This window comes from Lolium rigidum, chromosome 1 (genome assembly GCF_022539505.1).
Source record: "Lolium rigidum isolate FL_2022 chromosome 1, APGP_CSIRO_Lrig_0.1, whole genome shotgun sequence".
Lineage (NCBI taxonomy): Eukaryota > Viridiplantae > Streptophyta > Magnoliopsida > Poales > Poaceae > Lolium > Lolium rigidum.
The window spans coordinates 251385777-251529955 of NC_061508.1; the positions used below are offsets into that span (position 1 = coordinate 251385777).

A 144179-nucleotide genomic window follows, 5' to 3' on the forward strand; every position below is an offset into this window, starting at 1 on the left:
CGTCAGGATAGGCTTATCCTTTTGCTCGAGACTCTCAAACTCTCGACGCTTCAACTCAACTATACTCTCAGGGACATTGGATTCCCTGAACTTCCTCTTGAACTCCTCCCAGGTGAAAACCTTTCCAGCTGGGTAAACAGCAACGATATTATCCCACCAAGATGCGGCGGGTCCACATAGTAAGTGTGTAGCATACCTGACCTTCTCCAGGTCATTGCATCCAACAGTATTGAGCTTTCGCTCGGTATCCATCAGCCAATCTTCTGCGTCCATAGGTTCTGGCGCATAGGCGAATGATATTGGCTTTGTATTCTAGAAGTCTAACAAAGTAACTCCCTGATTTTCTGGCCTTTCCACCCTGTTTTGCTGCAGCAACTCCTGAAAGAACTTGTTCTGTTGCTCCATGGTCAAACGTTGCCTTTCCTCCAACATTTGCATGTATTGGAGAAAATTCTGCTGCGTCATGGGTGGTGGTGGTGGTGGAAACTGATTTCTGGCGGCTTCATCCGCCTCCTCCTTTTGCTTTGCCTCGCGCTCGAGGCGCTGTGCTTCACTCTCCTCGCCCGTCACTCCAGACATTTCCCCCTAGTTCTGCAACACAAAGTGGTACTCATAATTACTCCATGCGCAAGCTTTCTGAGCTCAACCTTGTGCATAGAACTAGTCACACAATGGAAATCAAGAAGCAAATCCAAATCATACAAAACATATACCATGTATATAATACTTAAGTGGTTTATTACAATACTCAGTAGTAGTGTGAGTATGCAAACTCACTTATTGAAGTATAATTACAATTGATACAAATATTACATACTACAATACATGTGGTACAACTGTATTGTAGTCTCGCCTCCAGTGGTAGTCTCTAGTCGTGGCTCACTCCCGGTACATCCCAGGCTTCCATCCAGTCGAACGAGTAGTCCTCCTGACAGAATCTGGAATATATGGTCTCCCCGTCGGCTGGTAGTCGGAATCAGAAGATGATCCGAGGGAAAAATCTGTCATCATGAAATGATTATTTAATGAAGCATAATCATCCCACATGGGATACTCCTCCTTGACTCACCGTAGGCATCTCCTCCATCTGTATCAGACTCAATTACTATAGGATACTCCTCATAGTCTCCCCTACTATACGGAGGGTTCTGATACTGGTTACCGGCGTATTGGTTTGTCTCAGGAGTAACTCTCACTGACTCACTCTCAGTTCCCATATCTGATCCCCAACGCCATCCTGTGGAGTTCTCTATTGGAGTCTCCGAGTGTTGATGATTTCCGGATTCTTCTCCGCCCTCATAACCACCTTGTGAACTACTAGGAAAATACCTAGGTATGATAGGTGTATTTTGGGGTTCTGGGGCATCTATGTCAATATAGTCACCAGTTGAGAAAACTGGTGTAGGAACTTTACTCTCCATCAGCTCCTTTCCCTTCGCCTCCTCTTTGGGCTCAGTGAACTCATCCAGCATTGTGTCAATCGCTCCCAACAGATGTCGGTTCAGCTGAAAGAATAATGACAAGAGGTTCCTGCAGTTATCCATATACTTTGCTGCTTCCGCAGGCTTTCTCTTCGCCAACTTGAAATGGTTCAAAGTTGGGTCGTCATCCTCCTCCATATGAGGAATGTGGGCAAACTCAGAACCTATAAGGTCCTTAGTCTTGTGCTCACGGATGTCGGTAATGGCTTTCATGATGGCGATATGGTAGGCTGTTCTAATAGTTCTCGCCTCCCCTGCAAGCATCACTATGCTCATTCCTAAGGACTTTGGTAGTTGAAGTCCGACTCTGCACTTTGACAGTACTGTACCATCGTAATACATGTACTTCATCACCCGAATTTGGGGATCGCACCCAAACTCGAGTAACATGGCTCGGAGTATATCAACAAGTCCCCCGTTGTAATCATCCCACGTGGATTCTTTCACCTTCATGTTACGGCCCGAACGTGAACTTGCCATAGTTGGCTGTAGATAAGAAAGAGTATAATATTAGTAATGATGCATCATAATAGTGATAATAAAGAATTATCGCACTAAAAGATATGATTGTTTTATTATCAAGTGAATATACATCATATTTTTAGAGAATTCCTTACTAATCCTATTTGACTCCTAACGTTCGGTCCCATTTACTAGGTTCCAACCTAAGGTCAAAGCTTTTACTCTGATACCAACTGTGGTGACCCTGCATACCACTGCATGTTGTAGTATGCCAGTCGTTGATATAACATTCACGAAGTACCAATCCGCAAATATTACATCCCTCAGAGTAGTACAACAGAACATAGCTGGTCCATAACTCATTCATTTATTATTACAAACCATATATATACATCATCACGGAGTTCCTCCTGGGTCTGGAGAGGAATACTCCTGGGTTCCAGGTGAACCCGACTTAACTTACAATATAAAATTCTTAGCAGGTCATACATTTATTCTACTCGAGCAGTTAATTACTAGAGTGTTCGCACTGCTCGGTTACCACTACTACTCTATGGTTCTAGACTTGTGCTTCTTCGGAACCGTCACCGGCTCCGTAGACTATGAGGTAGTCCACTCCTTCTACACCTCCGGAGAGGTCTGGTTCTTCATAGCAGATGTCCTCTGCTCCTTCTGGGTTGTTGTTGTCCTCCTCAAGACGATTCAGACAATCTAAGCAGGGGATTTAAGAGTGGTATGAGTACGAGCGTACTCAACAAGTTCATTATAGAAAAGAGGTGTTTAATGCACTAGCTACGATATCAGACCAGAAAGTCTAATACCAATGCAGGTTTTGGTAATCATTTCTTCAAGAGGTTGCTTTTATTCAGAAGAACTATGTCCATCAGCCTTCACCGGTTTACTAGAACTTCATGGAGTTCCTTTCCGGCAGCGTTCGCAGTTCCAAAACCCGGAACAAGGAGTGACTGGTCACGATTCATTACACTCTGCAGAGGTGTGTTGCTTTACCCATAAGAGATCTTAACCTTGGTGCCAACCGGGCAGCTTTCCCGTCCACACTTCCAATGGTGTGAGGCCCGGTATAAGGTCCTAGCCAATCATATTCCTCCGCTACCTCGCGCACCCACCCTTTGTTGCATTCCCCGACCCTGGGTCCTCGCCGGTTCTCTTATACCAATTAAGGACGGCCCCCGACCACGACAACAGTCTGAGATCGAACCAAACTCCTTCGCCGGTAGATGCAACCCATCCTAGATCGCAATACCGTGGGGACTTAGGGTTCCCCAACCTCACCGCTTGCTCCTCGGGCTACAAGTGTACTACGGACAATGCCGTGGGGACTTAGGGCTCCCCAGCCTCACCGCTTGTCCCCTTGGAATGCAAGTGTACTACGGTAAAGCGCATCCGTTGATTTACAAGAGGTGGAAATACGATTGACTACTCCGTCCCACTCCAGATCTTATGGTTAGCACGAGTTTTACAGCACAAGAATCACTGGACGACATTTGTTGTTTAATCCTAAATGGATATAATCCCTTGCAATGGAACCTCCACCATGTCAACACATTCCATGGTTCCATTGCCAACCACATAGTCATATTCATAGTTATGAAAGTAGTGGTTTTGCTTTTTTATGCACAAGTGATAAATATAGTACTTTGCAAGTAATTTGATAAAAATACTCAAATGACATGAGCAAGCGATGAACTTGCCTCGCAACTGCGATGTAATGCAGTTGGATGCTTTGGATTGACCCTGATCCTCTGTTTCTGAAAGAAGCATCATTGTCCGATAAGGGCAATGGTTAAATAAGCAATTATGCATGCTTTCCATTTTTAGGGTTTGTTTCCCCCCTTTTCGATGCTTATCATTTCATGTAAGAAGTAGTTACTAAGAATGATTTAGGGATACTCTGTTTAGGGTAAAATACTACCTTGAAATGTTGTCAAGGTGTTTTTAAAGTCCAAAAGTATTTATGGACTTGTTTTTATCATTAAATATACAAGGTTTTATTTTTAATGATTAATTCCTTGCATTTGAATATGCCTTATTTAAATTGTCTCAAAAATTCCATTTCATATTTTATTATGATAGAGAATTTTATGCTGAGTGATTTTCATATTTTTATTTATTGTTTTAGAGCTATATTTATTTTATGAAAATTCAGTGAAGTTTCACTTAATTTGGTATTTTTGAAAAGTCAAAAATACCCCTCGGGCCCACCTGTCAGGCGGCCGAACTGGTTAGGTTGGACCAGCCTGTCGGGCTCGGTCCAACCGACCCAGTCGCGTCGTCGTCCTCGTCTCGTCCTAACCCTAACCCTAACACCAAAATCACCTCCGCCGTCGCCGATTAAATCCGGCCGTCGCCGGCGATGAGATGAGGCGCATCTGAACCGCCTCTCGACGATGGACACGGTGGTCCGCGTCGATCTGACGTTCCCTGCCTCGTCTGCACGCCCCCGACCCTCCTGTGCGCCTAGGGTTTCGGCGTTCGCCGCCGCCGCGCAATGGAGATGCCGTGGATCTCCCTCCTGGAGTTCCTTTGGGCGCGTGGTGCTACGCTGGGGTGTTGTGGTGGTCGCCGTGGCTTGGCTTGGCCAGGCCTGGTGCCGCCGTGTGCCCTGGTGTGCGCCGCCGTGGCCGCCATGGCCGTGTCGACCATCTCCTCCCGGTAAGTGCTCCTCCCTCTTCTCTGTTGCCTGTTCTACCTCCTCCTCCTGTCTGAGCTGCGACTGCTTCTCCTCATGGAGATGTTGTGCCGTGCTGCTATTGCTATATGCTGCTGCTGCGCTTTACTGGCCATGGCCATTGCTTCTGTGGCCATGCCAGTGCTTGTGCTGCTGCGGTGCTTGTGCTGATGCTCTTTTCTTCCTAGCTTATGCGCGTGTGCTAACCCTATGCTCATGTTCATATAATTTCTTCTCCTGTGATGCTTCTATATTTTCTCATGAGCATGCTGTGATGCTCATGGCTTGCCATGTTGCTCTAGCTGTTGCTATAAGTGCCAGGCCTCTCATGTGTGCTCATTTCCTAGCCCCTGGCTTGATTATTATGCATAATTCTTGCATTCTGCAAGTGCCAGTGCTCCTGGTGTGCTACCCCTTGTGCTATAATTTATAGAATTGCCCTGTGGAGCATGGTTGTTGCTGGATAGCTCCATCTCTGGATGGTTTGCTTCTGCATTTGCTTAATTTTATTATCTGTGATACAATGGTTGCTTAACTGTGGCTATTGGTTCCTTGATTTGTGCTAGGCTTGAGTCTAGCATGCTTCAAAGATGCTCTAGTATGCTCTGTCAAGCCCTGGTGATCATATGATCACCAGTTGCTTGGTGATTGGCTTCTGATCCAACATATCTGCCACCCTGGGCTTTCTCCTTGTGTCTGTGTGGTGCTCAATTCTGTGCTGGTGCTGGTTTGTACTTGCTCAAGCATCTGCTGATGCTTGCAGTGATCCCTTGGATCATATGCAAGGTTCTGGTGCATTGATTACTTTGTGTAATTCATTTATCTATATTGCCTTGCCTTATTTAATGGATAAATGATGTGAACTGCTTTGCAGTAGTGATCAAATAAATGGGTTAGGTAGAGCTAGATGGATGCCAACCCTGGGTTGGGTACCCTAGCCCCCCTTTGAACCCATTTGGGTGATGATAACCGTGCATGGCTTAACAATTTGGGATAAATGTGTGGTTGAGGTGGCCTCAACAGTAGTTCCTTACTGTTTAGGTAGCTCCCACCTAAGTTGGCTTGTTGTGAATGGATAATTGCTCACTGGTTGGTCATACTTGACTACCAGTAGCCTTTGATGTTGAAAATTACTGGCAGAAATCCTTACTTCTGCCAATCTGATGGTATAGCTTATCTGTTAGGTGCTAGGTGACTTTGAGTGGCTAGTTAGGATTAAATCCATGATGGATTTCTTTGATTATGTCATCGTGGTGGCACAACCAATGTTCCCTTGGTGATTTGTCCTTCTAGCTAAGTCATTTGTTTGTCTGGCACCAAATGGTTTTGCAACCAAATGATGATACAAACAGGGGTTCTACCCTTCTGTGCTCCTGTGATGCAAGGCATGCTTATTTATGAGCAAAACATGATTTTGCTCAGGATGATCTTTGTATACCTCACTCCAGCTCCTAGATTTATATGTTGCTGTAGAGGTTTTGCTTCAGGGTTGTGGTGTGAGCTTGCCCTGCTCCTCCTGGCTAGCCTGTGCTTGATTTCCTGCTTGTGCCTTGTTCTACAACAGTTCCAGTGGAGCTGTTTTGGATGGTTTGGCTGGTTGGGAAAGCTTGGTGTTCTTCCTGTTCTATCTGTTCTTGGTGTTCTTACCCTGTGGAGTCCTGTCGATGGAATGGCTAGGGTTTGCTGGGGTAAAGTCTTTATACTGGCCCTCTCCATGCCTCTCCCCTGGCTGTGTGTGTGTGGAGTGCATGCAGCAATCCTGGTGTACTGTTTAGCATGCACACATGCAGTGTGAGCTGCATGTGTGTGTGTGCTTGGTACTTGGGCTCTGGAATGGATCAGCTCGGCTGATCTTTGATCATATCCCCTCCATTCCATTATTTTTGTTAACCTGCCAAGTGGTTTTACCACTTGGCATAATCTCTGTTTCCCTTTTGGTTGTTTTTGTTATGCAGGGATAAAAGAAGATGATGGCATTGATCAAGAATTCATGAAGAAACTAACTTGTAGTTTAGTCATGAAACATCTTTGTAATTTTTCATTTATCCCTTTTCATTTCTTGTAATTTCGTAAAGTGTTGTAATATTCATAATTTATTTGGAATATTGTAATGACAATGTATTATTTGTGTGAAATCAATAAAGCTCAAAGTTTCTCTAATGAGCTTTATATATGTGTTGTAGTATTTTAAATACTTGTTTATCTATTTATTTAATGGATTATGATATATTCAATTGATGTTTGAATTTGAAATTCAAACATAACTATGTTGGAATTCAATCATGCAACTTAAATTTGAGATGCAAACTTCCCCTCTCTTCTCGAAAATCCTAATTTAGTGAAGTTAGGTCCAAGTCTATCGCACTCTCGAAACCCTAACCCTGTAAGGTGTCGAGAGAGAAACTTGTCCCCCTTCGATGTAGTTTTCTTTTAAAAGCGCGAAATTTTCCCAGATTTTACGATGCAATGCACATCCCTTTCTAAATTCTACCCCTAGATCGTCTCTAAACCCGGGACATTATAGTCCTCCACCCCCTCGCCGCCGTAGTCCAGTCGGAAACACTAGGCCTCATGGGGCCGATGGAATCAATATCCGTGACAACGTGCCGCCTCCGTGGAGCGGAAATAGGGAGCGTACGCCGGAACCTCGCCGAAGTCGGAACAACGATCGTGAACTTGAGCCCAGAAGGAGCCGGAACAATGATCGTGAACTTGAGCCCAGGAGGAGTTGGAACGAGGAACGCGAGCCGGAGCCCCGACGAAGCCGGAACGACGGAGGCGACCATCACCAAGGTGAAGGTAGCCATCGAAGCTGGAGTGAGCCGCGGGAAGAACGCCGGGAATCTGAGGGCGGAAGCAAAAAATCCTACAGTCCCCCTCGCAGGTCTCCCTCGCCACCAAGTGGAGGAGGTGGAGGCGAAGGCGGAGGCCGGAGATCTCGCTCCCGCTCAAGAACCCCTGGTGGCGGCCCACGCGATGCCCGGGAACGCCTCAACAAGTACAGAACTGACTACATCGGCCCAGAGTGCTTTGGCAGGATAATTCGAGAGGAACCAAAGCCAAGGATGAACCTCAAGCTACCCGGAAACCTGAAGCATTATGATGGCACCGAAAGGCCAGATACCTGGATTGAGGATTACTACAATGCAGTAACCTTCGCCGGAGGAACCCCTAACATCGCATGCCGCATGCTCCTGCTGTACCTTGTAGGTCCAGCCCAGATCTGGCTCAGTGACCTCGAGAAGAACTCCATCTTTTGCTGGTTTGACCTGAAGAACGCCTTCGAGAAGCACTTCAGGGGCAACTACAAGAGACCTGCCACGACAAGCGACCTACATGCATGTATCCAGAAGAAGGGTGAAACATCAAGGAGCTTCCTCACCCGATGGTTGCAAACCAGGAACGAGTGCGAGAACGTTGATAACCGCACAACTATGCACGCCTTTATAGGTGGATTGCAGAGAGGAGGACTGATGCGGCATAAGCTCACTTGCTTGGTCAATGCAAACAAACTGACTTTGGATGACATGATCACCATCGCCAGCGATCATACTGCCGCCGATGATGATGCAGGCGGAGATCTCACAGCTACAGCAATTCCCCTGCATCAGCAAAAGAAGAACCGTGATAACGGTAACAGCAGCGGCACCAAGCGGAAAAATCCCCCTGATGACCAAAGAAGTGGCGGATCCAACCTGATCGCCATGGATTTCCAGCGCGGAGGTCAAGGAGGCGGAAGAGGCCGCAGCCGCGAAGGCGGAGCTGGCAGGGGCCAGCAGCGTGGCGATGAGGTCACCACTGCCGGAACCCGCGCTCCCCAAACTTACGAAGAGTACAGAGACATGCCTTGCCTGACCCATCTGGATCCGGCTACAGGGAAGTCCACTCACACCAACCGCAACTGCAAGTGGGTCAATGATCTCAAATCTGACCCGGAAGTAGGATACAAGCGAGCCAGGAAGCACCGCCCACGTGGCAAAGGAGGCAAGGGCAAGAACAAGGACAAGGAGGAAGACAGTTCTGAGGCGATGGATGAGGATGATGCTTCACCGGATCCCAAGGGAGGATCCGCAGCTAAACCCAACCCCTTCGACAAAAAGAGCGTGGGCGCGTACCACACCTTCCTTGGAACCCCAACAGTCCGTGCAAGCAAATCAGCTCTCCGGATCCTGAACGCCACAGTTGCAGCTGTGCCGCAGTACGTCAGGTGGTCGGAAACTCCGTGTACGTTTGATAGGCAGGATCCTCCTACTGTCATTCTGAAAGAGTGTTATGCCTTGGTTGTAAGTCCCCGCATCGACGGATATGACTTGTCCAAGTGCCTCATGGATGGCGGAGCTAGCCTGAACATCATGTACCTGGAGACTCTGGAGCGGATGAACCTTACCAAGGAACAACTCAACCACAGCACCACTAAATTCCATGGTGTAGTTCCGGGTAAAAAGGCAAATTCTGTTGGCAGCATCAGACTTCCCGTGGCCTTCGGCGATATCAATAACTTTCGCGAAGAGATGATCACGTTTGAGGTCGTGCCCTTCAAGAGCTCCTACCACGTCATCTTCGGCAGGCCCACCTACCACAAGTTTCACGCGAGAGCGTGCTATATCTACAACAAGCTCAAGATTCCAGGTCCCAAGGGTATGATTACCGTATCCGGAGACTACAAGAAGGCTCACGAGTGCGAGTTAGGCGAAGCCGCCTTCGCAGAGTCTGTGATATCTGGAGAGGAGCTACAAGGCTACAGAGCCGCGGTGGATCCGCAAGAGATGCACACCACCAAGAAGCAGATCTCCGAACAGAAAAACTCGTTTAAGGCCGCGATAGAGACCAAGAAAATCGACTTCAAGGAAGGAGATTCCACTAAACAGGTCTCGGTCGGAGCCAACATGGACCCCAAATAGGAAGACGCGCTCGTCGAGTTCCTCCGCGCTAACATGGACATCTTCGCATGGCAACCTTTTGACATGTCCGGAGTACCTAGGGAACTCGCCAAGCACTACCTCAACATAAATCCGGGGGCTAAACCGGTGAAGCAAGCTATGCGACGCTTTGGAGATAAGAAGCGCCGCGCCATAGGAATGGAACTAGCTAAGTTACTAGAGACAGGTTTTGTAGTAGAAGTTATCCATACTGATTGGGCCGCAAACCCCGTCCTTGTACCCAAAAAGAATTCTGAAATACTAAGAATGTGCATCGATTACTCCGGCATGAATAAGCATTGTCTGAAGGACCCGTTCCCCTTGTCGCGCATAGACCAAGTCATTGATTCGACGACAGGGGCGGAACTTCTGTGTTTTCTTGACGCATATTCCGGGTATCATCAGATCCGAATGAAGAAGTCCGACCAAAAGGCGACCTCGTTCATCACCCCGTTCGGCACTTACTGCTATGTCACCATGCATTTTGGTTTGAAAAATGCAGGTGCCACCTACCAACGTACGATGCAGTGGTGCTTGAAGGACCAAATTGGCCGGAACGTACACGCTTACGTCGATGACATCGCGGTCATGACCCGGAAAGGATCCGACTTGATTAGCGACCTCATAGAAACCTTTGAGAATCTCCAACGGTACAAGATGATGTTGAATGCGCTGAAGTGTGTCTTTGGCGTTCCAGCTGGAAAACTCCTTGGCTTCATTGTCTCTCATAGAGGCATTGAAGTTAACCCGGAAAAAATCAAGGCAATCTTGTGTATCAAAAGGCCAACTTGTCTCAAAGATGTGCAACGACTAACTGGTTGTGTTGCAGCAATCAGTAGGTTTGTTAGCCGTCTTGGCGAGAAGGCGCTACCTTTGTACAAGCTGTTGAAGAAAACAGACAAATTTGTCTAGGACGACGCAGCAGATGCAGCACTTCAGGGGTTGAAGGAAATACTCACCTCCCCACCTATCCTAGCAGCTCCAGAAGAGTCAGAGCCTATGCTCCTTTACCTGGCAGCCTCCAACAAAGTCATCAGCCTCGTCATCGTGGTGGAGCGAAAGGAAGAAGGTCACGAGTATGGAGTCCAAAGGCCAGTCTATTACATTAGCGAGGTACTGACGGAATCCAAAAAAAGATATCCTCACTTTCAGAAGCTAGCCTATAGTGTGTTCCTAGGTAGCAGGAAGCTGAGACACTACTTCCAAGAGCACCCAGTAACAGTCGTGAGCAAGGCTCCGCTATCGACGATTCTTAACAACGTTGACGCAACAGGACGCACAACAAAATGGGGCATTGAATTATCCACCTTCGACATCAATTACAAAGCCAGGACTGTGATCAAGTCCCAGATCTTGGCAGATTTCATCGCAGATTGGACAGAAGCTCCGGATGCAAATCTCGAGCCGGAACCAGAAACATGGGTCATGCACTTCGATGGATCCAAGCAGCATCAAGGCTCAGGAGACGGAGTCACCCTGAAGTCCCCTACCGGAGAAGAACTGCAGTACGTTCTGCAGATTCACTTCGAAGCCACAAATAACATGGCGGAATACGAGGCTCTACTACACGGTCTGCGCATTGCTAAGGAAATTGGGATCAAACACATCATATGCTGTGGAGATTCTGACCTGGTGGCACAACAAGTAGCCGGAACCTGGAACGCCAGAAACTCCGTTATGGCGGCCTACAGAGACGAAGTTGACGAGATCACCAAATGCTTCCTCGGATACGAAGTCAAGTACGTCAGGAGAGACGATAAAACATCGGCAGATATGCTATCCAAGCTCGGATCCGGCAGGAAACCAATTCCGCCTGGCATTTTCCTGGAGCACCTACGGATACCCTCGGTAAAGGGCGCTAACCCGGAAAACCCGGACATGGCAGTATCTCCGGCTAGAGAAGTGATGGCTATCATTCTGGCCCTGGACACAACCGTTCCTGGACTACCTCATCGATCGAAAGTTGCCAGAGGACGAGGTCCTCGCACGACAGATCATTAGACGAGCAAGATCCTACACAATCGTTGATGGACAGCTCTACAAACGAAGTGCAAGTGGGGTATTTCTCAAATGAGTCTCAAATCAAGATGGCATTGAAATCCTCAGAGAGATCCACGCAGGGGATTGCGGGCATCATGCCGCCCCCAGGTCCCTCGTTGCAAAGGCTTTTCAGCTAGGCTTTTATTGGTTAACAGCTAAAGAAGATGCTGATAAACTGGTAAAAACTTGCCGAGGTTGTCAGTACTACGCTACTGATACGTCTCCGACGTATCGATAATTTCTTATGTTCCATGCCACATTATTGATGTTATCTACATGTTTTATGCACACTTTATGTCATATTCGTGCATTTTCTGGAACTAACCTATTAACAAGATGCCGAAGTGCCGATTCTGTCGTTTCTGCTGTTTTTGGTTTCGAAATCCTAGTAACGAAATATTCTCGAATTGGACGAAATCAACGCCCGAGTCCTATTTTGCCACGAAGCTTCCGAAGTCCGAAGAGGAGACGAAGTGGGGCCACGAGGTGGCGACACCATAGGGCGGCGCGGCCCAAGCCCTGGCCACGCCGACCTAGGGTGTGGGCCCCTCGTGCCCCTTCCTGACCTGCCCTTCCGCCTACTTAAAGCCTCCGTTGCGAAACCCCCAGTACCGAGAGCCACGATACGGAAAACCTTACTGAGACGCCGCCGCCGATCCCATCTCGGGGGATCCCGAAGATCACCTCACGCACCTGCCGGAGAGGGATTCATCTCCCGGAGGACTCTACGCCGCCATGGTCGCCTCCGGAGTGATGTGTGAGTAGTCTACCCCCGGACTATGGGTCCATAGCGGTAGCTAGATGGTTGTCTTCTCCCCATTGTGCTTCATTGTCGGATCTTGTGAGCTGCCTAACATGATCAAGATCATCTATCCGTAATTCTATATGCTGCGTTTGTTGGGATCCGATGAATAGAGAATACTTGTTATGTTGATTATCAAAGTTATGTCTATGTGTTGTTTATGATCTTGCATGCTCTCGTTACTAGTAGATGCTCTGGCCAAGTAGATGCTTGTGACTCCAAGAGGGAGTATTTATGCTCGATAGTGGGTTCATGCTCGCAATGACACCCGGGACGATGACGATGAAAGTTCTAAGGTTGTGTTGTGCTCGTTGCCACTAGGGATAAAACATTGATGCTATGTCTAAGGATGTAGTTGTTGATTACATTACGCACCATACTTAATGCAATTGTCCGTTGCTTTGCAACTTAATACTGGAGGGGTTCGGATGATAACCTCGAAGGTGGACTTTTTAGGCATAGATGCAGTTGGATGGCGGTCTATGTACTTTGTCGTAATGCCCAATTAAATCTCACTATACTCATCATAATATGTATGTGCATGGTCATGCCCTCTTTATTTGTCAATTGCCCAACTGTAATTTGTTCACCCAACATGCTCGTTTATCTTATGGGAGAGACACCTCTAGTGAACCGTGGACCCCGGTCCAATTCTCTATACTCGAAATACAATCTCATCGCAATATTGTTCTACTGTTTTCTGCAAACAATCATCTTCCACACAATACGGTTAATCCTTTGTTACAGCAAGCCGGTGAGATTGACAACCTCATCTGTTTCGTTGGGGCAAAGTACTTTGGTTGTGTTGTGCGGGTTCCACGTTGGCGCCGGAATCTCCGGTGTTGCGCCGCACTACATCCCGCCGCCATCAACCTTCAACGTGCTTCTTGACTCCTACTGGTTCGATTAAACCTTGGTTTCTTACTGAGGGAAACTTGCCGCTGTGCGCATCACACCTTCCTCTTGGGGTTCCCAACGAACGTGTGAGTTACACGCCATCAAGCTCTTTTTCTGGCGCCGTTGCCGGGGAGATCAAGACACGCTGCAAGGGGAGTCTTCACTTCCCAATCTCTTTACTTTGTTTTTGTCTTGCTTTATTTTATTTACTACTTTGTTTACTGCACTAAATCAAAATACAAAAAAATTAGTTGCTAGTTTTACTTTATTTGCTATCTTGTTTGCTATATCAAAAACGCAAAAAAATTAGTTACTTGTTTTACTTTACTTAATATCATGCATGTTTTTATTTCACTAGTTAAGCATAATGGAAAACAACAAAAATATGAGAGATCTTTATGAACTTTATCTTGAATTAGGACATGATGTGTTTGAAGAGAGAATTAAAAAACCCATGGAACTTTATATGCATGCTAATGGGAATGTTATTACTATGGATGCTTTGAACACCATTGTTGCTAATGCTATGGAAAATTCTAAGCTTGGGGAAGCTGGCTCCGATGAGCATGATCTTTTTAGTCCCCCAAGCATTGAGGAGAAAATTTTCTTTTATGATTACAATATGCCTCCTACATATGATGATAGCCACTTTGTTGAATTTGCTCCGACTACAACTAATAAAATTGATTATGCTTACGTGGAGAGTAATAATTTTATGCATGAGACTCATGATAAGAATGCTTTATGTGATAGTTACATTGTTGAGTTTGCTCATGATGCTACTGAAAGTTATTATGAGAGAGGAAAATATGGTTGTAGAAATTTTCATGTTACTAAAACACCTCTCTATGTGCTGAAATTTTTAAAGCTACACTTGTTTTATCTTCCTATGCTTGTTACTTTGCTCCTCATGAACTTGTTTATTTACAAGATTCCTTTGCATAGGAAGCATGTTAGACTTAAATGTGTTCCTAATTTGCCTCTTGATGCTCTCTTTTGCTTCAAATACTATTTCTTGCGAGTGCATCATTAAAACTGCTGAGCCCATCTTAATGGCTATAAAGAAAGAACTTCTTGGGAGACAACCCATGTTTTTACCTACAGTACTTTGTTTTTATTTTGTGTCTTGGAAGTTGTTTACTACTGTAGCAACCTCTCCTTATCTTAGTTTTGTGTTTTGTTGTGCCAAGTAAAGTCGTTGATAGAAAAGTTCATACTAGATTTGGATTACTGCACAGTTTCAGATTTCTTTGCTGTCACGAATTCCGACCTGCCTCCCTGTAGGTAGCTCAGAAAAATATGCCAATTTACGTGCGTGATCCTCAGATATGTACGCAACTTTCATTCAATTTGGGCATTTTCATTTGAGCAAGTCTGGTGCCATTTTAAAATTCGTCAATACGAACTGTTCTGTTTTGACAGATTCTGCCTTTTATTTCGCATTGCCTCTTTTGCTATGTTGGATGAATTTCTTTGATCCATTAATGTCCAGTAGCTTTATGCAATGTCCAGAAGTGTTAAGAATGATTGTGTCACCTCTGAATATGTTAATTTTTATTGTGCACTAACCCTCTAATGAGTTGTTTCGAGTTTGGTGTGGAGGAAGTTTTCAAGGATCAAGAGAGGAGTATGATGCAACATGATCAAGGAGAGTGAAAGCTCTAAGCTTGGGGATGCCCCGGTGGTTCACCCCTGCATATTCTAAGAAGACTCAAGCGTCTAAGCTTGGGGATGCCCAAGGCATCCCCTTCTTCATCGACAACATTATCAGGTTCCTCCCCTGAAACTATATTTTTATTCCATCACATCTTATGTGTTTTGCTTGGAGCGTCGGTTTTGTTTTTGTTTTGTTTGAATAAAATGGATCCTAGCATTCACTTTATGGGAGAGAGACACGCTCCGCTGTAGCATATGGACAAGTATGTCCTTAGTTTCTACTCATGGTATTCATGGCGAAGTTTCTTCTTCGTTAAATTGTTATATGGTTGGAATTGGAAAATGATACATGTAGTAATTGCTATAAATGTCTTGGATAATGTGATACTTGGCAATTGTTGTGCTCATGTTTAAGCTCTTGCATCATATGCTTTGCACCCATTAATGAAGAAATACATAGAGCATGCTAAAATTTGGTTTGCATATTTGGTCTCTCTAAGGTCTAGATAATTTCTAGTATTGAGTTTTGAACAACAAGGAAGACGGTGTAGAGTCTTATAATGTTTACAATATGTCTTTTATGTGAGTTTTGCTGCACCGGTTCATCCTTGTGTTTGTTTCAAATAAGCCTTGCTAGCCTAAACCTTGTATCGAGAGGGAATACTTCTCATGCATCCAAAATACTTGAGCCAACCACTATGCCATTTGTGTCCACCATACCTACTACTACATGGTATTTTCCGCCATTCCAAAGTAAATTGCTTGAGTGCTACCTTTAAAATTCCATCATTCACCTTTGCAATATATAGCTCATGGGACAAATAACTTAAAAACTATTGTGGTATTGAATATGTAATTATGCACTTTATCTCTTATTAAGTTGCTTGTTGTGCGATAACCATGTTTTCTGGGGACGCCATCAACTACTCTTTGTTGAATTTCATGTGAGTTGCTATGCATGTTCGTCTTGTCTGAAGTAAGAGCGATCTACCACTTTATGGTTGAGCATGCATATTGTTAGAGAAGAACATTGGGCCGCTAACTAAAGCCATGATCCATGGTGGAAGTTTCAGTTTTGGACATATATCCTCAATCTCAAATGAGAAAATTATTAATTGTTGTTACATGCTTATGCATAAAATAGGAGTCCATTATCTGTTGTCTATGTTGTCCCGGTATGGATGTCTAAGTTGAGAATAATCAATAGCGAGAAATCCAATGCGAGCTTTCTCCTTAGACCTTTGTACAGGCGGCATAGAGGTACCCCATTGTGACACTTGGTCAAAACATGTGCATTCTGATGATCCGGTAGTCCAAGCTAATTAGGACAAGGTGCGGGCACTATTAGTTTACTATGCATGAGGCTTGCAACTTGTAAGATATAATTTACATGATACATATGCTTTATTACTACCGTTGACAAAATTATTTCATGTTTTCAAAATCAAAGCTCTAGCACAAATATAGCAATCGATGCTTTTCCTCTATGGAGGACCATTCTTTTACTTTCAATGTTGAGTCGAGTTCACCTATTTCTCTCCACCTCAAGAAGCAAACACTTGTGTGAACTGTGCATTGATTCCTACATACTTGCTTATTGCACTTATTATATTACTCTATGTTGACAATATCCATGAGATATACATGTTACAAGTTGAAAGCAACCGCTGAAACTTAATCTTCTTTTGTGTTGCTTCAACACCTTTACTTTGAATTATTGCTTTATGAGTTAACTCTTATGCGAGACTTATTGATGCTTGTCTTGAAGTGCTATTCATGAAAAGTCTTTGCTATATGATTCACTTGTTTACTCATGTCATATACATTGTTTTGATCGCTGCATTCACTACATATGCTTTACAAATAGTATGATCAAGGTTATGATGGCATGTCACTCCGGAAATTATCCGTGTTATCGTTTTACTCGCTCGGGACGAGCGGAACTAAGCTTGGGGATGCTGATACGTCTCGACGTATCGATAATTTCTTATGTTCCATGCCACATTATTGATGTTATCTACATGTTTTATGCACACTTTATGTCATATTCGTGCATTTTCCGGAACTAACCTATTAACAAGATGCCGAAGTGCCGATTCTTTGTTTTCTGCTGTTTTTGGTTTCAGAAATCCTAGTAACGAAATATTCTCGGAATTGGACGAAATCAACGCCCAGGGTTCTATTTTGCCACATAGCTTCCAGAAGTCCGAAGAGGAGACGAAGTGGGGCCACGAGGTGGCGACACCATAGGGCGGCGCGGCCCAAGCCCTGGCCGCGCCGACCTAGGGTGTGGGCCCCTCGTGCCCCTTCCTGACCTGCCCTTCCGCCTACTTAAAGCCTCCGTTGCGAAACCCCCGATACCGAGAGCCACGATACGGAAAACCTTCGCGAGACGCCGCCGCCGCCGATCCCATCTCGGGGGATCCGAGGAGATCGCCTCCGGCACCCTGCCGGAGAGGGGATTCATCTCCCGGAGGACTCTACGCCGCCATGGTCGCCTCCGGAGTGATGTGTGAGTAGTCTACCTCTCGGACTATGGGTCCATAGCGGTAGCTAGATGGTTGTCTTCTCCCCATTGTGCTTCATTGTCGGATCTTGTGAGCTGCCTAACATGATCAAGATCATCTATCCGTAATTCTATATGTTGCGTTTGTTGGGATCCGATGAATAGAGAATACTTGTTATGTTGATTATCAAAGTTATGTCTATGTGTTGTTTATGATCTTGCATGCTCTCCGTTACTAGTAGATGCTCCGGCCAAGTAGATGCTTGTGACTCCAAGAGGGAGTATTTATGCTCGATAGTGGGTTCATGCCTGCATTGACACACGGGACGGTGGCGAAAAGTTCTAAGGTTGTGTTGTCTTGTTGCCACTAGGGATAAAACATTGATATTATGTCTAAGGATGTAGTTGTTGATTACATTACGCACCATACTTAATGCAATTGTCTCGTTGCTTTGCAACTTAATACCGGAGGGGTTCGGATGATAACCTCGAAGGTGGACTTTTTAGGCATAGATGCAGTTGGATGGCGGTCTATGTACTTTGTCGTAATGCCCAATTAAATCTCACTATACTCATCATAATATGTATGTGCATGGTCATGCCCTCTTTATTTGTCAATTGCCCAAGCTGTAATTTGTTCACCCAACATGCTGTTTATCTTATGGGAGAGACACCTCTAGTGAACTGTGGACCCCGGTCCAATTCTCTATACTTGAAATACAATCTCATCGCAATATTGTTCTACCGTTTTCTCGCAAACAATCATCTTCCACACAATACGGTTAATCCTTTGTTACGGCAAGCCGGTGAGATTGACAACCTCACTCGTTTCGTTGGGGCAAAGTACTTTGGTTGTGTTGTGCGGGTTCCACGTTGGCGCCGGAATCTCCGGTGTTGCGCCGCACTACATCCCGCCGCCATCAACCTTCAACGTGCTTCTTGACTCCTACTGGTTCGATTAAACCTTGGTTTCTTACCGAGGGAAACTTGCCGTTGTGCGCATCACACCTTCCTCTTGGGGTTCCCAACGAACGTGTGAGTTACACGCCATCAGCTACTCAACCAAACGCTCCAGCCCAAGAGCTGAAGACCATCCCTATCACCTGGCCATTTGCGGTCTGGGGGCTCGATATGGTTGGAAAACTAAAGAAATCATCTCCTGGCGGTTTTGAGTACCTCCTGGTCGCTATTGACAAGTTCAGTAAATGGATCGAGGCAAACCCAGTGAGAAAAGCCGACGGTGCTACGACACTAAAATTTGTTTGCAGCCTCGTAACGAGATTCAGCATCCCACATAGCATAATCATAGATAATGGCACGAACTTCGCACAAGGAGAATTGAAGGATTATTGCAATGACGTAGGGATCCGGCTTGACCTCGCATCTGTGGCTCACCCACAATCTAATGGTCAGGTCAAAAGAGCCAACGGCCTCATACTATCCGGAATTAAACCACGCCTTGAAGAACCATTGCGACGCGCAGCTGGAGCTTGGGCTGATGAGTTAGACTCTGTTCTGTGGAGTTTAAGAACTACCCCTAACAGGTCAACCGGATTTACTCCGTTCTTCCTAGTATACGAACCCGAAGCCGTGCTCCCCTCCGACATCATCCACGATTCGCCGCGAGTCTCCGCCTACGATGAAGAAACTGCTGACGAGGCTCGACAACTTTCTGTGGACCTGATCAAAGAAGCTCGAAATTTAGCTGACCAACGCTCCACCATCTACCAGCAGAAACTCCGATGCTATCATAGCCATCGAGTTCGGAATCGCTCGTTCATGGCCGGAGACTTAGTCCTCCACCTTCGTCAGGTGAAAGACCACAAGTTGCAATCTCCATGGGAAGGGCCCTTTGTCATCAGCAAAGTGCTTCACAACGGATCGTGCTACCTTGTCGATTTCCAAGAGTTAAAGGATAGACCTGCTAATTGGTACCGGAAACGCAAGCGAGAGGATCCAGATGACATATACGATGAAACATACCATCCCTGGAATATAGCATAGCTACGTCCTTTCCACACTTAGCAAAATTCGCATTACATACCTTGTAATATCTATGATACATGATCAATGAAATAAAGCATATGGTTCACTCTTAGAGTCTTTTACCTCCTTTACTTTTTCATTTTTGGATCGTGTATGTTTTCCGACTAAAACCGCAGAGCTGGATGTTTCCGCCTAGGCGTGTATGAAATTTGTGATTTTCAAAATCGTCCTTTAGGACGTGAGCTTAAGTTTTCTGGCGGATAAGTTTTTTGTTGCGAACTCATGGATTCCTGGTAGCGATTTCCTGCACCTTAACTGGGGGCTTATTTCCGCGGTTATTGACGGATTGCCATTGGGCTTCGTCGCCGCAGGCGAGCGTTTCCGGCTAAAGGTCTTCCGGCTCGTGGAAGGTCAAGCGAGCTAGCCGGAAAACTTAGAAACTAGCACTTGCTTTTCAAACGAATGAAACATGCAAATAAATATAATGGATAGCGTAATAAGTTTTTTCTGCCCACGCATACTTGTTTTGTCCCTAGCTACTTAAGAATTTAAGTTATATTACAAACCCTCGATGGGGCCAAAATGATGCACTGTTTTCTTCCCGCAGGAAATAAGTTTTCTACTCCTCCTCAGCCGGAGAAGATTTACCCATGTCATCAACCTTCGGTTCACCCTCTTCTTCGCCTTTGGCCGGAGAGGATACATCATCATCACTCTCTTTGTCATCCTCATCCGGAGACGCGGCGCCGCCCTTGGACTTGTACTTCATGGCATCCTTGGAGCTTGTCCAGGTGTATTGGCTTCCGGATTCCGCGGGTCGAGCTTCCGCCTCTCGTTCCTTCTGAAGCTCTGCTTCAAGAGGCTCGTCGGCAGGAAGAACTTCCTTGTCGTAGAATTCGTTATGCCGGATCCTTCGCGCGATGCGGGTGTCGTAGCCGCTAACTGCATCTAGTAGCGCGTTGACATCCGCCTCCGGAGGAACGCCAGACGTCACCCGTTCAAGATCCAGATCCGGGTTATGCGCTAGGCACATATCTAAGGACATGGCCGCAGCACCCCGGGCAGATGATGATTGCAGATCCACGACCAGTTCCGGAAGAAGATCCATTCTCTCGATAAGTTTGCGGACTTTGCAAGTGCGGCTCTTTTTAATTGCCAAGTTATGGAAAATCTTCCGGGACGAGGATATAAGGTCCTTGCAATCATCTCCGGCAAGCTGAAGAAGGTCATCTCGGGGATACCAATTCCGACGCGCTTCATCATATCCAAGAGGCTCTGCATGAGACAATCAGATATAAGCATACAGATTGAGTCCAACGCATAAGTTATCAAAACAAGCTCCGGATTCGTACCTAGGATGTCCTCGCTGAGCAGGTCCCAGTGCTCTTCCGCGGTCTTCATATACTTCCGGAGTCCATTGAGCTCTTTTTGCTGCTTTTGGACAGTCTCGCTGTCAACTTTTCTTTTCATTTCAAACTCACCAGTTTTCTGGATGAGTTCGGAGCTCTTCTCCGCCAGCTGTTTCTCAGCTTGCTCTCTTTTTTCCTCCGCCTTCGCGAGCTTTGCCTCCAAGTCTTTATAAGAGGAGCGCAGATTCTCAAGCTCGGAAGATGCAGTGGCAAGTGAAGATGAGGCACCTATCCAAGGATAAGTTAAAATCAATCCGGAAGATGGAAGACGAATTTATGGGCCAGTATGGCAGAAACCAACCTTGAGCGTCCGCCAGCTGCTTCTTCAGATTCGCGTTCTCCTCCTTAAAAGCTTGAAGTTTATCCGCTTGGCCAAGGGTAACGCGGCGCTGCAGGGCAATGTTTTTGTGCAGCTCGTAGTGCAGCGCCTGCTGTTCCTGTAAGTATGTACAGAGCAGGAGTAAGTTTTAAGTTATTCTACCAAGTGGATCCTTTCGAAGCATTATTGCCGGAAATGTTTCCGCCATAATGCTTGCGGGCTACTACGACATTTCTCACAAAAATCTTCTTTAGTTCGAAATTTCTTCTAAGTATTTAGGTGCTAACTATTGACTAGTTTCCGCCTATATACTTGGGGGCTACTGGGGAGTACCTTGTGCTTGTAGAGGAGCTTGTCGAAGAACTGGCCAACTTCCTTCTTGAAGTCCTGAATTTCCGATGACTCGGCATGAGGCTTTCCCCAGGCATTGCTCATCATGGTGTTGAGCAGATCTTGTTCAAGATCCCATTTCTCCGTTTCAGTGAGCTTGTTAAAAAACTTGGTCGCATAGGCCTTGGGGGTGGAGGTAAGATCAGCCGGATCTCCAAAGTTCTTCGGAAAAACGACGATGTCGCTCACCGCAACTTCAGCTTTCCCCGAAGAGTTGACTTCCGCCTCCTCTTGGCCTTGTACTTCAGCCTCGTCAGGGGTAGGACCTTTGGCTCCGGAGCTTTCTCCGCCCACTTTCTCGCTACTTACCGGAATTATCTCCGGTGGAGTTTCGGTAGCAGGAGGGGGAGATGGCTGGGGAGTGGCATGGGAAGCACTTGGCGGAGCTGGTGTTGCAGGACCAACGGCGGGAGACTTCTTCATATATTTGGTGATGGGCTCTTGGACGTTGGTCCGAGCGGTGGTGGTACGCGGATTTCTATAAACAGGCAAAGGAGATGTATAAGTAACAAGTTTATCAAAGCAAAGATGCACCATACTCGGAGACTTACGTGGCGCCAGGGATGATAGGGCGCGATCGTTTTCCTGCTGTCGTCAGCAATTTGATGCGTTCACGCTCCGCTTTCCTGGAATCCAGCGGAGGTGGCTTCACGACTTTGGCCTTCTTGGCGGAGGCCTCGCCGCTAGCTCCGGCTTTGGAGCCGGAGGCTTTGGCGCGGGGACGCTTTGTAGGACGAGGGGCAGCCTTTCGAGGCGCTTGCTCCTCTTCCTCATCGTCGTCTTCAAGATCCTCCTCCGCCGCTTCGCCGCTGACGGGAACTCGGAGAATATTGCGGAGGTTTTCCTCCGCCAAAGTATCAAGCTGAGAAAAGAATTTGTTAGTAAGATGGAACACATCAAAAATATGAGGAGTTGAAAAATGGCAAAGGTACAAGTGCTTACCGGAGGACATTGGTCGTTTGTTGTGATGTCTTTTATCAATTCTGGTACCGGTTGGCCCCGGCCAATTGATACGTCTCCGACGTATCGATAATTTCTTATGTTCCATGCCACATTATTGATGTTATCTACATGTTTTATGCACACTTTATGTCATATTCGTGCATTTTCTGGAACTAACCTATTAACAAGATGCCGAAGTGCCGATTCTTCGTTTCTCGTTGTTTTTGGTTTTAGAAATCCTAGTAACGAAATATTCTCGGAATTGGACGAAATCAACGCCCAGGGTCCTATTTTGCCACGAAGCTTTCAGAAGACCGAAGAGGAGACAAAGTGGGGCCACGAGGGAGCCAAACCCTAGGGCGGCGCGGCCCCCCCCTTGGCCGCGCCGACCTGTGGTGTGGGGCCCTCGTGCCTCTTCCTGACTTGCCCTTCCGCCTACTTAAAGCCTCCGTTGCGAAACCCCCAGTACCGAGAGCCACGATACGAAAAACCTTACTGAGACGCCGCCGCCGCCGATCCCATCTCGGGGGATCCAGGAGATCGCCTCCGGCACCCTGCCGGAGAGGGGATTCATCTCCCGGAGGACTCTACGCCACCATGGTCGCCTCCGGAGTGATGTGTGAGTAGTCTACCCCCGGACTATGGGTCCATAGCAGTAGCTAGATGGTTGTCTTCTCCCCATTGTGCTTCATTGTCGGATCTTGTGAGCTGCCTAACATGATCAAGATCATATATCTGTAATTCTATATGTTGCGTTTGTTGGGATCCGATGAATAGAGAATACTTGTTATGTTGATTATCAAAGTTATGTCTATGTGTTGTTTATGATCTTGCATGCTCTTCGTTACTAGTAGATGCTCTGGCCAAGTAGATGCTTGTAACTCCAAGAGGGAGTATTTATGCTCGATAGTGGGTTCATGCCTCGCATTGACACCTGGGACAGTGACAGAAAGTTCTAAGGTTGTGTTGTGCTGTTGCCACTAGGGATAAAACATTGATGCTATGTCTAAGGATGTAGTTGTTGATTACATTACGCACCATACTTAATGCAATTGTCCGTTGCTTTGCAACTTAATACCGGGAGGGGTTCGGATGATAACCTCGAAGGTGGACTTTTTAGGCATAGATGCAGCTTGGATGGCGGTCTATGTACTTTGTCGTAATGCCCAATTAAATCTCACTATACTCATCATAATATGTATGTGCATGGTCATGCCCTCTTTATTTGTCAATTGCCCAACCGTAATTTGTTCACCCAACATGCTCGTTTATCTTATGGGAGAGACACCTCTAGTGAACTCGTGGACCCCGGTCCAATTCTCTATACTCGAAATACAATCTATCGCAATACTTGTTCTCATTGTTTTCTGCAAACAATCATCTTCCACACAATACGGTTAATCCTTTGTTACGAAGCAAGCCGGTGAGATTGACAACCTCACTGCTTCGTTGGGGCAAAGTACTTTGGTTGTGTTGTGCAGGTTCCACGTTGGCGCCGGAATCTCCGGTGTTGCGCCGCACTACATCCCGCCGCCATCAACCTTCAACGTGCTTCTTGACTCCTATCGGTTCGATTAAACCTTGGTTTCTTACTGAGGGAAACTTGCCGCTGTGCGCATCACACCTTCCTCTTGGGGTTCCCAACGGACGTGTCAACCACACGCATCACCAATCTTCACAAGTGTCTTGATTCTCCTCTTGAGAGAATCGGCAGGGAGATCGTGACGGGTTCCTCGGAGGGGGTCGTCCGCCCCGGTGTATGCGCAAATCAAGCATGCGTTGTACCGCAGTGGCTGGATCCGCCGAGTGAACCAGCTAAGTGTAAGCTGAGTTTCGGTTAGCCCATCATGGACTAACCAAGAGATTCTTCGCGCAGCCTTCTCCAGAATCGAAGTCTGGGCGAGCGTGGGGACGAAGCTCCAGCTGTCGCGTTCTTCCGGAGGCTGGTTGATAAATTTGGGCAGCCCTTCATGGACACCCGGAACTGTGACGTTCTTCGCATAGAACCATCTGGCGTTCCAGTACCGGACGGATTCGTGGGAGTCATGAGGTGGGTACATGCGGCCAGGTCGGAGCATGAATGTCATGCTGCCGCAGTTCACCATAGCCTTGGCATTCGTCTATTTCTTCACCCGGAAGAAAAACTGCCATAATCGGACATCTGGGCGAATTCCGAGATGCCCTTCGCAAAGTGTGACAAAATTCGAGAGGAGGAGATAGGAGTTTGGGCATATATTATGGGGCTGGAGCCCATAAGTGTTGATGATGGAGAGGAAAAATTCCGAGCAGGGGAGCGACAGTCCGCGCTCGACCCAGGCTTTTGTCAGGACTGTTTCTTCCGCGCCTGGCTTGGGGACGTCGGAGTTGCGCATGATGCTCCATTGCGGAGAAATCATGCCTTCACCTTGGAGATCCCTTAGCTCCGCATCTTTGGTTTCACAGGGCCACCACTGTCCCTTCTCGCCCTCTCGGATCCGGGCCTTGGAACCCTTCTTCGCTTCCACCTCCTGTACTTTAGCGGCCATCCTAGCTTGACCTTCAAGTTCCTCTTGGATTTCTTTGAAGGTGGGGATCCGGCCTAGTGCGGTGCTGGAAGAGGCGGAGAATGGTTGAGCTAATTTTATGTCGGAAACATATGGCGGCAGGAATGCATGGGGTTCCAGGCAGCTTGGTACTAATGTGCTGGGATCCGAACTACTCGGAGAACTACCAGTGCAATTGGACGAACTAGGCAACATGCTTCCGGCTGCACCCATGCAAACTAATTTGAGTAGTCGGAATCTACACTACACTACTTTGTTCTTCTACAAGGTCGGCGCACTTACCGTTAATGGCGCGGTGGTTCTTTGGGACTCCGGCGAGGTTGAGGTGGCCGGACTTGCGGCGTTGATCCTTTGAAGACCATGAATCGGCGGCGGAGGTAAAATCCCGATCAAACACGCGAATCTTGGGTCGAGGGAGGCCTTAGAGCGGCGGCAGGTGAAGCTCTCCGAGCGTGGGCTCGCCGGAGTTCAGAGCTGGTTGGCGGCGCGGCGCGAGGAAGAAGATGAAGTGGGTGAGATGGTGAAAGAATGGAGAAGTTACCACGCGCATGGGTATTTATAGACCTCGCGCGGATATTCGTGTTTCGGATCTGACGGTGGAAACTGAACGGTCACACCGTTGGATGCGTGACACGTGTCTTAGATTAAAAACGGTGAAACGACGTGGAGGTAACTTAACTGTGCACTCCCGAAATTTCCGGCTAGAGATTCGCATCTCCGAAAATTTAGCGCGGGAAAAGAGGAAGTTGTGCGCGGGAAAAGTGGAAAATCTGCTACATTGCCGTTACTGAAGAACAAATGATTTCCGAGAAAGACGACATCGGAAACAAGTAAAGTTTAGAAGCTCTTCAAGATTCTCTTCGGGTCCGAGTTGATTGAAGCCGGAGGAATGATGAATCTCAGAGAACTTCGGGGGCTACTGTTGTGGGTATACTTTATGGGTATATCAACGGCATGGTCTAGATCCGGCAAGCCCGGGTGGCCCATAGTCGGTGATGTGGCATGTGGCCCATCGGGCGGCCCAGTTGCTGTAGATCCTAAAGGATGAAGTCCAGCCCAGGAACAGGAAGTCGGATCCCAACCGACCTACGAAGGAGGCCAGATCCGTGGAGGCCCATAAGGTATCCATATCCCGCACGACATAGATGGAAGGCGGATCCTTGACGTACACGGCAAGACATTGTACCGTAGTTAGGCAACTTGTATTCCGGCTAGGACTCTCCATGTAAACCCTAGATCCGTGCGCCTTTATAAGCCGGATCCCGGGAGCCCTAGAGGCACAGCCAAAACTCATTGTAACAACGCGAAAGCGCCCAGATAATTCCAGACAAGCAACAATAGGCCTTGCTATCGTGCAGGTGGTCCGAAGTTGGGTAAATCGTGTACCACCGTCCCGAGGACTCTCCGCCCAATGGCCCCTTCTTCTTCTCCCCTCCATGAGGATCCCTCCTCTGGAGCACCGTCGAATAGGCAACGACAGACGCGATCCCCCGGGGGAATCAGATCATTTTCCTAAAAGAAAAGCCATATAGTTCAAAGTTAAAATGCATTTCAATAAGCCATAATTAGAGTAGCAACCATCTAAAGTTTTGAAATGCATTTAGTATACTGATACGTATCAAGAAGTTGTAGTTTTGGAGACATATATACGCATAAACAAACTTAATTTTTAAGCCTTAATTAATATGAAATTTTCCTTGAATCAATGGCACTATGAAAAATAAAAGAAAATCACACACTGTATTAGAGATAGAAAAATCGCTACTGTACATCTTCCGCGACATCGCAACTCGTGGAGAACGAAACAAGTCCAAGTCCGCCGCGCCGCGGTAGGCCTCCTGCATGCGCTGCCGGCAGCCGCGCCGTCGCTCCAGGCCTCCTGTCCGGTTGTCCCTGTCCTGTACTCCTGTCTTGGGGAATTTTACTTTTTGCCTTTATTTACTCCGCACTTCTACAATTTGCCCTTGTTTACCGGAAATGCATGTTTGAACTCGGGCACAGGTGCACTCTTTATCTGCACTATCCATTCTCTGTAAGATTCGCGGCATTGGCAGGTATCCATGCTCGTATGAGTTAACAAATGCAAGACCAGTTGCTCTCTGGCCCACTTCTGAGCATGCAATAATTACTTCCGTCATCCTCTGTCTATCGGTACACAATAATCAGACGGAGTGGACCACGGCACAAAATTTCTGAGCCCTCATGTTCCGACGATAGCTTCGTGGCTGGAAACAGCCGCAACGGCAGAGCTTTTGTCACTGTCAAGGACCTTGCGCTGGTCCTGGGTGTGGAGGCCTGGACCAGTCCGCGGCAGAGAGCTGCTGCTTCTTGGCGCTGGCGGGCCGTCAGGTTGGAGAGCAGGGCGGAGAGCAGTGCGGTGGCGGGCCATCAGTGGCGGAGGGAAGGGTGCTGCCGCGTGGGTTAACCGACAGCAAATCTGCTCGGCGCTGGCTGCTTGGGGCTTGAAGGAGGCGGCGCTACGGTAGGGAAGTGAGAGTGGGCGGTTGCAACGAGTCCATGAAGGAGGCGGGTGATACGTCTCCAACGTATCGATAATTTCTTATGTTCCATGCCACATTATTGATGTTATCTACATGTTTTATGCACACTTTATGTCATATTCGTGCATTTTCTGGAACTAACCTATTAACAAGATGCCGAAGTGCCGATTCTTGTTGTTTTCTGCTGTTTTTGGTTTCGAAATCCTAGTAATGAAATATTCTCGGAATTGGACGAAATCAACGCCCGGGGTCCTATTTTGCCACGAAGCTTCCGAAGTCCGAAGAGGAGACGAAGAGGGGCCACGAGGGGGCCACACCCTAGGGCGGCGCGGCCCCCCCTGGCGCGCGGCCACGTGGTGTGGGGCCCTCGTGCCGCCTCTTGACCTGCCCTTCCGCCTACAAATAGCCTCCGTGACGAAACCCCGGTACCGAGAGCCACGATACGGAAAACCTTCCGGAGACGTCGCCAACGCCGATCCCATCTCGGGGGATCCGGGAGATCGCCTCCGGCACCCTGCCGGGAGAGGGGAATCATCTCACGGAGGACTCTACGCCGCCATGGTCGCCTCCGGTGTGATGTGTGAGTAGTCTACCCCTGGACTATGGGTCCATAGCCGTAGCTAGATGGTTGTCTTCTCCCCATTGTGCTATCATTGTCGGATCTTGTGAGCTGCCTATCATGATCAAGACCATCTATATGTAATTCTATATGTTGCGTTTGTTGGGATCCGATGAATAGAGAATACTTGTTATGTTGATTATCAAAGTTATACCTATGTGTTATTTATGATCTTGCATGCTTTCCGTTACTAGTAGATGCTACGGCCAAGTAGATGCTTGTAACTCCAAGAGGGAGTACTTATGCTCGATAGTGGGTTCATGCTGCATTGACACACGGGACGATGTGAGAAAGTTCTAAGGTTGTGTTGTGCTTGTTGCCACTAGGGATAAAACATTGATGCTATGTCTAAGGATGTAGTTGTTGATTACATTACGCACCATACTTAATGCAATTGTCTGTTGCTTTGCAACTTAATGCTTGGAGGGGTTCGGATGATAACTTTGAAGGTGGACTTTTTAGGCATAGATGCGGTTGGATGGCGGTCTATGTACTTTGTCGTAATGCCCAATTAAATCTCACAATACTCATCATGATATGTATGTGCATGGTCATGCTCTCTTTATTTGTCAATTGCCCAAGCTGTAATTTGTTCACCCAACATGCTATTTGTCTTATGGGAGAGACACCTCTAGTGAGCTGTGGACCTCGGTCCAATTCTCTTTCTTGAAATACAATCTACTGCAATACTTGTTCTCTTGTTTTTACGCAAACAATCATCTTCCACACAATACGGTTAATCCTTTGTTACGGCAAGCCGGTGAGATTGACAACCTCACTTGTTTCGTTGGGGCAAAGTACTTTGGTTGTGTTGTGCGGGTTCCACGTTGGCGCCGGAATCCCTGGTGTTGCGCCGCACTACATCCCGCCGCCATCAACCTTCAACGTGCTTCTTGGCTCCTCCTGGTTCGATAAACCTTGGTTTCTTTCTGAGGGAAAACTTGCTGCTGTGCGCATCATACCTTCCTCTTGGGGTTCCCAACGAACGTGTGAGTTACACGCCATCAGCGGGATGAAGACAACGGGGAGAACGAGGGTCGCCAAATCGCCAAATCGCCATCGAGCTTCTCTACATCAATCTCGCTTCTGTGGTGCGCCAGTTCTCTCAAGGGAAATGCTTTTTTCGAGTGGACTCAAGCATCCAAAATATTGACCGGAGGCCCACGAGGCCACTAAGCTGCACTTTTGCTGCGGGTCCATGATTTTCTCATTGTCATGGACCACAGGATCAGAAGCTATATCAGGTCAGACTCTCCAAACGTCCGTCAATGTCCTGGCCCACCGGGAAAAAGAGAGCATCTGTGCTCGATACTAGAAACGCCGCGTCCCTTGTTTACTTTGTACTTCACTTTTTGTCCTCATTTACTTTAAACTTTCATCATTTTCCCTCCAACAAACTGGATCCACTTGAAATGTCAAAAACTACCCCCTTTCTTCTTCCTTACGAGAAATTGTTCCTGAATAGACCATGGCTCGCACGGGTGGAGCTCGAAGGCGGCGATCTCACCGTCGGGGCGCACGGGCAGGATGCGACGCCGCAGGCCGGCACCTCCGCGTGCACCTACACTTGCTCTGCTCCCTGAACGTCGTCCACGAGGTTCTGATCTGCGTGCTTGGGATCTGCCTATCGCTCGTGCTGCCCGCAACTCGCTGCTACTCAGCCTGCGGCGTTGCTCCATCCGTACTGGGCAGCGCGCGCCATACCGGCCTGACCTTCGGAAGGTTCCAGCAGCCGCGTTCCTTTGCTGACAGGCTCCGTCGAATCCCCCGCGTTTGGCGCCATGGACGAGCACGAAGCAGAGGGGAATAGCTATTGGGATGGGATCCAACCTCGCATGAGTGGAATAGCTTGATGGATTTGATGGGGAGGATGCCAGAATAGAGCAGCGCTGTGGTCGACCGCTGTGGGAAGATGAGCAGTTCACGGGAGTAGATAGGGTTATTTTGGACTAGGAATTTTACCCTTATCCTCAAAACAAACTATAATAATTCAGAATAACTCAAAAGGGGCAAATAATCGAAGTCCAAAGTAAACGAGGCCAAAAAGTAAAGTACAAAATAAACGAGGGTAAATTGTAGAAGTGTCAAGTAAATGAGGGCAAAAAGAAAAGGACAACACTACGCAGCGGCGCCGCACAATGCATAGTCCGTGCGGCGGATTCTTCTAGGCCCACCATGTGAGGTTTGAGTGCGAATATTTTTTTTGGTGTGCGGTGCCGAGCTGGCAGCATCTAGCAGCAACATGAAATATGCAATGACTGTGGCTGACATGCAAAAGATTTCATCCATGCGAAAAAATCGAAGGTACCTTTTTCTTTGCCATGCCACCATTTAAGTTAAAAAATATGATAGGAGAGATAAAAGTGATCATTAAACACAAGTACTTCTTGTACTTGCCCGAAATGGTTATCACTTCATACAGTATAGCACTTAATACACTTGCTACCAGGTTTGCCAGATTCATTAACAATACATAATTGCCAGATTACTTTCACTTGGCTACCAGGTTTTAACCAAAGTAAAAAACAACATGAGAAAAACACCACCCCGGCGCTAATTACCAGATTGTCAACACATGATTACCAGATTATCAAAAATACTATTCTAGAGTGTCATCCTAAATTCCCCATACAAAATTTTAGTCACCACTCACCAGATTATTCCGCAATAGTCACGAGATTAATACTACAGCCGCCAGATTAATTGGTCACGGCTATCATGTCATCACATGAGTATAGTGCGTAAAAAAGCCAACAGTCGCAAGTATCAGATTAATTATTCATGATTATCAGGTTATTACAACAATAACTAGCAGATTAAATCACCTAATTACGAAATTTCCAAGGCGAGGAGGAGAACTGCAGCGGCGGAACCTCCCTACTGGGTGCCTTCATCGTCCTCGCACTCATCGATGGCAGGTTAGCAAAGTCCCCCGGCGACGCGCCTCCTCCATGTGCTCCAGGTGGGGCGCTCCGAGGTCGGCGCTCCGGCGAATCTCCGGTGCGGTGGTCCGACGAATTTCCGGCGCTCCGGCGACTCTCTTGTGCGGTGCTCCTCCGTGTGTGGCCTGAGAGGAAGAGATAAAGTTGTGTGGCTGAAAGAAGGTAGGGAAAAAATAAGATGCGGACGTCGATGTTCCTATAAGGGGCCGATGCCTTTTCAACAATCGTGGCGCAGCCGCCGCACACGGAAACAATCGTGCAACGCTTCTGAATAGATTTTCCCAAAAGTAAAATTCGGATAGTGCTTCGGTGACTTTGCCAGCCCCCAAAGTCACTGACTTAAGTAAAACCCACATATTAAAAGGTCCACATGTCAATCATTTCACGGCAAAATCAACCTGGCAAAGTCACCGAACCTCAATCCAAAATTCCCCTGCTGTCTCCGCGCCGGCCCCGACTGTGCTTCCGAGGAACAGGGCCATAGGCATCGCATCGCAACGCAATGCGAATCTCAAAGCCACCTCCCTTATCTTTTCCCCATCGTCAACCTCACCACTCTCCCTCCCCCACCTGTCGTCAACTGCTCCGGCCCGGCCGTCGTTGCTCGCCGCGCCGCCGGCCCGCCCGCTTCTCCGCGGGCCCCCGCGTCACCGCAAGCTGCTTTCCTGATGACACTGGCGATCTTGATCTACGTCTCTGCCGGCACGCGCCACCGGGGGCTGCGCCTGCGCGCTTCCCCTTCCGCGTGATTACAGAGGCGGACGGCCTCCGTGCTCCCCTCCTCCCGCTCCACCGATGTCCCTCGCCTCCTGCCTAGCCCCTCCCCCTCCGCGGCTCCCGGGTGGTAGGGTTGGGCCCTCACCCCCTCCCCCCTCCTCGCTCGGATTCGGGCCTAGCAGGGCTGCTCCCGCCACGGTAAGGCACAAACCGCCCTTCTTGTTCCTGTGCAGCAGTACACAGTAGAATCACACTGCTTGCTGTGTGCGTTTAGGGACGGAGGCTGGTTCACACCTCGTGCTTCAGGCAGGGGCAGGATGGGCCAGCGGCATCTGATGATGGCACCGGCTTCAGGTACATTGGGCGGGTGGAGATGTCAGGGGACAAGGAGGTGAAGGGGGGAGAGGGTGGGAGCTCCAACGAGGAGGAGCAGAATTATGGAAATAGAGATTTGTTCGTTATTTTGCTCAAGGTATGTCTGATTGATTTATTTCCAGCATACCATTTTGGTTTTTTTAGCAATAGCAATATCAGATGTACCCCCTCGGTTAGATAATTCTTGTCGTGGTGCAAAACTAAGGCAGCATCACACTATGCAGGATAGAACAGAAGTGAACTATAGCTTCGATGTTTAGTTCAGTTGCTCATTGCAACGATATCTAAGAAATCATACCTTGGTGATTACAAAATTGTTTGTTGCATATGGATTGATTTTCTTACCAATATAGTTTTACGTTTTTCTCTGTTTGTGTTGAACTGAGGGAAACTAGCTATCATTTAGTCTTGAATACGTAGTAGTGTTGGTTTATACTTTGTATCACCCTAATACCCGCATTTGTTAGTTTGCTGTTAGCCCTCTCATTGTTTAAACTTCAATTTGTCATGCGAGACAGTGAAAATTATTAATCTATGTTTCCAGATAAAGGAAAATCTACAGGAAAGAGTAACCAGATTCTGGAATGAACGCTGGATGGTACCTTGGACTGGACAAACTATTGCCCAGGTTAGCTCTCCACCTATTGTATCCACTTCTGGTGGTCCTTGGTCTACTGCAGCAACATCACTGACAGCTGGTAGAAGAGCATTTTGTACTGAAATGGCATGATGGTTGAAACCGGTCGGTCTAGGTCAGGCATTGGTCTTTCTATACCCAAACCATGCTGTCAGATACCAAATACGGATTGTTCTGGGCATGTACACTAGTTGATCAGACAAATGGAGATCTGAGTCCAAATTAGTGATGCACTCATAAGAGAGATGTGACTTCGTCAATAGAATTGTCAAGTTATAGTCAGATACATACTTACTAGCTAAATGCCCGTGCGTTGCTACGGCCTTTCAAAAGATTTTTTGATACACATTAAATATAATGCATATGAATAATGATGTGCAAAAAATATAACCATCTAATATTTAAAAGTACACTTTGTAAAAAAAATACTTACAAAAAATAAAGGTTTCAGTTCGACATGATATGCATAGAAAGAAAGTTTCAATTATATACATATAATGCACTAAAGAAGTTGATGCCCTACAGATATCAAGAGTGTCTGAAACAGCTTTGACAAAGAATAACATGGGGATCTAGTATCAGGTTGTGTAATATACTGATTATAAATATACATAAACAAATTCTCCAACGAAGGATAGTTTTTCGTTGCAATATGATTCTTGTACAGTACACATGCATAGTTCAAAGCGATAGGGGATCTCGTCAGTCCAAATAATCAGCGCATGAAGGCTTAATGCATATTCACATATTACCTTTCGTGCCAACAGCAAGGTCTCGAGGACATGCCCCTCCTCACACAGCCCTATCAACGCAACAGCATTGAAATCAGAGTCAGAGAGCACCCCATTGTCATTCACGAGTTTCAACTAATTGTAAGTATTGAACCACCTTTTCCTCCGGTAGAGCTAGCTCACCGATCGCGAGCGGGCATCGTCGCAAGGAATACGGTCGAGCAGGAGTTGAGCGTGATGCATAAGCCTAGGAAGGGGACGCCGCATTCAAGGCAGCGGCGAGCGGGGAGTATCGGAGCTCGATGGCGCGTTGATCTGGTGTAGCCGCGCCACGACCTCCAGCTACTCGACTGTGATGTCATGACCGCTTGCTCGGTAGCACGAATCTAAGACGGAGATTGGCCCCTAGATGCCTCCAGGCAATGGATCAGCGGATTGGCGAGTTCAAGCTCATCAGGCCCTAGCAATAGAAGTCATGGAACGCCGCCTTCCTGTTGCCTATGGTGCCGATCAGCACGCCCCTGGATTCCTCCAGGCAATGGATTAGCGAATCGATCGGCAAGGTCAAGTTCATCGGGCCCTAGCTAGAGCCGGAGACGTGGAACGTGTTCTCGTGGATCAATCATGCCACACCGTCCTTGTTGAAACAATGAAACACATCAGGCACACGGTGATTGCCCATCGTTGATTGCAAAGCGGATCGTGTCCACGTCCAGCGGGAGAAGGTCACGCTCCCGATCTTCAGAATACTTCCGATCTACTCCCGATCGGCACCCGCATCATCTTGGAATACTTCGGATCTCAATAATCCCGATCTTCCGACTAAGCTGCGGTCGTGGTCGCGGATCGTCACCAACCGGGGCTCCTTTGGCGGAGCAGGCCGGCTCTTCGCGCTGGCTTCAACTCTATATAGGTAGGAGGATAGAGATCGGGCCGGAATCCAACTGTAGACGAAACAATTAATACCAAACACGACGTACACCGCTAACCTTAAAAGCGCGATTGCTCGCGGGACGCAGGACGCAAGACGGTTGCCAGCGCGGGTTTTTTTTGGTTTTCCTGCTGGTTTTCTTATTCTTATACCGACAGCGGGAGAAGCTAAGGCAGGATCGGTTTTTGTATTCCATCTAACGAAGAGGGACTCCGGTTTTCTTTGACGTACCATCCGATTCTTTTACGTACGGACACCACCAATCCCCGTTTAATAGTAAAGATTTCGCAAACCCATATTAAATGATTAGCCACGGGATCGTGGAGAATATTAAATGTATTATTGCTCCGTATTGATTTTGGTTTATGTGATAACCGTTTTGCTATTTTATCTTCTGGTTATCTTTTGGAATACGGGTTGGTACCAGATGTTGCTTTTCTCATATCGTAATTTCTAAACTGCATTCCATCAAACTCATGTGGATACTTTTTTTTAGAGGAATGTGGATACTTCTTTTGGATATTTCAGATCAGACAGATAATAATATTGCACTTAATTTCCTACGTATGATTTTTGTATGTTGTAGCGATCTTATAAGTTATGTCAAGATATTTATGCACTCACATAATATTCTTTTTAATTCTTTCATTTCCATTCCATAGCATTCTTCTTGCACTTTCGCTGTTTTCTCATGTAAAAGGGCTCACTGGCATGTGTGGCATTTGGACCCAACAAGCATTATATAGTTCTTTTTTTGAGGGATAAGCATTATATAGTTAGCACCATTCACATTAGACTTCTAATCTTATGTGGAACTGAAATCACAGTCACAACTCCAAACACGCTGGATTACAATATGTCTCACTCTTAGAAAAAAGTTATTGATGTCTCTGTTAGAATGATAAGTCAAATAGAGAGGAATGAATGGCTTATGAGCTCTTTGTTCCCACCACTAAAATATTGGTTATTGATTGCCTTACTAAAATTAATAGTGAACCCAGGGATCTTGTTTGAATATAATGTTCTATTAGCAGTTCATATGGATTTGTACTAAGAGGAACTCAGTTATGCTTTCTGAATACAGGTCATGTTTTTGTGGATTGCCACATTTTGGCTCGTGGGTTCCTGGATAGTGCCATTCTTGGCTCATGCTGCTGGCTTTAGCAAGGAAACATTGACGCACAGGGGGCAAGCATTATATAGCCTTGTGACGGACATTACTGAAGGCCTTGCTGGGATTGCTATCATTCACCAGTGCCTTGGTAGATTCCGTCCCCTTCCTCAAGGTTGGTTTGAGTTCAAATTGAAGGGCAGATGGCATTGGGATGTAGCATTGGGATGTCTGCTATTCCCATTGGTTAATTTGCTTTCTCACATCAATATCAGCCTAGTTCATATGTCGTCAGGGCCAGTCGTCGGGATATCCAGTGTAGAGCAATCCATTGTTGCCCGTGACCCAGTGGCGATGGCCTTATATGCTGTGGTAGTCACTGTGTGTGCACCTATATGGGAAGAGATTGTGTTCCGTGGTTTCCTTCTCCCATCTCTAACACGATACATGCCTCTTCCATGTTCGATCCTGGTAAGTGCCGCAGCATTTGCGCTGGCGCACTTCAACATTCAAAGGGTATTGCCGTTGATATTTCTTGGTGTTGTGATGGGAGGTGTCTTTGCCAGGTCACGCAACCTATTGGCATCGATGGTGCTTCATAGCCTTTGGAACGGTTTTGTATTCTTGGATCTGATGAAGTGAGCTATGCAGATATTATTGTTGTCCAGCTTTTGATACTCCTGTGAGATTTCCTCGGACCATAGTTTTTTCATTTTGCGTGGAGAATATAGAAGCTAACCCAGGGTGTGGTCAACATGGTTTGTGTGGAAGAAATCACGCAGGCAACAGAGGAAGGAAAGTGCAAAATCCTGCATGCTTAATGGAGAATAGACAACAGAAGACAGCCATCTGAAGATTTTTCTGCAGGTGTGATACCGTGATAGGATAGCCATAGGACTTGTACACAGAAGCATATCTTTCTTACTAGTGTAAATTATATGCGTGAGAATAATTGCCTCATCGTGTATAGAATCCCCCATTCATATTGAGCTGTGCATTTTTTTTCTTGATTATGTTGTCAGAAATATAGATTTCTTGGTACATCTTATCCGATGTGTTGCCTTGTTCTCATGTGAGCACTATACCATTTTTGGCGTGAAACCAAACAACCATGAAATATTTTCTGCTTTTGACCATGAAATAATCTCTCCGCTTCACAAGGAAGTGATGTTTCGGACATAAACATGGTTCTAAAATGTAGTTTTGACTAGTAATTCCTACCACAGTATATCTACAGGCCAGGTGGACGACTGCCAGAGCCCTAATTTCATTATTTCCAGTTTTCCTCCATTGGTGACGCTGAAAGGCCAGGACATGACAGCCGGATGAAGAACCACCAATTAGGCCATGTAGTACAACCTCGAAAACCTGAACCGCATAATCCCACAAGTTTACCTTGACAGGCTTATAATCTCCTACACTATCCTCCCTCCCTGTTCAAATTGTCATGGCCTGATGGTCTGAGTTACCAAAGTTTGAGCTCTCTCCCTGATCCTGTTCGAAATTGGCCGCCAGCCCATCAGCCACGGCTTCCTGCATGCGGGGACCGCGAAGTTGAGCTCAAACATCTCCTTGCTGATGTTGCCACCCTCGCAGAAACCGACCAATCGGGCAACTGTGTCGGCGCTCTCCTCGATGTGCACTTGATCATCAGGGTCTGTCCACAGCTTGTTCACCAGCTGCAGCTTCCGATGCTTCGCCTCGAGGGGACCTGCCATTTGATGAACAGGCGCTCCCGCTCCTCTTCCGTCAGCCTGGAGCCCATCCGTCTTGCGAGAAATTCTCGCTCATTCCTCAACACCTTGATGCTGCAATGTACACATAATAAATGTCAGGTGCCTTGGAGCTATTTGGAAATAAGGAATTAGCAACATTGGGTTACGGCATGTGAAACATTTTGACTTGACCTAGTGTATTTAAATCATAGACTAGGTTGTAGATGTTGAATGATGGCTAAAGCTCAGAATAGTGGTATCACTATGACCAAAGAAAACATCATCAAAATAGGGCCTCAGGCCTGCACCCTCTCTCTTTTCTGGCAGTGTTCAACACTACCTTTTGCTGCTAGAGTTAATCAACATAATTTGTAAAACAGGAATAGGACATGCAGCATGTTGGCCTATCATCATAATTACCTTGAGGCACGAGAAACTGCAAGGTCGTCACCAGGTCCAGCAGGACTTGCATCACCGACTTCGTCCAAATGCTGCTGCAACCATAGCAATCTTCGAACTTCAACTTCGATGTATATCTGATCAGCCCTATCCCCCTGAATAGCCGATAGAACTGGGTTCTGTGTATGATCGATACATGACAGAGATCCCATAGCTGGATAATGTGCTGCATCTGCGCCTTAAATAATCCGTCCCATGGCTCAAGGCCATCTTGTAGACATCCCGAAGTTTCCTCCCGATCTTCTTCCATGTCATTTTGTTTTCCTTCATTAGATTCCAATTCCAAGACCTGTAAGAAAATTTTGAAGAAAACATATTTTAGCAGAATAATTATATTTTCAAGATGATCAAGAAAGTAAATATGTGTGGAAGATCAAATGGGGCCAGGACCTGGCAGACAAGCAGCTGCTTTTGGTACTGAAGTTTCGCCACTCTCTCCTTCAGCTCGGTCACATAATCCCTGATGTTCCTTACATTTTCTTCAGCTGCATTTTGGAACATCCTCTGCATCTTCTTCATGTTTACTGAGCTGGATCGCCTATTGCGTGGTGTTCCATCACGTGATGATACATCTCCATTCTCTTCATTTTTCATGGGAGTAGCCTTTTCTGAATCCCCCTGAGACACAATGTGGCCGTCTGGAGCTTTGTTCTCAACATCCGATTCTGAAGGTCTACTAGAAGAGTGTGGAGAGCAAGGTGCTCTTATTGCTTTGTTTATGTTGTTCATGCCCAGCGGAAGAAACACCCTCCTCTTCTTTTTTGATGCATTGGACTTTGTCGAAGATTCATTACACTGTGTTCCAACATTTGGAAGTGACATCACCAATTTATCAAGAGACTTCTGTACACTTTCTAGTTTTGCCTCAAGTTTGGCAATATCATTGTCTTGCATATGAAGTCTACTGATTTCATCTTTCAAATCAGACCCATTCCCGTCATCTGTAATCATCTCAACATCTCTGTTCTCAGGTCTAACGGATTGCATCTCCCTGATTTCTACCTGAAGTTTAGCGATAGTTTCCGCTGCATCTTGGTTGCCATGCTTGTGGCATTCAACCTCCTTGTGTAATACTTCAATAGCTCGGTTCGCTTCAACCTCAAGCTGTTGTTGTAGCTGCTCGAGTTTGCGAATTTCATGCTTTAGCGTTAAGGGAGCAGTGGATGATTGTCTAATTGAGTTCTTTATCTTGATCATTTTACTAGGCTGTAGTGACCCAGAAAATGTGAGACACTTCCGGGCATTTTGCGGTGAGTCAAAGGGATTCCAACCCTATACAAAATGATGGATTTGGAGAAGATTTAGTTTTTTGCGGGAAGAATGGAGATGATACAGTTGACAGCAAAAGAACATGTCTTCCAAGGAAAAGGCAAAATCTTACTTGCTGGCTGTCACCCATCTTCTTTCGTAGTTCTTCAAGTTGTGAACATGCATTATCTCGTTCTTTCTTGAGTTCTTCCATTTCTACTTCCATCTGCAAGGTTCACTCTATCAGATCAATTACAAAACTATATTCAGCGAATCCTCAAAACTCAATAGTTAATAGTAAGAATTTCGTCCTTGGTAAGAGACCTTACCTGTCTGATTTTCCTGTCCTTCTCTATTCTGAGGATCTCAGAAGAGGATGCACGATCAGGGGTTTGTAGTTCTGCTTCTAGCCTAGCAACTTCAGTTTGAAGGTGCTTCACGAGTTGCTTATCAGAAACAATCTGTATGGACAATGGAATGGTAAGTTTATTTCAAGAACCGGGGTATGACAAAGAACCTTGGAGTCGCAGTTCTCACCATATTAACTTTTGCGGTATTTGTGACCTCCTTGGCACATGCTGCAAAGAATAAAGTATTTCTAGATTGCTCTACGTGTGTCAGGGCTGGGCTCATGGTACAGATGATGGCCGTTCTTGCATTGCCACCCAAAGAAAGTTGCAAAATACGTGTGAGCTTCGAATCACGATATGGTATGTGTCCACTTCTTTTCTCTGAGCTGCAATGCAAATTTATAGTTAGTATGTTTGAAGTCCCAATAAGGATAAACTTTCTTTCCTTAGATTTTGCTGCCAGAAGCAAGAAAAACACAAATGCCCCATGTAACATCTTACTCTCATAATCTTAATGCTAACTGGCACTGCTAATCCAAAGAACCTTTCAGTAATTGTAAGCATTGCTGAAGTGAACAGGGGCAGTTTCTATAACTCAGGTAGCCAATTTGCAACGTACAATTATTCGCATTATTTATCTAGTTTATGCGATTTTTTGTAATATCTTTGTAGATTGACAGGTTTGTTAGAAAAATGCATGAAGAGAAAACTGAACTTAGTGCAGTAACCATATCATATGATTCATATTAGTGATTACTTAAGTATTTACCATGGTACATGCTGGTAACCTGACAGATACTCTAATTTAGAATGTATCTACGCTCTTATAAATTATTAAATTTACAATAAAAACCAAAATTTGGAGATAACAAAGATGAGTTGGATTGAATGGAAGGACCATCTGTTTTTTAGTCATCACATGCCAAATGCCACTCGTATACAGAAAACCACATCGTGAAGTTTGAACTTTCAGTCATTTAGCCAGCAGACCCAAGAAATTACTACTATGAGACATTCACAAAACATAAGTCGTTTCACATACACAAAATGACTCACCCAAAATTGTTGGAATTCGACTAACTTGAGGTACATAATCGATGTCATTCACATAATAATGTTATTTAGTAAGAATATGTTTATCTGATGTATTTCATTTGTGCTTTGGTTGTGCACTTCTATATGAAATTCATGAGGAGCTAACTATATTAGAGACAGTTTCCCAAATAATGCACAGAAAAGCTACTAGAGAGTAGAGACATATGATCCAAATTTCTTATCTAGAAGTGTCTCTTTTAAAGAACTCAAACCTTAGCTTCCGGATGACTTTAGTCAAAGTTAGCAAACTGAGATTTATATGGCAGCCTTCTTTCAATCTTGCACCAATTGCATGTGTTTGTGCAACTCTTTCGCTTCCAGCAAGGTCAACAAAATTCTGCGCAAAAGCAAAAAATCAAATCATGAAGATCATGGACAGCTAAAATCAGCATACCACATGCCAAAAGTAGGGCAGTATTCTTACTAGAGTAGCAACAAAAGATTTAACGCAGCCTGACACTTCACGGAGCCTACTCTCCACTGTCTGCATAGAGATACACAAAATAAAATATTAATTGTTTTCTCAATGCATTTTTCTTGGAAAGGTGGAACGTAAACAGGATTTTTTTCTCATGTACCAGCCTAATGATTTGGTGGGAACGAGAACTGGTGTCATTCAGTGCAGTCTCCCCAACCTGTCTTTGTTCTGCAGTTACATTAACAAATGTCAACCAATTAACCTTGCACATTTCTTCTTTCTCGAGAGGTACACTCTGCAAGTAGTAGTACCTTCACAAATGCCGATTAGATGTCTCAGATGTTCTCTGTCCTTGGCAATTTGTTCGTCCAACTTCTCCACGATGGGTCCTTTCTGTCAAACCAAAACATATTTTTACAAGATCATTACAACATGAAGGGGGGATTCTGTAAGGAGGTACTAACTGAGTTAACAAACCTCGGGATCATCTAACAACCGAAGGGGACCAGATTCAGGTTGTAGAAGATCCTTCACAACCTCATTGTAGATTTCCATAGCAGATATCTTGATAACAAATTCCCTCTCAGGGGTCTAAGCAACAAAAGCCAGAAAGGCAGAAACGGTTATGTCTTACGAACATGACGGCAGTCTACCACCTATGCAGAGTCCGTAAATATCATGAACAGAAGAAACAAAAAACTCACATTTTCCATGTGCCTGTAAATATCACTAACAGCACTGTCTGTCACGCCTCTCATGGTATATGTCTTGCCACTGCTAGTCTGACCATAGGCAAAAATGGTGGCTGCAAAACAAAGACAAGGGAAAGGTCACTTTCAGATCATCATTCCACCAGAACTAAGCTAGAAAGTGAGCACTAGTCTACCATTGATGCCTGTTAACGCAGACATAGCAACATCTTTAGCTCCGTCTTCGTAAACCAAATCTGTCTGACAACTCGGCCCAAACACCTTATCTGGAAGGATCACATAGGCGTTCATTAGTTAATTAGAAGGTCACTTCTGTCACAACATACATAATTGCTTGAGCTGATCGCTGGACAGTGTACCAAAAGTGTAAGAGGTGGGTGCAGCCCGGTCCTGTGGGGGGCCCTTGTATATAATTGTCTGACTGTCAGCACATTCCCAGGCAGCCTGGTCCTTCACAGCCAGCTCCTTCTTGCTCAGTGGTCGCACCCTAACCGTGACAAATATTTTCTCCTCCTTGGGCCTGGCGCTGCCCCCAGGGGTACGGGCTGGTGTGCCCCCAGGGGTACGGGTTGGTGTGCGCTCAATCTTGGTTATAGGGGTGCCTGGTGGTCTTGATGCAACCATATCTGTAATCCTTGTTGGTGTGCAAATCTGAACTGTCGCCCAGAAGGCTGGGAAAACCAACAAGAGTTCAGTCATAATTCTTGCAGAAAGGCAATGCTGCAATTTGTCAAGTTCAAAATCATAGTGGATATAAATGAAGTAAGAGCTAATCAGCCATAAGAACTGACAAAGTGAGAAACCATTTCAAGGACTATCTATCTATCTTACTGCAGGAAATGTTGCTACCATAGTCTGCATAACAAGGCGATTCAGTTGCTGATCAATTTAGAAACATTCGTTTAGTTCGCAACAGCAGAAATAAACAGATCAGATATTACATTACCCTTCATGACTAACATTACACGACTATCTGGACAGCAACAATTCCAAAATTCAAAAGTAAGTATCCCTGTCGATGATTAATCTCTGCATTTCCGCTAACTCAATCCAAATCCGGATGTTTTCAGCCGAAATGATAGCGAGACAGAGAAGTGCGTTAGTTTAATAATATCACTGCAAGGAACACACTAGCTTCCCGATCAGATGCCACAGCTTCCCTATTCCAAGCTACCGTACGCACACACATTTGACATTTCTCCCACAAAAATTAAAGGGAATCGGCGACCCCAACACATACCCTAAAAACATCTCAAATACTAGCAAACAGATCACTCGAAAGCGCAACACATTCGCTTACCAGACCTCCAGAAGCCGATAACGCGCGTTCAGTTGAAGCCCCCGCTTCCCCCGAGGGAATACGCTGCTATCCGCACTCCGCGCGCGCAGGCAGCGAACGGCAAATCCGCAACTGGCTGGATATGGTGAAGGATCTGGATCAGACGGGCAGAACGAAACTCTACAAGCAAGCCAAGAGCGCTAGGGTTCCTCACCAGCAAATCGGACCAACCCAAGCACACGGGCAGATCCCCGTCCCCCACGCCGGTCCCGGCACGGTGCAGAGGAGGGCGACGGGGACGGGCGCGAGCGAAAATCCTTGGACGCGGAAGGAGATCGGCGGAGACCGGAGAGGGAGAGGGCTCGCTGGGCTCGAGGACGCTGTCGCAGAGGGGAGGATGAGGAAGAATGAAGAACTCGTGAGAACGGAGCGTGTGGGGGTCACTGAGGCAACGGCTAGCTCAGATTTGGAAAGGCGTTACTGGAAGTCCCTGGAGACTCGCTGTGACGTGGCCGCAAGGGGGATCGGGCCCACCTGTCGGCGAACGGAGTTTTATGGTAGGTTTTGTTTGACTTCAGGTGGTCCCGCACGAGGGGCTCGCCGCCGTCGCTGGTAGGCGGTACCGTGGTTTGAAAATTTTACTGAGTTTTCGTGCTGGATTTCACTAAATTCAGTATTTTGTGTTCGTTGCGCTGGCTTGGTGGGACTAAGAGCATCCCCACTCGTTGGCGCTCCCCACGCCCAAATCCGGCGAAATTTTCGTCCGGATTGGAGGAAGATTTGGCGTGGGGGGCAGTATATTTCCAGTCGTTTGCTCCCCAAGCGGCGTTTCTCGGGAAAAAAGAGGACGGCTCGGAGAATCCGGACGAAAGAGGAGACACGTGGGCGTGGGCGGTTGGTTTAGCTTCATCCGGAGTCCCCGGGAGACCCGGGAAACCGAGGATGGCATGGGGAGTCCGGACGAAAATAGACTCAAATCCGGATCAAAACGAGGAACCGGGGGGCTGACTGGACCGTTTTTCGCCGTCCGGATGAAAAAAAGTGGCCGTGGGGGGCTCTGTGGGGAGACGAGTGGAGATGCTCTAAGAGCAAGTCCAACAGCACCCCTACTTTTTCTCCCCTATATCTTCATGTAGGGGACACCCCTAAAAAGATTCCTCCCCTATATTTTTCTTCTTTCCAATAGCTTCCCTATAATTTCTCTCCAATATCATATTCACATGTATTTTAATAATGTAGAGCCCACATGTAAGATTTATAACAAGACATAAGTATGGATTGAGGCATGTATAGGGGGCACCTCCACAACCCCAATGCATAGGGGATAGAGGGGGGTTGAGTTGGGGACACCAATATTTAGGGGAGGCTATAGGGGAGCTGTTGGAGCCATATTTTTCTTGTTTCTTCCCTATGTTTGGTATAGGGGTGGTTATAAGGGTGCTGTTGGACTTGCTCTAAGAGCATCTCCATTCGGGGGTCTTGCCAATTTAGTTTTAGCATCGGCGCGGCTCAACGAGTTATCTGGCGCTCCCAGGTCGAATCCAACAGATGGGGAGGCTAGCGGAGCGGCGCCGGCGCGACGCGTTTTGGCGGGAAAGGAAAAGGTGAGACGGCGCGGAAAACACATGCATGTTTTCGACCCATGTCGTCAGCGTTAGCGGGCCAGTCGTCTTCCTCCGCGCCGCGTCAAAGGCTGCTCGTCTTCGTCGCCTAATCGCCTTCGCGCAGCATCGACGCGTCCTGTCGACGGGGCACGCGTCGGCGTGAATGGCCACCAACGCCTCCTCTCGCTCCTTTAAAAGCCACCCTCACGTGGCTCGGTCTCACACCGTCCCATCTTGCTCACCTAGCTACTCTCGCCGCAGAGCTTGTCCCCCACTAATCTCGGCGACATGGAACACTTCTCCGTAGACGGTACGGTGGCTTTTCGTCGACGCAAACGGCTGGACGGTGTTCTTCCAGCGCTAGCGCGAGGACCGCATCGCCACCTACGATGGTAATGATGACCCGCCGAAGAGCTTGGCCTCCTCGGTGAGCAGGGCGAGCTCCAATTCGTTGCACCTATTGTGGGTGTTGATTCTTCAACGGCGAGCTTCCTGTGTTGGATGTCGGCGTAGTTCTTCACCGCCTCCTCCTTATCCCAATGCTTCCTCTCTTCCTTCTTCTCGCTTGACACCTCCTTGTTGGATATGAGGGTTTTGATCGTCTGCATGACTGCTTGAGAGGAGGCATCTCGCTTGGCCTCTTCCTTGGAGCTTGTCCGCCCCTTCGGGATCTTTGATGCACTAGCCTCACTTGGGGCGACACCATCGACATCGATGACATTGGATTTCCTGGCCTTTGCGTTGGCGTCATAGGCCGCATAGAGCTCGTGCCACTTGGGACAATCTTTCACCATCTCCCAACAATGGACCATATTGAAGTTCTTCATCTTGTTGGCGACCTTGAAGTGGCCCAAAGATTGGGTCATCAAGTCGGCAACAATAAGGGTACTAACCTTCCGCTTCTTCATCGTGTAATAGGACGCGTTGAACTTGGTGCATTGCTCTTAGATAAACGCCCACCTTTTTGCGTGAGAGGCCTCACTCCGATCACTCACTAAAGGGTGATCACCCAAGTGCTTGTGCTCATGGACGTAGTTGTGGATCTTCTTCCAAAATGTCACCCTTTTGTTGGACACCACAAATTGGATCTTGTCCAATCTTCATACTCGCCTCGCAAACAGTGGCGGAGTCAGGATTTTTAAATTGGGTATGCAGAGTTACAATTTTTTTGAGCATACAAATACAGAACATAAAAATTGGTATTGAAGTCAATGAAACAACAAATTGTTCTTGCTAGCAGCAACATCATGGTTGTACTTGAAAAACTAGAGTAGAGAGTTACGGTTTAACCATCTCAAATTCAGCATGGTAATTAAATACCAAGTATGAACCGAACCAGATCAACCAATGAGCTAGTGCAAATTGTTGTTTAAATCCAACTGAGTCTTATTCCAGTGAAATGGAGTACTTACTAAACATTGAATGCTAGTATAGATAATTTCTTAGTTCTACACGTAAAAAAGAGGTTACCATATACGTACATGTATACATGGGCATAATTACCGAAAATCTGTTATTACAAAAATTATTGGGTATGCATTGCATACCCTTGAATAAGTCTAGCTCCGCCTATGCTCGCAAAGGCAAGCGTCCTCGATCTCGGTGTAGCCTCCGGTCCTCCTGGACCCTCTCGTGGCTTGGGGACCGACGAATGGCTCTTCCTCGAACAACGGCTCGTCCCCAATGTCGACCGGGGTTGTTTGGGTGTTGGTTTCGGTGGCATGTTGGGTCTCGGCGCTGACCCCTTTATTGATCATGGCCGCCATGGCCTGGTCTCTATCGAAGAACACCTGTGACACATACTGTTTGGTTGGACACAAACTATGGATGCTGTCACGCCCCGAGACCGGGCCTGGACGAGACAGCCGCCGCGCGCCTATAAACCGAGAGACTTATACTCGCGCAAGGCTAAAAATGCAGGCGTAAACCAGCACAGTGGATCTCGAGAAGCTCAACTATTCAACATTTTATAACTTTCTTTACAATTACACCAGAAATACAACTAGATTTTCTAATCCGCTTCCCACCCGCTGGTCCAGCCTAATCTCCGATCGACGAACTCTTCTGCTGCGCAACTCTGATAAAAACATTGGGTAGCTGGGGTGAGTACGACAAGTCATACTCAACAAACCGATTATACACAATCATATAAATTGTAAAACAGAAATGTTTTTCAAAAACAACAAAATGATGGTTAAGTAGTTAGGCATTTTAAAACGCATGGTGCCACACATGAAAGTAAGTTTCCCTACCCGGGAATCACAGGGGTGAAATTCACACTTTTACACTCTGCAGAGGGGTACTCCGACATCGACAGTCTTGACTAGGTTGCGCTAGTCAAGCGGTGTTCTTATACCCGCTAAGACCCGGACACTCGACCTGCGATGTCGGTCGCTCCTACGGATCCATCACCGACACGTTCCCGAACAGAGGCCGTCCCTGCGGAGAAACACGAGACAGGTCCCATACCCGAGCCGTGACCGGTACAATATGTTTACCTTCGTAGCACCAAGTTTGCTCTTATAAAAACATGTATCTCTCATGTTGATCACTTTCTATCGATATTCGCGCTAATGCCCGATTCGTACCGGTGGCTCCAGCGGATCCATCACCGCGTAACGACACTGGCGAATCAGCCCACGAATATCTCTGATATCATCTACCAACTAGTATATCATGTATTCAACAGCAATATGTATTCTACAATACATGAGAGGGTATATAGCAGCTTGCCTCGATTAAAGATGATAAACCGCTCCATCAAACAATATTATCACAATCAGCATACTTCTATACTTGCACCGTCAGATATTAATCCTCGACTCTATCTGACGCGGTGACGCCTTGCTTCTACTCCATGATCATTTGCAGCGCTCTAATTCCAACTACTCCAGTATATGGACGCATGCTCAAAGCACTTGATCTCTCACTCTATCTATCTGGCTCCCTATTTTCTCTATCTCACCGTGGTCTCACTCTCTGGCTCACTACGCAATCGATCTCGCTGGTCGATATTGCGATACTGCAGTTCACCTATTTATAGCAGCTGAGAACCGCCACAGCAGCTAAAATATCTAGGATGCATCAGCCCTTGAGCTGGCTTAAAGAATGGTTGCCGACGTCCCAGACGTGAGCTAGTTAACCTTGTACTAGCTACGTGTCATGTTACGGTTTGCTTTCTTTCCCTGAATGACACAACCTAGCTGACTAACCACTAACTCAGCATGCATTAGCCCACGTTGGACTTCGCTAGTCGGCCGTTGCCGATCTGGCTCAACAAGGACACGTTACTACTCTGAACTCTGATCACAAAATATCTACTACTAGATGCATGCATGGCTGAAGATATTAACTCATTAACTGTAGCTGGACATGTACAACCGATTTCTTTTGGCTAAACGTGCCATGCATGAACAAAACAGCTAGATTAGCTAGGTACTACATGTTTCAAATGCATCGATACTTCTTGACATGTATAAACAAATCAGTTTCTATCTTCATTTTAATTAACAAGTCTAAAATATTTTATGCAAGTAAACACATATCTCTACTAAATATTCAACTAGGAAATTTAGCAGCAAAGTAATATTAACGGGAAATTCGGGTTATCACAGATGCAAACGATGGTTGTGATAGAGAGGCGAACATATGTCTGACGATAAGCGTTTGGCGGGCTTTCTTTGCATGCTCCGAGACGACCCGCTCTTCGGGATGTTGAGGTCGATGTTTGGATTGGTCGGCGACTCGTCCCTGTACACGGACAATGCGTTGACCAGCACCCGCATGTTGGCAAGAAGAACGTTAGCGCGGGCCTGCACTTGGGTGGCGTAAGCCATTGCTTCTGTCCTTTTTTGGGCGGCCTCGGCCCTGGCAAGCTTGGCCTTCTCATTGTCGCTGTGGCCAGATCGCTTCTTCGAGCAAGGTGGAGGGCACCGTGGTCTCCATAGATGCAGCTAGGTCACCGGGCGCGGGTGGCGGCTGGAAGAGGAGTGGAGAGGAACAAGTGTGGGTGCCTCGCTGGCCTGCACAGACAAATACTCCAGTACTCACGTCGCGCGACCGCAAACCCACCTAGTTTCGGTCTCGATTTGCTTTTTTTGTTCGATCGCTGAGTTTCGTTTTTAAACGGCGCGAACATGGACGGACACGAATTGCCGTCGTAGCAGCTGCTATGCCGTGTTTGTGAAAAACTGAAAACCTCGGATTCTCTGCCACCGTGGGGCCCTGTCAGTTAGATGTATACCACTGGGACTGGGGTAACAAACAAGTTGCTGTATCGGCCACAGCCTGGCACGAGGCGTGCGGGCAGCGTCCGGCGAAAGGAAAACATGGCCCCTCGCACGAGCTGCAGTTTCACATGGCTCACCGCGAATACTGCCCACATCTCCCTGTCTCACTCACTGTAGGTGGTATCCGGTCCCACCTGCCAAGGAGTGTCGGGTATATGCTCGGGTACCTCCCGCGGACGGACGGGGCCTGGCAAATCTGTCCCCACGAATCCCGCGCACAGAGATCCTCCGCTGCAGGTGGACCCGAAGCCGTAGATCGGGCCCACGTGTCAATGAAAGTTACTAGGAAGCACCTATTATATTTTTTCGATTAGGGCAACTCCAGCGGCACGACGCACAGCGACCATTTTCGTCCGCCGTGACCGGAAATGCGTCTGGGGCCTGTTCCAGCGGGGCGACGCAAAGTGACCGGGCCGTCCGCGGAGACGCAAACCTAGCCCAAATATGCGCCAGGTTTGCGTCGCGGCGGACGCTCGGCGGTCGCTTCGAGTGTCCGCCGAAAAAGACGTAGGACCCGCACGTCGGTGGGCCGGAGGGCGATATTATTCCCGCCACTGGCCATTCCCCCGCGCCAAATTGGAAACTAGACCGGCGCGACCAGGCCAGAAGCGATGGACGTCCTCGCCGCCGCAGCTACCGCCATGGATGCGGAGCAAACCCTCGCACCCGCCGCCGCCCCACACTCCCTCGTAGCCACGGCCATAGCCACAATGGACACTGCAGCTCCGGCGAAAGCAAAGCGGGCCGCCGACGGCGGCGGTCGGGAGGCAAAGCCGAAGGCGGCAAAGAAGGTGCCCCTTTTGCTCCACTTTGCGCCGTACGAGCTGCAAAGTGTGATGAACTTGTTTCAGCCCTCAATTTGCGACTGTAATTTCGTGCAAAGTCGACGCTATTTCATGTTTTTTGAATTCTGGCCTGCGCCCAAAATGCGTCGCGCCGCTGGAGCTAACCCCAGACGCAAACGGACACATGGCCATTTTCCCGTCCGTCAGGCGACGCAAACGGACGCCTGCGGATAATTTAGCTGGAGATGCCGTTAGTAATTGGCGCCTCGGTTACCATTTTGCCTTGCTCGTGTCGTGCTATATAGGCGCCGCGCGCACGTTGGCCGCATTCCCGAGCCCGGAATCTGAGCGACAGAGGAAACCGAGAGCGAGCGAGAGGCAGGGGTCGTGCCATTCCTTGCTCTCCCTCCTCCTCCTGCTCGCCTCCGGCGGTGCTGTGGTGTTGCGGTGGCGAGAAATCAAGTGACGAATTAAGGGAGCGGCCGGGGGAGCGCGAAGCCAAGTTCATAAGGAGGAGGAAATGGCGGCGGCGTGGACCTCCGTGGGCCTGGTGGCGGTGGCCGCGCTGGTGGTGGGCATCGCAATGCCGGCCTCCGCCGCCGTGGCCGTGCAGCCGCCCGCGCCAGCGCCCTCCAGCGACGGTGAGAAACCGAGAACGCCCTGTTTTTCTCTCTTGAGTCTTGATTGATGGCTTGCGTTTTTCCGTTATTGGCTGGCGCGTGGGCCCCGGGCGACTCGCTTTCGCTGCCACCCGTTTTGCATCTTGATTTCGTTCCCTGAATAAACCGTCTCGTTTCTGACAGTATACTAGACTTCAGAGTTCACAAATCACAAGGAACAGTTAATTTAGCCTCCCCGGTAGTGTATGTATGTATATAACGTAAAGCTGTTCTACTTTTCCTCGGTTGCTAAATCACACACATTTCGTGGACGATCCAGAAATTCCTCCCGACGCTGATAAAAAAAAGTTCTGCTAAATCACAGAGCGCGCTATTCTGTTTTCGTCATGTTTCCACTTCAAAATTCCACCTAAAGCACTTCCCTAAAATTCCTCGCTTCGTATACCAGCCCATCTCAGCTTTGATGGTTTCGGAGGACTTGTACGGTTCTAACCATGCTTGCCAATTCACATCTCCTGTACTTGTACCGTGGTACTTGTACATGTCGATTTGTTGGGAGACGTAGACATCCGTTCACAAAGTCATAGCCCTGTTTTGCGCTTCATTTTGTTGCTTCTTCGGTTGTGCAAGATCAATGTGATTTATGCGTTACTTGACTGAGAAAAGTTCAGTTCTATCAGTACGCTCGTGACGGGGAGCTGTCTCAATCAGGTTTTTTGGGACTTGTTTTGTAGTATTTGCCAAGTGTTTAACACATGTTTGATGCAATATATTCCGAGTAACAATTATAAGAGGGAATATTTAAGCCATTCTTCGTACTACAAGATATAAGTGCGTGAAATGACATTTTTACTGATGGGCACATATGCTTCAAACGATTGATAACCACATAACAGGGGTTTCTGCTGGTCCATCTGTCGAGAACCTAGCTTTCCTCCCTTCTGGTGTACTAGCTGAGTTGGTTTGCACTTCTCTTTCACCCGTACTGAGTTCAGTCCGTTTCCTTGAGTAGCTTCCACTGAAATGCATGATACCTGGCAGGTGTCAGCTCATGGTTTAGACTTCTGCAAGCGTGTCGAGAATTATGCCTTCTTTCTTGAAAGCGAATTGAAATTCTACAAGTAAATGTGTGCATACATTTCAGGTCTTCTTGTTTTAACGCACGCAATAAAAAAAATTCTACGTGCTTGCAAGTGACAATCATGAGAACTGAAAATTTAGAAATCCACTGGATTGGAGCTCTTGCCATCAGTCAATGGGCAAATGAAAGTTGAACTCAAATATATTATCCTTTGATAAATCGCATGAGAGTTCAAACCATAAGGATGCTGCAGCTCCCTTTTCAGGCATACTCCAAAATTCATTCCCTCTCGGGTTATCGTTCACCAAGACCATGTAGATGTTTGTGTGACCAAACTGTTATTTTCATGCCTCTTGGTTCAGCAGGTGATGAAATGCAAATAGACTGATGCCTGCATCTCTGTTCTGTTGCAGGCACAACGATTGACCAGGGGATCGCCTACGTGCTGATGCTGGTGGCCCTTGTGCTCACCTACCTCATCCACCCATTGGACGTTTCCTCTCCATACAGGCTCTTCTAATCTGTATTCAGATTGTATCAGTAGAGTATTGGAGTTAGCTATGAGAGTGCGAGGGCACGGTGAGGATTTAGGTAAAGGGTGTGGTATTCTATTTCTGTACGTGCGTCACATGATTATGAACATGTTACATGTTTGGTGGTTGCTTGATTCTGCCATTATGTGAGTGTTTTGGTATTCAGTATATACATGTATTTTGCTGATATATACGTGATACTTGCCATGTGATGTGTAGTACGTCAGGTTTTGCAAGTTGCAACATCTACTAACCATGTGCAGTGGCTGGGGGAAGGGGGGTGCCCCCCGCACATAGGTCCTTGTGGATGCTTCCTACTAACCATGTAGATGCTTGTCCAACTCCCCAAAGGTGATCTCTTGTGGTGCAGATCGTCCATTCCAGACTCATTTATGGTTCACACTATGTTTCTTGCTTTTCTCTTTGTATATATTTTTTGGAATTCCATAAAGTCCAAAATTCATGGTAATTTCAAGTATTGAAAACATATTTGAATCCTTCTGACAAAATATGGTTAAGTATTGTACTCGTATAAAAATCTTTGGGCTCGAAATGATTCCCATAACATTCTAGGCAAAAAAGACAAATTTATGATAAATATAGCGTGAATAGTACATAAACATTCGCCTTTTTGATTTTGTCTATTTTTCCCCCAAAATACCATGGAAATTATTTCGAGCCAAAACATTTTTATATGAGTACAATACTTAATCATCTTTGGCTGCCAAAATAATTTCGATTTTTTTGCCCTTTTTTTTGAACTAATCATGGATGTATTTTCCTACATCTGGAGTATTATTTATGTACAATCTGAAAAAATAAATTTATGACAAATATAGTGTGAATCATAAACATGGGGCTTGTTTGATTTTGTCTATTTTTTCCCAGAATACCATGGAAATTATTTCGAGCCAAAATATTTATATACAAGTACAATACTTAATCATCTTTGGCTCCCAAAAGTATTCGGATTTTTTGCCCTTTTTTTGAAGTAAGCATGGATGTATTTTCCTACGGAGTATTATTTTCACTTCTCCAGCCTGCTCATGAAATGCCTATGTGTAAACCACGACAAGAATTATGGAAGATTGATTTTACAAAGTTGTTCGTACAAATCTGAAAAGGTATATGAAAAATATTTATATACAAGTACACAGTTATGTACAATATGAAAAATAAGCATATACTAAAAAAATTACTAGATACTACGCCGTCCGTGGGGATCGAACCCACGGCCACGTGGTTAAAAGCCACGCGCTCTACCACTGAGCTAGGACGGCTATTACATTCCAATTTTTTTAACTATGTATAAAGATAAACTAGGTCGTGTATGTTTTCCCACATGGTTTTTTATTTGATGGGGAGAGCACCAATTCCTGAATTCACTTGACACCAACATCCAGACGAGGTGCGCTAGTAGCAAACACGTGGACACAACGCTTGATTCTATACCTAGATTTAAAGATCTAATTTGAGGTCTGATTTTCCCTTCCTATCCATTTAGACGGCACTAGATTTTTAAGACACTTTACCTTGTAAGCTGAACAAGGAAAATCATTATACCTCATCCCTCCAAAAACATATATTGTATATCTATTTAGAAATGGCTTATTCCTCTAGGGGTCCCAACTACAGAATCAATATCAAGTCATTAGAGACTCAAGTTCTTAGCATGCTCAACAAATGGAGGAAAAAAAAGGCTGGAGACCCAATTGAATGGACTCCCAAAGAAAAGGAAGGACCCAAACGAGGAGAAGTCCAGGTGAAAATAAGTTCATGTTGGAAGAGGAAGAGAGTGCTTGGTCCATAATAATGAACTATATATGGACTTCCCTCTCTTCTAGTTCACCATGGACTAGATGAATCATATAGTTTACCTAAATACACTACCACCTACCACTCATAAGGGGCACCCTTGGTATTTTCCAAAGCCCCTTAAAAGGACACCCAAGGGCATTACTCATTCACTCTCACTTGAAAGAAAACAAGACGAGTGCACTGCATGTTCATGACTTGTTTAGTGAACTCGAGGGTCAAGTCCGAGGGTCAAGAAGCTAATCTATTATATCTATTAGTACAATTTTTATGGCGATTTTTCGTAAAAAAACCCATAGCCATTTTTGAAGGTTCAAAGCAATATGACGTTTGCCAAAAATAAACACACTTACTGTATTTTATGGAACCTACATCAATAGGGCACATAGAAAAAGACATTGATGAAAAACAGAGGGATTCAATGGAATATTTAACACCACAATCAAGATTATACATTTTTTTATCATGGTTTTTGTTTTGTTTTGTCCTAGTTAAATTCATTACAACCGTCAATGCTTTCTTTGATCTAGAGACATCGGCCAAGATTTTGCAAATTCAAATTGACATGCAATGATTTTGGACACGGTGGGAATTGTTTTGTGTAATGGCCACATACCAAGCATGGTACTTATATACTCCCCTCGTCTCATGAAAATTGTTGAGAAACTCAGAGAAGTTTCATGAGATAAGGGGAGTAGTTAGGTAAGCTTACAATCTTGCTTACTCTTCTAGTTTTCGTCCGATGAGGAGCCGTGGAGGTAGTGCGAGATAACCAAATCCAGCCAAATTTAGAGGGCACTAGTGCGAGATGCCTCGCATATGTTAACATGATTGTCCAACATTGTTACAAACCTAACCTAGATCATAGACATGAGACTTTGGTTCCTCATAAATGGTCTCCGCCGCCACCAGAGGTGGTATTAGTCAATGTTGATGCGGCGCCATGCGATAATCTCCACCGCACAGCTGCTAGGGATGGCGACCTGTGATATAATGTGGTAGTGTTTGCTTGCATCGTTCCTTAAAAAAAGCTGTGTTTCTTTTGTCACAAAATTGTGATATTCTGTCATATGTCATGTTGGGTTTGATTTACATTGGTTCAAAATTGAGCTACTACACAAATTGAAAACCGCCATAGCCAATTCAATCCAAACCACCCGACTCTCAGAATCGTGCGGCCGAGGGAAACCCGCCGCCGCCATCCTCCCCCATAACTAATGCTCCTCCTCCGCCTCGGCCTCGCCGTCGGCTCGCTCCCCCGCCGCCCTCTTCCTCGTCTCCCGATCCCGCCGCTCGTCCGAGCCCAGCCCTCCCGCCGCCGCGCCTTTCTCCCGCTCCCCCTCTCCTCCCGGCGGAGCCCCTTCTGCTCCTCCGTCTCCGCCTCCGCCGAATCGATGGCCGCGGTGCCGCCGGTGGCCAAGAAGGTGCCGCGGGAGCTGGTGGAGCACGGAGACGTCCGCGTAGACGACTACTACTGGCTCCGCGACGACGCCCGCGCCGACCCCGCCGTGCTCGCGCACCTCGGTGCCGAGAACGACTACACCGCCGCCCTCATGTCCGGTGAGATCGCTAGTCTTCTTCTCTGTCTTCCATAGACTAGATTAGGTTACACGCTTGATCGCTCGCTTGCGTGTGAATGGAGCGTCATCTGTGACCGTATTTGCTGCTCTACCGGATCGATCACTGGTTCGTGCTATGCTACTAGGGGATCTGAGTGGAGTAGATCGCTTTTGTTTGGAACTGTGTCTATTACCCTACTTAGTTAATGTGGCTTCACCCAGATTCCCTAGTAAATTGTTATGATACTATAATTTATAACACTGCTTAATACCCGATCGAGCTGCATTGTTATGGCGAATTTACTGGACTATCAGCCTGCTCAGGTTGATTGCTACTGGAATCCCGCTTATGCACTGGCGCTGATTATATCTTATATGAATGTTAATTTTTTTATGATACTATAAAATATAAATATGCACCATTACCTGATCGATCTGCATTGTTATGGCGGAATTTGCTGGACTATCAGCCTGCTGGCCGCTTATGCAATGGCGCTGGTTATATGAATGTTATAGGGGTAGAATGAATACTGGTGTTTGCTCCATAGTGGATGAGCTACGTATCACATTTTTTTGTTTATCTCTTGTTTAATTCCTTGTAGATGCGAAACAACTCGAGGATGAAATATTTGCTGAAATCCGAGGAAGAATCAAGGAAGACGATATAGACGCGCCGCTTCGCAAAGGGCAGTATTACTACTACGAAAGAACCTTGACAGGCAAGGAGTACGCGCAGCACTGCAGGCGTCTTGTACCGATCGATGGTCCTGTTACAGTCCATGATGTGATGCCCACGGGACCTGATGCGCCCGCCGAGCACATTATCTTGGATGAGAATGTGAAGGCTGAGGGCCATGAGTCCATGACTACTACAGCATCGGGGCTTTCAAGGTATAATTGTAGACCAACCCCTGCTTCATGCGTCTATGTGTGATTCCTGATCCTCGTGCATATCCCTCTTTAATATTATGTTTTGTTGAAATAAATATACAATTTCAGGTCAGTCCCAGTGGGAAGCTAGTTGCTTACGCAGAAGACACTAAAGGTGATGAAATCTACACCGTTTTTGTCATTGACGCGGAGAGTGGACAATATGTCGGGCAACCTCTTAAGGGAATTACTTCGGATGTTGAGTGGGCTGGTGATGACAACCTTGTCTACATAACAATGGATAGCATTCTTCGTCCCGATAAAGTATGTGGACTCTTTATTCCTACATAAATTTTATCCTGATCTGTGCTAGCCAAGGTGCACACACACACTAGACAAAGGAACAAAATAATGATGTTTTGTGATCGGCTTAGTGCAATTGCTCTATTGATCATTGTTCTGAAGTCACTGTTTGCAGTGTTGTGCATGGTGTTGTTGTTGCCTACATACCAATTCTCTTAACGTTATTTTTCTGGACAAAATGTTGAAGAAAATATTATTCAGTTATTCTTGGTCCATTGATATTCTATAATTGGATAATACTGTACTAAGTTTTGATATTATCATAAGTTTCTGTGATTCTGTCTGTTGGCATGTGTGTTTACTAGTTTCTGTAATACCTTTATTGAGTCTTTACCTCTCGTGGCCTTTTGCAGGTATGGCTACACAAGTTAGGATCTGATCAGTCGGATGATACTTGTCTGCATGGTTTTAAAGGCGTCGCCTTAGGGACGCCTAAGCGTCCAAGCGCTCCCCCTCCGCCTTAGAAAAACGCCCGCCTTAGGCGCCTAGGCATCCAAAGCGTCCGCCTAGGCGTCGCCTAAGCGTCGGAGCGCCCCCCCTTCGCCTTAGGACGCCTTGGCGCCTTTAAAACCATGCTTGTCTGTATCATGAAAAGGATGACACGTTTTCACTTGGTCTTCAAGCTTCTGAAAGCAAACAGTATTTATTTGTTGAATCTGGAAGCAAAAACACAAGCTTTATATTCTACCTAGACATACCCAATCAGAGCAAGGAACTTGTAGTTTTGACACCTCACATAGATGGCATTGATACAACAGCTAGCCATCGTGGAAACCATTTCTATATTAAAAGGCGAAGTGGTGAATTCTACAACTCTGAATTGGTTGCTTGCCCATTGGATAATGTAGCAGAGACCACTGTCTTGCTACCACCTAGAGAAAGGTAATCATCTTCATTGCTTTTACATTTTCTAAGATCTTGCGTGTACATAATTCACGTGATGTATGACTAGCTAATGGACCTGAACCCGCTGATTTTCTTGCTTGTCGTAGTAATGAGTAATCCTGAAAATATAGATCGTTTTTTCGAGAAAACGCAAAGAGATTTTTCGTTTCATTTCATTGAAAGATAGGGAAGATTGTTGGTATGATGGCAATACGAAGTTCTAGACTTACCTACATCTTCTTCCTAGGTTTTGTTTCTTACAGTTTGAAAGAATGTAGTTATTTAGTTATTCTTGGTCACCTCATCCATCACAAAGGAAAACATGTATGGCCTCAAGGCCAGTGGCGGAGCCAACAGGGTGGAAGGGTGGGGCGGGGACCACCCTAAGATTTGGCCCAGCCCATATGTCTTATTTAGAAAACAATAAAAAAAATAAGAAAATCCCAATCCAAATTAGGCCTGCCCCACCCTAGTAAAATGGGCTGGATTCGCCACTGCTCAAGGCTGACCCTTGGTGTAGTCCTATCGTGATTGGGAAGGTATCGGTCTCACTATCACCTGCGCGAACACTTGTCACAACACGGTTGTACATATCTCTGATGAGGGTAATGTACTTTGTTGGAACTTTGTGTTTCTCCAGTGCCCACCACATGACTGTCCTTGGTATCTTGTCATGCGTGGGACTTATTCCACATTTTTTCTGAAACACAATGCACCCTATATTCTGAATTTCTCAAGCGCAAACCCTAAAATCGCCCAGCAAACGCAATACACTATATTCCAGATTTTTTCTCAAAAAACCACACACCCTACTTCAAGGAACAGAGGGAGTATTCGAGGACAGTCATTTACTATCAGCATCAATTAGATAACTGCGTACACCTATCAGTTACATTGTTCATTGCAAATTTAATGGAGTGTGATTTGCTTAATAGACTGTGATTTGCTCTTATCCATGGATGTATTACATGTTACGGCTGCTGCAGTGCCCATTGATAACAGTAAGTACCCCAGGTTATTTATAAAGCTTGAATCCCTTTTCAGTGTAAAAATTGAGGACTTCCAGCTCTTTGAGAATCACATTGCTGTATATGAGCGTGAGAATGGTCTACCAAAAGCAACTGTATATCGGTTACCAGCCACTGGAGAGGCAGTTGGGCAACTCCAGGGAGGAAAGTCGATTGATTTTGTTGATCCAGCATATGCAGTGGAACCTGAGTCGTCACAGTTCCATTCAAATGTTATTCGTTTTTATTATAGCTCAATGAGGACGCCGCCTTCTATTTTTGACTATGACATGGATACGGGAGTATCGGTGCTGAAGAAAATTGACACTGTAAGTTATCAGCTGCACCATTTAGTTTTTGTATACCCTATTTTTAACAATACCAGTGCAATTGGAACAATCTGTACAGCTGCTTTAGGATCTCCCTTCATACCTGGTTATACCGTAGCACAATTTCAACGGTAGATAATCTTTTGGGTAGTTTTTATTGATGTTTTGGCTACTGTTTCTACCTTCCATTATTTGCTAGATCATTCTGATGGTATGGTATAGTTAGTTAGTTACTGGTGGTATACAATATTCAAACATTAAATCTTCGCTCTTGTAACCTGACAAACCTAACACTCCGTATGTTTCCACATGCGAGTCATTTTTACTTCGCATGGTGTCCAAGGCACAACATCGAGTCATTGGCCATTATGCTTTATACCAACATGCTAGCAAAATTTATGAATGGGCTGATGTTATGAAAATACTTTTGGAGAGAAGTTCACTGATATAATCTTCATGTGGACAACATATTTCTTTTGTTTAAATCAGTGGCTGAAGTTGTTTAAGTTTGACTGTACAAAGACAACAAGGACATGCATTTCTGAAACAAAGGGGAAATAATCATGAGGCTTCCATCAATGATTTGAATTTTTAATTCATGATGCAAGCATTATCCTTCTATGCAGTAAATGCAGAGTCTGTGCATTTTGGTATCTGTTTCATTCTAGCAAATGTGTTGATTTATTCATCAGTTTCAGTAGAAATAACTCTGAACCCCTGATGATTTGAGCTTTTGAATGTTGGTAGGTTTTAGGTGGATTTGATGCGTCAAACTATGTTACAGACAGAAAATGGGCTGCTTCTTCTGATGGAACTCAGATTCCCATGACCATTCTATACAGAAAAGATATGGTGAAGCTTGATGGCTCAGACCCCGTTCTGCTATATGGATATGGCTCTTATGAGGTATGGACTGTGCTATATTAGTATTTTTTTTGTTAAAAAGTGAGCCTAATTTACTTAGGGGAGTGGATGTACAACCCAGCCACGCAGGTTTAAATGCCCACGGACGCAATTTGGGCTCTTATTATTTTAAAAACGAAAAACTTGCTGTGGGTGTCTCATCCGTGGCTTTCCTTTCAAAAGAAAAATAGATAGTACTACCTTTTATAAATAGCAATTTTGTAGTGTCATATAGCTCATGCGAACATGTTTGGTTCATCTTGGACGCAGTCATGTGGGTCACTCCTTTGGAAAGTCCAGTTTTATCTGTGTGACAAATACCAAGTCTCTGCACATGAACCAGTGTACAAATGAATCTGTTGAATATTTAAGAGTGGCCTGTAGTTCATGCCAACATCTTTGCTTCATCTTGGATGCCAATCACTAATCGGGAATGTAAATTTATTTCTTCTGTATGTGTACAACAAACACAAATTTTTCCACATTGACACATTACTCGCTTGCTGTTCATCGGAATGGGTTTATCCGGAAAAGTGTCAGAGTGTTTCATCGAATACTTCGATGCATAATGAACTTGATTATAGTTTACATACATGTGAAATCAGAAACACTAAGGCCCAAGGCAAATTTAAATGCAACCTTTTGAAATTAAGGAGACACATCCAAGAAAAGAGAACCTAAACATTGAAGAAGTTTTCCTCTCTGATAATAAAGGGTTTTCCTATTGCATGTATGATAAACTCTGCCAAACAACTGATAAACATAGCAGTTTCCTTTTAACCCATTAAAGTTGCCATGCAACTGGGACTATTAACAGAACACAGGTTTTAGCACTAAGTATGTTGTGCTAACCATTTTCATTGTTTACACTCCTTATGCCAACAGATATGCATAGATCCAAGTTTCAGGGGATCAAGATTCTCTCTTGTGGATAGGTGTTTTATATATGTTATTGCTCATATCCGTGGCGGTGGTGAAATGGGGCGGACGTGGTATGAAAATGGGAAACTGTTGACGAAGAAAAACACTTTCACTGATTTCATTGCTTGCTCTGAGCACTTGATAGAAAACAAATACTGTTCAAAAGAAAAGCTTTGCATCAACGAGAAGTGCAGGTGGCCTATTGATGGGTGCTGTTCTAAATATGAGGCCTGACTTATTCAAGGCAGCTGTTGCTGGGGTGCCTTTTGTTGATGTTCTCACAACTTTGCTTGACCCAACTATCCCGTTGACTACAGCTGAGTGGGAGGATCCAATCGGTCTGCATGATCACTACTAAATTAGATTCGAATATAATCTATGGAAATAATTTGTTTAAAACAATACAAAACTATTGCAAGACAAAAGAACAAATAATCTCTGTCATTTATGACTCTACAAGAAAAAAGAAATCAGGTGTTACGGTGAAAGAAAACACTGATATAAAAGATCCACGGAAGACAGTGATCTCCACCTTTCGAACCCGCGACTTCTGGCGTGACAGACCAGCACTCTAACCAACTGAGCTATTTCCCCCTTTCGTAACTACTGTCGATTCAACAGTCACCTACCGGTTACCTTTGTAACTATACCAAAGTAGCTGTACAACAGAATGCCCTTCGCCTTTAGTACTTTTTTCTTAGCATTTATTAGCTTCAGTTAGACTTAGATTAACTTTGATCCAGTAAGACTAGGAAATGATTGTCTTCTTATAAGATCTATCACCAAATTCTTTTTCACATATTTTGAACACTATAGTTTTTATGTCATTTTGTTCTTATATGACTAAAAAGTAGGAACTCAATAATTGCCTGTAAGGATATTCGTATATTATACTTTGCGCCCATTATGATGCACATGCTTTAGTCCAGTTTGTCCTTTTTATTTGATTTATTCTAGGTACCTACTTTCATCGCGTTGCACCTGCAGTTTTGTTTCTTCTCACACCAACTCATCCTTTATCCTTGGTTCAGGAGTGGGGTGATCCAAGAAAAGAAGAATACTATTATTACATGAAGTCGTATTCTCCTGTTGATAACGTAAGTGCTGATATTTATGTATATTCCTACAGAACTTTACTAAATTAGGATTACAGTCAGTGCGTTTATTTCTGGTTGCTGATTATTTGAATGCTGAAGTATATTAGTGGCAGTGTGGCACCACAAATAGTTCCCTGACTCCTTAGTTATATATGCATGATTTTTCAGTTCAAGAAAAACAAATACTCCCTTTGCATATTTTGACAAAGTTGAGACATCCCTCTGTGGACAGAGGGAGTACATTAATATGAACTGGGATTCGTACTGGGGCAAGACTTTATTAATGGGTGAATAATATTAGTGCGGATTGTGTCCGTACTGTGTTATATATGTTTACTTGGTATTTACCTGAGGTGTCTGTCCATGGTGCAGGTAAAAGCCCAAGAGTATCCCCACATTCTTGTTACTGCTGGCTTAAACGGTACAGTTCTCAAATTCTGAGTTTTAGTTAGCTATGGTAAGCTGTTACAGCACATGCTCACGGCTAACTCCTCTATGAGAGGCAGATCCTCGCGTGATGTACTCGGAGCCTGCTAAATTCGTCGCGAAGCTGAGGGAATTGAAAACAGATGGCAATCTCCTGCTATTCAAGTGTGAGCTCGGTGCTGGGCACTTCTCAAAGTCGGGAAGGTAAATAGGGGAGGGGACTTCATGCTATTACTTCCTCTTCGATTGGTTTCCGGCGCTTGTTATTGCCTTGGTGTACCGTGCTGTTCGTACCAAAAGGAAGAAATATCGTTGCGTTTGCGGCCTAACTTTTCTTGTTTAACTTGCAGATTTGAGAAACTGCGAGAAGACGCCTTCACTTACGCGTTCATCCTCAAGGCACTGGGCATGACTCCTCCAACAAAGGCTTAGGGTATGTTTGGTTCTTGCCCGAAAAAATGGTTGCCTATTATATTTTCGTCTTTTCTTGGTTTGTTTGGTTTATCATCTTATCGCTAACTGTGTAGATTGGTCTTTTCTTATGACCTTTCTTGCCCGAAAGGGAGGGCAGGAAAGGAAGGACCATTGGAATTAGTTATGAGTTGTGAGGAATTGACTGATAGTTTGTGACGTAATAATAATAATAATAATTTGGAAAGACCATGCTGGTGTCGGGCCTGTTACTCGGCGATGGCCGGCAGGGAGGATCTATTGAGCTGGGCGCAATCGACGCGGAGGCTGGCTTTTTGGCTGCTTAGTACGGTTCCTTGGTAATCTACATTTGCAGCTCCACGCAATAAAATACATGGCCAGAAGCTTAATCGATAAATCCATCATTACCTAGCCATCTTACTTCATCCCAAGGAAACAGATTGACCATGTTTCCAGCGACCAGCGTCGTTCTCGGCTTGGCCGGCATAACTTCTCGGCGGAAGTCAAACAGAGCCTCACGTCAACACAGCCTTGGTGCCCATCCGTATCTCCCGACCCTTCTCCGTACAGGTGGAAATCATCTGGAGCCTGCAGTCTCACCAATGGCACTCCAAGATTAGTTGAACAGTGACACTACAAGTTTAATTCCTGGTCGCCAATGATGTTTGGACCTAGCTCTGCCACTACTTTGTGTCTCTATGTTCTTGTCTCCTCGAAAGTTTCAAGAAGCAATGTACAATATAAAGGCACGCAGTGGAGGGACCTGTAAAGACTGACACTTGATCTTTTAACTACTAATACAAATGCCTGATTTGAACAAGGGTGCATCGATCTATCAGTTGCAGCGTTAGCATCCATGTGCTTCCTTGATCTAGAAGAGCATGCATTCAAGGAGCAAATATAGGACTTTATAGGGATCTTCAAATCAGATTTTCCAGGATCCAATTCTTTAATTATGTGGTTGGCCGGCTACATCAGGTGATTACATTGTATTAGTTGCTTTTTATCAGGCTTAATTTCTTTCGTACTAATGGACTAACTGCATGTATGAATCGTTGGCTTGGGTCCCTATACAAGTTGATTTTAAGACATTATGTTCTCAAGATTTATTCTGATTTTCTTTTCTTTATTCTGATTTTGTTTACTCTAGGAGCTCTATGAATTTTCTAACTAAGCAACCCATTGCAACGCACGGGCAGCGTTGCTAGTAATTCGTTAATTACCATAACTAGATGATTCCCCGCGCGTTGCAGCGGAAGTATTAGCTTAAAAAAACTAATCAGTTGTGAAAATAGATGTGGGCGTGGTAATTTTACAGAGTCCTCTTCAGTCATCCGGTTCATGCTGACGGTAGAGTATACAAACCATGCCCATTCTCGTCAAATAAAATGAAAATGACGTGTTATTGACATGCATACAACCAAATAAAGCTAATGGTATCTTACAATAGAAAATTAGGGTCCTTAGATATAGTGAGAAAATGATCAATAATAATCTATATCTGAGCTGAAATATTATCTAATTTTTCTGATAACTACGAACATACATTTTGTCTCAAGGTGAACATGAAATTCAGTGTGTTCTTTATGGGCAAGGTACACTGTACCTTAAAAAATAACCATGCAAAATAAGTAAATCATTTTTCGTTCTCTTGGATTCAGTTGGCGTAGAGGTGCATGCTGACAACCTGAATTCTCGATTACTAAGAGCTCATAAATATACATACTTCCCAAATGCATCATGTTCAGAATGACAATTTCCATGTTTTACAATCTCCATCTTTGCCATAGGTTAAATGGCTCTTGCCCATCTAGACCAGATGAAATTCTAGAACTGCAAATGAAGACCCCCAGAAGATGTGTGTATCTATTCCTCGACGTTGACATGATCTTGACATAAGGCACAACTATAGTATGGGAGGAAGTTAGTACAACGGACCAGAATTTGTAGTGCTTACTCCTCATTGAAGGGGAGGCCAAAATTCCTTATGGTTGAGCACCTCATCTCAGGAAATTTCCAACGACAATTGAAACTGTAGGAACTTGAGACGTTCCCATCACCATTTTGCACTCTTTCATTCCGTTAAAAGAGCATGTCATCCATTCGCAAAAAAAAAAAGAGCATGCCATCCATTCATAAGTCAACTGATTTGGATCTAAAGGAAGTTGTAGATATCCCACTAGAACCTGTAATAATTGAATAGATTATTGATGGGCTAGAACTGAAATGGAGAGATGGAACAGAGATGCCAAATCCTCAGTCATGTAATTTGTATGGACATTAAAACTCTGAAAGAAGGCCAGGAATGAAGCTCTAGCAATTGGCTAGCTGGTTTCTATTCAACCAAAGAGTAGGCAGATCATGGAACCAGAAGAACTGATGGATTAATAGAAGTTGCTATAAGGGGAGAAAACTCTTCATTATCTGGCCTCGTGGAAATGGAGAACCCCATGCCTCTACACAAATTTATGAAGATATGTTCTTGCCCGTTTCCTGCAACAGTAAAAGGTGAGCACTACCCAGAGATGTCAGATCACTAAAATAAAGGAAAAGAGGATGGTTAGAGCAACCACTTCGTTGCACTTGCACCTTCGGGTAACTATCCGGTTGTTCGACCATGCATATCAACGACGAACCAGAGGAGGATGAACCGAAGGATTATGCTATGGTCTTGTGCGCACCATGCGGGTCCAAATCAGGACATCAAATAAAGCACACACCCGATCAGGGAAGCAAGGGAAGAACAACCAGCAGCAGTCTGTCTGCTACGAAGCACCATTGGTAGCATTGAGCCATGAGATGGGTGGACTTTTGGGGGAACAGAAGCAGATGGAACATTAAAATATGAAGGGGAGTGGAGCAGTAAATAGGAAGAGGAAGATGAAGTGTATCAGACCACATAGGATTTGAAGCATCTCTCGGTAAAAACAAATTGGTATAGATCTAGTGGAAAAAAATTAATAGCCAATCTGTTTATAAAGAATAAATGTGGAAAAGCATGATGACGTGGAAGGATGTGATTGGTCGAAGATGCTTGCTGAGGTGGATAGCTTGCATGTTTAGAGAAATCACCTTAGTGGGTTGCTCCTATTTAGATATTATAGATGTCTTTATTACGAAGGGGTACGGTGCAATCCTAGCCGTTATTGTGTTTGAGTTTGGGGGAGAAGGTTGTACTGAAGCAAATGCTAAACAATAATAGAAAGAGTAGACGTACCTGCATTTGGGTGAAAGCATCTCTGATCTTACAGAAAAGAAGAGCGATCACTTGATTCTCAATTTCTCATGGTATTCAGCGGCTTGCTGCCGCTTGCAGTCGAGGGGGTCCAGACTCTGCACCCATCTTGTTGTCTATGTTAATCGACCCACCTCAATCTTTGACAGTCTTCGCTGCCACCGCCCACCTCCATTCTGCTGGTCGACGTCGTGGCCTCTGCCCCGCCGATGGCCGCCTCCATCCTCTAGGTGGGTGACGGGGTCTCCATCCCCTCCACCCCTTCTCCTGTTGCCGGACGGCTCAGCCACCATCGAAAAAAGAGGATGGGAGGATTAGGAGCCTCGCCCACGCCTCCTAGCTTCCTTGCCCCGCTTGTCTCTAACCTCCCCTCCACGTTACGTCTGCATCAAGGAACATGAGCTCCACCGGCTGGAGTGCGAAGATGAACCTCCTGGTGGCGGCGCTCACGGTCGCCGGCGGCGAGGAAGGAGCAAGATGACGGCTAAAGGTAAACGCAGATGGGCGAGCGTGGGACTGTTGCAGGGGAGGTCAGCGAGGAGGATGGTGCGCTGGGGAGGGAGGGGAGAGGAATTTTCTTTTGGTTGTTTCTCGAGTGGAAGATGTGGAGCTTCTGGATATGTCCACGCCACTTTGATCGCCCACCGTACTGTAAACGGCAACACCACCATTATGACAGGAAGAGATCTTCGGCAAAAGCCTAAAACCCTGGTATTATTTTCCGTCAAAAAAGAAAGGAACGAAGGAAACCTATTCAACTGAATCAAATGGAAGGGAAAAAAAAGATCTATGTGTCGCACTATGAAGGGGTAAGAGCATCTCCACCGGCGCGTCCCATAGTGGCCCCGATAGCGTTTTGAGCGCCAAAAGCGAAAATGGGCTCAGACCAGCGCGCCTCAAATAGCGTCGGCGCGTTTTCGAGCACAATAGAAGCACCAGCAACCCCGTGTCGGTCGCTTGGCCAAGGACGCGAATCGGGCGTGCCGGCGCCTTGCGATGCGGAAAATTTTGGGCGTGGGAGCCGCCTGTCAGTGACGCCAGGGCGTCGCGCGGGATATTTTACCGTCACGACGCTGGCCTGGAAACTCTCCCGCCACGACGCCGCGCGGGAGGTTTCCCGCCTCGCCGCCGGTCTATATTATCCCTCCTCCCCCGCCTCATCGGTGCAGAAACCATGTAGAAGGATAGAGAGGGAGGAGAGATTGCGGAATATGTTGGATGTATTATTGAGCCTCATGGGCGAGTATATATAGGCGTACAGGGATCATCTTGGAGTGCAAGACAAGACACAATGAATGTTCTAGGACGTCGCCTAGAGGGGGGGGGGGGTGATAGGCGGTGTATAAAAACTTCTACTTGAGAGCTAAACTAGGCGGAATAAAACTACACATGTGTTTACTAGTTTAGCTCAAGGCCTATCAACTAGGGTTTGCCTAAGAGCACCAACAACCTATGCTAGCATGATGAGCACAATGTGATAACAAGCTAAGTATAGCACATCAAGCAAGATAGATATAACAAGGTAAAGCGCATAGGTTAAGGAGCTCGGGTTGAGAATTAACCGGTGCACGAGGAGACGACGATGTATCCCGAAGTTCACACACTAAGGTGCTACGTCTCCGTCGGGAGCGGTGTGGAGGCACGAGGCACTCCAATGAGCCACTAGGGCCACCGTATTCTCCTCGAGCCTTTCCACCAAAGGAAAGCCTCGATCCACTAAGGGACACTTGAGGGTGGTCACCGAACCCGTACAAGCTTGGGCAAACACCCAAGTATCACACTTGAGGCAACTCCACAACAAGGAGGCTCTCAAGTACACGGCCACAAGAGGCAACACACACCACCAAGGAAACACACTCCACCAAGGATGCTAAAGCGCCACAAGAGGCTAACACACTCCACCAAGGAAACACACTCCACCAAGTATGCTAATGCGCCACAAGAGGCTAACACACTCCACCAAGAAAACGATGCGCCACAAGAGGCTAACACACTCCACAAAGGAAACACGACCACTAAGGCAATGCGGCCACTAAGGCAAGATGGCTACTTAGGCAAGAACACCACTAAGGACGAACACTCACTCTACGAGATCGAAACCCCGGAGAGAACTCAAATCGATGCACTTAATGCAATGGCTAAGAACACCACTAAGATGCCCAAGTTCTTCTCTCCCAAATTCTAACAAAGCTAGAAAAGCTATTGGGGGAATAAGGGAGGAAGAACAAAGAGTGGAGAAACACCAAGAAACTCCAAGATCTAGATCTAGCAAGATCCCCTCACTTAGAGAGGGATTCAATTGGTGAAGCACTAGATCTGGATCTCCTCTCTCCTTTCCCCAAAAAATATGCAACAAATAGTAGGGGGATCAAGAGGAGGAAGCAAGAACCCAAGGTCAACAATGGAGGAGAGAGAATGGAGGGGAAGGGTTGGTTGGGTCGGAGGTGGAAGAGAGGTATATATAGGGGACCCAGGAATATGACAGTTGGGGCTGAAAAATGGTCAGATCCGCGCCCAAAGCGGTACTACCGCTTGTCGGAGCGGTACCACCGCTCGCGCGCGAACTGCGCATAAAACAGCTGAAAAACGGCCCAAACCGGTAGTACCGCTGCGCGGAGCGGTACTACCGCTTGTGTGCAGATCTGAGCAAAACAGATGCAATGAAGAGAGAGAGAGAAAAGCAGTGCAGTGCAGCGCAGGGAAGCAGCATGGCAGGCAGCAGCGCAGCATGCAGCAGAAGCAGCATGCGGCGCGAGGCAGGTGGGGCCAGGAGGCGGCGCGCCGCGCGCGTGTGAACGGCCAGGCGGGCGGGTCAACGCCTTGGCTCGGCGATCGAGGCGAGCGCGGGCGAGCGAGGGCGCGACCTGGGCGAGCGAGCGGCGAGGCGGCTTGGTGGGCTGGCGGCGGTGCGGCCCACGCGGGGGCGGAAGGCCGTGGAGGCTGGTGGTTTGAAGAAAAAGGTGGGCCGGTAGTACCGGGCCCGGTACCGGCCTGGTACCGCTTCAGGTCCAGTAAGGAAAACCACGCGTGCGGTATTTAGCCCGGTACCGCCCAGCCCATATGCTGTTTTTTTCTTTTCCAAATAATATGCAACACGGAAAACGCAATAACTTGAGCTAGGAAAATCGGAATGACATGAAACCAATTTTGTTGGAAAGAGGGCGACAAGAGCTACATCTTTACAAGGTGAAATCATGCAAAAGAGTGAGTGATGATTTTCTCATGGTCATAGAGGTGTGACCTCTCAATACGATATATCGGGAAAATCATCACCCTCGCACATGCAACATGCGATGCATCCGGGATCCGTTTCCGATGAGCTAGAGCTTGTCATGGAGATGAACACAAGCTCTAACTCATCTCACGGATAAGAACCAAGAACAACCAAGAAACACGATGCAATGCATGCAAGGTTTGAGCTCTCTCCGATGATGCGACCCACTATCCTATCAAGCACAAACCTTGTCCTTGCGCGTTCTTCTCGAGTCAGCAAGCTCCGTCTTCATCCTCTTCATGATTGTACATGCCACCGTCTTCTTCCATCTTGTACGCACGCCACCGTCTTCATCCATCTTCAACGCCGTCTTCTCTCTTCATCTTCTCGCCGTCTTCTCTCTTTCATCTTCAACACCGTCTTCGTCATTGTACTCCGTCTTCTCCATCTTACAACCTTGAGTCCAACACATAGCTATGGACTTGTCCTAAGATTGATTCTCAATGCAACCGTTAGTCCATAGGGATTATCATCAATTACCAAAACCACACATGGGGTAATGGACATGTTCTTACACACAAGATCTATCTCTATCCTAGACTACCTAAACCGTACGTATACTCTAACACTCCCCCGCAGTCGTAGCGGGAGCGTCGTGAACAACGTGAACGACGTGGATGGTCAGACTGGAGATAAACCGAAGTGGACCCCAGAAGGCTGACACTCCCCCGCAGTCGTAGCGGGAGCGTCGTGGACGGTATCGCGTCGCAGATGCTTGGACTGTAGAAGAAGCCGATGTGCTCATGCGAGGTGATAGCCCTTTGTGCCGATGTCGAGGTAGCCGAGAGCGTGTGGGTGCTGCAACTTTGATCGCGGTAGCCGCGCGAGGGGGTGCCGTGGTCGATGTCGTTGTCGGGTGCCGGTGTCGAGGTAGCCGCACATGAAGCCGCGAGTGCGTAATGCGCGAGGAGAGTGACGGAGACGCGTCGAGGCAGTCGTGGAGAGGGTGTCGATGCCGAAGTCGATGCAGTCGGAGCCGTCGAGGACGAGGTGCCGCCCTAGTTTTGTCAGAACTAGGCGCACGTCGGGGACGAAGGCATACTCCGGTTTTGCCAGAACCGAGTACGCAAAGACGAAGTCGGCGACGCGGTCGAGGCGTCGTAGAAGAGTCGATGCCGATGAAGACGTTGTCGAAGCCGATGAAGACGAGGCGCCGGCCCGAGCTTGCCGTGCTCGGGGACGCGTCGGGGACGAAGGCACGCGTCGGTGTTGCCAATACCGAGTGTGCGAGGCAGGGACCATCATGGACCATGCGCCAGTGTCAAGGGGACCAGCAGAGGAGGCCTCCAGAGTAGTGGCGAGACGCAAAGCGGCGAAGAGGGAGAGGTGCTGATGCAGTCCGCGGTTGTCGGAGTAGACGAAGTAGTCGGGGATGAGACGATGACACTGGCGACGAGGTCGTGGTGGATGGAGACGTAGAAGGCGGCGATACCAGCGGCGGCCAGGAGTGGCCATGTTGGATGCCTAGACTGTAGAGGTGGTCGGCGAGGCCTGCAACAACCAGAAGTGGTCATGCGGAGTTACCCGTGGAGGCGCGCGGCGGTACTTGAAGTAGGCGAGGAAGAACCCGGCTGCTTGACGTAGACCTTGCGCTGACAGTGGCGACCTGTGCCGATGGGGCGGCGCGGTAGTAGCCTGGAACGTCGGTGCGCGGGGGACGACGAAGTAGACTGCGTGCGGCGACGCCACGGCCCGAGGGGGCGGCGTAGCTGCAGGGCGCGAGTCGATGCAATGGCGGGAAACCACCAGCAACGTACACGCCTTGGAAGGCGCGTCGGAGGCCGGTAGCATGGACCAAAGGCGGCGGCGCTGTGGCTCGAAGGGGCGGCGTAGCGGCAACCCGATGCTCGATCAGTGGTAGGCGTGTGCTCGGAGACGTGCTTGGCGTAGACGTGTGCGGGGTCGGTTGATCAGACCGACGGCGACGCTGTACGCGCCATGGCGTGGACGACGTGCCGCAGATTGGAGTCGTTGGCGATGTTGTTGGTTATGTCCCGGGCGATGATGGCGAAGACGGACCAGCGATGGAGACCGCACGGGCGAGACAACCTGCTGCGTCGCACGTAGGCATCCCGTGTGTGATGCGTGCGGCCGTGCCGCGCGATTGATGAAGATGGCCGGTGCAGTCGACGCCGAGGTTGGAGTAGAGGCGCGTGATGACGATGGCGGTGGGCGACTCAATCCGATCGATGATCGGCAAAACCAAAAAAGAAAACGCCGGTCGAGCGAGCTGCAGAGCAAAAAAGAAAACCAATCTACGGATTGGAAAAAAAGACTCGAGGGCAGCGGTTCAACGGATCGGCGGACAAACCCTCATACGGATTGCGCGGCCCCCGGAGTAGATCATGGAGATCGACCTCCCCAGGGCGGCGCGGCGCGGAAGCTTGGGTGGCGGCTAGGTTAGGATCGGCGCCGCTCTGATACCATGTAGAAGGATAGAGAGGGAGGAGAGATTGCGGGATATGTTGGATATATTATTGAGCCTCATGGGCGAGTATATATAGGCATACAAGGATCATCTTGGAGTGCAAGACAAGACACAAGATCTATCTCTATCCTAGACTACCTAAACCGTACGTATACTGTAACACTTCCCGCAGTCGTAGCGGGAGCGTCGTGAACAACATGAACGACGTTGACGGTCAGACCGGAGATAAACCAAAGTGGACCCCAGAAGACTGACAAACCCTAGAAAATACACTACTGCTGGGCATCATTTTTGCTTAGTGCCGGCACACAATGACGCGCCGGTGCGAATACGCCGGTGATAAGTGCTTCTTATTGCCGGCACGCATATCGGTTCGCGGGTTGCAGCTAGGAATAACTCTGGCGCATTGTGAGCTGCGCCGCCGGTGATAGTCTGTTCGGAAGACAAAAAGTAGGCGTGGTACACAGCAGGCCACCACCCACCGAATCAGTCCGCTCTTCTTTTTCAATTATTAGGACAAAACCCATGTGTTGCTATGGTGCCATACTAAATCAACTAAATATGATCTGATGGTCCTGAAGAATACTACGTCCCGGAAACGGTCTCTTGCGCGATGGCGATTCTGAGGGCGACCTAGGGCTTGTCAGCCACCGGCATCTCCGCGGCCACTATCCCAGGTGCTGGTTGGGCACGCTGGTATCAGTCCCCGTAAGGGTTTCAGTCCTCCCCCTGGATTCCATCCGGCGGCGTGGTTCCCGGCCGCTTCGATCTGGTCGAAGTTTTTTATGTGGCTGAGAAGTTTTGGCTGATCGTTCGATTAGCTGGTGCTCTTCTCTTCTCTCTTCTGGTCAAGTTCTTGTAGTTCTCAGGAGTGGTGTGGCCTGTCTTTCGTCTACTAAATTTTGGAAGACAGGGTTGGTTTGGTTGATTGGTTCAGTAAACCAATCTTGGGCAGACGTGAGGCTGGCAGGTTCAGTAAAACAACTAGCTCACCAGGACTGCTCGCTGCATCGGATTGCCCAACTTCAGTTCACGTTCAGTTGGAAGGAAGTGTAGCCGCAACTGAATCACAGGATACAATGAGACAACATAAACCAGATGTAGTGTTCCTATCTGAGACTCATTTGAGTAGAGCAAAGGCAGACAAGCTGATGAGGAAGATGGGCTTCCAATTCTTGTTAATTGATGAGAGCGATGGGAGGAGTGGAGGTCTTCTAATGATGTGGAAAAAGGAGGTAAACATTATAGAGAAAAGTGTGACTAATCAACATATTGATGTTACTATAGACACTGGATCGGTCTGGTGTTTGACCGGAGTGTATGGTGAACCGAATTGGAGCCATAAGGATCGTACTTGGACTGATCTAAGGAATATGTACAGAAGCAACAACTCAATGCCGTGGGTTCTTTTGGGAGACTTCAATGAAATTCTATACGATAGTGAGAAGGAAGGTGGTAATTCTCGACCTTTGAGGTTTATGCAGGATTTTAGAGATGCTCTAGAAGATTGCAAGTTGGAAGATATGTCATGTGTTGGTGATCGTTTTACTTGGCGGAGAGGGAAGATTAGGGAGAGTCTTGACCGCTCAATTTGTAATAGAGAGTGGAATGATCTCTTTCCTTCTTCAGCTTCAATCAATGCAGGAATGGCTAAATCTGATCATAGACCAGTGTTGGTGGATACGTGCTACTATGATGGGGTAGAATCTCCAAGCATGAACTCTTGTAAAAGATTTGAAGCCCGATGGTTGAGCGAACCATCGGTGCATGAAGTTGTCAAGGGGGCATGGGAGAGAGCAAAAGAAACAAGTCAACATCTGATTGATACTTTGGCTGTCATGCACTCTGATTTACATGAGTGGGATAGGAGAGTTCTCAAGGGGCCAAAGAAAAGAATAAATAAACTTAAGACTGAGCTAGAGGAGCTTAGAAGAAGACCAATGAGCGATGAGGCGCTCGGTCGACAACAAGAGATTTTGACTAAGCTTGAAAACCTTTTTGAACAAGAAGAGGTGACTTGGCTACAATGTGGACGTGCGAATTGGCTTCGACACGGAGACAGAAATACAAGTTTCTTCCACCACTTTGCTTCAGAGAGGAAGAAAAGGAATCTGATTAAACGCTTAGTCAATGACAATGGGGATATCATAGAAGGAAATAGTGATCTAGCCACGTTCATTAGTGGCTATTTAGGTGATCTGTTTACCTCGGATACTGGAGATCCGGATCAAGGCTTGTTGAGCAAAGTAAAACATAAGGTGACACCAGCGATGAATGAAACACTTCTTGCACCGTTCTCGGCAGAGGAGGTAAAAAAAGCGTTATTTGGGATTGGAGACATGAAGGCACCAGGGCCGGATGGCTTACATGCTACTTTTTATAAACGTTTTTGGCCAATGGTAGAGGAAGATTTAATCGCTGAAGTCTCGCAGGCCCTTAATTCTGCGAAGATACCAGAAGGGTGGAATGATACAATTATTGTACTAATTTCTAAAAATGAGGACCCAAAGAAGGTGACGGAGTATAGGCCTATAAGTTTATGTAATGTTATATACAAAATCATGAGTAAGCTTGTAGCAAACCAGCTGAAAGGTATTTTACCAGAGATCATTAGTGAAGAGAAAAGTGCTTTTGTACCATGGAGGATGATCACTGATAATATTCTTGTGGCCTATGAGTGTGTTCATACAATCAAGAGGAAGTCTGGTAAACAAGGTATTTGTGCGGTCAAATTAGATATGCACAAAGCATACGACCGAGTGGAGTGGAAATTCCTGAAAGCTATGATGTTGAAGCTGGGTTTTGACATCCGATGGATAAACCTAATGATGGAGTGTGTATCTTCGGTAAGATACCGAGTTCGTTTTAATTCTTATGAAACTGACCAATTTGTTCCTACCAGGGTTTACGACAGGGAGATCCTCTATCCCCATATCTCTTCTTGATTTGTTTGGAAGGATTGTCAAGCTTGTTATCTCACGCGGAAGAGGATGGATCTTTAATGGGTATCAAAGTTTCTCGTGATGCTCCATCCGTTTCTCATCTTTTTGCCGATGACTCACTTATTTTGATGAAAGCGAATGATGCTAATGCAAAGTGCTTGAAGGATATCTTGGATATTTATTGTGCATCTTCAGGACAACTTGTTAGTGTTGGTAAATCTAGTGTATATTTCAGTCCTAACACCGGGGCTGAAGTAAGAGAGGAGGTTTGCACAATTCTTGATATTTATCAGATAGGTACCTTGGACTACCATCTATTGTGGGAGCCGACATAAGTGATTGTTTCAAGTATTTGGTTGAGAGAGTACAAAAAATCATCAGCGGATGGAAAGAAAAAACTTTACCAATGGGTGGTAAGGAGGTTCTCCTTAAAGCAGTGGCACAAGCAATATCAGTATATGCGATGTCTGTATTCAAAATTCCGAAAAGTATTTGCAAAGGAATAACCGATGCAATCTCGCAGTTCTGGTGGGGTGATGATGTCAATGATAAGAAGATGCATTGGTTTGCGTGGTGGAAGTTATGTATTCCCAAGAAGAGAGGAGGACTTGGGTTCCGAGATCCTCATTGTTTCAACTTGGCAATGCTAGCAAAGCAGGCTTGGAGGTTACTATGTGAACCTGATTCTTTATGTGCCAGAGTTCTGCGAGCAAAATATTACCCGGATGGTAAACTTTTAAAAGCCAAAATGAAGAGTGGAGCTTCGTTTACTTGGCAAAGTATTTTGGCGGGTATCCAAACTTTCAATAGAGGTTGCATATGGCGAGTGGGAGATGGGTCTCAAATTGATATCTGGAATGACCCATGGATACAGAATAGCCCAGATGGTATGGTTATTACTTCCAGAGGAAACATAGTACTATCAAAAGTGGAGGAGCTTATTAGTCCAATTACCGGTGATTGGGATAAGGACATTGTTAGAGAAAACTTTTTGACTATTGATGCTAACAGGATTCTTGCTATACCACTATCAACAAACGGTATGGAGGATTTTGTGGCATGGAGATACACAAAGAATTCTCTTTTCACTGTGGGTTCAGCTTATCACGGCGAGTGGAAACACCAGTTTGGGAGTAGGGAGAGAAATATTCATGCTCCAGGGCAGTCAAGTATAAATAATGTATGGGATTCTCTATGGAAATCTTCGGTTTCGGCAAAGGTAAAAATATTTGCATGGAAATATCTTCATGGTATTATTCCTTGTTATGGTGTCCTTGCAAATAGACATGTGCCATTATCTAGCCAATGCCCACGATGTGACATCCATTGTGAAGATATACGACATACTCTCTTTGGTTGTGATAGTTCTATGGAAGTTTGGAGGAAACTTGGACTAGCAGATAAGATAGAAGATGCAATGCTAGTTGACCGAGCAGGTAGTGATGTTCTTGAAGAATTGATAGTGAATCAGCAGGTTGAAAATACAAGGGAATTGATTCTTACCGCCTCCTGGTATATATGGTGAATGCGCCGCCAACTTGTGCATGGTGAGAAAGTACCTACAAGTTCGATTGCTGCGATGTCCATTCGAGTAATTACAACAAATAATATAAGGGCAATCAGAAAGAATTCAGAAAATAAGAAGAGTGCATGGACAAAAGCGAAAGAAAGACATGTTATGGTCAATGTCGATGCAAGTTTCAATCCAGTGAATCTTACTGGTGGAATTGGAGCAGTCATTAGAGATGATCATGGGCGATTTATTGCTGCATGTAATGTTTCGGTCCAATATGCCATTGATGCAAACACCTTAGAAGCTCAAGCGATTAGTAGATGCATTGCATTAGCCAATGAGGTGGGTTGTTCGTGTATTATTATTATTCAATCCGATTGTTTACAGGTGATTGAAGCCCTTCAGACGGGAAGTTTTCCATCAACAGCGACGGCTGCTCTATTTGATGATATTTATATCTAAGCTTCTACGTTTTCTAGTTGTGAGTTTAGTTTCTGTAATAGGGAAGCAAACTTTGTTGCTGATTGCTTATCGAGAGAGACGGATTCACTCCCATGTGTGTGGGTAGATGATCCGCCGAGTTTTATTGTTTCCCTTTTAATTGACGATGTATTTGTTATTTAATTAATAAAGCTTGCTGCAGAGTCCTGCTGTTTCTCTCAAAAAAAAATCTACTAAATATTTTTTTATATAACTAGCAAAAGCGCCCGTGCGTTGCACCGGGTGAAACAAATGTTGAAACGGTCTAGCAAGCCATTCATGTTAAAACTTCTCCTCTTTGTCACCATCTTTGATGGTGGCCATGTTTTCTCATATTCATGTCGAACATAAGTATACCCAATAATCACATAGCGCTATCCGCTCGCTACACCGACTTGTAATACTGCAACAAGTAATAATGGTGGGCACCATCGTCATCTTTTATTGACAACATTTCATATGTACGTTTATAAATCAGTAACTATCTGAATTTCCCACCACAGTTGGTGGCAGTTCTTATGGGGAGAAGGTGCGACATTGTATGATTTTTTCGGTTGATATGTTAGTCCATTGCTACGGGTTAATTTAGAACGCTTTTATGCCACGTAGAATTTCACTCCTTTCTTGAGCAATAAGAAGAAAATTTTGCATTGAGGAAATTTAAAACCCTAAATGGGCTTTCCTTCTCTCTATTTTAAATACCCTTCAAAGGCATCATTTTTTTAATAAAACTACATGGAGCTTCCCTAAAATGTTTAGAATGCCCATGGTACTATTTTGAATCTTCAGATAATTCAGATTCAGCAAACCTATTTCGGAAACAAAAGCCTCTTTCCTCTCTCTCTTAGGTAGTTTTTTACCACACGCATATCTTTCAGAATTTAAATTGAACAACTCCTAGCAATATTATGTGCATCTATATTTTACACAGCCGGACAATCTTAGGCAATCACCATATCAGTTACCTGAAAATCAAGCACAAGGCGGAGAGCTTCACGGGAGGCGAATACCTCGGCATGTTGGCCAGTAATACCCTCCTGCAGTACTATAACTGATGCCCACAAGCAAACTCCCTCCATATTTCTGCACAACTCCTACATTCCCCTTACAAGGCCTTGGGGCGCCGGAATCAACCGTGGAGACTGAAGCGTCTTCTTATTCTTATTATCTTGCATATGATCCGCCTTATTTAGATCATGCAAATAGTTATAATGAAACTGTGTCATATTCGAACAGGTTGGCGTCTCGCGAACAAGTTGTCCACGAACGACACATAGATCGCCCCAGCCCCCAGCTGGTGCACCGCGTGCGCCCTGATGTCAAGCTGCCTGAAGCACCGTGAGGAACCGGTTTCTGTCGCTGTCGCTGCAGTCTATAGTCGTGCAGTGCCCCGCGCGCGCACCGAAGCATGTCGTCGCTTCGCCAGGAAGATACGTAGGTGTGCATGTTGCTCTGAACTGGTAGCTCTTTAAAGATAACGCAAGTCACTGACTGTAATGCTAAGCAGACTTCTACTACGGAGTACTTCGTTAGGAGCTTCATTAGTTAAATTAGCATCGGCATCGTGGAGCTTTCTTGATACGCGCAGTGACAAAGGTGAGACCATCGCGTTCGGTGAGCTTGTCAGAATGGCCACCGTGACCAGCGCCCCAGCCTCCATGGTGATGATCTACCTCCCGCCGGAGTTGTACTGCAAGTAATGGTTTTCCTGAGGATGTTCGCCGGACCCGGCGCCCATGGTGATGATGAAGCTTCCGAAGGTGGTGGACGGCGCCTGCGCGTACCGGATTTCCCAAGATGACCGGAGGCGTGCAGAGTCGGAGCCAACGTGTTCGTCCGGATCAGCGTCGACGTCCAACTTGTAGATGCCATACTCATATTTTTTTATATAATTAGTAGATTCATGCCGTTCATGAATTCGAAATGATACGGAAGGCTCGATTTTGAATTTACAATGTATAATACATAATATTACATGTCAATTTATGACATGTAATAGTGAAATTCATATTACATTAATTTACACAATTCCTAATTTTCAGCTAGCTGTTTTTTCAATTTGCCATAAGTCAGATCGTGTGCCGTCCGTTTCAGTCGTTCGGCGCGAATCTTGTAGCAACCTCATTGTTTCAGTTGTCCCGCGCGGCAGCGGTCGGATTTCTAGTTTTTTTCGGTTTTAATCGGTAGCGGTGGTTTTTTTTTGAATTTCGTGGTCCGTGCCCATTTGTCTGTAGCCAGCGGCAGAGTCTATCTCATTTCCGCTGCGTGTGTCTGAGAGGAGCCCGGAGACGACGAGGGAGTTGGTCGCCGGGTTGCCATCTCGCTCGGCGGGAGAGCTCCTCCACCGTCACGGGGGTTTGGTTCGGTGGAGGTTTCGGAGGGGAGGCGCCGCCAAGAGATCTGCTGGCTTCAGGGCGGAGGCATGGTCGCGCGTGGCGGCCATGGCGATGTGTCCCCGCAAGCCGAAGCTTCCAGCGAGCTTCCATCGTTCCTTGGCGGCGGTAGGAGTCTGTGTCGCCGGCGTCAACGGTACGTTTTCTTCGTTGGTCAACCTCTCCTTTAGATTCCCCCCTCCCACCATGGCGCGTGTGGTTTTGTGCTCGGATCTGGCGTTGTTAGGTCATGCAATTAGGATCAGGGTGCACACGAATCCGTGGTGGTTTGTTATTGTTTATGTGCTTTGTCGATTTCCGCTCCTCTAGCTGCACATTTCTCGGCATTCTCCCTGTAAAAATCCATGGTGTGTATGTGTTTTTATGCGCGGATCTGGTGATTTTAGTTCATGTTCTTAGTTATTGGGGTCAAGGTGAACACGAATCCATGTAGGTGGTGTTTTTCTGTGAATGTATTCTCCTCTGTGTGCCCTAGCTCCGTGTAAAAGGATTTTTGGGGATGGTTTGGTGTTCATTTTAGGTGCACGATTTTTTGTGTTAGCACTAAAATGCAGCAAACCTTTTCCTGTATGTGTGTTTGCTGTCCTTTTGTAGTTGCATTCGATTAATGATACCCATCATCACTATCATAGCTTATTTTTTTAGATTGTTTTCAGTGTTGATAAGTATATTAGATAGGTTTGAGAGTTTTGTATATGAAATGAGTGGGGGGGGGGGGGACCTGCTTGTTCTGTTAGAAATCTTTTCAGTTTTTGCAAACACTGTCGAAGCTCACTAAATAATGGTGGGAAGGGAAATCTTCAGTAATATTGGGGCCAGCCGCGGCGGGGGAGGAAGGAGAAGGCGAAGTCCACCTCCGAATGAACACCAAACCTGAATGTAGCTTATGTAATCTCCGAATCTGAATTTTTTGTTTGGTATAGTGGGTGGTACTAGCAAGTATGTGTACTAGTTAGGTCTAATCTTTAGTTTTGTCTTGTTTTTGAATAACTCTGTCCTGTCTAACTATCATTGACACATCGTTTTTTTTCTTCTTTTGAGCAATGAACTAATATCTTCTGATAAATATGCCCAGTTGATACTGTCTATTTTTTTCCTGGTTCATGGCATATGTCAACATGCTTATTTTTTGCTACCGTGTGTTTGTGTTTGTAGGCATCGTATCAACGACACTCGTTGCATGCTTTGCAGGAAGGGGCATCGTGTTTCTTCTTATAGTTGCGACTCGTCTGTACATGGGTTACCAAATGTTGATAGCCATGATGATATCACCTTATCTAGTGATGACTTCCCAGTTAATACTTCAGCGTTTTGCGTTGTCTATCCTTTCATGTTTTCATCTTCTTTTCATTTGTGTTTTTATTTGAATTTTCTAAATTATATAGGGGATTGTAAAATCAAGGAGGAGAATATTAGATGATGCATTGTTTCAGTTTTTCAGCAAGGAGGTAGCAGTTTTGCTTTTCTGAATTCCCTTTTTCTCATATTTTGTTATTATTCTTTTTCTGCCTACTTTTTATTTTGCTTTTGATGTTCCCTCTTCTCATATTTATGTTTGTTTTGTCAGGCTATGAAATCATTGAAGAGAGATTTCTCAATTTTCTGTAGTGATTCTGATGTATGGAAAGAGGTCCGATATTGTGTTTTATGTCTTTTTCTGATTGCCTTCTGCTTTCCCTTTTTGGGGGGTTTATAAATTGTTCCTTATGTACCTCTTAAATTCTTTTTCCAGAATAAGAAGGTGAAGATGTCTGGAATTGACAAATCATGCTTCACTGTATATTCATTCAAGTACTTCTTTGAAGTATTGCATCGACTTCTTGTTGAGCAGAAGAGTGTTATCCAGAAATTTGGTTTTGGTTGCTTGCTTGTATTTTCAAAGACTCACATTCCTTCATCTTTCATGCGCTGGCTCTCTTGTTGTGTTGACCCTCATTCTTCGCAAATTATTATCGATGACAAGATAATAAATCTTTCAAAAGATTCTTTCCACTTTGTTCTTGGCTTGCCAAATTCTAGTGCTGAGGTGGTTGATGACAGTGATGGTGGAGCGGACTTCATCATGTCACTATTCAATTTATCGGAAGTTCCTCACATCACCTTCTTTGGTGACAAGCTTAAGTCCACAAAAGCCCTATCTGATCAAGAGGTTTTTGTCTGTTTCATGCAAATTGCCATCTCTTGTTTCTTGTGTCCATCCGCCAATGACCGCTTGGACACTAAATACATAAAGCAGCTTGGTGATATCGAACAAGCGCGCAGTTTTGATATTTGTCAGTTAGTTTACAACCATTTCATCATTGGGATTGCAAAAACTTTGAAGTTCATAAAAGCAAAAGGAAGGAAACCGAAGTCGTTTGAGTTTTGTTCATATGCACTTGCAGTAAGTCTAGTAATTCTTCATAGTTTGATTTTTCCATCTGTTTTCATTTTATTTATTCTTTATTATTTTTCTTTGTTGTGTTTATTTTTTCTGATTTCATGCAGGTACAATACCTAGATTTCCTTGATTTCGGTGCTCATATTGTTGGTAGTGGAGTTCCTTGGTCAGTTTCGTGGCGCGGTGATATGATTGTTGAATACTCTGAGTTGGACCGTATAAGCAATAGATGTTTTGGTAGGAGACGCCTGAGAACCGATCTTCCAAGCTGCTACTTGAATGTATATTTCTTGTCTTTTTAGGTCATCAATTTTTGTTATTCATTACATTTTCTGATTTTTTTGTAATTCTAATATAAAATTCTGTATTCTGCTTATCATTTTTTAGAGAATGTCCTTGAGTAACATGCATTGCATGAACTGTGGTACACATTGTGAGCCTATGTCTGCACAAGTAAAGCAATCATTTCATCTCAAATTTGGCATGATTTTGGATGGAAAGGTATTATGATCATACTTTCTGTATTTTAGTGTTATATGCATCTCTTTTCCTGCTTTTCTAACCTCTCTTTATTTTTACTTTTATCCGCCGCAGATAATAGATGGTATCTTCGAAACTATCCAGTGTTTCCACTCATCTCAATGTGGTACCAGTAACATGTTAGAACTGTTATCTCACAATGTTCTAGAATATCTATCAAACTCACTGCCTTGTTACAAGAGCAGCAGAAGCATCCCGACAGACATACGTTGTTTTGGTTATTCAGTTTTTTGACTTCTAGGCATGTCATCCTTTTTTTCATGTGCTCATGTTTATGGGGATGGAATCTCTTTTTAATGTGCAGATACTCCTGTTGGCATAACAAGTACTCATATTGTTCAGAACTCGAACATGACAGGTATATTTTTCATTTCACCTCTCTGTTTGTAGATTTCTGCCTTAGCTGTGCTTATGTTTTGGTGTTAGTGAACTTGTCTTCTCTGTTTACGAAGATGTTGATCTGCACTACTATTCTCCTTAAACTAAACCTAGTTTCATTTCAATTCAGCACCAGAAATGCAACCTGTAGCTAAGGTCAAGTCAAGATTAAATATACGTTTACCAGAAAATGATGTACCTGGCCTTTGTAAATCTAATCTTATCTCTCATATCGGTCGTATGAATCTGTCACCTGCTCCTGTTGTGAAGGTATTCATTGATTCTAATATAGTTGTTCCATTTCTATTTTTTATCATTTTTAGGTCTTGTTTTTAATCAGACTTTCCAACTCCTTTTCCCTTTTCTGTTCTCACTTAGGAAGCTATGAAGGTACCAGGGCCCGCTGTATTGCAGAAGATGCTATCTAAAGCATCAAATGGAAGCAAACAAGCTCCAATACCTGTTGGCGACACAACACCTAAATCCATCTTGGTAATTTTCTTGCCTAGTCTTTTTTGTTTTTGTGTTTATTTTTGACTTTTCTTGAAAGGGGATGTATCATCTGACGTTTGTATCACTGGTACATCGAGGTTCAAGGATAGGCAAAGCAAGCTATCTTCGGAAGCTGATGCAGTTCACAACAGGGCGGTTCATCCGGAACTTAATCATGTCAAGAATTCTGTGAAAGTTGGAGTTTCCAGCTCGCATGAGTCTCCAGAAGTTATTGAGTGTGTAGATGTGATGCAGTTACTCCATTTCTACTGATAAACCCATTGCCTGGCAAGGGTGTGTAGATGTTGATACCTTTGTTCAGAAGCAGACAAGGCCAGGCAATGGGTTCAGACAAGGCCAGGCAATGGGTTTATCAGTCTGCAGCCAAAGAACCGTCTAGTTTTTCCGTTAGCACAGAATTCACGCTTCCCTGTATCAGATGACGATATCATGCATTACTGTGCAATTGTTGAGCTGGCTTACACTGATCGAATTCAGAAGTGAGTTTTATATCTCAGTCTCTCCTTGCTTCATAACTTCTGTTTTATTGTTGTAACTTATGTCACATTTCCTTTTTTGGGTTTCTTCTTTTTGAATACAGGAACTGTGCCCTTAAATATCATGGAGTCCATTGTAGTTTTATATCTCTTGGTCAGACCCTCATGCGTGACGGACACATCGACAACTTCTTAATTCCTTGTTTTTGTCGGAAGCTTTTTGAAGACAACCATCCTACGAAATCTGGGAGGCATTACTTCTTCTCCTACGTGAGGGTATGTATATGTACATATTTATCCTACACTAGTTTGTTTGTATGGCCTTTTCTCATATCCGTTCATTCCCTTTTTCAGGAAAGCATTCTTGAGTTATCCAGTACAATGCATGAGAAAATTGTTGTAAGAGCAAAATTCACACCCCAAGTTTTGTGTGTTTGATGACAACACTTGAGTAATCTCACCGTGTGCCTTGAGTATCATTGTTAGATTTGCAAGAGCACGGTGACCTCGCCGGACGCGTCAAGATCGGAAGACTGAAGCGTAGTTGATAGGTTTTCTGGTTTTGTGTGTGTTTAGCGAGGTGACATGGTTGGAGAGAAAAAGGGAAGAAAACCAGATTTAGCCAGGCCGGTACTACCGGTACTTGTAGCGGTAGTACCGCTACCCCTATAGGTACCGCCCTCGGTACCGCTCTGAGTCTGCGCTGATTTCGTCCTCCAGAACACGCTGCGGTACCCCTGCGCATACCGGAGCGGTAGTACCGCTCACGGTACCGCTTAGGTACCGTAACCGAGTTACGGTCGTACCACCCTGGTACCGCTCTGGTACCACTTTGGATCCTGTGAGTCTGGACCCTATTGTGGTACCTCAAGCGGTACCTCGTGCGGTAGTACCGCTCTGCGTCCTTTGACCAGATCTGGAGGGATTTCGAACTCAGAGCGGTAGTACCGGTTCCATGAAGCGGTAGTACCGCTTAGGCCAAATCTGGACATAACGGTTGGATTTGGAGGAGCCTATTTAAGGGCCCCTTCTTCCCCAACACGATTTTATCTCTTCCCCTTCTCTCTCCTCCATTGTTGCTGAGCTTAATCCTTGAGGATCTCCTCCCCCATCCAACCAATCTTGCCCAAACTTTGAGGATAGGTGGAGGAGACCCCGATCTATAGTTCTACCTAGAGAGATTTCACCAATACTAGCTATTCCTTAGTGGATCTTGGTGGTAGGGTTCCTTAGTGGGGCATTGGAGAAGAGTTCCTTTGGTGGAGCATTGGAAGAGTTCCTTGGTGGGGCATTGGAGAAGAGTTCCTTTGGTGGAGCATTGGAAGAGTTCCTTTGGTGGAGCATTGGAGATGGGTTCCTATGGTGGAGCATTGGAGATGTGCATCTATGGAGTCTAGCTTGGTGATGTACTAGATCCATAGGGTGTTGGGAGCATCCTTGTGTGTGGAGCTCGCCCCAACCTTGTGAAGGAATCACCGCCTCGACCGGTGCCTTAGTGGAAGAGGGAGAGAACCTCCGTGGAGCTCTCTCGAGGAAGAAGGTGAGGCCTTCCTTCGTGGTGTGGCCGCCTAGTCTCTTGTGTGAGACTAGCACCTCCTCAACGCAGACGCACTTCCTTTAGTGGAAGGAACTGCGAGAAACAAACCTCGACTCGCCTCGCGCCCCCCCGGTTGTCTCGCTCCTTACTCTCGTTATCTTGTTGATTCCTTTACTTGTTGCACTTGTCCGATATTCATTGTAGGATCACCCCCATTGCTAAAGTTCACACCTTTTACCTTCCGTTGCGTAAAAATTGAAAAAGACTAAAACTTGTCGTAGCGCCATTCACCCCCCTCTTGTTCGCTACGATCCATTCAAGTGGTATCAGATCAAGGTTTTCTTGCTCGGGCTTTACCGCCTAAGAAATGGCCGAATAAGAGGCGGACAAGAATGGGTCACCTTCCCTTGTGACACCCGCTCCATCATCGCCCATCGATTCCACGACGGCTACGTTGGATGACCTCAAGAAATTGGAGTCATCCATCGTTGCCCAAATGAAGGCGATGATGATGGAGTTGGTTGTACAAAAACCAAACCCTCCACCAAAAGCAAGTGCCGAGGATCCGCCACCAAAAGCTAACCCCTTCCTCTTGTTGATTTTGTCGCGCAATCGACAAAAGATCCACAAAAGGAAGGGCTTGAGGATACCGGCACTTCAACAAAAGGGAATGATGATGACACACCGGTTGCGGAACGTCAAGGAGGTTATCATGCGGTGCCACCACCAAATGATTACACCATAAACGTTCAATACCAATGCCGCATATCTTTTCGCATGGTTCACCACCGTTACTCGAGTCAAACAACTTTGAGAATTGGCAATTCTTAATGCGTTCTCATGTGCGCAGCGCTTCTACCGAGCTTTGGCGTATTATTGAGGAGGGCTATTCAGCACGAGATCCAAAGAGCTTGACAAGAAGAGATGTGGTGGATGACCAACTCAACGCCACCGCCATCAACATGATTCACATGGCCATCACCCCCAAGGACGGCGCTCACATCCGCTCGCTCAAGACCGCCAAGGAAGCATGGGACAAACTTGAGAAGCTCTTCCTCGGCAATGCAAGCATCCAAAGCTCTCGTTTTGATGAAGTGAACAACATGGCCGATAACTTCGTCATGATTGAAGGGGAGACCCCCGAAGAAATGTATCGGCGCCTCATCGCTCTTGCCGTGCAAATGCAAGATCTTGGAGCAACGTTCGTGGATGACCATTGGATCAAGCGCAAGTTCTACAACGCTCTCCTCCCTTATGAGGAAGTGAAGTTGACGGCCATCCGCCAAAACGCCTCCTTCCGTGCTATGACATCCGATGAAGTCCTTAGCGAAGTCGTTGCTTTGGACATCTCCAAGAAGAATGCGGAGGATCTTGTTGCTCGCGCCCACAACTCCCGCAAGCCCAACCTTGCATTGAAGATGAAGGTGCATGAAGCTAGTGAAAGCGATGAGGATCCCGTTGAGTGGGGATCGGATGATCTCAAGATCAACTACCATGAGCACATGGCTCTCGCCGCCAAGAAGTTTTGGGATGGAAACATGTCCCGAAACACAAGACCAAGAAGATCACGTGATTCTCCAAGAAGACTCTCCAAGAGCCCAAGAGAAGGGACAAAGGGAAGAACATGCTACAATTGCGGCGACAAGAATCATTTTGTCACGGATTGTATGTTTGAGAGAAGAGAAGATCATGGTGGAAGGCTTATCCCAAAGGATAGGTACAAGCCACTCTCCAAAGGATTCTCCAAGTTCTCCCCAAGGTCCGATGACGACAAGGTCTCCTCCAACAAGAAGCCTAGAGCCTTCATCATTCGAGAAGAGTACTCCTCCGATGAAGATGGAGAGCATGAGGACAAGCGCTCCAACAACGAAGGAGAGGGAGTGGCCGCCATCGCCATTTCCACTCCCTCTATCTCACTCCTCGACTCTCCTAATGAGAACCTCGTCACCAACAATGCACGTTGCCTTATGGCAAAGGTATCCACGGAGGTAAAATCCCCTTCCAAACCATTATCTTCGACTAATGCCTTATATATTGATGATGCCACTAGTCTCACCGTTAAACGTGAGATTATGGGTTTGGATTCCTTGGATTATTTTCTCACTAACATGAAGGGGGACACCAAGATTCATGTTGGGGCTCTCTTGGCCCAACTTGGTGCGGCACAAGATCTTATTGAGAAGAGGGAGAAGTTGGAAAGGGAAGCGGCCTTTGAGCTTGCCAATCTCAAGGAGGAGCTTGATGATGAACGGAATCTTCGCATGTCTCTTGAAGCTAGTGTCATCGTCCTTGAAGACAAGAACGAGGTTATTGTTTCACGACTCACCAAGGATCGAGACCATGCTCTTGAGTTGGTTGGTGACCTCAAAAAGAAGATGCTCTCTCTCGAGGAAGCCAACAAAGGAAAAGATGATGAAGACCCCAATCCTTGTCACGATGAGCTTGTGATCAAGTTACTTCCTTGAGGAGGCACAATGCTCTTCTCTTGGAAGTCAATGCTCTTCAAGAAGAAGCCTTGGATGAATATTACCGCTTGTTCAAAGAGAAGACCTCATGTTGCAACCATGAAGAAGAAATTGCCGCTCTTGAGATCACCAAGGCCAAGCTATTGAGTTTGAGTAGCAAGCAAGAAGAGTCGTTGGTGGAGTGTCTCCGCATGAGCAAGGAGAAGGATACGTGTTGTGACCATGAGGAGGAAATAGCCGCCTTGAAGAGAAGGGAAGCCAAGCTCATGGAGGTCAACTCCATGCAAGAAGAAACCTTGAAGGAGTACTTTCCTTTGAGCAAGGACCGTGCATGTTGCACTCATGAAAGCGACATTGCCAAGATGAAGAATGACAAGCGCTTGCTCATGAAGTTGAACGCTCTCCAAGAAGAAGCTTTGATGGAACACTTCCGAGTGAACAAGGCGAAGGAGGTCCAAGTGTTTGATATTTTCCATCCCCACCCGGAGCATGAAGATGAAGTCAATCGCTTGAAGGCCAAGGTTGATAGACTTCAAGTTCAAGCCAAGTACTTGGAAGGAATCATTGAAGCTAAAGATGGAGCCAAAGAGGGCTCGTGCAATGAAGGAGGAGTGGCTACCAAGCCAAAGAGGAAGAGGAAGAGGAGGACCAAGAAGAATAAGAACAAGGAGAACATGGAGACCAACCTTGAAGGGAGCAATGCTAGCTCAAGAAGAGATGGAGTACCCAACTCCGCCTCGACGGGTTTCGCCGGCTCTAACAACCCTTCTCATGTTCTTTTTGTTGATTATTATGGACATATTCGTGCTCGCTTTATTGGTCCTCAAAAGGACAATGTTGATTGGACTATTTGGGTTCCCAAACCCCTTGTTACTAACATGCTAGGACCTATTGAAAAATGGGTACCTAAATCCAAGACTTGATTCCTTGTAGGACTATGCTTCCGGTGGCGCTAAATGGGTGGTTGATAGTGGAGCCACAAGTCATATGACCGAAAGCAAGGATATTGTTGTTGACCTCGTGCCTTCTCTCTCCACCGTTTCATATGGCGACAACACGTGCTCTAAGGTATTGGGTCATGGCAAGGTGGTGGTAGCTGTAGGATAACGTTGCATAGAAAACAAAAAATTTCCTACCGCGAACACGCAATCCAAGCCAAGATGCAATCTAGAAGACGGTAGCAACGAGGGGATTATCGAGTCTCACCCTTGAAGAGATTCCAAAGCCTACAAGATGAGGCTCTTGTTGCTGCGGTAGACGTTCACTTGCCGCATGCAAAAGCGCGTAGAAGATCTTGATCACGGCGCCACGAATGGGCAGCACCTCCGTACTCGGTCACACGTTCGGTTGTTGATGAAGACGACGTCCACCTCCCCGTTCCAGCGGGCAGCGGAAGTAGTAGCTCCTCTTGAATCCGACAGCACGACAGCGTGGTGTCGGTGGTGGTGGAGAAATCCGGCGGAGCTTCGCTAAGCGTGCGGGAAGTGGAGGAGCGGGGCGGCTAGGGTTTGGGGAGAGGGGGGCGCCGGCCACTAAGGGGTGCGGCCACCTTGGTGGTTCTTGGGGGTGGCCGGCCCCCTCCCCTGTCCCTCATTATATAGGTGGAAGCCCCAAGTGTTGGACTACAAGTCTCCGAATAAGACCCGAACCCAAAACCTTCCATGTGATAGGGAAACCTACCCAAGGTGGGAATCCCACTTGGGGTGGGATTCCCCCCTTCCATGTGGGGGGGTGGCCGGCCCCCATAGGGGGAGTCCACTTGGGACTCCTCCCCCTCTAGGGTTGGCCGGCCATGGAGGTGGAGTCCGTTTTGGAACTCCGCCTTCCATAGTGGTTTCTTCCGGACTTTTCTAGAACCTTATAGAACCTTCCATAGAACCTTCCAGATCATTTTAAATCTCATAAAATGACTTCCTTTATATGAATCTCATTCTCCGGACCATTCCGGAACTCCTCGTGATGTCCGGGATCTCATCCGGGACTCCGAACAAATATTCGAACTCCATTCCATATTCAAGTTCTACCATTTCAACATCCAACTTTAAGTGTGTCACCCTACGGTTCGCGAACTATGCGGACATGGTTGAGTACTCACTCCGACCAATAACCAATAGCGGGATCCGGAGATCCATAATGGCTCCCACATATTCAACGATGACTTTAGTGATCGAATGAACCATTCACATACGATACCAATTCCCTTTGTCACGCGATATTTTACTTGTCCGAGGTTTGATCATCGGTATCACTCTATACCTTGTTCAACCTCGTCTCCTGACAAGTACTCTTTACTCGTATTGTGGTATGTGGTCTCTTATGAACTTATTCATATGCTTGCAAGACATTAGACGACATTCCACCGAGAGGGCCCAGAGTATATCTATCCGTCACCGGGATGGACAAATCCCACTGTTGATCCATATGCCTCGACTCATACTTTCCGGATACTTAATCCCACCTTTATAACCACCCATTTACGCAGTGGCGTTTGGTGTAATCAAAGTACCTTTTCGGTATAAGTGATTTACATGATCTCATGGTCATAAGGACTAGGTGACATAGGCATCCCCAATGGGCCTGCCGAAGATAGTACCCGGGGTTTACTGAAGGCCCATTACCCGAAGAATAAGAAGATTCGGAAGCCCAAGATATTATCAAGGAAAGCTAGAGTTGTAATAGGAAGCATTATTTGTAATCTTGCGGGATGAGTTAGAAACCCTCCCGGACTCTGTAACTTGTACAATACGAATCCCTCGGCTCCGCCTCCTATATAAGGGGGAGTCGAGGGACAAAGAAGGCATCGAATCATTGTCTCTCAAACTCTAGTTTTCATAATCATCGAGTACTTTTCGGCTGAAACCTTCGAGATCTACTTGCCCTCTACTTCCAACTAAACCCTAGTCTACAACCCGTAGGCATTGACAAGTTAATACTTTGTCAATTGGCGCCGTCTGTGGGAACTAGAGGCGTCAAGGATCTGATCTCGATGGCACGTTCAAGATCGTCGACTTCATCAACCGCAAGATCGTCGACTTCATCAACCGCAAGCAACACAATGGATCGAGGTAAACAGATCGCAACTGGTCTTGTCGATTTTGTTCCTCACCCGCCCTCCCGTTTGGATGCATATGCGTATCTGGAGGAGCCTATGGAGATGACGTTCGTAAGATTTCACTTTCGCGTCGAGAAAGAGGGATCGTATCGTGTCGAAATTCCGATTTCGTCGGGATCGTCGGCGGTCGATTTCGATTTTTCAAGCTATACATCGTCAACCGAATCAGGAGAGGAAGAAACTTCGTCGTCACGCTTCATCAGCACCAGGGCAAGAGAAAAACTGGCCAAGATCTTCAGCGACATGTTGCTTGAGTCATCTGCGGACTCCTATATAAGCGATGGCTCAAGCAGTATCGACAGCTACGACTTCATCGACAAATCTACTACAGTGGGCAAGGTCTTCGCCAATCTTCATGATGGTGTCACCAAACCCAACATAGATCTGAATACAAAGTATCATCAGATTTATGTCATCGGAGAGCCAAGTCATGATCAGGAGGAAACATCTGAGGCTTTCGACGATTTGGAAAATCCATACGTCGATCCCTCTGATTTGCGACGAGGCCTAGGCAATAAATATATCGGGCCACAGCCCGCGAGAAGAGTCCAACTTCCGCAAGCAGCATGGGATAGAGCCGCAAGAGATATGGATGGCTCAGAACCAATGGCCACCACAGCCACGCCAGAAGAGTTACAAGCATATCAATATAGGCTCGCACGAGCCGCAAGGGAATTGGAAAAACAGACAGTTGAGTTAAACAGAAGAAAGGAGGCAACCTCTGCATCAAGTAGGCGAAGGGCAGCGCTGAGTCGACAATCTAGAACTTCGGGTGATAGCCACAGAGAAGCTCGGAACAGAGCAAGATCAAGGTTACAAAACGTACCTGAAGGAGAAAGAGAGCACTTAGTTCAAAACCTCGACATGTCTTTTATGTCGATAGACACGAGAGGAAACATCATACCCAAGACACCAGAAGCTGGGTATATGGTGACACAAGATTTCATCCTTGCATCCAGACCACCCCCAGGAGATCCAAGGGAGGCATTGTATAACATGGCAATGGCAGGAGTTGGAGCCATGGGGACAGCGTTTGTATCAACACCTCCCGAAGGAACAGCAAGGCAAAATAGTCCACGACCTGCGGCAGCAACAGTAGCAGCTCCCGAACGACCAAGTGGAGCAAGGGACACGGCAGCACAAGCAAGGGTCGATAGAGCGCGACAAAGCAGAAGGGAACATCGGCAGTCCCCAGAGCTAAACGACGAGGATATGCGTGGTTTGCCATGCTTCACAAGGAGAGTCCGAAAAACTCGAGTCCCTTCGGGATTCAAGTTACCTGATAACTTCAAGAAATTTGACGGCCTTCAGGATCCAGAGGATTGGCTAATCGATTATCTCGAGACGGTGAAACTCACAGGAGGAACCAGAGCAACAACTATGCAAAGTATTCAGGTACATTTGAGTGGAGCCGCACGATCATGGATAAAGAAACTTCCTCCAGGATCTATCGACAGCTGGGAAACCTTCGAGGACGTGTTCGTCAAGAACTTCCGGTCCACATGTAAAAAACCTGCGTCATTAGAGGAGCTAAGAGCATGCCGACAGAAGCCAGACGAGCCTATGAGAAAATATATCCAAAGGTGGAATATCATCAAAAACTCGACAGAAAATATATCTGACGAGAGAGCAATAGATGCGTTTGTCGCAGGAATCAGGCGTGGAGATTTTGTCGAGGATTTGGGAAGGACCAATCCAAAGACAGTATCCGCGTTAATGGAAATAGCAAACAGATGGGCAGATGGAGAAGATGCTGTTCACAACAAATGGCATAGGTCGCCAGAGGAAGACCGCAGTCGAAATTATCAACCAATGCGACGATTTCCTCGGCAGTATTCGAGCTATGATGCTCCAGGACAAATCTCGGCTGGTTTCCGATCAAGCGTAGGAGGAAACAACAGAGAGGAGTACCAGAGAAGCAACGAGCAACGAGGCGACAATAGAGATGACTCTCGAAACAATAGGCAAAATAGCGGGCCAAGGTTCCAGAGGCCTTTTGTGTCCCCCGAAGAGATGATGAACGGGCCGTTTCAGATGCACTTTTTCCTCGACAGCAACGGAAAAAGACAGTCAGGACATCTGCAAAAGGATTGTCGCAATTTCCAGGCAATGCTAAGGTGGGCAGGGCATTCTAATGCTCAGGCAGCACAGAGAAACCCTCGAGAACCCAGGAGTGAGATTCACTTGCCACCTCCTCCCGCGATTACGGACGACAATCGACATCAGCTAAGAATAGCGGCAGCACCTCCACCACCACCTTACGTGGATCCTAACTCTAACGGAGCGGTCTCGATGATTCAGAAGGGAAGGCCATCCAACAGAACTCAGAAAGTAATTTCGCGGCAAGTGTTCATGGCAGAAAAATGCCTCCACCAACAGTTGAGTACCTTAATTGGTCAGGGCAAGACATTGGCTTCACCATAGCAGATCATCCACAGCAAGTTCCTCGACCAGGGCAGTCAGCACTTATCCTACCAGCAGTCATCGCAGGATTCGACGTCTCTCGCGTGTTCATAGATGGCGGCAGCAGCTTAAACCTTATGTACGCAGATACATTAAGGAAGATGAACATATCCTTAGCAAACCTGAAGCCAACAGACACGAGATTCCACGGTATCACACCAGAGAAGCCAAGTTATCCGCTGGGGAAGATTAATCTCGACGTCCAATTTGGGACCCGAGAAAATTACAGAATCGAGAAGCTGGAGTTCGAAGTCGTAGATTTTCCGTCACAGTACCACGCTTTGTTGGGACGACCAGCATATGCTAGATTTATGGCGGTACCACATTACACGTACCTGTTGTGGAGGATGCCTGGACCTAAGGGACCAATCACAGTCAAAGGAAGCTTCGCCCTAGCCGATAAATGTGATAAGGATTTTGCAAGCTGAGTATTTGGCGTCAAGGCTCATGACTGACTACGACGTGCTGCCAGACGTTGGAAGGCCAAATAAAGAATCAACTTTCAACACTGAGAAAAATTCTAAGGAGGTGCAGATTCACCCGACAGACCCGAAAAAGACGACATCCATCGCAAACGACATGGACCTCGCATAGGAAAGCGCGCTCATCGAGTTCCTCCGTGAGAACTGGAAAATCTTCGCATGGTGTCCAGGTCGACATGCCAGGAGTACCCAGTGGAACTTGCCGAGCACCACCTAAACTTGGATCCACTAGCGAGACCAATCAAACAACCCTTGCGGCGTTTTTCGGAACCAAACCGCAAGGCTATCGCCGTCGGAAATTGATCGACCGAGAGAAGCTGGTTTTATCAAGGAGCCGCACACGGAGGCCACATGGGTAGCTAATCCGAGTGTTGGTGCCGAAGAAAAACACTAAGGTCCTTCGCATGTGCGTCGACTTTACGTGTCTCAATAAACATTGTCCAAAGGATCACTTTCCCCTCCCGAGGATCGACCAAATTATCGACTCCACGGCAGGATGTGAACGTCTTTCCTTTTTGGACGCATATTCTGGTTATAACCAGATCAGGTTAAAAGAAGAAGAAGAAGTAAAAACAGCGTTCATCACACCTTACGGCGTGTTTTGCTACAGAACAATGCCCTTTGGTCTGAAAAACGCGGGAGCAACATATCAGAGGATGATGCAGAAGTGTTTGGCGACACAGATTGGGAAAAATGTGCAAGTGTATATCGACGATGTCGTCATAAAGTCAAAAAAGGGGGCGACGCTGATTGAGGATCTCAAGGAAACCTTTGACAACCTCGACAAATTCTGCCTCAAGCTGAACCCGATGAAGTGCTCCTTCGGCGTCCCAGCAGGAGAACTTCTTGGATTTCTAGTTTCAGCAAGAGGGATTGAAGCAAATCCCGACAAAATACAAGCTATCGTAACAATGAGGAAGCCAACAAAGTTGAAAGAAATACAACAATTAACTGGGCGAGTCGCAGCTTTAAGCAGATTCGTCGCCAGGCTGGAAGAAAAAGCGTTACCGTTTTACGCTTTAATAAAGCAAGGGGAGAAATTCCAGTGGAACGAAGAAGTCGATAGAGCTTTCGAGGATTTGAAACGCACAATCTCGACACCACCAATCTTGGTGGCGCCGAAGGAAAAGGAACCTCTCTTGTTATACATTGCAGCCACACCCCAGGTGGTTAGCACGGTGCTAGTCGTTGAAAGAGAAGAAGAAGGGAAACTCCATGGAGTGCAAAGGCCGGTATATTTCATCAGTGAAGTTTTATCGCCTTCCAAACAGCGGTACCCGCAGTACCAGAAACTAGCATATGGAGTGATTACAACGGCAAGAAAGTTGCGCCACTATTTTTCGGCACACCCGATAATAGTAGTCAATGAAGCACCTCTCTCAAATATACTGAACAATCCAGAAGCTACATGGCGTGTCTCCCTTTGGGGAATAGAACTTTCCCCTCGGGACATCACGTATGAAAAAAGAAAAGCAATCAAGTCGCAAGTTTTGCCAGATTTCATTGCAGAGTGGATGGAGCTACAAAACACGGGACCCCCAGATTTGTCGAGAACTTGGACTATGAACTTTGATGGATCCAAGAGAGTAGAAGGAGTCGGCGCGAGAGTGATACTTATATCACCTGAAGGCGACAAGTTAAAGTATGTCCTACGGATGACGTTCCCAAACGCATCCAACAATGAAGCAGAATACGAAGCCCTCATACACGGGATGAAGATGGCGAAAGCTTGCGGCACAACTTGACTAAAATTCTTTGGCGACTCACAATTGGTGGCTCAACAAGTTATGAACCAATGTGATGCAGTCAATGATAGCATGATAGCATACAAGGAGGTGTACAATGAGCTCGAGAAGCTGTTTGATGGATGCGAGGTAAATCATATCAGTAGGTTGAGCAATGATGAAGCCGACGTTCTCGCAAACATCGGGTCGCAGTGCCTCCCAATCCCACCAGGTGTATTTTGGGAAGAAATAGTGGAGAGATCCACAAAGCCGAAGAAGGCGCAGAAAAAAGCAAAGGAAGAAAAAACTTCGGCGCCCCTCAAAGAGGCCGCGGAGGACGAAGAAGATCAAGAGCTTGTGATGATGGTAGAAGTTCCTTGGATGCAAGCGTACATATCGTATATCCTTAGGAAAGAAATACCCGACGATCCAGTTGTGGCAAGGCGAATTATTCGACGGTCCAAAGCTTTCACAGTGGTCAAAGGGGAGTTATACAAGCGAAGTATTTCAGGCGTCCTACAAAGGTGCGTCACACCCGAAGAAGGAAGGATAATCCTAAAGGATGTGCATGAAGGAGTATGTGGTCACCATGCGAGCAGTCGAGCTATTGCAGCCAAGGTTTTTCGGGCAGGATTTTACTGGTTGACAGCAATAGAGGATGCAAAAGAGATAGTGCGAACCTGCGACGCGTGCCAAAGATTCGCCGCAAAACCTCACTCTCCGGCGGCAGAACTGATGCCAATACCATTGTCATGGCCCTTTGCCCAATGGGGACTTGATATGGTGGGAAAGTTGCACAAAGCTTCGCCAGGAGGATATGAGTACCTGTTGGTTGCTGTCGACAAATTCACAAAGTGGGTAGAAGCGAAGCCAATAAATTCACCAGATGCAGCATCGGCAATAAAGTTTGTGAAAGGCCTCGTTTTTCAGTTCGGAGTGCCTCATAGCATTGTCACAGACAACGGTACCAACTTTACATCCAAGGAATTCAAGGAGTACTGCGCAGAAGTAGGCATTAAATTGCACTTTGCGTCAGTTGGGCACCCACAAACCAATGGCCAAGTCGAGAAAGCCAATGGCATCATCTGCAACGGTATCAAAAAGCGCTTGCTAGGACCGCTTGAAAAGGCTCGACATACCTGGCCAGAAGAATTGCCAAGTGTTTTGTGGAGCATCCGAACAACACCAAATACGGCGACACAAGAAACTCCGTTCTTCCTCGTCCACGGAGCTGAGGCAGTACTACCAATTGAGATAGAGCATGATTCTCCAAGAGTGACAGAGTATGACGAAGAAACTTCAAGAAAAGCTTTGGAGGACGACGTGGACGCACTCGATGAAGCTCGAGATGAAGTACTTTCACGAGTCACCAAATACCAGCAGGACCTCAAAAACTACCACAGTCGACGGTTAAGGCTAAGATCTTTCCAGGTCGGAGATTTGGTCTTACGGTTAAATAAAAAAAGTACTGAAAAGCTCGAGTCGCCATGGCTAGGCCCTTACATCATCACAGAAGTAATCGAAGGAGGTGCATACAGGATCAAGGACAAGAAGACAGGGGTTCCCGAGAAAAACCCCTGGAACGTGGCGCAGCTCAGGCGGTTCTACGCCTAGAGTCGAAATATAGTCCTCCTCTCGTAAAAAATACAATGTACCGAAACGCCCGCGAGTTTTCGTACGCACTCTTTTCCTTTTCGGGGCACCGAGTGGGGCCGGAAAGGTTTTTAATGAGGCGGGCTCGCGGTGCTGCAATATAATAAAGATAGTGGAGATATACTTCTTATTCTTCGACACGCTCGGGGGCTCAACTCCTTCAAATTACAAAATATACACAATATAGATAAACTAGACTTACCGAAATATTTCGCCTTGGTACAAGAATACCTCGCCAAATAGAACGTCGGAAGCTAATAATTATAAATATAGTGTACTCGTCAAAATTTTACTGCTTTGGTCTGAAAACCTCGCAACAAAAATATAGAACTTCGCCACCAAGACACTCGGGGGCTTGTAACCCATCGACGGAAAAATAAATATATCTTCTTGCAACAAGAAGAAGAATCTTTGAGATAGCAAAACAGTATAAACTCTAGCTAGAGGCTCGGGGGCTCCAACAATATAAGCTGCTTTACAATATAAACAAATTCTTCGGAACCAAAGAGATCGACAAGATATAGACATAAGTTCTCGCAATATAGTACAGTTCAGTTCAGGCCTAATATACTATCTATGGATAAACCTCTGGTTGTTTTGTGCTCAGCATAGGTCCCTTTAACGAAGAATTCTGAATCCATCTGAAGAAGTTCATCCATCATCGCCTCAGCCACAGGAGTAACCATCTCATTGATTGAGTCAATGTTATTCTTCCGCCGCGATTTCTTGGCCAAGCAATCAGCAACAATCTTCGTCAGGTCCAACTTGGGATGGCAAATGTGTATCATAATCATGGCAAACCTTGCGCCAGCAGTTAATTGAGCTCGCACAAAGTTATGAATACGAGGAGCATCTCTAAATTTCTCCATCAGTCCAAGAAGAGTTCCGGGAGCCTCATCTCGAGGAAATAAAGTCTTGTAAACAAGGGTTAAGGTTCTCGTGCAGAAATTGAGAAATTCGCGCACCTGACAAGCGTGATCTTGGAACCTGACAATTTGCTGGGTTCGCTCAGGAGTGGCCCAGAAAAGACAGCCATGGTTAAGAGAAAGATTGACGAGGAGATTCGTCCTGACATTCACTCTTTCGTCTTCAGCGGCAGCGTCGAAAACCGAGCCTATTAAGCGACAAAGCAAGAAATCTAAGGGGAGGCACAGTAACAAAAAGAAAGAAGCAGTGTGAGGTTGGAAAAACATACCTAGCATATCCGCGCTAGCTTCAATCATTAGCTCGAGCATGCTATTTTCTCGAGTAGTGGCTTTCTCAGCTTCCGACACAGCAGCATCCTTGGCAGCTATGGCTTCTTTGGCTTGTTGAAGAGCGATTTTCTCTCTCTCGGATGCTTTTTGAGATTGTTCCATCATTGCCAGAGTTTGTTTTTTCATGGATTGAAGTTGCTGTCGAAGTTCTTGCAAATCTTGCGACAAATGTTTGCTTGAAGAACCTTCGATGAGATTATCATCGACTAGTGTTTTCTTCGAGAAGGAGGAAGCAGGAGAAGTATCGGCAGCACGAGGACTGGCAGAGTAGTTGTCAAAAATCAACTGGAAAAGAAAATTTCAATATCAAATGATCGCGCAAGACAGAATTCCATTGATCTTCAGGAAATTACATAGATATTACAGAAGGAGTTCTTCAAAAGGACTACTAAGGAAATTGTCACCAAAGCTAATATAGCTAAAGAAACAAGAAAATAAAAAGAAGGGGCATTCAACTAGACCTCCGGCTTTGATGAGCTAGGAGTTGAAGATGGCTTGATTCCGAGATAGGCCAGGATTTTCTTCGTGTTGGGCTTTGCCGCCTTAATCAGCGATCGCCACTTTGTTTGCTCTATCTGCTCCGTGTCGCCTACTTTCGCCCAGTCGATAGTTTGTTGGCTATCAGCAACCAAGGCAACAGTGTTTTCGACAGCAATCTTCATGTTCTCCTGGCGCATCTTCAGTCCAAGATCCTCTGGCGGGTTGAAGTCCTTGGCAAGAGCAAGGAAAGTCTTGGGTTCCACTTTCTTCGGGAAGAAGTAGGGGAACAGACCGCAACAATCCCGAATCGAGCATGCCCAATGCCTTCGCGAGCTTCTGGTTCCATGAAACTCAAGCATAGAGAGCGCGTCAAGAAGAGGATCGTTGTCAGGATCTTCAAGCTCGAATTCTTGGTTTGTTTTACCTGTCGCAAAAAATATATGTTAGTCGACAGTAAAGAAAAGCAAGTCTAAGAAAAAATAGAGTGGATCGACAAACTTACTGACAAAGCGCTGATTCTGCGTCTCCAAGCGCTTGATGATCGCCTTTTCACGAGTGGCCTGGGCGGCTTTGTGCTCGTTAAAAGCAGTTTCGGCATCATCAAGCCTTTTCTGCAGATCTTTGGCACCAGCAGCTTCTGCCTTGGCTTTATCAGCCTCCGCTTTAGCTTTACTAGCATCAAGTTCAGCCTTCTTGCGAGCCGCTTCACTTTGCTCTAACTTCTGAGCAAGTGTGTCGACAAGCTTGTTGGCCTCCGCAAGTTTTTCTGCCAAAATAGTTAAGAATCGTCAAAATTGTGACAAAACAGGAGCAAGAAGTTATAAACAAGGGCTAGCAAAGAATTATTACCTTCAGTCTTGCTGGCATACTCACGGTACCCAATGAATTGGGCACCGATGCGAACAAGCTCTTTGATCATGGGCTGTCAGAGAAAGATAAAGAAAGAAAATGTCGGTATGGGAAATATATGATGGCATAAAGAAGCAAACAGAAGAAATATAGACAGTGGCAAGAAAATTGAAAAGCTTACATCATCCAAGAGAGGGCTAGAGGAGCTACCCAATTGGAGGGTAGGCTCCGGGATTGTTTCAATCCTTGTCCTTTTTGGTGAAGGGACAAGAGGGCTTGAAGGAGGAGCAGGAGCGCCGACGTTTTGTTGAGGAGGTGAGGATTCCTCTCCTTCAACTGGCGTCTCCGAAACAACCAGAGTATGTGACGTACTCGTTCGAGCAGCCACATCAACAGCTGGTACTTCTTCCTCATCATCACTGCGATTAAATATCGGCAGCATAAAAAGCAAGATAGACAAAAAAATTCGAGTACAAAAATAAAGGGAAATGAAAGGTGACTTACGAGCTGATGAGGGACTCAAGGTATGGATCGTAAGCTGCCTTCTGGCGTGAAGGAGCAACTTCTTCGGCTTTGGAGGTGCCGGAATCTTCGACATCGTCCCTTTTCCTTTTGTTCTTTGGAGAAACAGCAGGAGGAGGAGACTGTGCCGATGCAGTGCCTTCAGAAGATCCCGCAGATTTTTGAGAATCTACGGGTTCATTCACAAAAGAGGGGGCATCCTGGTTGTCGTCGGTGACAACGGCCCTTTCCTCGACTTCTCCACCTTCAGGAAGGGGAGAAAGCGAGACAAGATTTGGATGGTTCTATACAAAAAACAGGGGAAGATGTCAAAAAAGGAGTTACAAAAAGATAGCAAGGCAATAATAAATCAATCGACAAAGGTTACCTTGGGAAGTGGATTGGTGGCGCTGTATGGTTTTACACGGCAAGAAGACGGGACATGATCTTTTTGCTGAGAGACGAGATTTTTCGGACAAGCTTCTCTAAGTCCTTGACCTCTAAATCCGCTGACAACCGATCTGCGTCCTTGTCGCCAGCATACTTCCAGAGAGGGTATTTGCGAGCCTCGAAGAGGCCGCACTCGGTCCTAAGGAAATACGCCGTGATTTGGATACCTGACAACTCTTTGCCGCGAGTATTTTGCAACTCATGGATGCGAGTCATCAGGGCCTCTGTCGATATTTTTTCTTCTTCGGTGGCCTCTGCGTCCCAGGAGCGGCGGCGAAGGATTTTCTCGGCACCATCGAAAGGAGGGATGTTGTCTTCAGCACATCCATGGTTTTCTTCCTGAATGTACAACCACTTCTTGCGCCACCCCTGAACTGAGTCAGGGAGTTTGACGTCGAAGTAGTCGACTGTGGGGCGAACGGAAATAACAACGCCGCCTATATTATAGGCGACATTGGGAGAGCCATTACGGCGACAAAAGAAAATGCGCTTCCATAGCGCCCAGTTAGGCTGGACGCCAAGGAAGGCCTCGCAGAGGGTGATGAAAATGGAGATGTGGAGGATAGAATTTGGCGTGAGGTGGTGAAGTTGCAGACCATAAATGAAAAGTAGTCCACGGAGGAAAGGATGAATGGGGGCGGAGAGACCGCGGATGAGATGATCGATGAAACTTACCCGATACCCCATTGGAGGGGTTGGGTAGCTTTCTTCACTAGGGAAGCACAGCGCCTTCGGCTTCTTGCTGATCCCCAGCTTCTTCAAGAGATTGATGTCCTGGGTGGAAATTTTGGACCTTTCCCACTCCGCGCTTCCCAGATCTACGGCAGCCATTGACGACTCCGGCGTGCTGTGTCTGATCAACCAATGAGGTGGCATCAACAATGGCGCGGGAATGCAGCTTGGAGAGGATGAGCTCTGGGAGTTGTGAGGCGCAGGAGGAGGTTTTGCAGATGAAAGCAGGGGAACGGCGCGAGCGGAAGTGCTCGAGGAAGAAGAAGGGGATCTTATATAGAGGTGCGGTGAAGCGGCGGACCGTTGGATGGAAAAAGTGTGTGGCAGATGATAACCACGTGGAAACAGGGGTAAAAAAGTATTTTAACATTGGAGCAGTTACGGTACGTGCGCCAAGAAAAGCGGAGGACGTGTGTCCCCCACCTGCACGACGTGTCAAGATAATGGTTACTTTGGGCCCGCAAGGCAGTGAAAGAAAACTTCTCGCGATTTTCGGACTCGAAATCGTGGCTATCGTCAGCAATAACGTCACCTTTGCAGGAAAAAAATCGCCTCAACAGTTTCATAAAAAAGGCGATATGGAAAAATATTGGTGAGCCTTTGATCAAATACAAGTTTTTGATCAAATGCTCGGGGGCTACTTTGGAAAAATGAAAAGATCAAGAAAGAAAAAATAGAAATGGCGTGAGCCTATGATCAAATATACATATTTGCTCATAGCCTCGGGGGCTACTCCCATCGGGAGCGCTGTTCGCGCACCCGAGAAATTATAAAACTTCGGGAGAGAAAGAAAATATAGCGGCATAAGACGTGGAGCCTACACCCAAGCACAAGTCCTTGGCTGTAGCCTCGGGGGCTACTCCCATCGGGAACGCTGTTCGCGTGCCCGATGAAATTATAAAAAAGAAAGAAAGAATGAAAAGAAGAAAGATAGAAGAGCAAAAAAGTATATTTCGAGTTATAAATAACTCTGCATATACTCCCATCGGGAGAGCAATATAAGTCATCTTTGACTCAATAAAATGTGCCATTCCAACAGACCGAATAAGCACTCGACAATATATTCTCGTAACGCCAAAGTTGCGATCAATTTCGAATGCCGCAAAACTTTGCGAAGGTAAGACCCCAGATCCATTCTGTGAGGCATGGCGCCGTCTCTGACGTCGGTTTGCTACTTTTATCCGTATCAACAGATACGAAGAAAAATCCTAACGGACGTGTTAGGTACCCGATAAATTTTACTGGGACTCGACAGAATGGTAAGACCTTAAGCGGCACTCGTCGAAGTTTACACCGATATCCCGAGATCATGTCCAGGGACGTGATCTTGAAGTAGGTTTTTGCGGATTGCCACTAGAGCAGTTAACTAGTACCTGATCCGTCAGATGAACTAGCCCCAACTACCATTATCCCTGTACAATATAGAAATTTATGTGAAGAAATATAGAAAAGTTAAAGTTGTCGAATAAAAATAAACAGTGGAGATTTTCCCTGACTCTACGATTCAAGCAAAATCTCGGGGGCTACTGACATAGGCATCCCCAATGGGCCTGCCGAAGATAGTACCCGGGGTTTACTGAAGGCCCATTACCCGAAGAATAAGAAGATTCGGAAGCCCAAGATATTATCAAGGAAAGCTAGAGTTGTAATAGGAAGCATTATTTGTAATCTTGCGGGATGAGTTAGAAACCCTCCCGGACTCTGTAACTTGTACAATACGAATCCCTCGGCTCCGCCTCCTATATAAGGGGGAGTCGAGGGACAAAGAAGGCATCGAATCATTGTCTCTCAAACCCTAGTTTTCATAATCGTCGAGTACTTTTCGGCTGAAACCTTCGAGATCTACTTGCCCTCTACTTCCAACTAAACCCTAGTCTACAACCCGTAGGCATTGACAAGTTAATACTTTGTCACTAGGTAACTAGGTATCGAAAGCTTATAGCAAATAACTTAATGACGTGATCTTATGCTACGCTTAATTGGGTGTGTCCATTACATCATTCATATAATGACATAACCTTGTTATTAATAACATCCAATGTTCATGATTATGAAACTAATCATCCATTAATCAACAAGCTAGTTAAGAGGCATACTAGGGACTCTTTGTTGTTTACATATCACACATGTATCAATGTTTCGGTTAATACAATTATAGCATGGTATATAAACATTTATCATAAACATAAAGATATATATAATAACCACTTTATTATTGCCTCTAGGGCATATCTCCTTCAGTCTCCCACTTGCACTAGAGTCAATAATCTAGATTACATTGTAATATACCTAACACCCATGGCATTCTGGTGTTGGTCATGCTTTGCCCTAGGGAGAGCTTTAGTCAACGGATCTGCTACATTCGGATCAGTGTGTACTTTGCAAATCTTTACTTCTCCATCTTCGATGTATTCGCGAATCGAGTGGTAACGCAGCTTGATATGCTTTAGCCTCTTGTGTGACCTTGGCTCTTGTGCATTGGCGATGGCACCCATGTTATCACGAGAAATGATTAATGGGTCCAATGCACTAGGAACCACACCGAGCTCTACAATGAACCTCTTCATCCATACCGCTTCGATGAAGCCTCCGAAGCCGCTATGTACTCGATTCCGTTGAAGACTTCGCCACCGTACACCTGCTTCGAGCTTGCCCAGCTCTATCGCAGCACCATTCAATATAAACACGTACCCGGATCGTGACTTAGAGTCATCGGGATCGGTGTTCCAACTTGCATCGGTGTAACCACTTACAACGAGCTCTTGGTCACCTCCATAACAAAGAAACATATCCTTAGTTCTTTTCAAGTACTTCAGGATATTCTTGACCGCTGTCCAAGTGTTCCATTCCTGGATCACTTTGATATCCGCTAGTCAAACTAACAACATGCGCTATATCCGGTCTAGTACATAGCATGGCATACATGATAGATCCTATCGCCGAGGCATAGGGGATATTACTCATCCTTTCTCTTTCTTCTACCGTAGCCGGTCCTTGAGTCTTACTCAAGACCTTGCCTCGGTAACATAGGTAAGAACCCTTTCTTACTTTCGTCCATTCTAAACTTCTTTAGAATCTTGTCCAGGTATGTACTCTGTGATAGCCCTATTAGGCGTCTTGATATATCTCTATAAATCTTGATGCCTAATATATACGATGCTTCACCAAGGTCTTTCATTGAAAAACTATTATTCAAATAACCTTATACACTGCTTAATAGTTCTATATCATTCCCAATCAATAATATGTCATCTACATATAATATCAGGAATGCTACAGAGCTCCCACTCACTTTCTTGTAAATACATGCCTCTCCATGACACCGTATAAACCCGAAGTCTTTGATCACCTTATCAAAGCGTCGGTTCCAACTTCTTGATGCTTGTTTCAGTCCACAGATTGAACGCTGAAGTTTGCATACTTTGTCAGCATTTTTAGGATCGACAAAACCTTTGGGTTGTACCATATACAACTCTTCCTCAATGTCTCCATTAAGGAACGCCGTTTTGACATCCATCTGCCAAATCTCATAATCGAAAAATGCAGCTATTGCTAACAAAATCCTCACAGACTTTTAGCTTCGCTACCAGTGAGAAAGTCTCATCGTAGTCAACTCCTTGAATTTATCGGAACCCCTTTGCGACAAGTCGAGCTTTATAGACAGTAATATTACCATCAGCATCTGTTTTTCTTTTGAAGATCCATTTATTCTCGACAGCCTTTCGGCTATCCGGTAAGTCTACCAAAGTCCATACTTTGTTATCATACATGGATCCCATTTCGGATTTCATGGCTTCTTGCCATTTGTTGGAATCTGGGCTCATCATCGCTTCTTCATACGTCGCAGGGTCCTCATCATTGTTATCCACAATCATGACATTTAAACAAGGATCATACCAATCAGGAGTGGCACGTTCCCTTGTCGATCTGCGAGGTTCAGTAGTTTCCTCGTTCGAAGTTTCATGATCATTATCATTAGCTTCCTCTGGTTGCCGGTGCGAGCGGTACAGGAACAGTTTCCGGTACTGCGCTACTCTGATCAACAAGTATAGATTCATCAATCTCATCGAGTTCTACTTTTCTTCCAGTCACTTCTTTAGTGAGAAATTCTTTCTCAAGTTCCGTTCTTAGCAACAAAGATTTTGCCTTCGGATTTGTGATAGAAAGTGTACCCTATAGTTTCCTTAGGGTATCCTATGAAGACGCATTTCTCCGCTTTGGGTTCTAGTTTGTCCGGTTGTAACTTATTTACATAGGCTTCACAACCCCAAACTTTAAGGAACGACAGCTTAGGTTTCTTATTAAACCATAATTCATACGGTGTCGTTTCTACGGATTTTGATGGTGCTCTATTTAAAGTGAATGCGGCTGTCTCTAATGCATAACTCCAAAATGATAACGGCAAATCAGTAAGAGACATCATAGAACGAACCATATCTAAGAGAGTTCGATTACGATGTTCGGACACACCGTTTCGTTGTGGTGTTCCCGGCGGTGTCAATTGTGAAAGTATTCCGCATTTCTTTAAATGCATGCCAAACTCATAACTCATATATTCACCTCCACGATCAGATCGTAGAAATTTAATCTTCTTGTTACGTTGATTTTCTACTTCACTTTGGAATTCCTTAAACTTCTCGAAAGTTTCGGATTTATGTTTCATGAAATAGATATACCAATATCTACTCAGATCATCTGTGAAGGTTAGAACATAACGATAACCACCGCGCGATGATACGCTCATTGGTCCGCACACATCGGTATGTATGATTTCCAATAAGTCAGTAGCTTGCTCCATCATACCAGAAAATGGAGTCTTAGTCATTTTTCCCATTAGACATGCTTCGCATCTATCAAGTGACTCAAAGTCAAGTGATTCAAGTAATCCATCGGTATGGAGTTTCTTCATGCGTTTCACTCCAATATGACCAAGACGACAGTGCCATATATAAGTAGAATTATCATTCAATTTAATTCGCTTAGCATCAATGTTATGTATATGCGTATTACTACTATCGAGATCTAACAGAAATAAGCCATTCTTTTCAGGTGCTCGACCATAAAAGATATTATTCATAAAAATAGAACAACCATTACTCTCAGACTTGAATGAATAACCGTCTTGCATTAAACAAGATCCAGATATAATGTTCATGCTCAACGCGGGTACAAAATAACAATTATTTAGGCTTAAAACTAATCCCGAAGGTAGATGTAGAGGAAGTGTGCCGACGAGCGATCACATCGACTTTGGATCCATTTCCAACGCGCATCGTCACTTCATCTTTCGAGTAGTCTTCATTTATTCTTTAGTTCCTGTTTCGAGTTACAAATATGAGCAACCGAACAAGTATCAAATACCCAGGTACTAGAACGAGAACCGATGAGATAAACATCTATAACATGTATATCAGATATACCTTCTTTCTTCTTCTTGACAAGGCCGCTCTTCGGATCAGCCGGATACTTGGAGCAATTACGCTTCCAGAGTGTCCCTTCTCCTTGCAGTAATAGCACTCAGCATCGGGCTTAGGGCCGTTCTTAGGTTTCACGGGAGGCGTGGCAGCTTTCTTGCCACCCTTCTTGAATTTTCCCTTAGACTTGCCCTGTTTCTTGAAACCGGTGGTCTTGTTGACCATCAACACTTGGTGCTCTTTCGATCTCAATCTCAGCAGCTTTTAGCATGCCAAAGAGTTCAGGTAACTCCTTGTTCATGTTCTCGCATATTGTAGTTCATCACAAAGTTCTTGTAACTTGGTGGCAGTGATTGAAGGACACGATTAATCCCCAGTCTGTTAGGAATCACTATTCCCAAGTCACTGAGTTTCTTCGCATGCCCAGTCATGGCGAGCATGTGCTCACTAACGGAGCTGCCTTCTTCCATCATGCAGCTGAAGAAATGTTTCGATGCTTCATAGCATTCCACGGCCGCATGAGTCTCAAAAATAGCTTTCAGCTCTTTCATCAACTCATGAGGATCGTGGTGCTCAAAACGTTTTTGAAGATCGGATTCCAGACTGCACAGGATGGCACACTGAACTTGAGAGTACCGAGTTTTCCGAGTCTCGTAAACAGCTTTTACTTCATCGGTTTCAGTTTCTGCAGGAGGGTCACCTAGCAGTGCATCAAGCACATATTGTAGATTTCCGCCAGAGAGGAAAATCCTCACATGACGGAACCAGTCGGTGAAGTTGCTACCGTTGCTCTTAAGTTTTTCTTTCTCTAGGAACTGGTTAAATTTGATTGGGGACGCCATCTCTACAACATATATTTGCAAAAGTTTAGACTAAGTTTATGACAAATTGAGTTCAAATTTTAATTCAACATAATTAAAAATCTAGGTGAACTCCCACTCAAAACAATATCCCTCGCATTGTCTTAGTGATCACACGAACCAAATCCACCGCACCTAAGTCCGATCATCACGAGACAAGGTGTGATTTCAATGGCGAACACTCAAAGTGTTCATCATATCAACCATATGATTCATGCTCTACCTTTCGGTATCACGTGTTCCGAGACCATGTCTGTACATGCTAGGCTCATCAAGGCCACCTTAGTATCTGCATGTGCAAAACTGTCTTGCACCCGTTGTATGCACTTGTTGATTCTATCACACCCGATCATCACGAGATGCTTCGAAACGACAAGTCTTGGCAACGGTGCTACTAAGGATGAACACTTTATTATCTTGAGATTTTAGTGAGGGATCATCTTATAATGCTACCATCGCGATCTAAGCAAAATAAGATGCATAAAAGGATTAACATCACATGGAGTTCATATGTGATATGATATGGCCCTTTTGTCTTTGCGCCTTTGATCTTCATCTCCAAAGCACGGACATGATCTCCATCATCTTCGGGCATGATCTCCATCATCGTTGGCGTAGCGTCAAGGTCAATGGCGCCGTCTTCATGATTGTCCTCCATGTAGCAACTATTACAACTACTTTGAAATACTGCTCAACATGAAATTTAAAGACAACCATAAGGCTCCTGCCGGTTGCCACAATACAATAATGATCATCTCATACATATTCATCATCACATTATGGCCATATCACATCACCAAACCCTGCAAAAACAAGTTAGTCGTCTCTAATTTGGTTTGCATATTTTACGTGGTTTATGGTTTTCGATAGAGATCTAATCTACCTACGAACATGAACCACAATGTTGATACTAATGTTGTCAATAGAAGAGTAAATTGAATCTTCACTATAGTAGGAGAGACAGACACCCGCAAAGCCTCTTATGCAATACAAGTTGCATGTCGAACGAGGAACAAGTTTCATGAACGCGGTCATGTAAAGTTAGTCCGAGCCGCTTCATCCCACTATGCCACAAAGATGCAAAGTACTCAACTAAAGATAACAAGAGCATCAACGCCCACAAAACCATTGTGTTCTACTCGTGCAACCATCTATGCATAGACACGGCTCGATACCACTCGTAGGATAACGTTGCATAGAAAACAAAAAATTTCCTACCGCGAACATGCAATCCAAGCCAAGATGCAATCTAGAAGACGGTAGCAACGAGGGGATTATCGAGTCTCACCCTTGAAGAGATTCCAAAGCCTACAAGATGAGGCTCTTGTTGCTGCGGTAGACGTTCACTTGCCGCATGCAAAAGCGCGTAGAAGATCTTGATCACGGCACCACGAACGGGCAGCACCTCCGTACTCGGTCACACGTTCGATTGTTGATGAAGACGACGTCCACCTCCCCGTTCCAGCGGGCAGCGGAAGTAGTAGCTCCTCTTGAATCCGACAGCACGACGGCGTGGTGTCGGTGGTGGTGGAGAAATCCGGCGGAGCTTCGCTAAGCGTGCGGGAAGTGGAGGAGCGGGACGGCTAGGGTTTGGGGAGAGGAGGGCGCCGGCCACTAAGGGGTGCGGCCACCTTGGTGGTTCTTGGGGGTGGCCGGCCCCCTCCCCTTGTCCCTCATTATATAGGTGGAAGCCCCAAGTGTTGGACTACAAGTCTCCGAATAAGACCCGAACCCAAAACCTTCCATGTGATAGGGAAACCTACCCAAGGTGGGAATCCCACTTGGGGTGGGATTCCCCCCTTCCATGTGGGGGGGGTGGCCGGCCCCCATAGGGGGAGTCCACTTGGGACTCCTCCCCCTCTAGGGTTGGCCGGCCATGGAGGTGGAGTCCCTTTTGGAACTCCGCCTTCCATAGTGGTTTCTTCCGGACTTTTCTAGAACCTTCTAGAACCTTCCATAGAACCTTCCGGATCATTTTAAATCTCATAAAATGACTTCCTATATATGAATCTCATTCTCCGGACCATTCCGGAACTCCTTGTGATGTTCGGGATCTCATCCGGGACTCCAAACAAATATTCGAACTCCATTCCATATTCAAGTTCTACCATTTCAACATCCAACTTTAAGTGTGTCACCCTACGGTTCGCGAACTATGCGGACATGGTTGAGTACTCACTCTGACCAATAACCAATAGCGGGATCTGGAGATCCATAATGGTCCCACATATTCGACGATGACTTTAGTGATCGAATGAACCATTCACATACGATACCAATTCCCTTTGTCACGCGATATTTTACTTGTCCGAGGTTTGATCATCGGTATCACTCTATACCTTGTTCAACCTCATCTCCTGACAAGTACTCTTTACTCGTACTCGTGGTATGTGGTCTCTTATGAACTTATTCATATGCTTGCAAGACATTAGACGACATTCCACCGAGAGGGCCCAGAGTATATCTATCTGTCATCGGGATGGACAAATCCCACTCGTTGATCCATATGCCTCAACTCATACTTTCCGGATACTTAATCCCACCTTTATAACCACCCATTTACGCAAGTGGCGTTTGGTGTAATCAAAGTACCTTTCCGGTATAAGTGATTTACATGATCTCATGGTCATAAGGACTAGGTAACTATGTATCGAAAGCTTATAGCAAATAACTTAATGACGTGATCTTATGCTACGCTTAATTGGGTGTGTCCATTATATCATTCATATAATGACATAACCTTGTTATTAATAACATCCAATGTTCATGATTATGAAACTAATCATCCATTAATCAACAAGCTAGTTAAGAGGCATACTAGGGACTCTTTGTTGTTTACATATCACACATGTATCAATGTTTCGGTTAATACAATTATAGCATGGTATATAAACATTTATCATAAACATAAAGATATATATAATAACCACTTTATTATTGCCTCTAGGGCATATCTCCTTCAGTAACACCCGACATCTCACTTGTGAATGTCCTCCTTGTCGAGACCCTTGGTTACAACTTACTCTTCGTTCATCAAATTGCTCGTATGAGTCTATGCACATTCTTTGATGAACATATGGTGGTCCTCTTGTGGAGCAAGACACTCAATGTAGCTTTTGTTGGATATGTAGAGAACGGTTTGTATGTTGTCGATTTCTCCGGAAAGACAACGTCTTCCGCTCTTTGCCTATTCTCCAAAGGTGACAAGGGTTGGTTATGGCATCGCCGACTAGCCCATGTCAACATGAGGACTTTGCAAAGTCTCCACAAGGGTGGCCACATTCTCGGACTAAAAGAAGATGTCTCTTTTTGCAAGGATCGTGTTTGTAGGGCTTGCGTACAAGGAAAAATGCATGGAGCTCCTCACAAGGCCAAGACTATCATCTCCACCACAAGATGCTTGGAGCTCCTACATGTTGATCTCTTCGGTCCACCATCTCATGAAAGTATTGGAGGAAAGAAGTATTGCTTCGTCATCGTTGATGACTATTCACGCTATTGTTGGGTGTTATTCTTCAAGTACAAGAGTGAGACTCAACGGACCATGATGGAGTTTGCCAACCAAGTTCAACGCAAGTACGACAACAAGATCCTCGCAATAAGGAGCGACAATGGAACGGGGTTCAAGAACTACACATTGGATGACTTCCTCGGTGAAGAAGGAATTCAACACCAATACTCCACGCCATATACTCCCCAACAAAATGGGGTCGCCGAAAGGAAGAATCGAACCTTGATCGAAGCCGCTCGAACCATGATGATGGAATACAAGTCCAACTACAATTTTTGGGCGGAAGCTATCTCTACCGCATGCCATGCTACTAATCCCCTCTACTTTCGCAAAGGTCTTGAGAATACACCATATGAGATCCTCACCGGCAACAAGCCAAATGTGTCATACTTCAAGGTCTTCGGATGCAAATGCTACATACTTGTCAAAGACACGCGCCTATCCAAGTTTGATTCAAGAGCTCAAGAAGGGATTTTCATTGGCTATGCTACGGATTCTCACGCCTATAGAGTTTTCAACAAGTCAAGTGGACGTGTTGTAGAATCTTGTGATGTGACATTCGATGAAGATGATAGATCTTTGGAGGAGCGAAGTACTTCTTGTGAGAAAGGAGATGCAATTCCCCCGGATACCATAGGAAGGATGGGTGTTGGCATTCGCCTACCTCAAGAGCTACCTTCTATGAGTACCGGGGAAGGACCAAGTTCCACCCAAGTGGAGCCATCTACACCACAAGGCCAAGCTTCTTCCGTTGATCTAACAAATGCAAGTCAACCTCTACAACAACCTCAAGTTCAACCTCAACCTCAAGATCAACCTCGACAATCAAGTCCAAGTTCACCTCAACAAGCTCAAGAACAACATACACCGCAAGCTCATCTACCACAACAACCAACATCAAGTGACCAAGGTCAAGCTTCAAGTTCTTCACCGAGTGGTTCGAGGATGATCCATATGGACAACACTACTCCTAATACCCCCGAACCATCCGGCTCTCATGACAATGATGCCCCTTTTAACGACAATGGAGGTCAAGGCGAGGACCTAAACCGTGATGAAGGCCAAGAGGACTCACAAGAACCATCTCCTTTAGCCGACACTCGCCGTGAAGATCCTACTACAAGACACTTGCGTCTCAAGTCTCATTCCTTGCATAACATCATTGGTGATATAAAGAGAAATGTTACCACTCGGAGGCAACTTGCAAACTTTTGTGCACACTACGTCTTTGTCTCCAAGGAGGAACCACTCAAAGTTGATGATGCTCTCAAAGATCCCGATTGGTTGAATCCAATGCAAGAGGAACTCAACAACTTCAAGAGGAATGATGTATGGACTCTCATGAAGCGACCCAATCATTGCCGCAATGTTATCGGCACCAAGTGGATCTTCAAGAACAAGCAAGATGAAAGTGGCACGGTCATCCGCAACAAAGCAAGATTGGTGGCACAAGGCTATTCTCAAGTCGAAGGCGTGGACTTCGGTGAAACCTTTGCACCGGTTGCAAGGCTTGAGTCCATCCGTATCCTTTTGGCCTTTGCCTCACATCATGGCTTTAAGTTGCAACAAATGGATGTTAAGAGTGCTTTTCTTAATGGTCCTCTACATGAGGAGGTATATGTGAAACAACCCCCGGGGTTCGAGGACCCCATTTCCTGGACCATGTCTTCAAGCTCAAAAAGGCCCTATATGGTCTCAAACAAGCTCCTAGAGCTTGGTATGAGCATCTCAAGGAGTTGCTTGAAGACCGTGGTTTCGAAGTGGGGAAAATCGATCCCACTCTTTTTACTAAGAAGGTCAATGGGGAGCTTTTCGTATGCCAACTCTATGTAGATGACATCATATTTGGCTCTACTAACACAAAATTCAATGATGAGTTTGCTATGTTGATGACAAATAGGTTTGAGATGTCAATGATGGGTGAACTCAAGTACTTTTTTGGGTTCGAGTTCAAGCAAATGCGACAAGGCAACTTCATCAATCAAGCGAAGTACCTCCAAGACATGCTCAAGCACTTTGATATGAAGGATGCCAAGGGGATTGGAACTCCGATTGAACTCAAGTGTCAACTCACTCTTGACGAGGCTGGCAAGGCGGTGGATACCAAGCTCTACCGTTCGATGATAGGTTCGCTTCTTTACCTTTGTGCCTCTCGCCCAGATATAATGTTGAGCGTTGGTATGTGTGCACGGTTTCAAGCAAGTCCGAAGGAAAGCCACCTTGTGGCGGTCAAAAGGAACTTTCGATATTTAGTTGATACCCCACACTTCGGATTATGGTACCCAAGGGACACGGACTTTGCTTTGGTCGGTTTCACCGACTCCGATTGGGCGGGTGACAAGATTGATAGGAAGTCTACCTCCGGAGCATGTCAGTTTCTTGGAAGATCTTTGGTGTGTTGGTCCTCGAAGAAGCAAAATTGTGTCTCCATCTCCACCGCGGAAGCCGAGTATATTGCGGCGGCAAGTAGTTGTGCTCAAATCTTATGGATGAGGCAAACCTTGCGGGATTATGGACTCGAGTATAGAAAGGTGCCTCTTTTGTGTGACAATGAGAGCGCAATCAAGATTGCCTACAATCCGGTTCTTCATGGCAAGACGAAGCACATTGAGATACAGAACCACTTCATCCGGGACCACATTGCTCGCAGAGATATTGTACTATCCTATATTGGCACCAAGGAGCAATTGGCGGACATCTTCACGAAGCCCTTGGATGAGAAGCGTTTCATTGAGTTGAGGCATGAGCTAAATATCATTGATCCATCGAACTTTGCTTGACCGTCGTGCGCACATACCACTCCTAACCTTTATATCTAGATGAAAGGCACGCATGGACATAGGGGGAGTGCGGTTTAAATCCATTGAGCTATCCCTCCCCCCATAATGCATAAAGAAATCCAAAACATTTGCTATTTGTCAATTAAGTGACTTATGAGCTTCATGTTGAGTTGTAGTTTGTGAGTCCTAGATACATCTACGCGACCTCACAACTACTATACTCTTACACGGTGGCTTCGGCCACCAACACCCCCTCTTTGAGGGTTTTTCGTTTTCTTGTGACCTTGTTTTGTCTTTCTTCTTTGCTTTCTTCTTCTTGTTTTTGGAGAATCTCATTCAAGCTTGTTTCCTCGTGATTTTTGCAAGCTTGGTTGTATGTTCTTTTTCTCCATCCTTCTAGTTCCGTTACCCTCCTTTTTGGTGTTCCGATGCCAAAGGGGGAGAAGTTCCTAGGTGGATGGGGACATTTGTTGTTTGTAGCCGTTTGGTTCTAGTTGCTTATCTTGTCTTGTGGCTACATCAACAACCCTATGGAGGCATCTTATCGTGAGTTTGGGTATTCTCAAGGCTATGGTATGATAACTTCACCCAAATCTTCGTGCATGATCTTATGTTGCCTCCATAGTGTGCATATGCTTCTTGAACATGTCATTTATCTATGTTGCATATGTGCTTGGTTTGTAAAAACTAGGGGGAGCAATGTCTGTATAACATGTGTATTTGTATTCAAAATACATACTCTTGATATGCACATGTGTAGGGGGAGCTCCGTCGAGTTTTTGCAAATCTAATGATCTCATCATAATATCTTATGTTATTGTCAACTCTTGTGTTGTCATCAAACACCAAAAAGGGGGAGATTGTAAGAGCAAAATTCACACCCCAAGTTTTGTGTGTTTGATGACAACACTTGAGTAATCTCACCGTGTGCCTTGAGTATCATTGTTAGATTTGCAAGAGCACGATGACCTCGCCGGACGTGTCAAGATCGGAAGACTGAAGTGTAGTTGATAGGTTTTCTGGTTTTGTGTGTGTTTAGCGAGGTGACATGGTTGGAGAGAAAAAGGGAAGAAAACCAGATTTAGCTAGGCCGGTACTACCGGTACCTGTAGCGGTAGTACCGCTACCCCTATAGGTACCGCCCTCGGTACCGCTCTGAGTCTGCGCTGATTTCGTCCTCCAGAACACGCTGCGGTACCCCTGCAGTACCTGGAGCGGTAGTACCACTCACGAGCGGTAGTACCGCTCACGAGCGGTAGTACCGCTCACGGTACCGCTTAGGTACCATAACCGAGTTACGGTCGTACCGCCCTGGTACCGCTCTGGTACCGCTTTGGATCCTGTGAGTCTGGACCCTATTGCGGTACCTCAAGCGGTACCTCGTGCGGTAGTACCGCTCTGCGTCCTTTGACCAGATCTGGAGGGATTTCGAACTCAGAGCGGTAGTACCGCTTCCATGAAGCGGTAGTACCGCTTAGGCCAAATCTGGACATAACGGTTGGATTTGGAGGAGCCTATTTAAGGGCCCCTTCTTCCCCAACCCGATTTTATCTCTTCCCCTTCTCTCTCCTCCATTGTTGCTGAGCTTAATCCTTGAGGATCTCCTCCCCCATCCAACCAATCTTACCCAAACTTTGAGGATAGGTGGAGGAGACCCCGATCTATAGTTCTACCTAGAGAGATTTCACCAATACTAGCTATTCCTTAGTGGATCTTGGTGGTAGGGTTCCTTAGTGGGGCATTGGAGAAGAGTTCCTTTGGTGGATGATACGTCTCCGACGTATCGATAATTTCTTATGTTCCATGCCACATTATTGATGATCTACATGTTTTATGCACACTTTATGTCATATTTGTGCATTTTCTGGAACTAACCTATTAACAAGATGCCGAAGTGCCAGTTGCTATTTTCTGCTGTTTTTGGTTTTAGAAATCCTAGTAAGGAAATATTCTCGGAATTGGACGAAATCAACGCCCAGGGTCCTATTTTGCCACGAAGCTTCCAGAAGACCGAAGAGTCAACGAAGTGGGGCCACGAGGTGGCCAGAACACAGGGCGGCGCGGCCCAAGCCCTGGCCGCGCCGACCTATGGTGTGGGCCCCTCGTGACGCTCCTTGACCTGCCCTTCCGCCTACAAATAGCCTTCGTCGCGAAACCCCCGCACCGAGAGCCACGATACGGAAAACCTTCCGGAGACGCCGCCGCCAATCCCATCTCGGGGGATTCAGGAGATCGCCTCCGGCACCCTCGCCGGAGAGGGGAATCATCTCCCGGAGGACTCTACGCCGCCATGGTCGCCTCCGTAGTGATGTGTGAGTAGTCTACCCCTGGACTATGGGTCCATAGCAGTAGCTAGATGGTTGTCTTCTCCTCATTGTGCTTAATTGTCGGGTCTTGTGAGCTGCCGAACATGATCAAGATCATCTATCTGTAATGCTATATGTTGTGTTTGTTGGGATCCGATGAATAGAGAATACCATGTTATGTTGATTATCAATTTATATCTATGTGTTGTTTATGATCTTGCATGCTCTCCGTTATTAGTAGAGGCTCTGGCCAAGTTTTTACTCTTAACTCCAAGAGGGGGTATTTATGCTCGATAGTGGGTTCATGTCTCCGTGAATGCAGGGAAGTGACAGAAATCTCTAAGATTATGGATGTCTTGTTGCCACTAGGGATAAAACATTGGTGCTATGTTCGAGGATGTAGCTACTCGATTACATTACGCGCAATACTTAATGCAATTGTCTGTTGTTAGCAACTTAATACTGGAAGGGGTTCGGATGATAACCTGAAGGTGGACTTTTTAGGCATAGATGCATGCTGGATAGCGGTCTATGTACTTTGTCGTAATGTCCAATTAAATCTCACTATACTCATCATAATATGTATGTGCATGGTCATGCCCTCTTTATTTGTCAATTACCCAACTGTAATTTGTTCACTCAACATGCTGTTTATCTTATGGGAGAGACACCTCTAGTGAACTGTGGACCCCGATCCAATTCTCTATACTGAAATACAATCTGCTGCAATACCTATTCTACTGTTTTCTGCAATCAATCATCATCCATACTATACATCTAATCCTTTGTTACAGCAAGCCGGTGAGATTGACAACCTCGCTGTTTCGTTGGGGCAAAGTACTTGGTTTGTGTTATGCAGGTTCCACGTTGGCGCCGTAATCCCTAGTGTTGCGCCGCACTACATCTCGCCGCCATCAACCTTCAACGTGCTTCTTGACTCCTACTGGTTCGATAAACCTTGGTTTCTAACTGAGGGAAACTTACTGCTGTACGCATCACACCTTCCACTTGGGGTTCCCAACAGTCGCGTGCTGTACGCGTGTCAAGCTAAATTTCTGGCGCCATTGCCGGGGACGTGAAGAAAACTACACCACAGAGATCTCTACTCCCTCGTCAGCTACACGCCAGCAAGTAAATTTCTGGCGCCGTTGCCGGGGAGATCAAGACACGCTGCAAGGGGAGTCTCCACATCGCAATCTCTTTACTTTGTTTTTGTCTTGCTTAGTTTTATTTACTACTTTGTTTGCTGCACTAAATCAAAATACAAAAAAATTAGTTGCTAGTTTTACTTTATTTGCTATCTTGTTTGCTATATCAAAAACACAAAAAAATTAGTTACTTGCATTTACTTTACTTATTTCATTATGTTTCCTTTTAATTTTACCGTAAAAAATATGCCGGTAGGGCGCGGGTCTATAATTGGGAGAAATAATATAGAAGAATTTTTCAACCATGTCAGTACCGTTGACGATTTTGAAGATAGACACTTGGTAGATCTTGCTCCTACTTATGAAATTGCTGCTGCTGCTTTAGTTCGCATGTTGGAAACTAAATTTTTTAATCTCAATCCTATAATCCAACACATGTTTCTTACACTCGGTGATATGGAAGAAGGGGAAAAGAAAGATTTTGTTTTAGAAACCCTTCTTAGAGAATTTGGTGGTCTAGTAAGAGAGGCTAGAAAGGTCTTTGCTAAATATAATATGCTTGGTTCTCACACCAATTTTGTTAGTCTCCTTGAAAAAATGGATATGGATAGAATAAAGTACACTAATAATATTAATGATGGTGGGGAGATCAAAGCACCAATACCATGTAAGCTCCTAGCGATGAATGATGCACTAGAAAATAACTATGCTTGGCTTGTTCCTGAAAATTTGTTTGATGAGAGTAGCAAGCCCAAGACTAATGAAAAGGGGGACGCTAAAACTTATGTATCTAATATACTATGCCTGGTTGAGAAAACTCCGCATCCCGCTGTAGATGTACCATCCTTCGATAATACTTGATGCACACTTTCTGCACCTAGCTGAAAGGCGTTAAAGAAAAGCGCTTATGGGAGACAACCCATGTTTTTTACTACAGTACTTTGTTTTTATTTTGTGTCTTGGAAGTTGTTTAATACTGTAGCAACCTCTCCTTATCTTAGTTTAGTGTTTTGTTGTGCCAAGTAAAGTCGTTGATAGTAAAGTTCATACTAGATTTGGATTACTGCGCAGAAACAGATTTCTTTGTCGTCACGAATCTGGGCAAAATTCTCTGTAGGTAACTCAGAAAATTATTCCAATTTACGTGAGTGATCCTCAGATATGTACGCAACTTTCATTCAATTTGAGCATTTTCATTTGAGCAAGTATGGTGCCTCAATAACATTCGTCAATACGAACTGTTCTGTTTTGACAGATTCTGCCTTTTATTTCGCATTGCCTGTTTTGTTATGTTCGATGGATATTTCGATTCCATTGACTTTCAGTAGCTTTGTGCAATGTCCAGAAGTGTTAAGAATGATTATGTCACCTCTGAACATGTATATTTTGATTGTGCACTAACCCTCTAATGAGTTGTTCTAAGTTTGGTGTGGAGGAAGTTTTCAAGGATCAAGAGAGGGAGATGATACAACATGATCAAGGAGAGTGAAAGCTCTAAGCTTGGGGATGCCCCGGTGGTTCACCCCTGCATATATCAAGAAGACTCAAGCGTCTAAGCTTGGGGATACCCAAGGCATCCCCTTCTTCATCGACAACATTATCAGGTTCCTCCCCTGAAACTATATTTTTATTCCATCACATCTTATGTGCTTTGCTTGGAGCGTCGGTTTGTTTTTGTTTTTGTTTTGTTTGAATAAAATGGATCCTAGCATTCATTGTGTGGGAGAGAGACACGCTCCGCTGTTGCATATGGACAAGTATGTCCTTAGGCTCTACTCATAGTATTCATGGCGAAGTTTCTTCTTCGTTAAATTGTTATATGGTTGGAATTGGAAAATGCTACATGTAGTAATTGCTATAATGTCTTGGATAATGTGATACTTGGCAATTGTTGTGCTCATGTTTAAGCTCTTGCATCATATACTTTGCACCCATTAATGAAGAAATACATAGAGCATGCTAAAATTTGGTTTGCATATTTGGTCTCTCTAAGGTCTAGATAATTTCTAGTATTGAGTTTGAACAACAAGGAAGACGGTGTAGAGTCTTATAATGTTTTCAATATGTCTTTTATGTGAGTTTTGCTGCACCGCTTCATCCTTGTGTTTGTTTCAAATAGCCTTGCTAGCCTAAGCCTTGTATCGAGAGGGATTATTTCTCATGCATCCAAAATACTTGAGCCAACCACTATGCCATTTGTGTCCACCATACCTACCTACTACATGGTATTTCTCCTCCATTCCAAAGTAAATTGCTTGAGTGCTACCTTTAAATTTTCATTCTTCACCTTTACAATATATAGCTCATGGGACAAATAGCCTAAAAACTATTGTGGTATTGAATATGTACTTATGCACTTTATCTCTTATTAAGTTGCTCGTTGTGCGATAACCATGTTCCTGGGGACGCCATCAACTACTCTTTGTTGAATATCATGTGAGTTGCTATGCATGTTCGTCTTGTCCGAAGTAAGGGCGATCTACCACCTTATGGTTAGAGCGTGCATATTGTTAGAGAAGAACATTGGGCCGCTAACTAAAGCCATGATCCATGGTGGAAGTTTCAGTTTTGGACATATATCCTCAATCTCATATGAGAAAATTAATTGTTGCTACATGCTTATGCATAAAAGAGGAGTCCATTATCTGTTGTCTATGTTGTCCCGGTATGGATGTCTAAGTTGAGAATAATCAATAGCGAGAAATCCAATGCGAGCTTTCTCCTTAGACCTTTGTACAGGCGGCATAGAGGTACCCCTTTGTGATACTTGGTTAAAACATGTGCATTGCGATAATCCCGGTAGTCCAAGCTAAGTAGGACAAGGTGCGGGCACTATTAGTATACTATGCATGAGGCTTGCAACTTGTAAGATATAATTTACATGATACATATGCTTTATTACTACCGTTGACAAAATTGTTTCTTGTTTTCAAAATCAAAGCTCTAGCACAAATATAGCAATCGATGCTTTCCTCTTTGAAGGACCATTCTTTTACTTTTATGTTGAGTCAGTTCACCTATTTCTCTCCACCTCAAGAAGCAAACACTTGTGTGAACTGTGCATTGATTCCTACATACTTGCATATTGCACTTATTATATTACTCTATGTTGACAATATCCATGAGATATACATGTTACAAGTTGAAAGCAACCGCTGAAACTTAATCTTCCTTTGTGTTGTTTCAATGCTTCTACTATGAATTATTGCTTTATGAGTTAACTCTTATGCAAGACTTATTGATGCTTGTCTTGAAGTACTATTCATGAAAAGTCTTTGCTATATGATTCATTTGTTTACTCATGTCATTTACATTGTTTTGATCGCTGCATTCACTACATATGCTTACAAATAGTATGATCAAGATTATGATGGCATGTCACTCCGTAAATTATCTTTGTTTATCGTTTACCCGCTCGAGACGAGCAGGAACTAAGCTTGGGGATGCTGATACGTCTCCGACGTATCGATAATTTCTTATGTTCCATGCCACATTATTGATGATATCTACATGTTTTATGCACACTTTATGTCATATTTGTGCATTTTCTGGAACTAACCTATTAACAAGATGCCGAAGTGCCGATTGTCTGTTCTTGCTGTTTTTGGTTTCGAAATCCTAGTAAGGAAATATTCTCGGAATTGGACGAAATCAACGCCCAGGGTCCTATTTTGCCACGAAGCTTCCAGAAGACCGAAGAGTCAAAGAAGTGGGGCCACGAGGTGGCCAGACCACAGGGCGGCGCGGCCCAAGCCCTGGCCACGCCGACCTATGGTATGGGCCCCTCGTGACGCTCCTTGACATGCCCTTCCGCCTACAAATAGCCTTCGTCGCGAAACCCCCAGTACCGAGAGCCACGATACGGAAAACCTTCCAGAGATGCCGCCGCCGCCAATCCCATCTCGGGGGATTCAGGAGATCGCCTCCGGCACCCCGCCGGAGAGGGGAATCATCTCCCGGAGGTCTCTACGCCGCCATGGTCGCCTCCGGAGTGATGTCCGAGTAGTCTACCCCTGGACTATGGGTCCATAGCAAGTAGCTAGATGGTTGTCTTCTCCTCATTGTGCTTAATTGTCGGGTCTTGTGAGCTGCCGAACATGATCAAGATCATCTATCTGTAATGCTATATGTTGTGTTTGTTGGGATCCGATGAATAGAGAATACCATGTTATGTTGATTATCAATTTATATCTATGTGTTGTTTATGATCTTGCATGCTCTCCATTATTAGTAGAGGCTCGGCCAAGTTTTTACTCTTAACTCCAAGAGGGGGTATTTATGCTCGATAGTGGGTTCATGTCTCCGTGAATCCGGGAAGTGACGAAATCTCTAAGATTATGGATGTGTTGTTGCCACTAGGGATAAAACATTGGTGCTATGTTCGAGGATGTAGCTACCGATTACATTACGCGCAATACTTAATGCAATTGTCTATTGTTAGCAACTTAATACTGGAAGGGATTCGGATGATAACCTGAAGGTGGACTTTTTAGGCATAGATGCATGCCGGATAGCGGTCTATGTACTTTGTCGTAATGCCCAATTAAATCTCACTATACTCATCATAATATGTATGTGCATGGTCATGCCCTCTTTATTTGTCAATTGCCCAACTGTAATTTGTTCACCCAACATGCTGTTTATCTTATGGGAGAGACACCTCTAGTGAACTGTGGACCCCGGTCCAATTCTCTATACTGAAATACAATCTGCTGCAATACCTGTTCTACTGTTTTCTGCAATCAATCATCATCCATACTATACATCTAATCCTTTGTTACAGCAAGCCGGTGAGATTGACAACCTCGCTGTTTCGTTGGGGCAAAGTACTTGGTTTTTGTTGTGCAGGTTCCACGTTGGCGCCGGAATCCCTGGTGTTGCGCCGCACTACATCTCGCCGCCATCAACCTTCAACGTGCTTCTTGACTCCTACTGGTTCGATAAACCTTGGTTTCTAACTGAGGGAAACTTACCGCTGTACGCATCACACCTTCCACTTGGGGTTCCCAACGGTCGCGTGCTGTACGCGTGTCAGTGGAGCATTGGAAGAGTTCCTTGGTGGGGCATTGGAGAAGAGTTCCTTTGGTGGAGCATTGGAAGAGTTCCTTTGGTGGAGCATTGGAGATGGGTTCCTATGGTGGAGCATTGGAGATGTGCAGCTATGGAGTCTAGCTTGGTGATGTACTAGATCCATAGGGTGTTGGGAGCATCCTTGTGTGTGGAGATCGCCCCAACCTTGTGAAGGAATCACCGCCTCGACCGGTGCCTTAGTGGAAGAGGGAGAGCACTTCCGTGGAGCTCTCTCGAAGCAGAAGGTGAGGCCTTCCTTCGTGGTGTGGCCACCTAGTCTCTTATGTGAGACTAGCACCTCCTCAACGCAGACGTACTTCCTTTAGTGGAAGGAACTGCGGGAAACAAACCTCGACTCGCCTCGCGCCCCCCCGGTTGTCTCGCTCCTTACTCTCGTTATCTTGTTGATTCCTTTACTTGTTGCACTTGTCCGATATTCATTGTAGGATCACCCCCATTGCTAAAGTTCACACCTTTTACCTTCCGTTGCGTAAAAATTGAAAAAGACTAAAACTTATCTTAGCGCCATTCACCCCCTCTTGTTCGCTACGATCCATTCAATTGTTCGTACTTCTTTTCTTGAGGCCGCCAGTGCTAGTAAAGGCAAACGTCTTGAAAACTCTGAGAAAGTAGGTAGAGTTTGTAAGTTTTTTGTTCAAATATCTGTGGACTGTATCTGTGTTTTTTAAATGTTTTTTATACATATTCCATGCAGTTATTTTTCCCAATTTATCATGTTGATCATTGGTTTACTTTCGTGGTGGACTTCAAATGGAAGCTTTTTGCTTTTCTTGACTCATTCTATGGCCCAAAGTCAGATTATCAGATTGCTGTCCGTGGCCCCTTAGTACGTTATTTCTTGATTTTAATAATTTTATTCATTTTATATACTTCAAACATACATGATTTTTAATCACATTCTTTTTTGTTATTTGCAATAGATTGAGAATTTTACAATTCTATGGAATAAGATCTTCAACACTGATGAACCTAATTTCAAGAAAATCAAAGTTATGACTCCAAATATGCCACGGCAGGAGAATGCGTAAGTTATTTTCTCATTTACTGGTTGTTTTTGTAGTCTCAGCATGTCTTTCATTGTTTGTTTGCTCTTATAAGTAAAATAACTTTTATTTTATTTTTTATTTTTGAGTAGTCATGATTGTGGTGTCTTTGCAATGAAGTCTCTTGAGGTTTTTGATCCCACCAAGGACCTACGCAGAGAGTTCACTAGCGGTGATATTATTCATATGCGTATTCAGTACGCAAACCGCCTGTTCTTCCATAGTGAAAATCTAGTTGATCGTTCCATAGTTACCAACTACTATGTGAAGGTATCCTTTTTTTCTTTTGCATCCTCGCGTGTTATATATTTTCAGGTTTTGTTAGTTGTATTTATTTTATTTTTTTATTAATCTTTTTGCATGATGAATTTGTGCGGCAGCTCCATTGATTTTTCAGGTGGTCAATGTTTTTGTTTACTCCTTCTACGGCGACAGCACCGGGGTGTTCCAGGGCGGCGAGGACGGCTATGGTCAGGAGGATGACGGCAGCGATTGCTATGATCAGGTGGGGGACGTGTATGTGCAGGACGAGGATGGCTATGAGCCCTATGACGCCTTCTACTAGCTTTCAATTGCATGGCACCACTTGTTTTGATGTCATCTCGATCGGTGGATCATGGCCTTGTTTTGGAAGGAACTAGTTAGTGTCTATGACGGATAGAGTTTGCTTAATTTTCAGTTCTGCAACCAAGACTACCAAGTTCAAGGCGATCTTGGTTGGTAATACTCTAGTTTGCATTGTTACCATTGTTATCTACTACTTGCAAGTTGCAACCGTCCATACTGTTCTTGCATGAAATTCTGCTGTGAAGTTGTGATAATGGCAAGCTCCGGCCTCCGTATAATTTTCATTTAGTTCAGTCGATGTCAGTTTTAATTTGGCATGTCCTGATTTCTCATGCATGAATATTGGCTGTCGGTTGTTTTCATTATTTCATTCTTCAGTCTTATTCTTCAGTCTTAATATTGGCCTCTGTATTCTTCAGTCTTAATCTTGGCCTTTGTATCTTTATTCTTAAGAACAAAATTTATTTCTTATTTCTTCATTAATTCTCCAGTCTTCTTTCTTCTTTTTCCAGTCACCTCAGTTCTTCCTTTATTCAGTCTCTCATTTCCTCAGTCTTTCTTCAGTTTTCATTATTCAGTCTTAATCTTGGCCTCTGTATTCTTCAGTCTTAATCTTGGCCTCTGTATCTTTATTCTTAAGTCTTATTCTTCAGTCATAATCTTTATTCTTCAGTCTCATTTAATCCTTATTTCTTCAGTCTTGCTCAGTGTTTTCTTGGTCTTAGCGATATTTCTCTGTTACTTCTGGTCTTAGCCATATTTCTCTGTTTCTTTCATCTCAGTCAAATTTCATTTCATCCTTATTTCTTCAGTCTTGCTCAGTGTTTTCTTGGTCTTAGCGATATTTCTCTGTTACTTCTGGTCTTAGCCATATTTCTCTGTTTCTTTCATCTCAGTCAAATTTCATATTTCTTCAGTCTTGCTCAGTGTTTTCTTGGTCTTAGCGATATTTCTCAGTGTTCTTTTTTTCTGAATTATTTGATTTGGGTTCTGGGGGTAACTCCGCCTACCATATTCTCGGTAGCTGGTCCCAAGCCCGGATAAAGGATGAGGGTCTCTCTTTATATTTTATTTTCAATTATTATTTTGTTCTTCGTCTCTGATTCTCCGTCTCTGTTAATTTCGTCCGGCTTTCTCAGTCTTAGTTCATTTCGTGGAGAGTGAGCGTCAGCCATGTAGTTGGAGTGAGTTGGAGGCAGGTAGTTGCAGTAAGCATTCATGTTTTAGTTCATTTCGCGGAGAGGGGAGCATCAGTGATGTAGTTGGAGTGAGTTGGAGCTAGTTGCAGTAACCATAGCTTTAGTTTTGTTGAGTATTTAGTCTGATTCTTCTTTCTAAGTCTTTTTCCTTTTCCATAGATTAAAACCAGATGAGCCGACATCTTTCTCCAGTGTAGTGTTTGTATAGTTTTTGTGTGATGCTTTTTGCTCTTAAGAAGCTCAATACATAAATCTCAGAGAATTACAAATTTTCAGATAAAAATGCAAATACAGATGAATACGCATGGAATTGTTTTTGCAAGTTTTAAATACAAATTATTCTCACCTACATATTTTAGCATGCCTGCCCAAAAGGAAGAACAACAGCACCACTACATTTTGAGGTACTAGTTCAATAAGTTTCCAGCATAAATACATATGAATAAATTAGGAGATTTTTCTCGGTAGTACATTTTTGTTTATTGTCCAGCATCTTTCATTTTGGGTCTAGTTGTTGCCCTTCAACTGCTTGTGTGGCAGTTGGAGACGTTTTCTTCAGTTTGCTTCCTTGCTTCTTGCTGCCTCGACCAACAAGATGATGTCCATCATTTTGTTTCTTGGAGGTTGTAGAAGTTTTCCTCGCTTCTTGTTGGTTGTTCTTTATCGCACGCACTCGCTAGGAATGTGGTAGGTCTTTTTGGTTAGTGTCCGAGTGTGATGTGTATACAAAACATCTTATTTTTCTATGTGTTCTTTTATTGAGCTACTTACTTTGGTCTTTCTTCTTCCTGTCTCTTTTTCTCTTGGGGAGGTCGAATACTTTGTCTAATTGATCGCATTTCTTCTTCGTGTGGCTAGTAGAACCACAGTGGCTGCATGTGTAGAACTTGTTCAGCTTTATTCTTTCTTTTATAGTTAACAACCTCGGACGATCTTTTGTGTCAGCTATATCAGGGTTCAGCAGTTGAATAGTCGACCCACTTTCATCTGTTCGGTTAAGATTGACAACTGTCCTTGCTGAACTGTTTTGTGCCTTTGTGGATTCCTGCTCAGCTTCTGTATCCATTTTTGCCAATTCTGCCTCTATTCTTGGGATTTCTTGTAGCAAGTATTGATATTTTCTCTTGTTCTTAGAAGCATCTGAAGCCGTGTGTCCTAGCATGCGTGACAAGACTTTAAATCTTAACACTGTGCTGTCCTCATTTGGTGGTGGAGGAACATCATGGTTGAATAGTTTTCTCCTCTTCTTTCGCTACCGGTCAATAAAATACTTCTCAGGTATCTTATCAACTTCTAGTAGGAGCATAACTTTCGGTATATGGGAGCACAATGAAACCATCCTTATCAAACTTGCAGCAGATGCATGTGTAGTCCTCAGTTTTCTCATTTACCTGTACTAGGTATCTTCTTGTTCTATACTCTTTTATTGGGTAATTTCTAGCTTGGAACACCCAGAATATTTTACCTTTTTCTTCTTCACTCACTTGTAGTCTTGTCACATCATTCAGTACGTTTTGGAATTTCCTGAAGATTGAAACATTGTAAAGTTCGTGTGCCTGCCTCTCAATGTAGTACTTAGTCAAGAATTTCTTTTCTTTGACTTTCTTGTTTATTGCATTATGATCACATTCATCTTCATTTGCATGCATATTATCCATTATCCTTTGGTATTCTCTGAGAAAACTAATCATACTGAATTGTGCCCCCACACCTTTCTTGAATAATGCATTAGTACCCTCGCTTCTGCCGTTGTTTGAATAAAGGGGAAGAATTTGTTCTTGAAGTAACCGGCACCCACTTCTGTCCGGATGCCCACAAGTCCTCGAATATCTTCACATTTTTAACATCAAAATTTGTTATCATTGCCTGCCACAGAGTTTCAAACTCATGAACTGTCAAGGAATTGTCTATTATGTCATTAAGTTCTTCATATAGTCCTTCATTTGCCTGGAAAACTGTCCCTCCTTTATCATCAATGTTCTTTTTGACATGGAACAGGCAACATCTATGGCATGCATGGGGGAATATATCAGGTATTGCAGATCCCATTGATCTGCACTGGTCAGTTATTATTGATATTGGGTGCTTACCACCCATTGCTTCTAGGAATTGCTCGAATGCCCATCTGAATGAGTTAGCTGTCTCATTAACTATGAAAGCACAAGCAAACAGGTATGTTCTCCCATGAGGTGACACGCCAACAAATGGTGCAAATGGAAGATTATACCTATTTGTTAAGAATGTAGTGTCAAAACTAATACAGTCACCACAGATATCGTAGTACGATCTCGCCCTAGCATCCGACCGTAACACACTTCTCACTTTATTATCTTTGTCCAAGTCAATTGATGAATAGAAACCTGAATTCTCATTCTTCTTTTTGGAGAACCAGTCAAGTACTTCCATCATGTCATTGTTGTCTACTTCTCTGTTTATACTTGTGCTATAGTTACTCACCTTCCGCTTGTTGTATGGTAACTGTGACATACCTCCCTTATATATGCCAAAACTGCAACCATATCTCTAGTCGGCATGTTACAGAATTTCATTGTCCTAATCATCTCTTTCTCTCCGTCAGACATGTAAATATGTGATCTGTAGAATCGGCTTTGTGGACAGAGTTCATGGTTGTACAATAGGTGTAGTCCTGTTATAGTCCACAAACCATTCTTCTCACTGACAACCATTTCAACATCGCAGTTTGTCCTTGCTATCATTGTGCTCTGTCTTTGCACCACAAGTTGCTGGCTTTCTTGTTCAGTGTTTCTGCCGTATTTGTTGCACTTCATTGTAAATCTTATTACTTCTCTGTTTCTTTTTCTGCTTGCAGTACGATAAGATGAAACAACAGTCACTCGAAAAGCCAACCACAAAAGCATACAAGCTGATGAACTTCTGTGCTTCATCCCTTGTTGCAAATTCCATGCCAAGCTCAGGTTTGAAATCATCTTCATTGCTGCCCTGATCATTTCTTTCTCTGTATTCAGCTGCTAGTTTTTCTAATTTCTCTCTGTCTTCAGCAGTCAAATTATCCTTTTCCAGGAAGTTTTTAATGTCTTCTTCAGTAATATGTGTCTGCTCTTCTGTAGACGAATCATTGTGGACGACATTGTCATCTCTGGTGTTCCTGGAAGATTCTCCTTGGTAAACACCTGACCTTGTTCTTTCCTTCGAATGTTGTGTAGCAGTACGCTCATTAGTTTGCTCCTCAGTACCACTATCAAGAACCTATGATTTTTTGGAAGTATAAGGCTGATTAGTTTTTGCTGTCTCTTTTTTAATTTAGTGGTCTGAATACAAGGAAGCTACTGGAATTTTTTTACCTTGTCTAGTTGTATGTCATTAAACATGCGCACATCCCATGGGTTTTCATTATCATCTTGTAGCAACGAAGTGTAGTCTCATGGGCATGTTTAGAGAGCATTGTCAGTAGAAAATAGAGGACAACACATTTTTTGTAGGTTCACGAAATATGTATGTGGATCACGAAGATTTTACATGATTTGTTTGTCTGGTCATTGTTTCCCCGCTCCCGCTGGCATTGTAGTCCATTGATGAACCGTTGCTTGTGTCCATCATAGCAGACCAGTGAGACGAAACCTGTTTTTTGCGAATTTTTCATGTTAATTATGAATAGATTCCATCAGTGTTTTCCTTTTTAAAGGTGTTTTTCTATGCAAATGCCGATAACAATTTTTCACAGTGTAGATTACCTTGTCAGGGTCTTGGCCAGTTGATGCATTACCTGTGAGACCACCCGTAAGCGAGCCGAGAAATCCTCCCCGTGTTTATTCGGAAAGAAAGAGTGCATTAGTTGTCCTTTTTTCTTTTTTCACATGAAAAATATGCAAACTAGAATAATACCTGCATGAAGAAATCATCAGCATTGTCAAGTGTGCTTTCATATATGTGCGAGTCCACCTCCGAATGTATCTGCATTTTTTCCATAGCAATCATCAGCATTGATGCAACAAGGCACTTCAGTCTTATGTATCATTTTTTACATAGCCGAAAAATCTTTTAGCTGGATAAGGGGCGGATGTAGCAAGTCTCTCATCCTCTGTCCCTTATTTTCCTCTCATTTGCCATCTCCCAGTCTTCGATTCTCATATTTAGACCAGTCTATCATTCTCTCGGTTTCCCTCATTTTTCAGTTTTATACATATTACTTGACAATAATATAGATGTATCTAGACACATTGTAGTTGTAGATATGTTCATTTAGCATCAAGTAATATGGATAGGAGGGAGTAGTTTTTTCTTCTCAGTTTATCTCTTTTCATTTTTTTAGCGCAGGCATATCATTTATAGATCGCCATATCATTTATAGATTGCCACACAGATGAATGCCTTTCCTCTACTTGATGGATCACATGTCAAACCTAGAGCACATGTACATGCCATTGCTAGGCCCGTGAATCTTTGGCTTTGTAATTATCTTTTGTGTTAGTTGCAGGTTTCCTATATATGTTGTTTTGTATTCAGTTATTGTCTTTGCATTGGCCTACTTGATCAGGATATGAGCCGTTGGCCTCCGACACAAAGCTGACATAGAAGGATCTGCACTATGCAGAATGGCACTTCCGTCACATCTTCAAACGTGGTCACGGATATTGGCATAACTACTATATTAAACGGGAACAGACATCTTTTTTCACATAATTTTGAGACCTATTTGGGAGTTCACCCGGTGGAGACACGTATGTGCTTTGGGTGTTATGGTTTCACTTGCTATTCTTTGTGTGTCTTATCGGTGCTCTGTAAGTTTTTCGTTGCCCATTTACTAGCAGCGCATGTGCAGTCTTCTTGGTTTCCTTCCCTTTCTTGCGCTTCGCTCCTTTGGTGATTTAGGCTGGTGGCTCTAGCGTGGTATAGTTGGGATGCGGTGGCTTCATGTTGTTTATGGTGGGTCCATTTCGCGTGTGTGTTGACGCCTGCTATACGGGTGTCTCCATTAATGATTGTTCTCTACCTCTCTAGAATAATCCAATTTGATCGGCGCCCTGACTCCTCACCCACCGGCGCGCCGCCGCCGTGCTTCCCTGCTCCCCGCCCTCTCGCGACGCATAGCACCGTCCCTGCAGCTCCTCATCCACGCTAGACCACCGAGGAAGTTCTTGCGCCCCATCTTCTCCTCAACTGGCCCGTCTCGACGGCCTCCCTGGCTTCCTCCAGGCCGGCCGCGTGCTCCGGCGACGCTGCTCGCTGCTTCTTTCACGAGTGTGTTTGTGCGTCGGCGCCGCCCCAGATCCGCCTGTTGTCGGCCGCGCGTCGTGTTGGACTCCGAAGCAGGCCGTCCCGTTTCCTGAACTTCCATTGAACGTGGATGCCGGCAGGGACCTCCACGAGAACGTTTATTTTCTTCTCTAAAGTAAGCATACTTACATGATGTGGGAAAGAAGTCTATATAACCCCCTTAACTATCAGGTTTGGGACGGAAGACCCCCCTAACTTTAAAATGGGGCGCTTAACCCCCCTAACTTTGCAATACCAGTCAATTGACCCCCTCAGCACAATAAAAGTGGTTTTGCTAGGCTGTATTGCTCGCATGGACAGTGGTTTAAGCCACGTGGGCGCTTGACTTTTGACAGAAATTTCATTAAGAACACAACCTACATGTCAGGCTCTCATACTCTCTTTCCTCTCTTTGGAATTTGGCCGCATGCACGGAGCTGGGCAGAGTAGACATGAAGAGAGACAAGCTGGGCAAATCGGGGACATCGAGGCTCCACGGCTCCACCGGAGCAGGGAAAAATGGGCGACGGCGGGGTTCCACCGGAGGTGGGCAAATCAGGGGACGGCACGTCTCGCTGGAGCAGGGAAAATAAGGGGACGGCGGGGCTTCCCAGAGCAGGGCAAATCAAAAACGGCGGGGCTCCACCCATCGCCGTGGAACTTCTCATGAGATCCCAGACATCACATATAGCTTTCCTGCACGTAGCAAATTAATCTTTGAAGCGGCAGCACATATAGCTTACCTGCACTCCGTAACAATAGGATTCACACGATGGAAATTTAGTCTGCACAGAGAGGATTATGAGGAGGCTGCCGCAGAGTCCTGTGGTGGAACTGATCCGCAACAGCGGGAATTGTTGGCGAAACATTGTTTGAAGACAGCCAGCTGCAGATTGAACCAACGAGGATCTCCATCGACATTGGCGGCCAGAGCCGGAGGAGCAGCAAGCCGCGCCTGGAGAGGAGGGGCGCGTCACCGTCGTCGGCGGCCAGGGCCGAAGGAGTAGCGGGCTGCGCCGGGAGAGGAGGGCCGTGTCGCCGGTCGCCGTTGGCGGGCAGGGCCGGAGAAGTAGCGGGCTGCGCCGGGAGAGGAGGGGCGCGCCGCCGTCACCGTTGGCGGCCGAGGCCGGAGGAGCAACGAGCTACGGCAAGAGACGAGGATGCAGCGACTCCTTGGCCCAATCAAGTCCACGTCAGCAATACCATTCGAAACCGCTGTTGCAGTGCTAAGGGGGTCAATTGTCTGGTATTACATAATTAGGGGGGCTAAGTGCCCCATTTTAAACTTAGGGGGGTCTTCTGTCCCAAACCTGATAGTTAGGGGGTTATATGGACTTCTTTCCATGATGTGGATTCGTTTGTTTTCATACGGAATACTAGATTTCAAGTCATATTTGATTTGTTCCTCCAGCGTCGCCGGTGCTGATGCGAGAGGGTCAGGAGAAGCGACGGAAGGAAGTAAGGAACGGACGTCCAAGTGCGTTGATACCCTGAGCATCGCGGATGACATTGACGAAGCGGTCATAGTCGTAGGCGAGGAGGATGACCTGAGGAGTCGTTTCTTCTGGTTGCGGCCAGGGAAGCGCAGCGCGACGGAGGCGCTCCAGAAGTGGACTCGCGAGGACTGCCCTCACGCCAGAGCTCTCCTGTATCGTCCGAGATCTGAGCCTTGACAGTTGATTCAAGCACTCCCTTTAGGTATGTTCGTGTTTGGCTGATTCAGTTTTAGTCTGTTTTTTTTTTCCTATGTCAAATGAGGACTTCAACTTTGTTCCTCTGAAATAGCGTACTGCAGAATTTCATGGAAAGGGCCAGAAACTGATTTCAGTCATCGCTTTGCTTTAGGAATCTGTGCGGTCTTCAGGAAGATGTCGCCAGGAGACTCGTGGAGGATGTTTCAACTTGCAAAGAGAAAATGGCTGAACGTTTCTAGGTGCACATCACAGTTTCAGTCTTGCAAATAAATTTCAGTCGTGGATTGCTGTAGGAATCTACACGATTCTTGTGTTTCTAGGTAAACGTCACAGTTTCATTCCTGCAAAGAGAATGGCTAAACATTTTTTCATTCTCACTCTTCTTTGTTTGAGGTTTCTGAAGTTTCTGAAAGTGACCATCTTTCCTGGCCCTTATAACTCGTGTCATCTGTTATGTTCTGCAGTAAATATTAGCTCAAAAGATCCAAAGCGGGAGCTGGTGATGAGATTTAGAGGGATGAAGACTCAAGAACAGGTAGCTTTTGTTACAGTTCATCTACACTCTGTTACTTGAATGATTGAATGCAGATTCAGGCGTGCTATTTGTGTTCTGTCTCATCAAGTGTATTATGATACCAGTATATGCCTCCAGGCTGAATTAGATGTGCTATCCTTTTATGTGTTGTGTTCTACTTTCTACTATGTTAGAGTTTTCATCAGCAAAAATAGCCGGGACCTTTTTGTTGTCTATGCCCACCTATTCCTATGCATCTATTAGTTAAATACATATTATCATACATGCTTAACTGATCAAGCGACCTAGCCACAAAAGTTCACCATTTAGGTCCATGTTTCATTCAGGGACCCTGCATTGTTGCTGAATGGTCTTATTTGATTAAATCCCTGCTAATTGGTCCGATTTTGCATGAACATGGTACATCTATTATAAGTTGCGCCTTAGCTGTACAGGAATTCTGCGTGCGCAACAAACATGTAAGATGATCAGTTTGATGATGCATATACTTGGTTGATTTTGATTTTCATTGATTGCGTATAATTTTAGGTTTGGACTTATTGGTAAATATGTATTGCGAATTTTTTCTTTTCAAGCGGTTCTCTGATAACTAACTGATGTAATACTTTTTTTAGGATTTCTCGGGAAAATACTGATACATGTACAGAAAATTTAAATGCTACACGAATTGCCATCAAGACAATATTTTCTAATTTTACTTTTTCTGGTTGTGAATTTGCCTCATCCCTCCTCATCCCTCCAGAATGAGTACATGGATTTTTGTCGGGCCTTATCATAGTGTAGTGCGTACCATCCAGTGTGCATTTCGTTTCTTATCCCTTTGCATCATTATAAGGAATTAAGGATCGCTGTACTGTTGTCTTGCAGATGTGGGATTCATGGGCGCTTGGAGGACTACAGGCAGGCCTTACCTGACCACCTCCTCCAGCTGGTTGTATAGCTATTTCAGTTGCATGTCTAAACTCCGAATTTACTCAACTGTGAATAACATATCAATTCAACATTTATTTTTAGGCTAATCAAGCTAACAATTGTGTGCACATCGATGGCAGTCTGAAGCAGATCAGATTGCAGCCATTGTTTGTTAAGCTCCTGAGTGGACGCATTGAAGGGGTGCTGCGAAGCCTGCCATTGAAGGATCAAGAGTCAAGAATCAAGATGCAATTACCATCTATATTTTGCGTTGTGCACCAAAGCCGCGTCAGTTTTTGCACGGTGTGACGAGCCACAGTACAGAGGTAGAGAGAGCTTGGTAGAGAGAGAAAGATTGAGTGAATTGTTCATGATCTTTTTTTGGCCTTCTTCTTGCATCGCTCACGCTACTTCGTCGTGCCAAATGAACGCCTGACGGTATGCACCTCATCCTCTTCACTATCCAGATTTGCTTAGAGTACTTTTGCAGTCCTAAAGCTTTTCATATACTTAAAAATGAAACGGTGCTCATTTTGCTCACTGATTTTTGTGACTATTTGTTTGCATGTAAGGACTGAAGTTTTAGGCATACCAGATAGAAAAGGAGCAGTATGCAAGGTCAAGATGAGGCCAATTCTAGGGCGCAGCTGATGAAGTAGTGAGCAAGGATTTGTTTTCTGTCAGCTCATAATAGGCGAGTTCCTCTTGCTCTTTGGATTCATTTGCTTATGGTGTGCACACCTAGGTTAAGATATGTTGTGTATATCACCTTTTGATGCAATGTTATTTATTAGGCTCACCTACAAGTCTGAATCTATTAACTTTTATCAACTTAATAACTTGGATAAGAAGGTTTAGCTACTATAGTATTCGGTAGACCAAACATTATTTGTGTTATTGTATAAGCTCAAATTACTGCCTGGTACCAGTATTAGTTTGTCAGACCAGGTGCTGCTGCAAGTATATTCAGATCAACAACCTGATCTAAAATTACAGAAATAGACTACTTTGTGTTAGCAATAGGGAGATGTATTTATTGTTTTCAATGAATGGGGACCTTTCTTCTTATGTATGATCGTTGATGTTTTGAATTTTTGGCATCTGGGGTGTTTTGATTTGCACATGCTAAAAGACGAGAAATTTGGCCTTCGTGTTTGCAGTTCACCAGCTCAATTATTTTCTGTTTATTTGGAGTAACGAATACATCATCACTTTGTAGCTGTTGACAAGGTATGTTCCCTTCCTACAGGTTTTCAGGAATGCCGGTTCTACATATACATATTATTTGTCTCATATTGTAAAAAAAAAATCTGTACAAATGGGCTCTCTCGCGTAGTGCAATTTTTCGTATTTAAGAGAATGTGCTCAGCATCAGAGAACATGGAATAGAGAGAATTCAGAAGCAGTTGCTGCACTAGCCAAGAAAAGGTACATGCCCACATTAATTCTATACTGATGAAGTTACAGTAGCAGTACCAATTCACATTCCTTTCATTCTCTGTAGTGGAAACAATGAGCATAGGAAACCATTGGAAATTGTTCCACCTAAATAGAGCATTGGATGCAACCAGGCCCAACTTTAGAACGAACTTCAGTTAAATAAAAAGGGTTTCACCACAACAACAAAAAACACTAACTCTGAAATTCCCTCCGTGTAGGAAACACCAATATCTCATCTCCAGCAAAAGGTTAGGCTAAGCTGAAAGAGAAAGAAAAAAAATATTCAAACTGATGAAACTAGCATAATTATTTTATCGATAAAGCTATTTTGTGGGCACCTGCTATCGATAATACTATTGTAGTGCATCCATTGCTTATGTTGGACAATTTTCTATGTAATTACCTCTAATGCAAATCAGTAGCACCACCTAACCGCCTTCGCCCTTCTGTGTACATGCACTTGGTCTTTGGGTAGACGCGCTTACAGAATCCGATCATTTAATGGAACATATTTGTTATTCGCAGGCACAACATTGCTGGATCAGTGAGCGTTGACGAGAAGAAGCAATAATATTCAGAGCACGTGCCTTGGTATAGTGATCTTACATGTTTAGGTTTAGTTTGATGCATGTGTGCCTCAGTATATACTTTGTTATGTAGTCAGTGTTCTGTATCCGTAGGTGTCTGATCCTCAATGATCTTTGTAATGCATCTGAATCAATATCAGCGCTGGTCTTTTTCTAGCCGTGCAGAACAATAGTCTATTCAGTTTGGGATTTTTTTTAATGTTGTTCATGCCCCGAATCCTACTGCACCTCCACCTTTTCAACGTGATTGTCCCTTATTCTTTAGATGGCGTAGTGATTGTCCCTTATTCTTTAGATGGCGTAATTTAAAAACATCGGGCGCGGCGTGCCGCCGCGCCAATCCTTGCTAGTTCAACTTACGAAAGAAGGAAACCTGCAACGGATATGAGCCTTTCATTTCTTAGCTTTTATTTATTTATTAGTGTGTCATTCCAGGAAGATTTTTCATTGACTTAATCTCTCATTTCGAACCTACTGCCCTAGTCGCTCATCTCCGTCTGCCATGAATCAAGCGCTAACAGCAGCCGCTGCACTCCTCCTCAAGGTACCTCTCTATCCGATGCTTCTTATATCTCTCTCTCTACCCGATAGCTTTTTAACATTTATCAGTGTGTCATTCCAGGAAGATTTTAATTAGTCCTTTTCAATGCACTAGAAAATAAGGCAGGTTAGGGCCTAGTGGCGGGGTGTGTGCGTGGATGTGTGCAACGATTTTCTTTCCGTCTGTAGTTGGTGGGCTGTGAGCTTTTAAAGAGGGTTTTGGGTGAACAGCCTTACATGTAATGGTGTAGCAGTTTCCTAACTGGATGTTTGTGAAAGCTCATGTTGATTTCACCTTCTAGTATTATTATTTTGATCTAAGAGTCTCTCGGTCATCTTTCAATTCTTCTTCTTATGATTAGCGGCCACATGGGGTTCTCGGTAAGAATCCCCCACTTCGATTTGATTAGCTAAGAACTGTACCTATGAATTTTACTAGATTTTATGCCAGAGAGATACTTGGTTCTGGTCCTGGTCCTGATCTTATTTTGTAACATGCTGTGTTGCTTTTTGCAGAGTGAGAATGTATCAATCATTCATGCTTTTGATGGCGAATAATGTCAGAGGCATTATATAGAACAGGACCGGGGGAAGAGGTTAGTCATTATCTCATTGTGTCTACATTCTGCAGTTCCTACCCTGGAGACCGGTTCTAAACTCAAAATTGTTGTACAGATAAGTGTATTGATCCACTGGTGAGCTGTAGTCTGCTAACCAAGCAATAAGTGTATTTCCCAGTTTTGATTTTTAAGTGCAGGTCAATCTGAACTTTGTTGATTGAGTGGATGGAAAAGGTGTTGGAAGGAAGGTGATCCACAAACTACAGGAGACCTTCTGTTTTGTGTTTGTTTTTGCATCATGCACATTGATCCTTCTACATGGACTACAGGATGAACTCTGGGAGATGTAATGGGGAGAGATGGCAACACCTGGGATTGCAGGCCTCCAAATCCTGATGCTTGTCCGGGATCTCCTGGTATGCCACCAAATCCTGATGTTTCGTTCCCGTCCATTTTTTGGCTCTCCCCTTTGTAGATCTAGAGGATGACGATCAATCCCCCTCCTTTTTTGCGAGGTGCTGGTGGCAAGAGGACGATCCGATAAGTGTCTTTTTGCGTGGAGAAGAAGAAGGTGCTGCCTCGTGTCATTTATTGAAGGGCTTTTTAGGGATTTTTTCCTTTTTGATATGTATGGGCAGCCCACTAAGTAGGATCCTGAGGCAGCCCACTAATTTTTGTAAATCAACAGTTGCAAGGCAGCCCACTAAGTAGGATCCGGAGGCAGCCCACTAAGGTTGACTCAGGATAGCCGGACTGAGTACGAAAAAACCGGTCGACTGAGAGGAGGAAAAACCGGCGTGGGGGATGGGGGTGGGACGATGTGTTTTCTGACGTGATGTGGGGTGCGGTGGGTCAAAATGAAATCTGACCTATGGCAAACTGAGAAATCAGCTAGGTGACAGTTAGACACTCCCTTAATTTAACATGCTTACATGCATGAGTTTGAATTAAAGCAAGCTAAAAACACTACGTCGCTCAACAATGTTGTATGCCCTCCCAGATATTCAAGGAGCTCCTTTTTATTCGGGTGTATTGAAAAAGACTTTATAACCAGTGCGTGCTTGGGTCCTTGTTGGAATATTTAGTAACGTCCATGCCTTCATGGCCTCAGTCTGTAATTTCTCCGCCGAAGTACCATTGCCAAGAGAAAAAATGCTGGAGCGTTCATGGCCAATTCCCAAGGACATGGAAAGTCCACATGATCGAGTTAAGTGCTAATCGGTCAAGAGCAGGACATTTGCAAAGCAATTATTGGAGATCACTCTCCGTGACATGCACAAGGTTCACAAGACCTCTGAAATCACCCAGCGGCTTCTAAGATGCATGCGCTGAAATAAACAGCAACACGCATAAGTAGGCTTAGTAGAAAAGTACCAGCTTCTCTTAATCCGTCCACAAAATCTCTCTCAGTTCCCTCAAATGTGGCATACAAGAACCCAAATCCCCTCCGAACACTTATTGCTTGGTTAATTCGTTGAAAAAATCAAGAAAATGAGCATGGGTTGTTGGCGTGAGCTCAGGCGCAAACAACAAACTCGAATTCGTTAGGCCGGATATATTAGGAGAATGGTAGGCAAAACCGGGAGGCCCTCAACGACTCGTGCGTGGATGCCCTCAACGACTCGTGCGGGGATGCCCAGTCGCGGCACGATGCGGCGCGTCGGGGGAAACCAGAGGATGCGGTCATGGCCGGCAAGTGAGCCGGGGAGTTAGAGGTTGGAGGTCGGGGAGCTCGTGAGGACACCACCGGACAGGGTCCTCTGCTCTACTCTGCTCTGTAGGAGAAGTGGGGGTCGAAGCCTTTTACCATGGAGGATAATGGTGGGATCGAGGGCGACGCCGCCCCGACGCCCGTGAGAGTGGCCTTGACCTCCGGAGACACCACCGCGCCCGTCAGCGACGGGCCATCCCTCTACGACATCCCTTCCTCCCCGAGGATCGATCCTTCCGATTCCAAGACGGGGACAGATTCTGGAGGAGGGCATCAACTGCAGGAAGTCGGGCGATGCCGCCGCCGAAATTCAAGGGGATTGGCGGCGATCGAATTCACAGGAAGCGGGACAGGGATAAGCCACGGCCCGCGGGATGGCACCAGGGAAGGGAGGACCGGCGGGAGGAGAAGGTCTCGTTTGTTGGGGAAGGAGAATCAATTTCGCGTACGGAAGTATTTTCGAATCGTTTTCTTAACTCGGCGGTGGCAGACCATGTAAATTGGACGAAACTTAAGGGTGAATAAAAACGAACGAAACAAGAAACCTTACTTATTAGTAGGTACTAGGAAATTTGCCCGTGCGTTGCTACGGGAAAAAAAAAAGTTGAATATGATGAATAAAATGGTGGAAATCATGCTTTCAACATCTCTGCACCATCGAAAGTGAGTTGGGACGTATAGTGATAACAGCATCAATGACAAACATAATTGTGACTACTTTGGATTAGGCTGGCTCCATGTAATGCAACTTATGATCCAATTTACATATGGTGTTAACTTTTTTACAACTTATCAACCTTCATGTTTTGATGTGTTTTGATGAAAACTGTTTCTTGGCTTAAAAATATGTCTAAGATTTTTAAATATCATTAAGTTAAGAAAAACTATATTATAAAACAATAGAGATCCATATATGGAGCAAATTAAATTTGTATGAACTCATATGGTAAGAAATATTGGCTATACTAACCTTTTTTTACTAAGCTTGACGTCATCAAGCTTGAAGCATTGCATATATAGATTCTAAATCCATGCAGTACACGCATTACCTGCAACATAATGTTGCTATATAGTTGTACGTACTATATAGCAACATATATAGATTCTAAATTCATTGCCACATTGTAAAAAATCATATTCTAAGCAAATAACGCCGACAATATTTAGGTGCTAAGATGACAACGCATGGAGTGACTTGGTCTTAACTAAATACACTGCATTCTCTTCTAAGATCCTGATGGAGCATTGCTGTAGTGATGGAAATAAATATATGCAAGTATACAGTGGCTCACTTAAACTTGAGGTGCTTCTTGACGCGCAGATATCCTGCAGGTTCTGAAAACATGAAGGTGAATTCCAATCTAACCAGGAAGATGAATTCCAATCTATTTTTTATGGAATAATAGGAAGTAAAAAGAACTAATCCACAAGCAATTTGTATCTGCTTTAGTTAAATCAAGAAACATGTGCGCACGTATGTGAGAAGTGCTCACTTTCATTAGTGCAAGAGATCGAGCAGCACACGTGATTGTCTCCAAAAGAATAGGCGCACGTACACGTGTGTTGCAGTCAGGCTGCAGTCGATTAGCGATCGCCTAGTTCCTAGCTTATTCGGAGGGAGCAGGTCTCGTGCGAGTTTCTTCGGCGGGGGAGCAGCTCCGTGTGTGGGAGCGGCGTAGAGGCGGCCTGATGCTCGAGCTCCTACGACATGACGACGAAGGCCAGGAACACGACCCACGGTGACGCGTGGCCGACGCCGATCCCGCAAGAAACCGAGGACGCGAGCCCGACCGGCAACTCCGTGCAAGACGCAATTATGGCGGCTCCTTCAGGCTGCCCGTTCTCTGCTGCTTGGGTGTGAAAAGAAATATCAACTTCTGTACGTACTGTTACCATCTGGTCTGTCTTTAGAACTGAATCTGAATTGAAATAAGATGGTGCATACTATTTTTACATGTGAACTTTGAGAAACTGATTTTCGGCTACTTTTTTATCTAGTTAGTACACTGCCTGCCTCGCATAGGATATGTCGTCTTTGGTTCATTAACCACCTTGTTTTGCTAGTCTTGATTTCCATCACAAGTTTCTACAATGCTTCTTTTCTTGTTTTTTTTCATCTACCCGTCAGATTCATCACACAGGATTTAGCCCAGATCGTATAAGCATCAGAGCATGGTCAGCATAACATGTGAGTCTCGGCCAGAGTTGGCCTTGGAATAGAGCTGGCCGGCATCTTCGGCGGCTGAGATACTGTCGTCAGACTGGGCAATACTACTACAGTTCTAGTTTAAGTCGGCTAGCACAGTTCGTTCAGAGTGTCAGATACAATTTTTCATATCCGGGCGTCCTCTTCCTACATCTCGTGTTCTCGTAGAAGGAGGCAAGTCCGCGAGGGCTCAGCCGATTGCCAGATATTAAACCGCTGAATCCACCGAAACAACAGAGAATCCGGCGATGACCCCAATTTCAGATCGTTATCTGAATAAGCATGCTCTGAGTGCGGCCAATGCGATGGGAAGGGGCGTCCTCGCCGTGGAGGTCTGGTCGGCGGACGATGCCAATGCTCCCGGCCACGCCATCGAGAATCGTCGGTTAAGCCGTCGCTGCCGCCAGCACTGCATCCTCAACTGACAGGGGTGTGAGATCTGACAGACAGGAGGTGATGCGTCGAAGTGGTTCTGCCGAAACAAGTTCTCTCCTGTTATTTGTATCGAATACTAACTTGATTTTAGGATTTGGTGGAGTGGCTGCAATGAACTTTATGGAACCAATAATGAACGTTGTAAGTCTTAGGGAAGAGCGAATCCAAATTGATTGCGTCACTACTCGACTCGGCAAGTTTGAGAAAGAATAAACCTTTTACGGTGATTGGCAAGTACTTCCTGGTACTACCCAGTACTACCGCTTGGAATTATTTCAGCCGTCGATCTTACGCAATAAATTATTAATTCTTAATTTACATAACCTGGGGTATTACTGTAACTTCTCAACCCGCATAACCTGTCCGCTCGAGAGCACGATCCAGTCAGGCGGAGGCGGGCGTTGCACGATGGGGATCTCGGCGATGCAGCGATCGCGCCGGGCCTCGCCGGTGCTATCCGGGGATTGGCCTCGCCGCTGTCTTTGGGAACTTCCCTGCACCTCTGCCCCCGTGCCCGCTGCCGCCCGCCTGCCCTGGCCGCTGGAGAGCACGATCCGGTCCGCGGCCTCTGCCCCTGCGGCCCTGCCCCGCCGCCTCCTTCTTATGAATCGCCGCTGACGCCTCCTTCCGGCGAGAGGCCGATCTGCTGCTCCCAGGTGAGAGGTGAGCAGCTCGAACTGTTTTCTTTTTGCTGGGTTGCAATTCTCAGACTCGTACAGACAAGTTGGTTGTGTATTGTGCACAGTTCTTAAATACTTTTCTCTTTGGTCCAAGCCAAATCATGCAGTAGTAACTAACGGTACTATGATTTTATAAAATTTCAGCCAACAAAATGTGCAGTTATGCAAATATCACTTGTTAGTCCCAGTTCATAATCAAATCACAGTACTGCATGCTAATGCACTACTACTATAAACCGCAGCATTATCACTTAAAACTTTTGGTGAAAGAACTGTTTTATCAGCCTATGGTTGAATATTTATATTTTACATCTTGCCATCACTGGGAGCTCTTCATATTCAAGCATTTATTTTCTAACATGTTCCATCTCTTTCTGCACTAGTGTTGCATATCCTTGCATCATACAGTTAGCTAGTATGAATTTTTCTGAGTGTATTTTTTTATTGTATTGAGTTCCACTTCTCAAGGACTTGGCTGAATTATACAATTTTCATGTACTTGTGGAGTTTTGGTTGTACAGTTGTCGCGAGAGCAAGAGATTGCTCGTGAAGTCCTGTAATCAGATAATGCTGATGGCGAAGACGGTGGTGAGATGGATGATGCCTTATCTGCACCTGCGCCTGGTGAGTAGAAGGACTAGAATTTATAACAGTCCTGTCATGCTACCTTGTTACTGCTTACCACCAGTAAAAGGGTTCATAGTGTGTAACTGTACTAATCCTGGTGTTTGTGTATTTGCATGATTGTCTTACTTCTCTGGACCAATTGTTTTGTGTATTTTCTGATTATTATAGCTGAGGCTATATTGTGCTGACGGTGAACTTCTTTTTGGGTTTGTACAGCTTATCTCCATTTCCATTAGTTGGATATGTTTCTTGTGGCTTGAGCATAGCCGAGGTACATTTTTCCTTGGTTGAGAGATGAACCAGGCTTGAATTTTACAGCATGTATGCAATAAACTGATGTATTGTCTGCCCTACTTAATATTTCAAAGGAGCTCCAGCAAACCCAGGCTCCAGTGCACTACCACTACTATTTCTTTTCCCAAACTTAACTCATTGTTATCTTATGTGCTCTTGTTTATGTGCCTGCAAGGATCTTGTATCTGTGAAGGAATGCATAAAGCAGTTCTTGGTCAGGCTGCCGATCTGCCAATTCATCGTGCCGAGGAACCTGAATCTCCTAGCCATACCTCTGTCAGTCTCACAGGAAAAGAGAAGAGCAGCCGTAAGCACGACCGTGTAGATTGGACAAGAGAAGAACAGCCACAAAAATGCTCCAAGTTGGTCTCAGTCGAGCCAAGGAGAGTGTAGTCTGAACCGAAGCGTGCAATCGTCTGGGTGTAGTCATCAATAAAATGTAAAACACTGATATGGTATCATATGTAATGCTGATGGTGGTGGGTTTTGTTAACCAGGAACCTCTTCTGTGTATTTTTGCAAAGAGATAATAAAAGATGATATGATGTTAATCTTGTTGTATTTTATTCTCCTGGTGCATCAACTACACTCATATGTCGAATAGAACCATTGCTGAATCTTCTGTTTGGCTTTACTGCTGATACTCTATTATGAACTGAATCATTTGTAATTTCAGTCGTGTGTTCAAAATGAGTTCAAATTATTTGCTACTCCAACTGACTTGTGATTGACTCCTAATGGAGCAGCAACTGAACAGAACACATTTCACATAAGATAAGCTATGAGCAAATTATATACAGTTTACTGCCGTACAATTCTCCATATTAAGTCAGCTTTTCAATCTATCTATCTTCAGAATGCTCCTAGACAAAATTCATCAAAAATACAATGACAAAAATCAAAGAATCTCCATAATCAACAGCTCTCTGAACTTCCTCAGCTTTGTTCAACAATCGATACAGAGGTCAGGAGTGACGCCTACTTTATCTAAAAAATTGAAACACCACCATGATTTACAATTGTTTAGCATAATTCAAATAGGACTGAGCCAGCATATGTCAGCTGATGACCATCTTGGAATGGCAACCCCACCGAGTCGACAAACCTCATGTTCCAAAGCTTCATTCCTTTCTAAGCTTGCCTCACGACTTCAATATACTGCCCAAGGCCTGACAGCATCCCAACCTGAAACATGTAAGGGCGAATCGTAAGAAATGAGCGACGTTAGAGCATCTCCAGTCGCGTCCCCCAAACCGTCTCCCAAAGGGCGCCGGATCGAGCGTTTGGGGGACGTGTTTTGTTCGTACCGCGTTTGGGGGACGTCGCTCCCCAGCCGCGTCCCCCAAACGCCGGCCCCAATCAGAAATTCAAATAGATGCATTCAAAAGAGATCGTTCCCGCCGATTCGTCGCGATCAGAGTAGCGGCGATCGATCAAAGTATTGGGATCAAAAGAAGGGGTTGGTCGACGGCGTCGTATCCTGAGTCGACGCAGGCCCGTCGAGCACGACGACCTCGTCGCGATCTTCCTGTTCCTGTGCATGGTGCGTCTGCTCCATGGGCTCGCGTTGGTGGCGGCGATACACCCGGCCATTACGTGCTGGTGCTGGCGCGCCGCCTGAGCCTTCTTCTCCAGCTCCACCGCCCTCCGTCCTTTCCGGCTCCGCCGTCGATAGCTTCCGGCGCGAGCAATCTTGCTGCCATTCATCGTCGGTCATTCCTTCAGGCTTCTTCTTCGCAGCCGGCGCCTTCCGCGGCTCGCGAACGGCGCTTTCGCCCCTATCGTCGCATTGCCCGGCGGCTTCTTGGCCGCTTTCTTCGCCATCTTTTTGGGGGCTGTCGGCGGCGCCATGGAATGGGGAGAGGGTAGCGGCGGCGGGTGGACGGCGGGAGGGAGAAACAAATCGGCGGGATAGGAGAAATGAATCGGCGGCGGGATGTGTTTTGGGAGGCCTGTGTGCGGCGGTATAGGCGCGATTTGGCGGGAGCGGCGGGATTTGGCGGGAGTGTGAGACGAATTTTCCCTGTGCCGCTGACGCGTCGGCCCCGCGCCTCCTCGCCTCTCATTTCGTTGTGTCCGGCATCCCCGGAGCGTCCCCTGTGGGACGGGGACGGGCTCGGGCGCCGGACACCGTATGGGGCCGCGCCGGA

The 144179-nt window shown here is 45.4% G+C and overlaps 3 protein-coding genes, 1 long non-coding RNA gene, 1 other non-coding gene and 2 pseudogenes across 8 annotated transcripts; 5 read left to right on the forward strand and 2 right to left on the reverse strand.

Annotated features, from left to right (window-relative positions):
• The first annotated feature begins 31898 nt into the window (after positions 1–31898).
• Positions 31899–36282, forward strand: LOC124657480. Its single transcript, XM_047196028.1, has 4 exons — positions 31899–32018; positions 32095–32292; positions 32740–32823; positions 35579–36282. Exons 1-4 carry the CDS (start codon positions 31899–31901, stop codon positions 36245–36247), a joined length of 1071 nt encoding a protein of 356 aa, XP_047051984.1. The 3' UTR covers positions 36248–36282.
• Positions 36283–37050: 768 nt separating this feature from the next.
• LOC124657491 lies at positions 37051–42224 on the reverse strand (annotated as a pseudogene).
• Positions 42225–50077: 7853 nt separating this feature from the next.
• On the forward strand, positions 50078–51837 carry LOC124683506 (arabinogalactan protein 41-like). The gene is made up of 2 exons (XM_047218002.1): positions 50078–50198; positions 51672–51837. Exons 1-2 carry the CDS (start codon positions 50078–50080, stop codon positions 51776–51778), a joined length of 228 nt encoding a protein of 75 aa, XP_047073958.1. The 3' UTR covers positions 51779–51837.
• Positions 51838–52999: 1162 nt separating this feature from the next.
• TRNAK-UUU lies at positions 53000–53071 on the reverse strand. Its single transcript has one exon. It is a non-coding gene; the product is annotated as a tRNA-Lys (tRNA).
• Positions 53072–54991: 1920 nt separating this feature from the next.
• Positions 54992–78131, forward strand: LOC124692657 (annotated as a pseudogene).
• A 53100-nt stretch (positions 78132–131231) lies between these two features.
• Positions 131232–135140, forward strand: LOC124683507. Of its 3 annotated transcripts, XR_006996716.1 has the most exons (6): positions 131232–131506; positions 131654–131741; positions 131967–132037; positions 132905–133387; positions 133530–134377; positions 134915–135140. It is a non-coding gene; the product is annotated as an uncharacterized LOC124683507 (long non-coding RNA). The 3 variants fall into 3 exon arrangements; XR_006996718.1 differs by lacking the exon at positions 131967–132037; XR_006996717.1 differs by lacking the exons at positions 131232–131506; positions 131967–132037 and having other exon boundaries at positions 131598–131741.
• A 5887-nt stretch (positions 135141–141027) lies between these two features.
• Positions 141028–142547, forward strand: LOC124683508. Of its 2 annotated transcripts, XM_047218005.1 has the most exons (4): positions 141028–141091; positions 141630–141732; positions 141952–142006; positions 142205–142547. In XM_047218005.1, exons 2-4 carry the CDS (start codon positions 141676–141678, stop codon positions 142420–142422), a joined length of 330 nt encoding a protein of 109 aa, XP_047073961.1. In that variant the 5' UTR covers positions 141028–141091; positions 141630–141675; the 3' UTR covers positions 142423–142547. The 2 variants fall into 2 exon arrangements, with proteins under 2 accessions (XP_047073961.1, XP_047073960.1); XM_047218004.1 differs by having other exon boundaries at positions 141079–141732.
• The last annotated feature ends 1632 nt before the right edge of the window (positions 142548–144179 follow it).

What these genes read in the sequence shown, in the direction of transcription:
- LOC124657480 (XM_047196028.1), top strand. Translation starts at nt 31,899, where the DNA reads ATGTCCCTCGCCTCCTGCCTAGCCCCTCCCCCTCCGCGGCTCCCGGGT. An exon ending in GCAGGGCTGCTCCCGCCACG is followed by an intron (nt 32,019 to 32,094) that starts GTAAGGCACAAA and finishes GTGTGCGTTTAG; the next exon opens with GGACGGAGGCTGGTTCACAC. An exon ending in CTGGACAAACTATTGCCCAG is followed by an intron (nt 32,824 to 35,578) that starts GTTAGCTCTCCA and finishes TTCTGAATACAG; the next exon opens with GTCATGTTTTTGTGGATTGC.
- LOC124683506 (XM_047218002.1), top strand. Translation starts at nt 50,078, where the DNA reads ATGGCGGCGGCGTGGACCTCCGTGGGCCTGGTGGCGGTGGCCGCGCTG. An exon ending in GCCAGCGCCCTCCAGCGACG is followed by an intron (nt 50,199 to 51,671) that starts GTGAGAAACCGA and finishes GTTCTGTTGCAG; the next exon opens with GCACAACGATTGACCAGGGG.
- LOC124683508 (XM_047218005.1), top strand. Translation starts at nt 141,676, where the DNA reads ATGCTGATGGCGAAGACGGTGGTGAGATGGATGATGCCTTATCTGCAC. An exon ending in CTTATCTGCACCTGCGCCTG is followed by an intron (nt 141,733 to 141,951) that starts GTGAGTAGAAGG and finishes GGGTTTGTACAG; the next exon opens with CTTATCTCCATTTCCATTAG. An exon ending in GTGGCTTGAGCATAGCCGAG is followed by an intron (nt 142,007 to 142,204) that starts GTACATTTTTCC and finishes TGTGCCTGCAAG; the next exon opens with GATCTTGTATCTGTGAAGGA.